General features: G+C 41.6%; 3 protein-coding genes across 4 annotated transcripts; 2 read left to right on the forward strand and 1 right to left on the reverse strand.

Moving 5' to 3' along the window:
- Positions 1-1,698: 1,698 nt before the first annotated feature.
- rell1 (RELT like 1) lies at positions 1,699-43,297 on the reverse strand. Its single transcript, XM_022211155.2, has 8 exons — positions 43,086-43,297; positions 34,497-34,718; positions 29,253-29,324; positions 23,581-23,635; positions 15,905-16,153; positions 10,954-11,086; positions 3,644-3,672; positions 1,699-3,558 (listed from the first exon to the last, which is right to left on the reverse strand). The coding sequence occupies exons 1-7, from the start codon at positions 43,108-43,110 to the stop codon at positions 3,655-3,657; spliced, it is 774 nt and encodes a 257-aa protein (XP_022066847.1). The 5' UTR covers positions 43,111-43,297; the 3' UTR covers positions 1,699-3,558; positions 3,644-3,654.
- A 10,479-nt stretch (positions 43,298-53,776) lies between these two features.
- On the forward strand, positions 53,777-78,325 carry per1b (period circadian clock 1b). 2 transcript variants are annotated; one of them, XM_022211159.2, is made up of 20 exons: positions 53,777-53,966; positions 62,666-63,563; positions 64,809-65,062; positions 65,282-65,403; positions 66,185-66,386; positions 66,484-66,678; positions 67,298-67,376; positions 67,671-67,777; positions 67,940-68,093; positions 68,599-68,872; positions 69,856-69,964; positions 70,238-70,397; positions 70,473-70,591; positions 70,867-71,013; positions 72,472-72,834; positions 73,931-74,715; positions 74,810-74,996; positions 75,303-75,516; positions 76,467-76,617; positions 76,703-78,325. In XM_022211159.2, the coding sequence occupies exons 2-20, from the start codon at positions 63,169-63,171 to the stop codon at positions 76,973-76,975; spliced, it is 4,290 nt and encodes a 1,429-aa protein (XP_022066851.2). In that variant the 5' UTR covers positions 53,777-53,966; positions 62,666-63,168; the 3' UTR covers positions 76,976-78,325. The 2 variants fall into 2 exon arrangements, with proteins under 2 accessions (XP_022066851.2, XP_022066852.2); XM_022211160.2 differs by lacking the exon at positions 53,777-53,966 and adding an exon at positions 58,615-58,752.
- A 2,479-nt stretch (positions 78,326-80,804) lies between these two features.
- On the forward strand, positions 80,805-91,854 carry pcolceb (procollagen C-endopeptidase enhancer b). The gene is given in 10 exon segments (XM_022211161.2): positions 80,805-81,087; positions 82,680-82,788; positions 85,690-85,948; positions 86,136-86,260; positions 87,987-88,123; positions 88,282-88,580; positions 88,583-89,071; positions 89,184-89,264; positions 89,414-89,584; positions 91,493-91,854. Coding segments are annotated over 10 exon segments (1,887 nt in total). The 5' UTR covers positions 80,805-81,001; the 3' UTR covers positions 91,624-91,854.
- The last annotated feature ends 10,868 nt before the right edge of the window (positions 91,855-102,722 follow it).

A 102,722-nucleotide genomic window follows, 5' to 3' on the forward strand; every position in this document is an offset into this window, starting at 1 on the left:
CTGTTTTTACTGTTTTGCACACAAACTTTTAAAACTAGAATGAACCGATAGCCCTATTCCCTTGGGACTAGTATTATCTCAGGAACTCATGCAATTTAAAAACTACCCGCCCACGTCTGGATTTCATGCAGCACACTCGCACAGGAAAGTCTGTGTTTTACTCAAATTTACTAACATTATCCGAGGATATGATACGAACAGGCTGCCACATAACACCCACTGGGCCCGTCCTGATGGATTTAAGCTTTCTGTGAATACGTCCCCACGCTGCGATGCAACGAGCCTCCTGAATCTGCAACTAAAATGATGTCCAAATGTTTCTAATAAATGCCAATGCAGCCTCCATAATTATTGAGCAGGAAAGAAGGAGAAGACAAATGTGGAGGGGGAAAAAAAGAGAGAGATGCCAATTTGCACAGGACTAATATTATCACATGACCTCTGTGCTGTGCAAAATATGCTTTACATATTGGGGACACAGCAGATTAGTGCTGGATTAAGATCACAGACAAACTCCATTATTACTAGAGGCCCCAAGGTGATGCTAGTCCTGTGTGGATAGGGCTTAAAAAGTAGCAGAACACAACCTGAAATTCTTGCTTTTGCTAACCTTTAGTGGTTTAACTAATCACTTTGCTGCACTTTTGTGTATTCAGGGTGGGACCAGTATATACACTACAGTTCACAAGTTAGGGGTCACTTAGAAATGTCCTTATTAGTAAAAGAAAAGCATTTTATTTCAAAGAAGATAACATTAAATTAATCAGAAATACAGTCAAGACATTGTTTTTGTGGTAAATGACTATTCTAACTGGAAATTTTTAATGGAATATCTCCATAGAGGTACAGAGGAACATTTCCAGCAACCGTCACTCCTGTGTTCTAATGCTACATTGTGTTAGCTAATGGTGTTGAAAGGCTAACTGATGATTAGAAAACTCTTGTGCAGTTATGTTAGCACATGAATAAAAGTGTGAGTTTTCATGGAACACATGAAATTGTCTGATTAACCCCAAACTTTTGAACAGTAGCGAAAAGACATCGCCTCTGGTGAAAATGATGTTTTTCAACGCGGATCTTCTTATATTTTTTGCGATGATGCCTTTGGCTAACGTCACAATCGCCTCCAGGCGTAAACTAACCGTGACGTCACCCGTTGGTTTCAACGGCGAGAAAATGAAGCCCGGATTTTGCTACTTCCTGGTCGCCGTTTTGGATTTTTTGGAGCCAGTGACGTAAAAAGCGTCATCAAACAGACTGGACCGGAGAGCAACTAGGGGCAGGATTGGCTGAGAACTCTCTTATCCCGCCCACATTTTACCTCAGAGGCTTCTGTTGCTGTCTATCAAGTATAGCCATGCCCCCTGGCTCCGCCAACTTTAACGATTTGTTTAAAATTCAGTATTGATTTATTTTAAGATCGGCCACCTGATCTCTCATTTTGACCATGAAAACTAACGGGGAAAAAAATCCTGAGCTGTAGAAAATCAGTCTATCAAATTTTATTTTTTCCAAAAATGAATTGGGGTCTATGGAGCAAAAGCTTTTTGGAGCCAACCCTAGCGGACGGCGGGATATTGTAAGTTTTTGACACTTCTGGGTTGGCTTCAATTCTGGAGCCAGATGCTACGTCCACTATATATACAGTCTATGATCGCCTCCTTTGTTGTAAAAAAAAAAAAAAATTCAGCAAAAAAATAACAGCTTCCTGCAATTTATTTATTACAGTTTTAATTTTGGTCAAAGACAAAAGCTTAAACAGATGATTCATATCAAACCAATACAGGCGTTTGGCCCATTTCCTGAATTTTAAGCTAGCACGGCCACAAATATTCGGTTTAGCTTCACTTAACAGTGGAAATTCAGAAATATTTTAATGTCAGCACACACACACATACACACATATTCCTGGAGGTAACATACAGACCAAACCCTTATTTCTGAATCACTCAGTGCTTTGCATGCCACAACAAATGAGTCTTCATGCTGTAAACACTTTGTAAATGACAGTGCCTACCATCTGGCCGCTCAGAAAGTCACATCTCGTTAGAAAATAATAAGGCTTTACATCCTGGCGGGCCAAATGATAGATAACATAATCCATAATGGATTAAATCATTTGTACAGTATCTGCTCCTGACAACTTTGCACAATGATGATGAATATAAAGGCAGCTACAATATGATAAATCCATGATTAATTACAATAGGCAGCTGCATGTGGCTTTAGTAGATGAACACAAAGAGTCTCAGATAAAATCTATGAGCAATTTTTTTTTTTTTTTTTTTTTTAAAAGGAGGTTTAGGAGGTCAAAATGTTTCCCTTAATGTTTCTAAATGTGATTTAGATGCCCTGCTAATGCAATATTATCCCCCTCCTGGTACAAAACACCTCTAATTCCAGCCAACTTCCCACATCTTTTCAACTCTGTGCAACATTTCAGCATCTTTGACTTCATCGTTTATAGCCTGGAACTTTAATATTTTCATTTGATTCACTCATTTCGTTCTCAGAGTCTCATTTTGTACACAGAAGGCAGCGATTTTTCTTCAAAAATACGATACTGAATATTCAGGTAAAGAGCTGGGCACTTCTTTCAGGAGCTGGTGGAGACCAAAACAGAGTTAAAAGGAGAGTAAACGCTCGGTTCAGTTCATTTATCATGACGGGACATGAACGTTAATGTTGAACTTTTTCTGCAGAATGTGTACAAAATGGCAACAATATGTCAGTATAGTGTTCAGAGCTTGTTGTGCTCGCTCAAAACAATTACAATTCCTGTCAATTTAACATAAAACATTTAGAGAGCAGCCTCTGTTTGAATTTTAGAGCAACTGATTTGTTGCTCGACCCAGAATACTGCAACTTCTTTATTAGAGATCAGACTGAAAGAACACGAAGACAAGATTATCAGATTGGAAAAGTAGCAGAAAAACATGCAGCGTGAGGACGCTTAATCATCCCGACAACACATGGCACACTTTCACATCATGATCAATGCCATCACAGGATGTGATAACTTTAGTTTTTAATCACATCTGCTAATGTTCCAGTCTACTTTCCTGGCAGTGCGACCACCGTATCAGGTTGTTCCTCCTTCCTGTTTGGAAATGACAACCTCCACCTTCATCTCAGACTGGCTGTACCTCATCCTTGGGTGTAGTAACCAACCGATAACATGCAAAAACTCTTTCATACTATCATATATAAAAACATATGTACATACATCCTGGACCACATCGACATGTTGAGTAATAGGACCATTAGGGGAGGAAATGGTTCACGCTCCAATCATAGCATCAAGAAGCTGCCCTGCTTTTAATGCCACCGATCAAGGCACTGCTGTAAATCCATTCCATTGGTGGATAACGGGGTGTAGTTCCAACAAACACACCTTACCCCCTTCTACTTTGTAAAATAACCACCATCGTCATCAGAAGTTTCTCTCTGAGTGAAGCAACGATTCCTGGAACTACACATTCCTGCTGCGCTGATGTTCGTTGTTCTCATTTTGAGTTTAAAAAGTGTCCACATGTTGCTTCTTCTCTCTTTGGCGAGCTGCAAAATCCAGACAAAAACGTGTTGTTAGACACAAACGGATCTATAAAACGAAGGCATGTGGCTGATGAAAACGTGACGTTACCTGGACTTCGATCATTTCTCCGTCTGCTCCTGGTAGGAAGAAAAATAATCACATTTTAATACAGAAAATGATCATTGATCAAGAGTCAATACGCTTACGTCTTCAATCAGATTAGAAGCAATCACCCTTCCACGCTGCAATGCTTGTTTTTGTCTCGGGAGATTTTTTTCTCCTCACAGGCAGCATGAGAAAGCCAAAAGTCAACACGAGCGCTAACAGTGAGAAGTGAAACAAACACGGATGTTAATGTATTCTAAAGGTGTAAATAGATTCTTCTGCGTTCGTACCGTCTCTGAAACATGAGTGTGATGTCTCTCCACCCTAAAACAAATTTGCTGAGGACATTGATTCAGTCAAGGTTGGTGAATCTAAATAGGCTTGTAACTAAAGCCTGAAGCAAAGCCTCTAATCTCTCACATTACCAACCTTGAATTTCAGGATCTGCTCGGGATTTTTAGCATAACTGCAAGCACAAAGTGTAACAGAAGCCGGAATGGGTACAGTTCGCTTGAAAGTTTCAGTAAAGTCACCTGCTGACAGATTATGCGATTACATGATTAAAACTAGAAAAGCACTCAGAGAGCGCAGTACTCCTCCAAGGCTGCTCATTCCCCCATATGGCACTGTCAGAAATGCAGCGTTTGTTTATTAGTTATTGATGATCAGAAATCACAGCAACCTAGAATGTGGCCATTAAATATAGATGTACCCACAAACAAAATGACCTTGCACTGAGCACAGGCGTGTGTGATGCATGTGTACGTTATGTACGGAAACCGAATTGCGTGACCTAAATACTTCTACTAAGATGGCGCTGTGCGAGCAGCAGCTGGTTACGGGAGCTCTCAACCCTTTTTTCTTACTTTTCGTTTTTTCTATTGTAAATAGGCACTTTCTCCTATTTTTCCTTAAAGTGGGTGAAGCTTTGTGCAATCGTGCATATAGGAAACCCACTTTTATCACACTTTTATTCGGAGTTGTGCTGTTTTTTGCACTTTTTGGACTTGCTTCAGGTGAGCCCTCGGGACACAGCGGCGGCCGCTCTGAGGAACAAAGACGCTACACACGTGAGACCCTTCTCGGCCTCCGCAGCTCATCCTTTCTCTACACGGAGAGGCCCCATGTCCCCGCGGAGATACGGAGGAAAAGAAGAGGCTGCAGAGGAGGACGGCGAAAGCGCAGGACTTATTTTCCCTCTATCATCATGGGGAACGTCCTCTCCATCACCAACAAGGTAGAGGAGCTGGCCACGCTGACGCGGCTGAAGGAGCATCGTGAGTGTAGCCTCATGTGTTTCACGGAGACATGGCTGAATGGACATACACCGGACTCTGTGGTTTCCCTGAACGGATTTACACTCGCGCGCGCGGACCGGAACGCGGTGGGAAGCGGCAAAAAGTCTGGGGGAGGACTGGTTGTGTATGTGAATGAGTGGTGGTGTAACCCAGCAAATGTGCATGTGAAGGAACAGCTGTGCACGCGGGACTTGGAGATGCTTACGGTGGCGCTGCGGCCGTATTATCTACCGAGGGAGTTCTCGCACATGATTGTGTTTTGTGTATACAGCCCACCATCAGCTCATGCAGTGATAGCGTGTGAAAGACTCCACAGCGCCGTGAGCGAAGCCCAGAGCCGCCATCCCCGGGCGCTTGTCCTGATCAGTGGAGACTTCAACCACGCCTCCCTCTCTGCCTTTCTCCCAACTTTCACACAGTATGTCACGTGTCACACGCGGGGCGACAAGACACTGGACTTACTGTATGTGAACGTGAAAGGCGCCTACACCGCTGCCCCCCTCCCCCCACTTGGCCGCTCGGACCACAACCTGGTTCATCTGCTCCCCCACTACACACCCAAGGTGAGAAGAGGACCTGTGCAGAAGAGAACTGTGACGGCATGGACAGATGAGGCCAGTGAGAGACTCAGAGACTGTTTCCAGACCACAGACTGGAGCGTGCTCTACAGTCCTCATGGAGACGACATCGATGGCCTCACGCATTGCATCACAGATTACATCAACTTCTGCGTGGACAGCACTGTGCCAACTCGGACAGTACGGTGCTTCTCCAACAACCACCCCTGGGTCACCCCTGAGCTCAAAGCCCTCCTGAACCAGAAGAAACGGGCTTTCATCTCAGGGGACAGAGAGGAGCAGAAGAGAGTGCAGCGTGAGCTCCAGTGGCGGATCAGAAGGGCCAAGAAGGACTATGGGAAGAGGCTGGAGGAGAAGCTGGTTCAGAACAACGCGCGGGACGTGTGGAGAGGACTTAAGAACATTTCTGGACATGGACAGAGTGCCAGAGGGACAGCTGATGGGGACCAGCGCAGGGCGGACGAGCTGAACTGTTACTTTAACAGATTTGACTCTCCCCCTACCCCCTCTGCCCCCTTTCCTGCTCCCCCCTCTTCACACATCCCCAGCCCAGCAGACTCTCCCCTTCCTGCGACACCTTCACCGGCCCCCAATTCACCCTCACGGACTACTCCCACCCCCTGCAGCCCACCTCACTCCCCCTCTCCTTCACACCGGACCAGGTGAGGAGAGAGCTGAGGCGACTGAAGCAGAGGAAATCTGCAGGACATCAGTCCCAGGCTGCTGAGGACCTGCTCGGACCAGCTCTGTGAGGTCCTCTGCCACCTCTACAACCTGAGCCTCAGCCTGGAGCGGGTCCCCGTCCTGTGGAAAACCTCCTGTGTGGTCCCAGTCCCTAAAACAGCTCACGCCAAGGAACTGGCCCACTACAGACCTGTCGCCCTCACCTCCCACCTCATGAAGACCATGGAGAGGCTCTTCCTCCACTACCTCCGCTCAGTGGTGAGCTCCGACCTGGACCCGCTGCAGTTTGCCTACAGGCCCAACATGGGGGTAGAAGACGCCGTCATCTACCTGCTGCGGCGAGCGCTCACTCACCTGGAGAGCGCCGGCAGCGCTGTGAGAGTCATGTTCTTTGACTTCTCCAGCGCCTTCAACGCCATCAGGCCGGCGCTGCTGTGGGGGAAGCTGGTGGACGCGGGAGTTGATGGACATCTCGCTGCCTGGACCACTGACTACCTCACTGACCGTCAACAGTACGTGCGGCTGCGAGTCAGAGGTGGTAGTCTGCAGCACGGGGGCGCCCCAGGGCACCGTCCTCTCGCCCTTCCTCTTCACCATCTACACCTCGGACTTCACCTACAACACAGACAGCTGCCATCTCCAGAAGTTCTCCGATGACTCCGCCATTGTGGGCCGTGTGTCTGAGGGGAACGAGCTGGAGTATCGGTCGGTCATCATGGACTTTGTGGACTGGTGTGAGCGCAACCACCTGTGCCTCAACACCAGTAAGACAAAGGAGATGGTGGTCGACTTCAGGAGAAGGACACTCCCACATCCACCAGTGAACATCCAGGGGCAGGACATTGAAACAGTGGACAGTTTCAAGTACCTGGGTGTTCACCTCAACAATAAACTGGACTGGTCCCACAACACTGACGCTCTGTACAAGAAGGGCCAGAGTCGCCTCCACCTTCTGAGGAGGCTGAGGTCCTTCGGAGTGTGCAGACCTCTACTAAGGACTTTCTACGACACTGTGGTAGCCTCTGCTTTCCTCTACGCTGTCGTCTGCTGGGCCCCGGGCAGCACAGAGCGGGACATGAAGAGACTGAACAAGCTGACCAAGAGGGCCAGCTCTGTCCTGGGCTGCCCACTGGACTCTGTGATGGATGTGGGTCAGAGGAGGATGTTGACCAAGCTCTCATCCATCATGGACAACAGCTCCCACCCACTGCACCGGACTGTAGTGGAGCTGAGCAGCTCCTTTAGCACAAGACTCAGACACCCTCAGTGCAAGAAGGAGCGCTACCGCAGGTCCTTCATCCCCACTGCCATCAGACTGTATAACACTACTGTGTAGTTGTTATTATGTGCAATATTTATTATCTTGTTCTTGCACTTTCGTGACTTTTGCACTCCTCTGTTTTTGTTTCTAAGAGCCCTGTAATGTTAAATTTCTCCTTTGCGAGATTAATAAAGTCTATCTTATCTTATCTTATCTTATATATGTAGCAGGCGGCGGGAATTGATAAAACTCAGAAACACCCCCACAATTTAATCAATTGTTCCTTGTATCATTTCCGAAAGATCCCGATAAGCGCGCAGCCATGGATTTGTAGTAGGCAGTGTCTACAGATACGGACCCGTACCCGTAGCCTGTGGGCTACGGATACGGCACTTTCCATTAGCCAGACAGATACGGACCCGTACGCGAGTCTCGTGAGTCAAGAAGCTGCTAACCACTGCAAACTGTTGAAAGGTAAGCAAAGGTTAAGGTTAGGGTTAGTGTTAGGGTCAGGTTTAGGGTCCGTACCTGTCGTACCGATGCTACGGGTCCGTACCGCTAACGTCTACCGGGAGTCACATGACCAGATCTCGCGTATCTGATTGGCAAATGGAAAGTGCCGTATCCGTAGTCCACAGGCTACGGGTACGGGTCTGTACCTCTAGCAACAACCTTTGTAGTAGGATCACAATCATGTGATCATTAACAGGCAGCTGACGTAGTGTTCACTTGTAGTCATAGTTACAGTGCCACTGTGCCGTTATCTGTCAATGATACAGAAATCTCTAACAAATCTGTGGATCCAGACTATAAGCTGCTAGGGCTGGACCTGAATATCCGAATATCCGAATATCCGGTCATGATGGTGGTATCTGAATATTAATTTTAAGATCAGAATATTTGCGCCGCCTGGATTCTTTTAATTTAGGGTCACTGGTGTACTTGTTAAACCATTTACCACCTTAGGAGCTTGCAGGCCTTTTCAGGGCAGGCAAATCTCTGAACGCTAAGAGTACCCCAGCAGAACATCATTCAGGATCTTTATCTGAGTTGATAAAATACTTAATCCACATAGACCAACATAAAAACTGGAGTTCCATCCAGTTTTAGCAGCAATCAGAGTTGCCATCATGGTGAAACCTACACAGCAATAGAAACAGAAATGTTTAAAGGGCCAATTAGGGAGTCATTTCTGGAAACCTGCTACTTTCTGCAGAGAAAAGTCGCCTATTGTCAACAAATTACATAAAAAAAACTCAGACCAAAACTGCTTCAAATCATCTCTCCTCTGATAAATTCTCCAACACAGACTGCTGTGTGCATGCGTACATAAAAAGGTCAAAAATATCTATTTTCCTTGTTAAAAAAAGGCTAAAATAAACAGCCTGGTACAGCGGTTTTCAACAAACACTGCTTAGCGTTCAACTATGGTTTTGTTGCTCGAGGAAGAAGTGGGTCTTTATTCATCATATTCACATGGTGCCCATTTTCTGACATTAGACTCAAGGCGAAGGCTCTGTTCTCAAAAGTGCTACTGTATTCCAGGGTGCAAGTTACATAAACGTATTGAATCTGACACAGACACTCAAACACAGTTCGAAATGAATTCATTTGAAATCATTCATCACTGCGCATTTGAAAAAGTAATTTCCCCAAACGAAAAAAACACAAAAATTGAAAGAAGATTCAGTCATGCCTACATGTCTGTTGACTCAAGAGGGGTAATATTAATGAGAAAAATGACTGACATGAGTTAAAGACTTGGTAGCCTGGCTGCATTATATTCCAATAATTTCAGTTTATTACTACGCCAAGGAACGGAGGGGTTATGTGACGTGACGATCAGCATACATCTGTCTGTTTGTCTGTTTGCAACATTACTCAAAAACGGAACAACAGATTTGAATGAAATTTTCAGGGAAGGTCAGAAATGACACCAGGACAAAGTGAATAGATTTTGGCAGTGATGCGGCTTATAGTCTGGATCCACGGATTTGTTCAAGATTTCTGTATCGTTATGAGACACTATGACAAGTCAGCTGCCTGCTGACGATCACATGATTGCGATCCTACTTCAAATCGACTGAAGCAGACTTATCGGTACTTATCCATCTGAAACGATATGAACAACAATTGATTAAATTTTGGGGGTGTTTCCGAGTCCCATCGATTCCTGCCACCTGCTATATATTTAGATCATGTGATTCGGTATCCGTACAAAACCTACACATGCATAACACAAGACTGTGCTCAGTGCAAGGTCACTTTGTTTGTGGGTACATCGAAATTCGAACGGCTACATTCTACATTGCTGTGATTTCTGCCAGGATTTTTTTTCAAGATTTCATCCACCAGAAATTATACAACTGAGCAGCCTTGGCAGAGTACTTCGCTCTCTGAGTGCTTTTCTTGCTTTGAATTGAGTTTTCCTCAACATAAGTAGAGACATTTCCACCATGAACTGATTCAGAAAAGGAACAAACCGGTGCAGGAATTTAAGAGTTTGACACTTTCAATTCAAGCAGCTCCAAATGCTGGATACTTAAATGTACCTAAGTGCATGCAAGCATCCTTTGAAACTATCTTGCTACACAATATTACAACACTGAAAATAACTGTCACAGAACAAGCGCTTGACTGTACACCTGACCATTAAATGCGATTATCCAGCAGCACCTCAGATGACTAACATTTAGCCTTCTATAAATGCTTTTGCCGTCTGCTGTGATGCTGCTAGAAGTGTTTTTTTTTAAAAAGAAGAATCTGAAAAGACATTAAAGAGAAGGACATTTCTGTCGTTCAATAGCATCAACAGGAGGATGCAATTTCTCTGCACACTCTTGTAAGCAGTGAATTACACTGAGGAGAGGCAAGAGGACGCTGTTCATGATCACCTGAAGCGTTGCTCTTTCATAAAGCGGAGCTCCTGCAGAGCTGGAAGCTACAGCGGAGTTTTTCTAAAGTCCTTTATCATGAATTTTTAAAACACTCCCTTTACTTATTTCCCTGCATTGACATTACCTTTAACTAATAGCAGGGCTTCAGACCGTGACAATTTAGCCACATTTTACCGCTTTTGCAGACAGAGCTATCGCATCTTGCAAAAAAGTTGGTCTTTTTCATTAATTACTTTCCATATTACAGTTTTTCATGATGGTGAATTGCTGTGTAAGGACATCGAGCCCACACTTTCCAGACACTACCATTCAAAAGATTTGGGTCGCCCAGACTATTTCATGTTTTCACTTCAGGAAAAAAATAAACATTCATCTAAAATGTGGGGATTTGGTGTTTACGAAAAAAATTAAATGCTTAAAAAGGGCAGCGTCCCCAAGTGCTGTGAACAAGAACATCATGAGGAGAGCTTCACACACACACAAATACTTCTGGACACATGAGCAACATTAGTTTGTGCACATGGTGTCAGTGGGAAAGAAACCAGTGGGAGCAAAAGACAAAGATAGAAACAAATAAAGCTCCCAGCGCACTGACCTGTTGGGACTCGGACGTCGTTCGGCTCTTGGGCTCCGTCTCCGTGGGTGATGTCGGGACGCTCCCGTTGGAGTCTGTTATTAGCAGAGTCCGTCGATCTCTCGCTAATTTTTCACACTTTGTCACCCGGAACCTGAGAAAAACATACGAGGCAAAGGTTTAGAATGTTTTTACCGTCCTGTGGTCTCTTCCACCGAGGAGTTGGATCATTAAAAATAAACTCTCTTATGTGAAAACACACTACTAGCTGGAAGAAAAATACAAACAGCACAGTGTGTATTGTTCAACTCTTTAAAAAATAAAGTTTGGAGACTATAACAAATTATTTTTCTGAGTGACCCTGCGGTTAGCACTGTTGCCTAGCGGCTAAAAGATCCCCGGTTTGCATCTCGGCCTGAACCTTGGCTCTTTCTGCATGGAGTTTGCGTGTTCTCCCTGTGAATGTGTGGGTTTTCTCCGGCTTCCTCCCACAGTCCAAAAACATGCTGAGGTTAACTGGTGATTGTAAATTGTCTACAGGTGTGAGTGCGATTGTCTGTCTCTATGTGTAGCCCTGTGACTGATAGATTGATTTGACTTCTTTTAGGGCTGGGCGATAAATCAAATTAATTCGATTAATTCGCCTTTTTAAAACCTGACAATTTGAAAATTTGACAAATTGTAAAATCGAGGCAAGCTTAAATATATAACAATACAGATTCTTCTTCTGCCTTTCACGACTTGTGCACTGGCGTTTGCTTCTGCCTCTCATCTCCTTCCTCCAAAACACTCACACCCACTTCATGGCGGACAGAACAGCAGACGAAGAGTTGGTCATGAGAAAACGGCCTCATGTTACATCGATTATATGGAAGTGGTTCGGCTTTGACAAGACTGACACAGAGCAAACTACAGTCATGTGCAAGGTTTGCAAAAGTACTGTGAAAACGAAGAGTAGCAGCACAACTAACCTCTTTCAGCACCTCCGGCAGAGACATCTTAAAGAATGGGAAAAGTGCTCGCAGCTACTGGAGTGTGGCATGGCTAGCACTAGCCATAGCAAACAGACCGCAAAGAAACAACAAAAATCGATTAAAATCGTAATCATCCAAGATGACTAAAAAATTTTTATTTTTTTTTTTTAAATCGAGATTTTATTTTTTGGCCATATCGCCCAGCCCTAACTTCTTTGTTTTCGCGTCATGCACACAACCGTGTCCAACCCTCATGGGTTTACAAGACACCAATATACTAGTATTGCAGCAATACACCCAAAACACACATTATTCTGCTGCTCACTTCTCAAACATTGCCTTTCATCCCAAATTCTGCGATGAAAAAGGTTCCCTTTTTAAAACATGACTCAAGTTTTTCATGGTCATCCAACCAAAAGAAGTCAAAAGAAAGAAAGGACATCTTCCTGAAAAGTACCTCTCTGATATCTTTGTATACAGGACAGTTAAACATAAAATGAATCTCATTCTCAACTTCACCTAAATTACACAGGAAATAAGGTCTGTCCTTCTCTAGAGCTAATGTTCTTGATCATAGCTGTGCACACAGGGATCTCTGTGTTTTGCTTAAATTTTGATTCACATAAGGTTCCATGCTGTATCTGTCCTTTATAAGACAATAAGTTCATAATTTTGGTTTATTCCAAATATCAACAAACTATTTTTCTCTAAACCTAGGAAACATATTACTCTTCATCTCCTGAACATCGCAGAATAATCTATTATGAAAAATAAATGATGAGTTAATGACAATTAAACATCTTTTTGTGATTCTCTGAATGGACAACTTGACCAGTCTATTCCAAAGGTGAAGCATTTGGCATTTATGTCTGATGTTTGGAGGGTCCCATCCCATATCTAATGATAGACTGGTGAACTGTCCAGGGTGTCTCCTGCCTTCACTCTACGTCAGCTGGATAGACTCCAGCCCCTGCGACCCTAATGAGGATTAAGCAGTGTATGGATGGATTGAAAATAAAGCAACAGGTAGCTGACCCACTTTACTGGCAGTTTTTCGCTTTGCAAATAGTCCATTTATATTGGTATACATAAAGCACAGAAAATGGCCCTTTAATGAATGATGCCGAGCATAAACTCAGCGGGTATCTGCTTCTACCTCACTGATAACACACACACTGACAAACACACAAACTCCCCATGACTCATTCACCTAAACATGACACCTCTCTCATTCAACCACCCACTCAAAGCCACACATGCATGCACACACACGCTCCAAAGCTTTAATTAAATCAGCAAATGAATATTCGTATCCAGGTCATGCTGACCCTCTGCGTACATGACCATTCATCTGGGTGTGCAAATGAAAAGAAAGCTCTCTGCATCCCAATCAGCTCTCAGCAGGGCATTAAGGATGAGGAGTGCAATCGCTGTGTGTTGGTGAAGAAGCTACACACTTTCTGGGTTGACTGGTGGACAGAGAAATGGTCTGTTTGCTTTAAACTCCATCTAGGACACACCTGGACTAATTTCATAACGATAGAACACTGTCAGGGTTTCATTGCCTGTATGTTGTTGTTGTCTTAAACCACTTTCAAACGCTGGAAAGTAAAGAAGAGGCCTCCAGGTGCTTCTTTTGTTCTCCGTCGCTGCTTTTTACCTGAGAAACAATCGTGCGTTCCTACCTTGGGAGAGACCTTCTGACTACTGAAACCGTCAAAGCCTTGACATCCCTCACGTGTAAAATATCTCCACAAGTAAAATGTTGTTTACACGAGTAGTTTTTTAAAAGCACAAAAAGTGGCTCCTTCAAGGTGAATCCTCAATCAAAGCTGCAAATCTGAACTACTTGTGCTTCAATAAATTTCCATGATCAAGACCTACAGAATTGAGGATTGTGACTGGCCAGGGGCGTGGCTCACTGCAGCAGCATGGCATCTAAAGGTGATTTCATCATGAGGGGAAATCAAACATTCAGTTTCTGATTCTCATTATCAAAGGCAAGCAGAAATCCAGGCCTGGCAGTAGCAGCACTGCTCGGTGTGGACACACCTGTGCAGTGGAGGTGAGCATTGTGGTTCGACTTCAAAAAACAACCAGATTATGACGCAATCTATGTGTATAAATAGCTACGGAAGGGCTTAACTTAGCAAGAACTACACATTATAATTTCAGACCTATTTAGTATTTGTCTGATGCTCTGATTAGCTGTTATAGAAGGGGAACAGAGAGCTTTGAAATGACGTTAGCTGTGGTGAAGAAGTGAAAGCAGGCAATTGAACTCTTTAAGCAATTGCTCTGAAACCTGAAACCTGCAATCTTATTATCAAAGCAAGATATTATTGGCTGCTTGTATTGGCTCATTTGTTTATTCAGCTACAGATCTTAAGATGACAGTCAGTAATAGCACTTTTTCACTCCCATTGAAACTAACCGCTGTATACAATTGCCCTTGATTAGATAAATAAAGTTGTATTAGAAAAAAGGAGGCAGGCTGACATTAAGTACTCGATATGAAGCTCCTGATGCTATCCTGAGAAAGTGGCAGAAAGCTGTTGATTTATTAGAAATCTCTCCACTGCTGTCTCAGTTCTGTGAGAACCTTTCCTATCCAGTGTGCCTTTAACAGGGGTCCTTACCACAGAGCAGACTAACCACTGAAGCTTCAACCTGACCGTCCACCTTTGTATTTTCCAGGTCACTAGTCTGGTGAGTGAACTGCAAACTTACCCTGCGTAATCAAGTGTGGATTTTTCATTGACGATTATTGAGAGTTAATGTTTGATTGTTGGCGTTATGTGTGCACTAATGCCTGATATGCCTCTGGGGCAGTGGTTCCCACACCGAGTAACCGACTTACTGTGTCATCACTAGTCTACCTATAAAACACATTTAAGCACGCATTTATTTGGTTTTTCCTCAAAAATCCTTTGCTGCTTCAATGCCACACCTCCTTAACCTCTCAACTTCTGTCCGTGCTTTCTTCAAGTTGGTTTGCTCGCTCATCCCGATTCATTATTTTTGTGTGCAGTTAGAAAATTACCGACGGGAACGATGTCTGAAAAACGCAAAACTGGCGAAAAAAATTCCAGCTATACCCTGAGAGTTACTTAAATTTCGTTTTATTTAAGGGAAAGACAGAATTGTGTTATTTGTGGTGAAATGCCGGCAGATGACAGCATGAAGCCAAGCAAAACAAGGCGACATCAAGAAACAAAACACAGTTCGGTAAAGTCGGAAAGATATTCACAGATTCGGACTTCCTTCATCAATAACTCATTAGATATACGTTGTCAAAACACAAACGGTGCCTCTTTCCCATCGTTGTAAGGTAGACAAAGGGGTGCAGCTTATAGGGGGGCTCCAAGCCAAACAGGTTAGGAACCACTGCTCTGGAGGACACTGTGTGTGCTTACATTAAATTTGACGGGACTCTTCTATTTCAACCGACGCAGCTTTTCTAGCGTTTACGACATTTAACAAATCAGAGGACTGAACTACGAAGACGGTTCAACGTAATCAGGCTTTCTTTGTGTGAGTCGGCTTGACAAAAACTAAAACCTAAGTCAGAGTTAACAGATATGAAGGTGGTTTTCAACTTTCTTTAACTCACACTTTCTGCTTCAAACTCATCCACAGAAACAAGAGCATATAACGCATCATTTGACTCATTTTCCGTACAAAATGAACCGATCGCCAGCAGGTTGTTTTAATGGAGAATAATGACGAATATAAACACTTATTATGGCATAAAGCTGCAACTAGAAATAATGTAAGATGGGAATGCTGGTAGGAAACTATTATATATGCGTAATATATTTATTGTACTAGTGAATGCAGCTGGTTATTTGTAACAGACAGCTGCACCATGCTGCACCATACAACTATCAAACTTCATATATATAATCGATAGCTGCAGCTCTACAGCACACCAACTCTCCTACTTCTTTCCTTCACGACTCAAACACACACTCTCACACACACACACACCTGCCCACCTGCCCACAGCCAGCACCGTGACCTCTCCGTGGTGACTGCGCCGGTACTCTGACTTCCGGGCCGACGGCTTCCTCATCAGCGGCCATTTCTTCTGGCTGCAGCGGGTGCAGATGTTCTTGTGGCCGCCCGGGCCCCCGATGGTGTGCAGGTGGCTGCAGGTGTGCTTGGCGGCTCCCGGAGGTGCCCCCGGCGATACGGGAGTCATCGGAGGGGTTGGGGTGCTGGGGGAGGTGGGGGTGAGCGGAGGACTGAAGACAGAGGAAAGGAAATTAGTACTCTTTGAAGATTTTTGTGTATCCAAGATGTTTAAAGAATTATGCTTTAGTAATGACTCAATTAGCATGACTTAATTATATTAATATGACTGCTTGAGGCCTGTTGTTACAGACTGATCACAAGCAAAATAATGTAAATCAGCTCCTGAGTGATAATTATGGCAAAAAACAACCCAATAAATCTTTTGTAGGTCATCAAATGTTACAGCACTCTGTTCCATCCAAACATTAAATAAAAGGAAAAACAACCACTGACTTACATTCAGTCAATTTTAATGACAAAATACAACCTAACTGAATTGTGCAGTGCTTCATTTATCATAATCTACCTCTGCAGAAATGACACGCTGATATTTCACACTTCAAAACAATTACTGACATCCCTCTGAAGGATTTCCTTTAAAGCAAAAAGGCAATCAATTTCCTGTACGGCACGAACATCAGGTGAGGCTTCAGACATCAGAGCAGACAATTAGGGCTGGTGGCAAATATATAAAAGCAGATTTCATACAGTATTTACTTCGGAAGTGCATTAAGAGACACTAATTGAGGCCAGCTCACTTGTCTTTTTGCACTCCGCTTTGAGAGGAAGTGTGTGTTGCATATTTTATGACTCTGGAGAGCTGTTCCTCATATTGTTTACACACAAAGGCAGAATAAACAGTGCTCCTACACGCTCACATAAACATACTATATATGTGTCTGAACGCGCCGGGGGACAGGCAGTATAATATTGAGTACATTTTTCTTCCCCGGCATCGCAGAAATAGACAGTTGGGGAAAGAAACTGGAACACACTATGAGGTGGCCTGAGTCTAATCATCAAGGTTGGGGCTAATTGTGGAAAAATAAGCCCAATTTTATGTTTGTAGCCAAGATTTTGCATGTATGTAAAACAAGCCGAAGCTTAACAGCTGTTTCAAGTGCCAATAGAACACAAGAACAATAATCTAATTAGGCCCATATAGGGCAGGGCGATAAATCGAATTAATTCGATTATTTCGCCTTTTTAAAACCTGACGATTTGAAAATTTGACAAATCGTAAAATCGAGGCGAGCTTAAATATATAACAATACAGATTCTTCTTCTGCCTTTCACGACTTGTGCACTGGCGTTTGCTTCTGCCTCTCATCTCCTTCCTCCAAAACACTCACAACCCCTGTCATGGCGGACAGAACAGCAGACGAAGAGTTGGTCATGAGAAAACGGCCTCATGTTACATCGATTATATGGAAGCGGTTCGGCTTTGACAAGACTGACAGAGCAAACTACAGTCATGTGCAAGATTTGCAAAAGTACTGTGAAAACGAAGAGTAGCAGCACAACTAACCTCTTTCAGCACCTCCGGCAGAGACATCCTAAAGAATGGGAAGAGCGCTCGCAGCTACAGGAGTGCGGCATGGCCATAGTATACTGTCTGAAGTCATTAAGCTTCAGAAAAGACTTTCTCATGGTGCTCCCTAACTAGCTAAACTCCCACAACACAATAGTATGAAACAGTACAAGGGTCCACCAAGCTGCACAACCATGTACAACAGCTAACATACAATATTCGAAGTGTGTATTATCTAGAAAACCAATATTGGGCAAAGTCAGACACGAGGCAGCAAAGTGTTGCACAATATTGTCTAAAACCGGTATCTCCAGCTTAACGTTTTCTGATTACAGCCTCTGCACAAGGGTTTTCTAATCATCAATTAGCCTTTCAACACCATTAGCTAACACAATATAGCATTAGAACACAGGAGTGATGGTTGCTGGAAATGTTCCTCTGTACCCCTATGGAGATATTCCATTAAGAATCAGCTGTTTGAAGCTAGAAGAGTCATTTAGCACATTAACAATGTCTAGACTGTATTTCTAATTCATTTAATGCTATCTTCATTGAAAAAAATAATGATTTTCTTTCAAAAATAAGATCATTTCCGAGTGAGCCCAAACTTTTGAATGGTTGTTTGTTAAATGAATATCAACTTTATCCAGGCTGTCTGACATAACTACACATTTTAAGACATTGCAAACTAGGACATGCATTTCCATGACTTTCTAACATTTCAGATTCTCAGAAAGAATATAATAATGTTTTTTAAAAATCAGCAAAGTGAGCAATTACTTAGTTTTTGCCCTAATTGTATGTCGTAGCATTAAAACCTTGAGTGCCTTAGGATCGATGCTATGTCAGTTTTGTCCCTGTTGCACAACACTTAATGTTGTACATCTACAATGACATTTTCATCTACAGGTGTTATCTAACTTTTCAGTTAGTCAAGAAAAAAAAACTGCACATATTTTGAGGATACATTTTCTAGTCAAAGAGGCTGCACAGTGGAGTCAACGGAGTAGTGGTTAGCACTTTCGCCTTGCAGCAAGAAGATCCCGGTTCGAATCCCGGGGTGGGCCTGGGATCTTTCTGAATGGAGTTTGCAGGTTCTCCCTGTGCATGCGTGGGTTTCCTCCGGGCACTCCGGCTTCCTCCCAAAAATATGCTGAGGTTAATTGACTACTCCAAATTGCCCGTAGGTGTCAATGTGAGTGTGATTGTTTGTCTGTATATGTAGCCCTGTGACAGACTGCCGACCTGTCCAGGGTGTCCCTTGCCTTCACCTGAGTCAGCTGGGATAGGCTCCCCCCGCGACCGTAGTGAGGATAAAGTGGTGTATAGAGAATGGATGGATTTTCCAGTCAAAGAGGCCAAACATTGACATGTGACTTAAAGGCCCTCTTCCAAGACTAAAAAGCTGTAGTATAATTCTAATTTTCAATTCGCCAGTCTACTCTTATTTCCCAAGCTGGCCATTACATTAACACAATCATTCTTTGTTTTTACTCCACCAAGAAACGCAGCAGAGTTAAGTGATTATCGGCATACGTTTGTTCGTCTGTCTGTCTGTTTGCAACATTACTCAAAAACGGACTAATGGATTTGGATGAAATGTTCAGGGAAGGTCAGAAATGACACAAGGACCAAGTGATTAGATTTTGGCAGTGATGCGACTTCTAGTCTGGATCCACGGATTTGTTAAAGATTTCTGTATCATTGCGAGGCAGCGGCATGGCTGCACTACAACAGCTGCCTCCTGACAGTCACATGATTGCGATCCTACAACAAATCGACCGTTGTGGACTTATCACGACTTATCCGTCGGAGTTCTGCGCTCTCCGAGTGCTTTTCTTGTTATTTATTTGACGGGCCTTTTTTAATTACAATGTATGGTTGTAGCAGTGGTCTGCTTGTCTAAGAATCGGGATGTCTACGTTGTGATTACAGCACAATTTCAGGTCTTGTAAAAATGATAATACATGTAACTAATGAGGAAGGGCCCGTTGTAGGGAGTCATTAGTCACTAATGTGATTAAAAAAATGTGTCAAAGCATGTGTAAGGCAAAGCTCCTTTTCTTTGAATGAAAAATATGTTCTTTGCTGATGTCTTTCTTTTCAAGATCGTAAGATGTAAGCAGAGGTGTGAAACACGTGTTTTGGGGAGGAACAAAGACAAGATGCACACAAGATAAAGTGATGCCTGCTGTGGAAAGATGAGAGGGGACTGAGGGATAGTGGAGGCTGGAGTAGTGATGGGGAGAGCAGCACTGAGGAGAGAGGAAGTTAAGTACCAAATCTGGAGAGGCTGATAGCTAGCCCTGGCCACACTACAGTCACTCTCTGCCTTGTAGCCTCCCTCTCCATCCCTTTCTCCTTCTTCCTCCCTCTCTTTCTGCCTGTCTGTCCGTCTCTCCCCCCCCTAAGTATCCCATAAATTACCCCCACCAATACCCCTCTCCCCCTGTTCCACCATCTCTAAGTGATCCACTGGCAGGCTGCCCATCCCGACTGAGAGAGAGCGAGACAAACAAAGATATGGAAGAGAAAGAGGGAGAACTATAGAAAGAAAATTGAACAAAATGAAAAACGTGGAAGGACAACAAGGGGCGGAAGTATGTGGAGAAAAGCGATTTGGAGAGGCACATGAAAGAGATGCTCAGGAAATGTGTGCGACTGCAGATTTCTCCTGATTTTTCTTTCCCAGGACACCCAATGTGACCGAGCACAATACCTCAATACCTAATCCCTGGCAGAGGCAACGCTCCTGCCATTTGTCCACACGTCTTCCTCCCAACAAAGGGAGAACATCTTTCCTCTCTTTATCTCCTTTCCTCCCAGAACAATATGTGGCGAGAAAAGAAAGATGACAGCAGGAGAGAGAGGGGGGAAAACATTCGGCGCTAACTCGATTTACTTAGACTCCTCTACAGCCATAAGCATCTCCTCCTCCGATCTGTCTATCTGCCCAACTCCCTCTCCCCTTATCTCAGCGGCAAGGCAGCACTACACTTGCTCATTTGCTCTGCTCTGTACAGACGAACGGGAAGATGACGAATGAAGACGTCTAAACTGAGTCAGCTTGTTCCACCGGCTCCTGTTTTTATGATGCAGGGTCATTTTAAAGTGACAAGCAGCCCGGCAGCTTTTGATTTGAAACACTGATGTCGAAATGCAAATGACCCCTAGAAGTCCAAGGACTAAGGGCCTAAAAAAATAAAGCTGCAGCAAACCACTGACAGTTCTAGAAGGGCAGGACTCATACATACGTGTTGTACGCTTTTCATTCACTTTGAAGGGACTGATGTCAAGCACTGCCAAACCAAATTATGGCTTTGCTTTGCATACATTATAAAGTTGAGAAAAGTTCAACCTTTCAAATAGCAGAGCAGGCACCAGAAAAATCAAGTTGTGTTTCCCATTAATTCACTATGACAGTTGTGCACCAGCTAATGTCAGGCTGGCCCACTGTCCTGCGTAAGGACTAGGGCTGGCCCGAATAGTGGTTTCTGGCTTCCGAATATTCGGGCCCTATTAAAGACGAATATCCGAATATTCGTTGTCCGCCCCGTAACATCCGGGTGGGGGGGGAGCGGGCGGCGCCGGAGGTGCGGTAATGGCGGCGGCGGCAGCTTGTGACAAAAACGGCCCGAAAATTCGGATCCTTTTCCATTTTTAGAAAGTTCTGGCCAACATTTCCTGATGACAGATTGAACCCAGTGTAAACCGACCTTCGTTGCCTTCGTTTTGTCTTCAGCAGAGGTCTTCGGCATCTTGTCTTGTGTTTATGCAACGAAATGAAGTGCGACGTCAGAGTCGGCAGCCACCCGGCCATTCGGGTGGTGTTTACAAACACAAATGGAGGAGCCGAAATGAGCCGAAGAACACGGTGGGACGAGCCAAAGTGGGCCGAAGGCGCAGGGAAGAGACGAGCTCCGAATATTTTCGTCTGGGGGGAGGAGGGAGTGATCACATAGACATATATGTATATGTTATAAACATACGTGTATATGTTTATGTGATCACATGATGAGATGAGCCGATAAGGGCCGATGTGGGCCGAAGGCGGAGGGAAGACAGTAACGCGGCATATTCTTTCCGCCCGGTAACGTCTGATGGGGGTGGGGTGGGGGTGGGGCGAATATTCAGATACCAAATTAATATCCGGATAGTGCCGTAGCGAACGAATATCCGGATATTCGGGTCCAGCCCTAGTAAGCACACGTGTGAATCCCAGAATATTATAGCTGCAATGTGACCATGATTTACTAAATGAACATCATGCTGTATTCAAAAAGTCTTTAAAACGAGTGACTCATTAGAGAAGTGTTGACTGACGCAATGTTTTCTCGTAGATTTTTATACAATCTGACATCTTTTTCAAGAAACAGGAGTCGTCCCCTGCTGGCCATTACAAAGAATGCAGGTTTAAGACACTTGAATCTTGAGTCACAGAGGCCCCGTCTGTCTTTAATATACGTATAGTCTGTAGTCTGACTATCAACTGACATGAAAACTATGCAAGCAGCCTCAAGTCTGATAAAAGTAACATGCAGAATAACTTTTCTTAACATGCAACCCCACATCAAATCCACCCGTGAAAGAACAACTTAGTTACTACTGTAGATAATTAGCTAATCAACACGCTGCATGATTGCAGCTTCTGTTTGTTAACTGATTAGCACTTAATGCTTTTAAAGGCCTAAAGTAGAACTGATACTAAAGCCCCACCCTAAAGCCACAGCTTCACAGTTCTTCACAGATCCAGCTATGATTAGACAAACACTGTTGAGGTTAAAGATTCAGAACACATTATTTATATATTTTCTTAATTCGTCAATTAAAGGCCGGATGACTTTGCAAAGTGTAAAAGTAGTCACTGCTATTCTAAATTTGTCCACTGCACTGCCACAACTTTTATGTATATTTTTGCGCAAATGTTCTACATTTACAAGGCAGGGGGATAACTGAACCTTCATCCTCAATAGTTTCCACTATAGTTTGTATGGTGTGTCATTTGAGGTGTTCAGGATTACTACACAGATGTGGAAACGAACGTAAATTTAAAATCATTTCTAAATCTTGGTTGTTTTGATCATGAAGTAAAATACTATATTGTTTAGTTCCAGATACCTGTGACTGAATGTTTTGTGCCTTTGTAGGTGCACTGTGATCTGTAAGTTGTAAATGATCAACTGAGGCTTAATACTGTTGAAATTGAACTTATTTTTCTTTAGAAATTTCAGTACGCTCATAATGTTTTTCAAAAAGACAGTTCATGTACCTTTTCTGCACTAAAACGAAGGGAAAAATTTGGCGTTATTGTTATTTATAGTGGCCCACTTCAGATCGAACTGGGCTGTATGTGGCCTAAAATGAGTTTGACACTCCTGTTTTAGTCAATAAATTACCACAAAATAAGGAATAAGGAGACCTCCATTTGTCTTGACAGAAGTTCCAAACTTGCAGTGAACAAAGAAAAGCAGAAAAAGTTGACATCTGAGAAACAAATATTTGGTATTTTTGAGATATAAAAACTTAAACAATTAATTAAATACATAAACAGCTGCAGATTATTCTTCTAACGATAAATTAATTGGTTTATCAGCTCATTATTCCAGTATTATTGGAGGCTATTGTAGTTCTAAAGCTTCTAAAATCTAACTCATCCCTTTAATGTACAATCACGGTCACACTCAGTGCGTTCTGTCTGAAAAAGGAGACAACTGTGCTCAATAAGTTTTAATAATCACACAATATGGTGATATATAGGGCACAGTGGTGCTTCAGGAGAAGTCCCCGGCTGCTTGCCCTTAATCAAACCTTGCCAATCTGGAAATGGATCAGAAAGTAAATGTGGCCTTATTGACTGTTTCTGTCCCACTCTGACTGATCTCACTTCAGTCATTTTACTGGAGACACACACAGGCTATAGAGGAGGCTTATGGTGCCACCTTGTGGATAAGACAGTTAGTACAAGCGGCCTTTGCTCTGAGAGTTTAAAACAAACCCGGCAAAGACAAAAAGCCTTTTCAATAACATTTAAATCTGTTGCTCACAGCAAAACGAGAGGATACTCACCCATCGGAATCAATGCTGTTTTCGTGAATCATGGCTTTAAGGGCGTCTGAGTTTGCTGGAGAGGGAGAGAAAGAGAAAAAGTTAAAGTGTCACACAGGCAGAAGAAAGGAAGAGAGAGAGGGAGATAGAAGTAGCGTTGGGAATTAGAGAGGGGAATGCTCCAGTGACTTCAAAAGCAGAGCGCTTATTGAAAGATGGCTACAACAGATTAACACTTTAACACAATTAAACAGCGCATCACATGCAATCACCAAACACATAACTCTACACCACAACCTCGGACGAGAATGTGCCAGGATATTAAAAAAAATAAAAAAATAAAAAAAAATAAAAAAAAACTTTTGTTGAAGCAAACTGGCTCCAGACTCTGAAAAGTTGTGCATAGTGATTAGGGATTTGTCCCTGGGAGATAAAGTTTTGAATTTCTCACACTGCACATGAACAATAACGATCAACTTCTGCTTACAGACAAAGTTGCATCAACACAGAGCCAAAAGCCCAGATATAGATTTACATAATTTGCTCCCTAATGCACATTTCCTTAAGGCCAAGCCCTGATATATTCCCTGACTTCACCATGAGTACACTGTGTGCACAGATAAAGAAATATGTGCATACGTCTGTTACACAGAGCTGTTCAGAGATGATTCATGTAGGTGAAGGTAGGAGACTCACAGAATGATTTCACATAAACAACACAGACGTCTGACTCAAACCGCCGTCCTTATCATCCCATATCAACCTCATCACAAAGGAACCACGGAATGTTTCACAAGAACATCCTTTTGCCTTCGTTTGGATATTTGTACACTTGACTAAATGAAAGTAAAATTAGTAGCTAAAGAAGATTTTAGAAAGGTTTGAATTTGTCATTCAGAAAACGTATTTTCTCACATTTAAGAGTTAGATTATTTTTGAATGACAAATCTTGCATTAATATGTCCTTGCTTCTCTCAGCAAGACAGATGGAAAAACACCAATCAGGACTTAAAGGATCCAAAAGGTAAAACGGCAGTTGCTTGGTTGCAGTCCAACCAACTACAGCAACACAGATCAGAGTTTTTTTTGTCCTAAAATCTTACAAGACCTTTGAATATTTTGCCTCTCTCCACCCCATCTGCTTGTTGTTTGGTTTGTGTGGCTGTTTTCCGTGCAGCTTCTGGAGGAGAGGTCATGGCAACTCATGGGTCCTGTGTTGCTGGTGTTTTTGGCTGATGGTTACTTTGCACATCACAGAACAGCACACTCACCACTTCTACTGCTAATGTTAGTTCTCTTATATTTTATAAATAAACAATGTGATAATCACATTGTCGGACATCGTATAGCATTTTAGCTAAAAGCACTTGACTGCAGCAAAATGTTTAATTAGTCATAAATAGCTCAATAAAACATCAGGGGTGCAACTCAGAATTATTGTGATTGTTGATTTAGTCAGTTAATTAATTGATGTTCCAACATTTTAAACCTCTGCTTGTACGGGCTGACTCCGTTGAAGTATGACAGCACTGAACAGTTGCAAACACTCCTCACTCTCTAAGTACTGTGATCTCTTTATTATGGGATGATCTGTAGGGGGCAGCATTTCCTTTCTATTATAATACAGACCACTACATACCGACCCTGAACCCTGTTCTTCCTCTGTTTGCTTAACCCAAATTTCTGGGACTGGTAAAAACATCACATGGCAATAATTACTTCCTATGTGTCAGCTAATTATTTTACATGAAAAATCATTATTTCCACTTTAAAAAAAACAAAACACCTGTGTCTTTAACCATAGCCAATGACCAAGTTTACACTGAGGGTTGAGGAACCAATTTTTAAGCAGCAGTAACACAGACATTTGCTGTATTCATATGAAAGTATGGCATCATCTTAGAATATGGCTAAAATGTGATTATTTTTTTCCATTACAGGAGTCTGGAAACACAAACATGTCAGCAGACTGACATTGTGAGGATGAGTCACTACGAAAGCAGCGATGATTCAGATCACAACTCGCCCCTTGAGGAACGACAAAAAAAAAAAAAAAGTCAGCGTACAGCGTAGGACAATGATGACCAGTCACCCAGGCAGGACAACACTGCCTCGTGTCAAATGTTAGTCATCTGTATGGTTTAAAGTGCACTGCTGATTTCAGTTTCAGGAATCAATACTGACAGATAAGATGCATGTGTGAACATCAAAGTTGCACAGAAGTACCTTTGGAATACACTCTGGGCATCAATACAATTTGTACATGAGTGAATTTCGAAGAAAACAGACTGCGATTAAGAACTTTCCAAGGAAATTAGGCAAATATATTGGCAAATTATAAATCCTGTTGAGATTTATGTGTTTTTCTGTGTCTGTCTCTTCACATATAAAGCTATTTTAAAGTGTTTTCTATAATATAACACTGAACCTAGTGTATAAGTCTGTTATAAACCATTTAAATATTTACATACTGCTTATAAATACACTTTCTAAAGCTTCATGAGTCCCTACTGTGGATGGAAACTTTGACCAACGTAGCCAGAAACCAAGACCTCCGAGCCACGACTGTCTGATCCTCTTCCGCTAAAAACTGAGATGCAGAGCTACATTTTCAGGCTGTTGCATGAGACATTCCATTCTAAAAAGAAAAAAAAAAATAGACAGTGTGCTTTAAACACTATTCTATAATCATTTACAGTATTTCCATCTCCCGCCATGTTTCCGTACTGTTCTGCCTCTTTCCTCATCTCAATATGATCGTGTAATTAACTTGAAAAGAATATCTGTTCATATGCATGCAGGCACACTGTACATCCCATAGTAAGTTCAAGGATTACAACCAAAACATTACAAGAATATCCTCCTGTTTCACACTTGACAGTCCTTGCCTGTAGTGTGTCAAACACAGAACATCCAAACAACAGACTGAAGTGCTCCTCTGCCTGCATGAGAAGATGAAGCTAAACAGTTGCTATGGATGTCTGAGTACAATTACCTAAATATTGTAAATACAATTATGAGTGACTTCAAGTTTTCCATTCTCTGCTGTTTTGCAAGCAGAGGCAAATATTGTAGTTTTTACCCACCATATTTATTTGAGAACTGTAGTTACTACTTACTGAGTAGGTTTAGTTTAAGAGTACAAATCTAATATATAAATAACTTATGATGCAATATCACAGAGTAAGATTAAATTTCATAGATCCCAAGGGAAAATACAAACAAGCACCTTCCTGCGTCAATTTTACAATCAAATAATGGATTTTATTCTGAACAAAACACCACTCTGCATAATCAGTACTTTAATGTTTGATACTTAAAGGCTGTTATGATGATTTTTTGCACTTTTACTTTAGTAGAAATTTGAAAGCATGACTTTTATTTCCAAGAATGTACCTATAATGGGGTCGTAGCACTTTGACTTGAAAACGAGATCCAAATATTTCCACCAAAAATCTTAAAATGACCTCAAAGGGAACTCGAGAGAGAATCTCCATGATACCAAAGAATCAGAGAAAAGCCCTCCTTTTATCAGCAACTCTTTTAAAAAGTAAGCTACCATTATTCAATTGAAACAGGAGGTCTTCTGTTTCTCTAAAATATCCAAACACGATTCCTACCTTTAAAGCAAAGTTACTCACAGATGTTAAATCGATTCCAAAATCATTGCAATGACGTGGAAGGCTTGTTCAAAATGAGGAAAATACTCCCCACCGTCAGAAAAGACATGTGACGCATTTATATGAAACAAGTTGAATGAATTTGAAACAATGCAAGCATCGATCCTTATCTCTGCTGTACCCGCTTATGAAAACAACTGAACAAGGAAATACAAGGAAGGGGATGTGATTTACTCGGAATTTAACCTCCGGCACACACACGTATTATTTGTTAGTAGCGCAGCTATTCATTTTAATGAATAAGACAATCAAATAACAGCCGAAACATCCGTGTGCTTCCAGTGGAAAACAGTCTTGTAATGGTAGTATAAATCACAAATTGTCTGCTTAAATTCCACTGCAGTTGTCCTGTAGATGAACTTTCAGTGAAACCCTCATTCCTCAGAACACACACACACACACACACACACACACACACACACACACACACACACACACACACACACACACACACACACACACACACACACACACACACACACACACACACACACACACACACACACACACACACACACACACACACACACACACACACACACACACACACACACACACACACACACACACACACACACACACACACACACACACACACACACACACACACACACACACACACACACACACACACACACACACACCTCCATCCAGCACTGACTTCCTTCCTGAATAGTGTGTGATAATTTACCTGCAAACAATAAAGCTCTAATGACTTCAGGAGAAAGAGGGCAAACAGGGGTCGAACACACCAATCCCCCTTGAAGTCAAAAATCTTTAGCATTACACTGCAGTGGGTGAGAAATGTTCGTATAAATGACAGCAGAGAAACATCCTTTTACATCCTTTATCCAGCACAGAAATACAAAAGTAGAGTGTAGCCAAATATACTGTACAAGAGAAGAAGACGCTACCATCAAAATCAAACCATGGGGCACCCAACTTCATGAAGAAATCAGACAAGAAATCGACTTCGACCTCAACTTCGAAACAAAAGGGTATGTTTCGCTGATCAGTTTGACTTCAAGACTTATTTACCCTTCTTTTTCAAAGAAAAGAAGAAGAAGTTGTACTCTTTGAGTGGGATGCTATTTGTATGTTGGGCATTAAGGAATAGCACAGTGGGCCATGGCTAAGGGGATATTACTTACTGTGCAAAAGTTTGGGGTCACCCTGAAAAATTCATGTTTTCTGTGAGAACTCACACTTTTATTCATGCACTGACATAATTGCACAAGGGTTTTCTAATCATCAATTAGCCTTTCAACACCATTAGCTAACACAATGTAGCATTAGAACACAGCAGTGGTGGTTGCTGGAAATGTTCCTCTGTACCCCTATGGAGATATTCCATTAAGAATCAGCCACTTCCAGCGACCACATTACCACATCAACATTGTTTAGACTGGATTTCTGATTCATTTAATGTTATCTTCATTGGGAAAAAAAACAGTTTTTCTTTCAAAAATAGACATTTCTAAATTAGCCCAAACTTTTGAATGGTAGTGTATAGACAAGACAAGACAAGACAGGGTAGTGACGGCGATGACAATCCCCTTAACATAAAAACATGTTACGCAACATTGTAAAATTACCAGTAAAGCCTTATATTTAAAATATTACTAATGTTAAAATATCTAGGCATAAGCATAACCAGGAAATTGTACTTTGAAGGATTAAAATTAAAAATAGCCATGACAGAAGTATGCCATAATATTATTATTTTGTACCATTACATTGTTATCACTCTTGCATTCATGGAAAAAAAAAAGCAGGATTACACTGTTTCAGTTGCTAACAGTGGAGCTCATTTGAACTCTTAACTGCAGCTCATGACTATTTTCATCATGGAATAATCTGCTGATTATCATGTCCATTAATCAATTGACTGTTGTGTTTGTAAGAATTGTAAAAAAAAAAAAAATCATGTCACAAGTCCTCGAAACAAATTGTTGGGTAATTTAATTTCGGACAAAATTGCGCATTTCGTACACTGTTAACGTGGAGACATACCTTCATTCTTCATGATGTATCTGACAATCTGTCCAACTGTGTCATTGTTGTCACTCATGGTGTCATTCATCTCTGGAAAAACAAGCAGAAACACACAGATTCAACATCACAATGTCCCAGGGTAGCTTTGAAGGATCGGCCAGTCAGTACAGCAAAGCAGTGGCAAATTGCCACTAATGTCTTCAACAACTTAAGCGCAAATGTGTTTTGAGAGGAACACCTCCCTATTAATAATAACTTAGGAGCATTTGTTAATATTCCAGCCTAATGACGTTAAACCTTTAGGTTTGACTGTTACAAAATACAAAACAAATGATTAGTGCAGCTTTAAAAGGTTCTATTGAAGCTGTGAGAGAGATCCAACATGTGGCTTAACCCTTGTGTCCTGCGGGTTAAAATTGACCCATTTTAAAGTTTGAAAATGTGGGGGGAAAAAACATATTTTCACAGTGAAACTTCTGATGTCCACATTTTGAACATTGTTGGGAAATCTTTGACCATTTTTTGGTGGAAAAAAAGAACTGTTAAAAATGTTTCTCAAGACCATTCACAAAAAAAAAAAAAAAAATCAACCAAAATCCAGCGAATTCCGTTGGACTTTGGTTGATTTTTTTGTGAATCTTTTTAAATAAAATATAAGAAGTTTTACTGATATATATATGTGATCATTTTAGATATTTTTAGGATTTTTTGGGGAAGATTTTTAAGATTTTTCTGAAAATATTTACAAGAATTTTCTTGCCAAATTTGGGGGATTTTTTTAAAATGAAAATTTTAAGGCAAACTTTTAAGGAATTATTGGAACTTTCTTCCTGAAGGTTTTATAAATTTTGAGAAATATGGGGAATTTTTTTGCTGATTTTTTTCAAACAAGGAAGCAATATTTTTTGGTGCCCGTAAATGAAGACAGCAGGAGGATTAAACAATAATAAATACACACACATAAACATACTGTTAAATCTATATTTTGTGCAAAAATCTCCATGAAGGATTCTTTTTTAAAGCAAAATGTGACATTATTGCGAATTATCATGTGATCAGTTGCGTGTACAATGCATTGACATATGCAATCACTGATAGTAGTTTTTCACCACTGTTGACCAACACTTCCACTCAGCACACACCCCTGTGAGGCACTTCCTGGAGTTTCCTGCTGATTGCTTCCCCTGTATTTCCTCATTTCTGGTTAACATAATAATGCATAGGAATTCTGTGATACGGTAAGGGTCATTATATTTGTATATATATATGTGTGTGTGTGTGTGTGTGTGTGTTGCTTAAGCTGTGTGAAAGCTAAAACAGACTAAAATATCACAGAGGAAACCTGATCATTGTGTAACAATACAAGACTGGATCTACTGAATGAGTGACGTCACAACACAACAAAACACAAAAGCAATGATTTGTTTTTGTTTCGGCGTATTACAAAGATAGGGTAGGGCTGTCTGAGGAAAGACGTGCAAACAGAAAGACAGAGACGGCAGGGGAAAAACCCTCATGGTCTAGTTACTATTGTTCTGCTGGCACTGAGCTTCCATTTGCTCAATGACAGAAACCGGCTTTACGAAATATCCGTTTCCAATACCTGTACTCCACTTTTAACCGATGGAGTAACAACAAGCATGATTCACTGGAGGGATTCATAGCTTTGGTCAACACGAGAGACAGTGAAGACGTGACAGGGGGAAAACCGTCGAGGGGTCCACTGTATGATAACAGATAAGTGAGAAAGGCAGAAAGCACAAGCTCTCACCTCCCTCGGCAGTGTAGTGTAAACACTTCATTCTTTTCAGTACATTTCTCATGTCTGTGACGTACCACAGCGCCAATCAGTGCTCCCAGAGGTTTCACATCCGTACACAACACTTATTAGAAGGAGAGTGGAGAGCCAACACTTGTTCGGTTTCAAATGTGGCACAATACATACAGGGTGGGGGAAAACCAAGGAGCAAACTAGGTCACATTTCATAGTACAGTGAGGTTCACACTGTACTGCATACTATGTTCTCTGAGAGGAAAGTCTTCATCACGCACACAAATTCTACAGCATTCTATCTGCAGCTATCATTACGAGCTACGTAAAGTCAACGTGGCCTTGTGCGGAAACTTTTTTCTGCTTTCCGAACACACCCCTAGCTAAGTCAGGGCATGAGTGATGAGTGTTTGCCAAACATCTTTCCAGTTTCTATTGCTCTCCGCACCTTAAAAAGACAGAGGGGTTTTCTGAGGATTGTTTCATGAGTGCAAACACTTTTGAAACACTACACTACTCTTTCAATAAGATCTGCCTCATAAAGGTGGAAAATTAGTTTTAATTCAGCTTATGTCATGTAGAAACAATAACAAACATGGGTGACCTGTTTAGGTGCATTTACATCACATCAGTCTATTCTTATTGCACTTACAGTACCTGACACTCCAGCTCATTAGATGCAGGAATGTAGTAGAAGTTTGCAAGTAGTAGAGGGCAGGTGAGAGCATCCAGTGATTGTACTGCACGATTCCTGACCTTGAATCTCACAACTACATGGCAAGAAAATGAAGAACCTGATCCAGAGCAACGACTAATTTGGAAACGATTGCAAAAAAAATAATAATTCCTCATTCATTCTTTTAAAAAAAGTAACCTCTTATGTGCTTACTTTTTCAGTGACTGAAATGCAAGAGCATCAAATAGAAATTCAGTTAATGTTTGACTAGATTGGAATTTTTCAATTCATGTGCTTCAGTAAAGCAAAGAAGGAGAGAATGCGAGAAGCTTGTAATGCTATAAATATCAATATAAGCAAAATGGGTTATGTTCAAGATCTTCATGAGATCTATAATCCAGATTTTTATATTTATGGACGATGACAGTAGTAGCTACTCATATTGATTTAATTTATATTCACATTCATTTCCAACACATACAGCCATAGCGTTCATCCTGTTACAAGGTTCCTGTGAATGTGAGGGGGGTGTACACAATATTAGGGAGGTGGCCTTAAAGTTGTGACTTATTAGTGTTTAATTCAGTATTTTATTTTGTAATTTTAGCACACAGCTGATCTGTTTCCAGTTTCCTGTCCTACTGCTGCTACTACACAATTTAAATGGCAAAACATGTGTGGCTTTTATTGTGAAGAAGCCACAGGACATTTGCTCCAGCAGTTAGTTAGCACAGACCACAATTTGTATTATTATTTTTTAATATTAGTGAGTAATAAACAAGAAAGAACAACCACTGAGGTCACCACATCAATCAGCACTGAAATCTGAAGGATTCCAACTTTAAGTTTTCCTCAAAAGATTTTGAAGATATTAGACCACCCTTGTTTTCTTCAATTTCTTGCTCATTTCAATGCCTGGTACCACTAATGGTGCATTGCCTGAAGAATACAATGAACACGGAAAAAAATGCAGCCGATTCCATAATACTTTATCTCCTATTTGACATGCTTGAGCTTCATTGTATTCCTAGGGTAACTGAGAGGTCATTTCATGCCATAAGCAGCACTGCACATGCAAAGACCTAGAGTGGTTTCCTGCTGACATTCAAGCTGTAGGACAACACAGAAGTTGTCAGCGCTCATATAATGCCTAAAACAAAACGATTATGTGAAGCCACAAAGGCAGCCACTTTGCCACTGCTGGAAATTAGCATGAGTGAGAGACAGGTAGTGGAAAAAATGAAGCTCTCCAAGACAGCTGTTCATTACACCAAGAAAAAACAAGCCCAATATGGTACTACCAAACTGCTAGTTGATCGCGACAGGAAACGTCTTTCTACCCCACGAGATGACCGTACACTCATCCGTTCCTGCGTCAGGAATCATCAGACCTCCAGGGACCTTAAAAATGCATGGGCACTGTCAGGAAATGGCAAAGACAGTTGGAAACTGACTTCTTGAAGCTGGTCTGAAGTCACACAGGGCATGGAAGAAGGTTCCCTTCAGTGATGAATCCAATTTTCAGTTAATGTCCACTCCAGCCAAATTACAAGTCAGGAGGAAGCCTGGAGAAGCCTACAAACCAGACTGTCTTGCCCCTACAGTAAAACATGGAGGTAGATCAGTGACCATCTGGGCTTTTTTCAGTCTGGGTGAAACAGGGCCAACGCAATGGTGTGAAGGACGAATCAACCAGGTCATGTACAGGGCTACTCTTGATAACAGTCTTCTTCCATCAGCTGGAAAACTCTTTCCTGCCTTGAATGACTGGATTTTCCAACAATGAAACACCCCTTGCCACACAGCAAGGTCAGTTTAAGCCTGGATGGAGAACCAAAACATTCAAATCATGCCTTGGCCTGCTCAATCACCAGATCGAAATCCAACTGAAAACCTGTGGAAAATCATCAAACGCTAAATGGAGAACCATAAGCCCCAAAACAAAGCAAAGTTGTTTGACTTTGTGCAACAGGAATGGACTGCTGTGACAGCAGAACAATGTTAAAAGCTGGTGGAGAGCATGCCAAGACACATGATTGCAGTCATCAGAAACAATGGTTATGCAATCAAGTAGTAACTCCTGTGTGTATCGTGGGACTAAAACAGACAGAAAAGAAAGCATAGAATGCCTAAAAGCACAGTTTTTGGCAGCACAATGAATAGCTATTGATGTAAAAACTTAAGTGATTTTGGTTATTATCAAGAAAACCATAGAAAATGGCTAGATATCAGCTCTTAAATTAAATTCTTATGAGCCATTTTTGCTTTTGTCATTATATTTGTCCCAACAAATGTACCTTTAGTTGTACCAGGCATTAAAATGAACAATAAATTGAAGGGTGTTATAATATTTTTTCCATGACTGTGTATATACATATATATATATATATATATATATATATATATATATATATGTGTTTCTCTCTCTTTTTTTTTTAATATTTAGGTCTTACAGAGTGGGTCACATTTTGTAGGAGTGATTAACATTCATCTATCCCTTCTGTTTTTTAAAAGGTACATCATCTCCCTCACATCAATATGCTGCTCGATAGAATGTTAACATTCTGAATTCTACAAAATTCCTCTCTGTCAGACAGTTTCCCTTCTCGGATTTATAGGAGCTTGTCTGAGCAATAAAGCTGGGTGTGTGCTGTATATAGATGATGGATGACTTAGACACACAGATGCAATGAGCTGATAAATCTACCGATATCGTTGTCACACGCTTTGTTCCAGACAGTGAAACTTTCGGGAGCGTGCGATATTGCATTGCACTCCAACGCTTGGTCGCATTCTTTTACACTGATCTGCTCACCTCCTCCCAGCTCAGGATCCTTGTCTTCGTCTTCCACGCACTCCTCCTCCTCATCATCCTGGGCGGTGGTGCATCGGTAGCCCTTCCTCTTCAACACATGGCAGATCACCACCCCCAGCAGGCCCAGAAGGAAGAAAACCGGCACCAGCACAAAGGCGGTATAGTCAGGGTTCGTCCCGCTTGCTCCACCTTCACCTTTTTCAGTAATTGTAGTCTGACCAACTGGAGGATAAGAAGAGGACAGAGGGGAGGACACAGAGACAAAAAACAACAATTAATTTAATTAGTGTTGCACCAGAACACAGAAAACATAACAGCGGATTGTCAGTGCAGTGCCCTCGATGGCAACTTGATATCCACATTCGGTGTGAGGGTACACATGAGACCGGGGCTGAGCAGCTGATGGGATTTAAATGCTATCAGCTGCAGCACGATGGAGCTTTCATGTTCCTTTTCCTGGATCAGTCCAGTCTGCTGCTCGCTGTGGCCTTTAACTGCTCAATCTGATGCAAGATGTCCCCTTTTCACAGCTCCCGGGACCCGACTGTTGTACGAGGCAGAGATAAACCAAAAATTGCAAATTGTGTGAAGCTCAATGGGAGTGTGTCTGACACTTTCACTTGATCGGTTTTCAACTCCGATTTTCTTTCATTCAGGCTTAATTAGAGCACACAGAGGAGACTGATGACTCCAGTCGGGCTGCTGAATCAACCTCACTGGCGTCCTGTAAACCGTCGATAACAGCGACAGCAGCCAAACAGTTCTTTCTCTTGCATTGTGAACATGCATCTGAGTGTGCTTAAGCAAATACGCTAAGACTGATTGGAGCAGGACTGGTTACATATTTAGTTTTTTAAGCTACTGACTGCAGAATAAAGAACACAATGATCATAAACGTTTGCTACTCTGTTCCCACTCCCATCTGACCACCCAGGGGTCCAAAGTCCGCCATGTAGGTGCCACAAAACTCTCCGGAATTGTGCGAGGAGCAGCTCATGAACTCCACATGTTGTACTTTTAACCCTTTAAGCTTCAGTCAATTCCAGCCGTTTTCAGTAGTACAAAAAAATCGCTAATATTCTATTTTTAAATTAAAAAAAATACGAAAAATACAGGGAATATTGGACGCACATCGCGAGGTGCATTTCCTTGAAAACGACCGATTCGTGGATTTTATACCGACTTCAGGACATGTTTTGGACAAAATAGTTTACTGGCTTGTGTTGTCTGGATGTAAAAGGTTGGATTATGGCCGTTTTTTGTGGAATCTTTTTTTCTGTGTGTAATAATGAGCCCGGAAATGTGAGTCGCGCTGTGTGCGTTGAAGCCGTGTATAGAGAACGGATGGATGAATATTTGTTTTTGTCGGACAAATGTGTTTTTCTCACCCGCTGTGGTAATCACATCTGAAAGTGGTTTATACCGGCGGATTCATGAGAATCTAAGCTTTCCATCGGCGTATAGTGTTTGTATAATCGGATTTGCAGCCGTCGGACATTCTTGAAATTCCTATGCAAATTAGTAGGTGTACCGCCGGCGGTACACCTACGACGCACTGAAGCGTAAAGGGTTAACTTCAAACTAAAGACATAGATAACTTTTCAATGACACTCCAGCCGTCAATAAATCCAATAGTTCTGCAGTCTATGAAATGTCAGGAAAAGGTGTTTCTAAGAAGCCCAGGATGACTTCCTCAAATGTCTTGTTTTGTCCACAACCCAAAGATATTTAGCTTACCATCATAGAAGAGTGAAAAAAAATAGACAACCTTCAATACTCAAATTTAAGTAGCTGGACACTGAGAATTTATCTATTCTTCTGTTTAGCTGTTGGCTACTATTAGATTAATCCCTGCAGTGCTACTTGTAAATAATTACTTATATCATTAACTAATTGCTGCTTTGATTATCTTTTAAAACATGACTCTGGTTTCCTCACAATAATAGCATCAATTTTAACTGCCGTAATAATCAACGACTGTCAGATAAAGAGTGAGTTCATTAAGATAAACAGCCGGTGCCACTAATTCGGCTAACCAGAGACCAAAGCAACGTCATATTTTCTCTGCCGAGATAATCCAAAGGAATCGAAAACCCAAAGATAAACACTACGGTTCAGAAGTTTGGGCTCAGAAATGTCCTTATTTTTTGCAAGAAAAGCAGTTTTTTCACTGAAGATAACATTTAAATGAATCAGAAATACAGTCTAGACATTGTTAATGTGGTAAATGACTATTCTAGTTGAAAACGGCTGATTTTTAATGGAATATCTCAATAGGGGTACAGAGGAACATTTCCAGCAACCATCACTCCTGTGTTCTAATGCTACATTGTGTTAGCTAATGGTGTTGAAAGGCTAACTGATGATTAGAAAACCCTTGTGCAATTCGGCTAGCACATGAATAAAAGTGTGAAATTGTCTGAGTGACCTGAAACTTTTGGACAGTAGTGTTTAGGCAATATTATATGATAGAAAATCCTCATATCCTCACATTTGAGAAACTTCAACCATGAAAATAAGTGCTGTGAATTTGAGTTTAAACACTGCTGATTAGAAAATGTCTTTTCTTGATTTACAAATTAACTGACCAAGCATTGCAGCTATAAACAGCAGAAAATTATACAAAGGAGAGAAAAACAGCACACAGATATTGACACATAATTCCGTCATAAACTTCTACGCGGATGACTAAACGCTCTCACTCTACATTGTAACGTCTTCATCAGGTCAAAGATCAAAGGGTATCTATAGGCGAACGCTCCCGTGGCTCCTGCTGTTAAAGCACCACGTGAGGCATTCCAGCACAACACACAACAGGGCTTTTGTCCGACGTCCTGTTCACATCAGAGTGTGCGCACAGAGAAAGTCAGACAGAGGTTGAAAGGGAGAAAACGACAGACAGAGCAACACAGTTTCAGCAGAGTCGGACAAAAAATCTCTAAGTAAATCTTCATGCCACAACCCTGCGTGTACGAACACGTATCTGAATACCAAACCATGTGCCCCCTGATGCATACAAACATTTGTGCTCTTCCATTGTCCCAGCTCCCTGGTGCATCAGACTGAACACACGGATCATTGTCCGCTCACTGACCGCCCTGTGACCAAATGTTGTGTGTCCATGTGCTCATATTGAGACATGCCGACTGTCCTGGCACAGCTTCTTGCCCTTCCAACTAACTTGCAACAGAATTTAATTAAAAGGTTTGTTTGTTTTTTTTTAAAAAAGACTAGAGACTGGCAAATGTGCTGAATACAGTCTTTGAGGAGGTTTTAGAGCTGAGCCAGAAATCTCCTGCAACCACAGCTGGTATCAATGTGGAAGTCCTATGAGAGACACACACATCACAGGTGTGGATTCAGACAATAAGTATGCGGATTTACACAGTAATGCTGTATGAATTTAAAGGTCAAGAAAATGACAACGAAATAATTGAATGAGAAGATGCAACTGAAGTCGTTTTAATTTCATTGCGAATTAATCCGCCAACTATTTTACTAACTGTTTCCTATTGGCGTGACCCAATGGCTCGTGGTTTAGGCATGTGCTGTATGGCCTGAGCAGCGGATGCCTGGTTCAAATCCCGGACGAGGACTAGTTGCTGCATGTCAGCCGGCTGCTCTTTCACTTGTGTTTCATGAGAAAAAAACGAGGAAGTTCTAAAAACAAAATAACACAACTTCCTACAACAGACGACTGAAATCGGTTACAATACTGTGAGAATTTGCTTTCTTTCACAATTTAGATTGTTGCATTTTTGATTCCAGATCATGTATTTACTGAAAACGTTTGACAGTTTCAAATATCGGTTATGAATCTCCTTGATTGCTAATGATCTGTATCAGTGTCCAGAATATAATACATAACAGACAAAAGCAGTATAGCTCTCAAATTTGAAAATTCCGTATTTTATCCAAACTCAAGTGCTGGCAGCAGCGCAACATTTCTAACAACACCAAGCTCTGGATGGAAAGCTCCATTAAAAATTAACTGGCAAAGAAAAGCACTTGTGTTTATTTTGAGTGTAGCCTGATATAAAAGAAGATTTATTCTTGGCATAAGAAAACATTGCAGTCGCAGTTACACAGATCTCTGGATTTGAAGATTTGAGGGAGAGTTACGCAAACATTCATTGGGTCAAACTGCTTGATTGTAGCAGGTACATATCAAACTCGATTGCTCACTTTAACCATTTCCAAGCAGGACTTCTAAAAGAAGTACTGAAGTCACTGAAACAGTCAATAACCTTTACTCTGATATGAGATAATCCTCGTTCTGTCCAGAGCGTCAAACCCTTTCGAACCACCCTTTGAAGCCAAGAGCAGGGTCAACATTCAGTGCTACACTTCAGCCAGTTTCATTTCCTGCAGTGAGAAGTTCTATCTGCCTGAAGGTGCCTCAACAGCCTCTTTCATAAAGCTGCTATGAAATCAATTTCTGCAAAAATTCAAGAATAAGGGGCGATTTGTGTTTGGAAAAAATCTTATGAAATAACCAAGATAAACTCGGGCTTTTCTAACCCCTTATACATTTCTTTCTGTGAAAGCCTCATCCACTAGCAGAGCACAGATTAGCACATACAAATCATCCACTTGTGCAACCACAAATCTGTCAAGTGCATTTTCATTAGTCACACTGGTGTACCTGACATTTCGCAAAGCTGTCTCTGGCGATCTGCTCGTCTCCGCTGCTCTGGGCACTGTGAACTTCTACTGGCTGCCGTTAAACTGCTGCGCTCTGTGCTTTGACTCACAGGTTTATTTTTGATTCATGAAATTTTGTGAATGAGATGAGTACTACACATATTAATGACATTTCTTCATGCTGGTTTAGCTGACTCCTTTTGTTTTGGTTTTTTTTTTTGCTATTTGCCTCATTAAAGACGGTAGTGAATTCCATAGTGTCTTTTGGATTATGCTAATGCAGGGACATCAAACTTATTTTGGTTCACATAAAGCCCAGTTTGATCTCAAGTGGGCCAGACCAGTAAAATCACAGCACAAAACCTCTAAACAATGTTTGTTTCAGTGCAAAAAAAACAGTACATTTTGAAAGTGTTCACATTTAAGGAACTATCTTTTTGCAAAACATTAAGTACGAATTGAAATTTTTAAGAAAAATCCATTTAATTTCAACAATATTATGCCTCAGTTTATCATTTACACATTACAACTTACAGATCACAGTGCATCTACAGAGACACAAAACATTTAGTATTTTACAAATTCACAATTTGCAGTTGAGTTCATTGTAATTTTTTACACTTTGAAAAATCATCCTGCGGGCTGGTTTTGACCCACGGCTCGAATGTTTGACACCCCTGTGTTAACGTACTCTAATGGTGTTATTAAATTCAGGTAATATTATTTGCTAATTTAAGCGATCTGATCTCACACAGCATTATCCCATCTAATTGTATCTGCCAGTTGTTGATATCTCATCCAAACAAAACCATGTATCCTCCAGTGATTATGAATGCACTGTGGAGTAATAAACCCAGTCTCTTTATCCATACACATTCCGAGTCCTTTTTTCCAGCCTCTTGTGGGAGCAGCCAGATTATTACAGAGCATTTTTTCTTTATCGTTTCTTACCATCACAATAAAAGGGGACCACTTCAAGAACAACACAAACCAGAAACCCACTGGTTCATAAGTGTATTTGCTCAATCAGTCGGCGTGTTGAAATGTTTTAGGTGCAGCTCAACTTTGCGCTAAAGCATTTCGGTCCACTAGTGCCAACAATGTAAAAAAAAAACAAACAAACTCAAGTCTGGAGGCCTGGTCTCAGAAAAGAGGATGTTTCTGCTTATCCTCGCTGATATCAGCAGAAATTTGCACGCCACCGGAAAGCATGTCGGCAGGCAGCAGGTTGTGCTCTTTTTCCATGCTTAAAACAAGCGGAATTTCTGGTTTCGTTTTCAAATCATTCCCAACTTTGTCAATCTCTTCTTGCAAAATATGTTTCAAGGCAGAGACTGCTGCAGGACTTCAAACCTTCAGCTACATTCAGTAAGTAATCCGATCCTTAACTAGATGTAACTCCATTACTCTCCTCTATTCAGTCTGGCTAGGAAGAATGGAAATTGAAGCCGTTTGGCATTTTCTCACTGACCATTGTTTGGCTGGTGAATATCCTCTCTTTTCCCACATTAAACATTTGGCACCAGTCCGTCTCAGAGATGCTACCCCTGTAGGGTGTTCAAAGGGCAGTCTGTTTACCTTACAAGAGGCAGAATATGTGGCCAGAGGGGCATATCTTAAATCTTTGTTTCATTATCAAAACAGCCCCAAGACATAGTGTAGGAGCTCATTAACGCTTGGAGAATGGCTGTAAAAATGCACCGCATAGCTGTCAATCATGACTATATTTTCACAGCTGTTGAGTAATGAACATGTTTTATGTTTATTTCTGAATATAATAATACATTAAGAAGAGAATTTGAGGCTTTCAGCTCAGCACTGAATACTAATGGGATGACACGCTCTGTCCATCTGTACCTTACAAATCCCCCTCACACTCAGGAGAATGCAAGACAGTAGCATTTGGTGCCAAAACAAAACATGCAAAGAAGACACAGCAGCAGAGGATCTTCTAAGATTACGAGCTTTATAAATGCTCCAGTGCATCCAAGCCTCATCAATACCTGATTGGTTTGGAGTCTACTAAGACTATGTGCAAGGGAAAAAAAAAGGTAGAAAACCACACACCCTGATGAAATTACTCATTTCCTGACACATGAATCTTACTCGTGATTACATAAACAGTGCTAAAGGTTCACTTTGCATCATGTTGGAGCTGTAACATAATATTGCTGACATGATAGGTTTTCCTAAAAGAAGAGGTGAAAATAAACCGATATTTCCCGTCTTATCCCTTTAATCATCTTGTGTCCCCTCACATTTATCTTGGGACCTCTCGAGGGAACTCAACCTCCAAGTTGGGAACCACTGACTCACACAGCAATAAGTATCTCAGCCTGCAACTGGCATCACAGCTCAAATGTGAACATGTTCACACTCTGCCTGCTGCAGGATTACAGGAAGTCACGAAGACAGCTGAAACTATCCCAAGACATACCCTTGAAACTATCCCAAGACATACCCTCGCACTGTATACACACACAACCACACATGACATGACTGTTTTCTTATTTCCAATCCAATGCGCTGCATGACTGGGTCTAATTGAATGAGCATGTGAATTCAGCGGTGGCCTTTTTCAAGCCACAGACTCCTGTGGACTCATGGAAAATGGAAACAGGCCCGGCTATAAAGGTTATGAAGAGCAGCGGCTGGAACTAAAGAGAAAGATTTCTATATTCAGAGACACCTACAGTACTCCAATTCAAGCTTCACCGTGCTTTGAAGCAATACCTATGAGACAGTGATGCCTGCAAATCCTAAAAATGTTCATAAATAAGAGTAAATATCATGTTAAAATCCACTCAAAATTATGGATAATGAACTAACAAAAATAATGGGGAGCATTTGCTAAGAACAGTCCATGTTATTCCAGCTGTTATTTCACATATACAAATAGAGTTCTGCTTATTGTTGCATTCAAAACACTTATTAAAGATACATTTTTCGACATATAACATATTTAAATGGTTACTAAACCTATTTCTGACACATCTGGCAGTTACATCTTGCTTCTGCCTCACTGGATCACTCAATTTCCATGATGTATATAATCTTAGAGACACTGGCAGGCATGCAGATTATTCTTTCAGTCTATACAGTGCGAAAACAAATCAGAATTTCCTTAAACAGCATCATAAACAATTCAGACCCTGAAGATAATCAGGTGCTTTTCACATGAGATGCTGTAAGTGGTAAATGTTTGACAGCTTATTCATTGATGAATAACTAAAACAGAATCGATCAGTTAGCTCACTCACTATTTAAGCTTCAATTTAGCTCATTTAGCCTTAAAGAAAATAAGCGTCACAGTTCTCAAGCCAGTTTTAAGGTGTCAAAAAGTGACCAATAGCAGCTTTTAATGGAGGAAAAGTACACCTACACACTGGTGAAATAAAGCCAACAGCACAGACATCTTGGAAACAATAAACCTGTGAGAATTGTAGTCAGTTAAATAATAAAATGTCATATGTGTAGTAAAACCTTGAGGCTACACTTTCACTTTATCGGGGTCAAAAGCAAGTTAACTAGGATGGTCTGCCCTGCTGAAACACAACAACAGTGCTGAAAATGTAGAAGACTCACTAAACGCAAGCTTAAACTGACCGAGTTTTCGTGTCAGTAGGGTAATTTAAGCCTTTAAACATCTTCATAGTTAAGGAAATATGTGTTTCATGTTTAAAAACGTAACATTTTCAAGTAGCTGTCAGACATAAACTAGTTTGCATCTTTCTTCTTCGTTGGTTGCATGGTCCCCCTCTCGTGCAGTTTACCTCATAAAACTTTACCAACAAGCTACCTTAGCAAGTTTATTTTCCGCATCAATACCCTGACATGTGAGACTCTTCGAAAAGAAAACTGACGTTTGAAAAAGTAGCACAATAATGTCTGTAACGGTGCAACAAGGGCTCGCTCCGAAACAAGTGGAAAAAGTCAGAAACTTACCAGTAACGGCGCTTGAATTGGCCATGGATGGACAGGACCGCAGCTGGCCAGCGGTCTGGAGGGGAGGATGTTTTTGCCAAGCGGCCGTTGGAAGTCTGGTCGCCACCAGCACTGGTCAAACTAAAGTGAAGGAGGGATTTGTCACACGAATGAACGTGTTTCCTGATTCCCAGAGCTCGGATACGCCCTGTGCTGAAAGCTGCACAGCCTCCAACAGAGAGCAGCACACAGGATGAGCTGTGAGAGGATTCACTCCCTCTTACTTCCGGTTTTGTTTGTTTTTTGTTTTTTTTTTAATGGCGGGTTTTAGATATTAAAAGTTTCATGCAATTTGCTCAGTCTAATCCCTCTTTCACACATGCACTCTGTTCTGTTAATATGACAGCTGCATTCCCTGGTTGCTTTTCCATTAAAGTCTTACAGGATGTTGAGCCAAAAACTAGTTTATACACTGACCAGCCACAACATTATGAACACTGACAGTTGAAGTGAACAGGATCAATAATCTTGTTATAATGCAATGTTCTGCTGGGAAACCTGTGTCCTGGCATTCACGTGGATGGCATGTACCGCCCACCTAAACACTACAAATCAAGCAACCCCCCACCCCCTATGGCAACATCAGTCCTTGATGCCAGTCGCCACCCTCAGCAGGGCAATACACCCCGACACACCGCAAAAAACGCTCAGGAGTGGCCTGGGGAACATGACAGAGCTAAGATGTTCACCCGGGTTCCACACTCCACAGATCCAAATGTTATTTAGCATCTATGGGATGTACCAGGATAAGCCTGATCTACACTCAACCAAAATATGAACGCAACACTTTTGTTTTTGCTCCGACTTTTTATGAGATGAAGTCAAAGATCTAAAACGTTTTGAGAAACAGCTCTGGTTGACATTCCTGCTGTCAGCATGCCAATTGCACGCTCCCTCAAATCTTGCCACATCTGTGGCATTGTGCTGTGATAAAACTGCACCTTTCAGAGTGGCCTTTTATTGAGGGCACTAATCATGGTGTCTAATCAGCATCTTGATGTGGCACACCTGTGAGGTGGGATGGATTATCTCAGCAAAGGAGAAGTGCTCACTATCACAGATTTGTGAACAATATTTGAGAAATGGTGATATTGTGTATGTGGAAAAGGTTTTAGATCTTTGAGTTCATCTCATAAAAAATAGGAGCAAAAACAAAAGTGTTGCGTTTATATTTTTGTTGAGTGTAGATAGGTCCCACCCAGCAACCCACAGGACCCACAGAATTCACTGGTGCCACAGGACATCTACAGAGGTCCCGTGTCCGTGCCCCACTGGGTCAGAGGAGTTTTATCATCATGACAGGGACCAACACAATATTAGGCTGGTGGTCATAATGTTATGCCTCATCGGTGCTGCTGTTATCTGGATCAGTCTGTCCTAAGATGCAGATGACTTTATATCTGTGGGAGAGAAAAGGTTTGTCTACATTAAGAAGAGAATTTGTGGCTTTCAGCTCAGCACTGAATACTAATGGGATGACAGGCTCTGTCCATCTGTGGCTTACAATTCCCCCCACACTCAGGACAATACAAGACAGCAGTATCTGGTGCAAGAAAGCTATCCTAACTGCAAAGATACAGAGGCAGAGGATCTTCTGTTAAATATAGCTGAGCATGGCTGCAGCTCCAGTGCATCCAAGCCTCATTAGCACTTGATTGGTTTGGAGTCTATTGAGACGATGTACAAGAAAAAAATAGAAAAACTTACAAAGTTACGCACCCTGATGATTTTGGTACTTGGAAGAGATGTGAAATTGATTTAGTTAAGGGGCTCCAATGTGATTTTCAGGCATGTAAAATTAATGATGCATTCTTCTTTATGTATGAAATGATGCAGCCTCAAAAATGCTGCAATGCCGGAAAAAGTAACATGAATGATGAAACACAAAATGTCGATCCACTCCTATGTACTTTAAGGGTCTGAAACTTGGTAAATATTCAAAGTATGAACATACAATTTTGCTTGGCTTCCTGGAAGAAAAAAACAGGTGATTCTGATGAGTTAGGTGGGAATTTTGTTTTCGGATTTGGTTGATATCATATGGAAAACATATCACAGTGCCACACTTTTAGTCCCCTATATTTAATCTAAGTAAGATTTAAACCTAAACACTGTTTAGCTCCTGTTCCTTGCTGTAGGAGATCAGGTGGAGTTTTGATGCTGGAGAGTCATCAGAGCAGTTGTCATTCTTGACCCATGACAGATGGTCTAAAATCCGCACAGAGCAGTCTGGTGTCAAGATAAGCAGTTTCTTTCACATGATTTGCTCCATCATTTTAAGCTGCGACCCTCTCCACTCTGTCCCTTCCTCCTCTGTAATCCTTCCTGTCAACAGAGTTCTGATCCAATAGCTGAAGGGGTTCAGATTCACCTCAGCCTTCAGCACAGCGAAGGTGAACAGACCATCATCTTGTCAGCAGAGCTGGTGATGAATCCAGAGCACACTGTCACCAAACAAGTCAGGGTGATGTTTAGACAGGAAAAGGCACATTTGATTTGATATTAAAGTGACACCAGTTACTGTGACTTGTTGTTTTCTGAATGTACAATCGCTGAATTTGAACCAGAAATCAGAACTTTTTCAAATATACCTGTGGTCAAATGAAATTTTCCTGCATCTGTAGCTAATTGTTGCTTGGCAAGCACTCATCGTCAGCCATTTGGGCCCCACAGCTCGCTGTGGTAAGTGTTCAGTTGCGTTTTGCGGCCGCATTTGTTGAAGTTGGATGTCAAGCTTTTATTACCCACCATGTTATCAGATGGACAGATAGTTTGTTCCTCTCCTATCAGGTCATTACATCTGTAATTATCAAAACCTGGAACCATTTAACAGTCAGCATGATGGCTCATGTACAATGACAAGTACATTAGTAAAACAGCATGTTACCTGCGGCAGAGTGGCTTACCTGCTGTTTTATATGCAACAGGATAAGAGAGCAGCTTTACACACATTATAAAACAATACAGACACAGTTGCATCAATAGCAGTAACGCCTGGAAATGCTAGGGGAGAATGTGATTTAAAATGTTAGCGCTAAGCTCATTTGTGTTCCCTTTTCTGCACTATAGGAGTCTCACATTTTGGACACAAACTTGCAGGAAGCAGCTCCTGCATCGTTGCTTATTTGTATTTAATGCATTCATTTTTAATTCTTTAAACAAACTTCTTAAAAGCGCAGATCAAGATGTGTTACACGCATGAAATTTGACTGGTTTCTCCTCTATCTGTGTCAGTGACATACAAAAATAGCTGAAATACGATAGTGTCTAGTTTAAGACCAGCTAACTGTGTACTGCAAAGCAAATTCAACATACCAGGATCATTTTGTTTTATGGCCTTATTTAGCTTAAGTTGCACTTCCTGAACCTAGTTCCTGTTGTCTCCAGATGACCAGTGGCACATTAGCTATATAAATCAAAACGAGTAGTTTCAATATGCAGTCCCTTCCAAAAGTATTGGAGCAGTGAGGCCAATTCCTTTATTTTTGCTATATACTGAAAGCATTTGGGTTTGATATAAAAAGATGAATTTGAGCCAAGAGACTAACATTTCAGCTTTTATTTGTGTTTTATGTACTTTTTGTAGGGGGGTATTTAACACAGAATAAAAGCTGCACTGTTGCTGTACACAAAGTAGAAAAAAGCTGACAAAAAACAGACTGCGTGAATGTCTAATTTAATGCTGTTATCAGTATCATTGCTCTGTTAATGTACAAGTAGATCTTATCATAGTGGCAGTTGACCATAATTTGCTTACATGTAAATCTCCTATTAAAGAATCTGTTTATTTATCTATACACAACATAAGATCGAAGTTACAGACTTGACTCTTTATGCAATTCACAAAAAAGATCAATTGCTTGAAGAACAAATAATCCAGTAATGAATAAAGCAATTTTTGTGAAGAATGAAAACAGTAATTGCATGTTCCGTCTCATTTTTATGGCATGTGAGGTCATTTTAGCCCTATTCTTCGATCTGCAGCCCTGGCGGCGTTCAACAATTTTTGAAGCAAGTACAGAGCAAATATGAAAACATCGTTCAGACTGAGACTGCAGATCTTAAAAGGTCAACAAGTGCAATTTTCTCGTGCTGTAATCGGTTTCTGTTTTTGGATTATATTTCCACGCAAAGGGATATAGGATAATGAAACGGCCTTGAAATAGCTTGCAGCTATGAAAAACAAAACAAAACAAAAAAAACCTCTGACCTTCCCTTCTCAATATCTGTACACCAAACTCCACAGGATCTTCTGGGAATGGTGCTGCCAAGAGAACCGATTGCTGGAATATAACCCACTGTTTGCAGCGTGAGTTACCATGGTGACGTGCCCTGGTAAGAAATCAACCGCTGAAAAAAATGTGAAGTTGCCTCGCTAACCTCAAATCCTGCTTTACAGTCCTTTGTTTTTTGGATCAGTCACGAACCGGCACAGCAAGCAGATGAACCAGCATGAGTCACTCTGGAAGCAGAAGAATTGTTACAATATATCTTTTTGTTGTTTTTTAAGTCAGAATTTCAATGAGTTCGTAAGTCAAGGTTGTATCCTGGGTCAGTCCATCTCAGATCAGAATTTTGGAACAATTTCTGCTTGACCCTGATCTGATTTGCCTCAAATTTTATAGCATGAAATATGGATATTTAGAAAGACCTTTGTGAAATTTTGGCTCAATATATCAAACACTGAATATATCAAACTTTTTTCCAAGTTGTAAAATATTTCCAGTTTTTGCACGTTAAAAAGTCAGTCCATGTTTGAACAACAATATTTTAGGACCTACTAAAGATTAAAGTCTGAAATCTGCACTGTTATTTCCCCTGTGCCATTGAATTGTAATATTAAACAAATAAATCAATTAATCTCTGATAGTGACTTAAAGCATTAAAACGCCCCATCATATTTACAAAACTAACAAAAAAAATGCAAAAAAATAGAATGCATAAGTCAAAATTAGTGGTATTTTCTGAACCAGATGTAGTTGCACGCCACAATGATACAAAACAAAACTTGGTGAAAAGAAAGTTATTTTTGTTTAATCAACTGAAATAATCAACATGACTAATTAAATCTTGATTAAAATAGTCACTCCAACTGAAAATTCAGCTTTAATTACGTGTATTGGTTCCATTCTGCATGTTGTGTTTTCCCTATCATCAAACCTTAACAATGCTGCCCTCTATCGGACACATTTATGCTGCTTCCATTTGAACATCCACGTCATCCTGAGACTGATTCATGGTACTTGTAGCAGACAGGGCCCGAGGACTTTGGTGGCCCTAAGCAAGATTTTTTTTGTGGCCCCAAAACATGCACAGGGCAACTACCAAATCACGTGCACAGCTTGTAATTGGGTTAAAACACACATGCACATGATAGCAAATAGACAGCAAATATTTATTTTCTTTTTAAAAATGTATCCTAGACAGGGACAAAATGCGATTCACACACTTATTGTGGTGTGGCCCCCTCTAGTGGATGTGGCTATAAACAACGGCATAGAGTGTTTATGCCAGCGGCCGGCCCTGGTGGCAGATATTGTTTATTTGATTTCCTGTACAAACACGTTTTCCAGTACAAAAAAACCTCTCTTTGCTTACCAGTTTAATTCTGTCATGAAATGTGCATTTCTGATGTTGAGTACAGTTACTCAGCAATGCAATTTTCAACATGACATGCACTCAATGACACACATAAGCCTCGGTCCTTCTATTAGTCTCAACTGAAAGACTCTGACTAGCTTCTTTATAATAATATATAAGCATATATAAGTTCTAAGCTTCTATATAACCAAGCAAACAAATAAAAAAAGATTTAAAAAAATCAATTTAGAAACCACAATGTATTCTAAACTTTTGATTCATCAAAGTAGCCTCCTTTGGCAGATATAACAGCTGAAAACACTCATGGCATTCTTTCCACAATGAAAATCAAATATTCTTCAGAAAGTTCAACAACTCTGTTGCAGAATTTCCCATAAATGTGTGTTACTTGTAGGTTCTTTGCTTTTTCTCTTCTGTCCAGTTCATCCCAAACCAGCTCCATGGGGTTAAAGTCTGGAGACTGTGCTGATACCATACTCCATGTTTTCAAGCTTACCATCTTGTTCTTTTTCCCTTAGGTGGTTCTGGCATTGGACAGCTTGGACTTATGTTTTGAGTCATTATCTTGCTGTAGGATGAACCCCTGACCAACTAGGAACATAGCAGAGGGTACTGCATGGTGCTGCAGAACGCTGTGGTAGACGTTTTGGTTCAGGGTTCCTCTCACTCTGTACAAGTCATCGACCCTGGATCCAACAAAAACAGCCCCAGACCATCACACTTCCTCCTCCATGTTTGAAAGTTGATGTCACACACTGAGGAATCATCATTTCTCCTACTCGACGGCGTACAAAAATCCTGTGTGATGAATCAAAGATTTCAAATTTTGATTCATCAGAACATAACACCTTCTTCCAGTCTTCAGTAGTCCATTGGTGGTGTTTCATGGCCCAGGCAAGCCTCTTTTTCTTATTCTGACATCTTAGCAATGACTTTCTTGCTGTAACTCCACCTGTCAAACCTGCAACTCCAAGTCTTCTCTTCACAGTTGAAACTGAGAATTCTTACTAAGACCACTATTAAGCTGTGCTTGAAGCTGTTGTCCTGTGAGCCGCCTATCACCAAGCTGTTGACTCTCAGAAACTTGTCTTCTGATTCTGTTGTGGCTTTAGGTCTTCTGACTGTCTTTTGATGATGAAGAAAACTATACTCACTGACACCTTGACTTTTGTCGCAATTTCTCTATAGGAAAGAGCTACATTTTAAAGTGTTATGATGGTCTGTCTCTCTTTTATTGTTCATTGCCTTTTCTTCACTGTGTTTATTGCAACTCACTACTTTCTGCAGTACAGTACTGTTCAAATAATGCTCTGGCGGGTATGATGCCATGTTGTGTTCCAACACTACTTTAATGCAGACAGAGGGGGTTGTAAGTAATGAAGAAAGGTTGGGGTACTTGTAGGATTTGGTAGCACCAACTTTCAAGGCTTGATCACCCTCCATTGCTGCAGAACAACTTTAAGTTGTAAACCCATGTCTTGTTCCCTGAAAGAGGCCTTTTTGTGTAATTCTGAAATGTGCCTTTTTTTCTCCAGTTTTGGATAACCTTACTTTTTTTAACCTCTGGCAGTTCACCACTTAACTTTGTACCAGTGTTTGTCTTCGGTATTAATCTACAGTGTAGAAAAATAATACAACTAAATAAAAAACACTGAATGAGAAGATGTGTCCAGATTTTCTAGTAGTGAATAAGAAAGCATAATATTTAAAAGTAGCATTACAGTAAATGTGCCTCACTGTCTGGAACTCAAAGTGGAGTCAAGCCACTGTATTTATGCAGACTTTCAGTGATACAACAAAACCAGCATATCATAAATCCAAGCTAATAATTACCAAGTCAGATTGAAACCAATTTTATAGCAGCTGCAATGTACAAACAACTGTCCATCACAGTCTGTCAAATTTAATGTAAAACCATTAAAACCCTGTGCTTTTGCTTCGCCGTCTCCTCTCGAGAGTAATTCAAAACCACATTCATGCACAAAAACGTTCGAGAATGCATGCTTAATAGCATTTCATACATCGTGCATATATAATTACTAGTGAATAACGCACAATGCTGCAGCTCTGTGCAGCTGCACCCAGGGCTCACAGCTCCACAGCCATTTGCAGCAACAGCCCAGACCAGCCAACTGCAAGTTTATATCCACAAAATGGCAGAGACGCCAAGTAAACCACTGACTGGTGAAGATAAAGTGGAGCATTTAGACGTCTGAGGAGATTTTGAATGAGGTGAAGAGTTTGAATCAATCAGCAAGTAAATACTATAATAAATGTACTTCATGTTTATTCTTCTGTAGTTATGACTAAATGTTTACCAGTGATGTCCACTACAGTAGTGTGCTGTTATATTCATGATATGATATTTTGCATTTGATTTCATTTATTAGATTTCTTATGATTTCTTTGCACATCCTGTTAAATAAATCCACTCCTGTTGAAGATATAAGGTACATCATTGTATTAATGGTTATTTATACCCTGGCATGTGCCCTACATCTGCTCTGTTTACAGCTACTCAAAAACCACTCCACTGCCTCGTGCCTTCGCAGAGGGCAAGCATAGCCGGTGACGTCACCGGGCTGAGAGCACGTTGAATTGTGCATGTCGGGCCTCGCGGTTGCCGTAAATACGACGCAAACGCGCAACACAAACAGCCCTGTGCAGCTTTCAACGCTGGTAAACAGGCCACAGGGCAGATTTAGTGTATTATTGGCACCGAGGTACTGAAAATCATGCAGGCTCTCATTGGTTTCATATAAAGCTTTGTTTATTTGAGACTGTATGGGTCATTCCAGAATTGGAGGGCATTTTATGTCCCACCCATCAAATTTCAAATAATCTATGTACAAAATACTAAAACATGCAGTTGTTGTGTAAATTTACTTGTCCTGAGACCAAAATCTAAAAAAAATAGGAGAAAATAACGTTTGAAAATATTTTAAAATTATTATTTAAATTTATCATATTTTTAATTATTACATTTAAATCTCCTTTTTTGGTCTTATTTTTTCATTGATGTCTCTTGCAATTGTGGGAGCATTCTTTAGTCAACATAATATTTTAAATAATTATTGTGCATGGAACATGCATCCCAAACAACCCTGCAGCATAACCTTTTTAGCTGGTAGAAGAAGAAGAAGAATTGAGCCTAATAAGGGGGAAAAAAACAGTAAGAGGAACAACTTCCAAAGTCAAGAATGAACCTTAAAAATATTATTATTATAAATTTACTGCAACTTGTATAGATGAGGATGAACACAACAGTTAATAGACTGCCTTTCCAACGAAAATTGGATTGGATTGGATTAAACTAAGCAAACAGATAAGAGCCTTCTTTGGATAATTACTGCAATTTGTTTCAGCTGGCAACAACTTATTTAACCTGAGCTGATGCAGAGAGGAGCTTCTCATTTCTTCAACAAACATGTTGGATGACATTTCCTGTGGTCATGGACAGGATGCTAATCTGCCTCAGACCGGTCAAATTATTGGCCTGCATCAAGCAAAGAAAACAACTAAGGAGATTTCTGAAACTACTAAAATCAGGGTAAAAACTGTCCAGTGCATTATTAAAACCTGGTAGAGTAGCGATGGGCTGCACAGTGGGGTGGTGGTTAGCACTTTCGCCTTGCAGCGAGAAGATCCCTGGTTCGCGTCCCGGCTTTCCCAGGATCTTTCTGCATGTTCTCCCTGTGCATGCATGAGTTTTCTCTGGGTGGTCCAGCTTCCTCCCACAGTCCAAAAACATGCTAAGGTTAACTAATTCCTCTAAATTGCCCGTAGGTGTGAATGCGAGAGTGATTGTTTGTCTGTATATGTAGCCCTGCGACAGACTGGCGACCTGTCCAACTCTGGACAGAAACAAATGTTGTGACATTGCAGAAGCTCATCAAAACGATGCCACACTAAATGTGTGACACACCCCCAGTCCAACAAAATACTAGAGTGTGCAATTGACAGTGTATCTAGAATATGCGTATTAGTAAGAGGACCTTGATTTCAGCATTTTGTTTTCTATATCAACTTTCTAAATGACAGAACAAAATAACCGTTACTATTCACATTAATGAGGATGAGGATGACGGTATTACTATTTATATTAGTGGTGTCTTTTATAACTTAAACATTTTAGCTTAAACAACCGTAGGCATAATGAAGCTTCAGTTAATTATTCCTTGTCTTTATTGCTTATTGTTACAAGGGCAATAAAAAAAGTCAAGGTTAGCCAGTAGCAGCCAATTTTAAACAATGGCACTCCTTAAACCTGCAGTTCAACACTGAAAAGTGCATCGGTGTCAAAATAATAAATAGCATCAGTGAGACAAATACAGTCATTAACAGTGTCATTTTTTTCCTAATTTAAGCCTAAGCTTGATGCTGGTTTTAAACACTTCAAAGCTTCTTGAGTTCCTGTTGTTTGTTGACATAGAATTCCACTTCCAACTGCTTATCTGTGGAAGTAGACTGACCAAATGTTGACTTTCTAAGCTGATACACCCATTAGGGAGGTTCTTTAGTCTTCCTAGCACTGCCAAAACTTGGATAGTCTAGACATCCTTAATCAGCAGAAGATGTGAGATTATGATTATTTTTTAACATGGTCAGAGTGTTATAAACATTTTGGGATATTGCTGTGATGATGATCTCTTAGCTTTTCATGCAGTATTTTAAGGATTTGTTTATAGAATGCATACACTGGCTTGAGTGTTTTATGATTTGGTGTATGCAAAGTAGCACCAATGAAAGTGAAACAGCTACTCTGAACGACCTGCTGAACTAACGCTAATTGTCACTGCGATGCTATTATCTGCGTTACGGTGAGCTCCGTTAGGATCCGTCCAGTGTGGGTGCCGGCTACGCCCTCTAATGTTCCAGTATGTTTGGAAATGAACTCGGGACCAGTCACTTTGCAACGTGACCACCGAGCCCCGTGCGGCTAGCCACGCCCCTCACAGCCAATCAGAAAAAGCTGGGTCGGGCTCGGGGCGGGGATTCTTCCTCCTCTCGTCCAATCACAACGGCTGGTTCAACATTACTTGCTCGACCATGTACAGGCACGTGTGTCCCTGCGTGTAAACTAGTGTGAGGTGGGGGGAACAAAAATGTCTGGAGAGGCATTACACACTGATATGCAGACACGGTCCTTGCTACCTGGGTTTATGCTGTTTTTTGACACATTTTTGAGCACCTTATCGTGGAATATCGACTCTCTTGTTGTGTTTTTGAAGCGTACAGTAGGTAAGTTTTATCGCGTTTGTGTTTTAGTCGTGTTTGCTTTGTTGCTAGCATGCTATATGTCACTTCAAGCTATCAGTCCACCACGTACCAAACTGCAGACATCTCTTTCTTTAACTGCCTCACAGTATAGCCACACTATAAGGCGAAATACGACATTTAATGGTGATAATTTATCGGTGTAAGCTGCCATTTTTAGTGTTTGTGGTGTGTACGCGCATGTGAACGTTGCACAATGTGGTAACTGGGCTGTAAAATGTCCCCGTGATAGGTTCAGACAGTATTTACGTCCTACCTGCTAACAATCAGTCATGATCAGTTTTATGGGCTGTTGTGACTGATCAATATGTCCACCATTGTCTTACTAATAGCGAAAAGCACGTCTTGGGTGTGTAGCATGTCAGCAGCCTTGTCTTTTCATGTGCTGATGCTGTAATTCACACTAATTACAAAGTACAGTCAGCTATTCAATACTTCACAGAGGAAATCATGTGTGTTTGCTAGCAACACGAATATAGGAATTCCACTGTTGATGTTGAGCATTTGTTTTAATTTAATCGTTGGGTTTTTCTTATTCCCAACTTTGATGACGCTGTTAAACTGGCAGCAAATATGTGCTTTTTGTGATTTCTTTAGACCTTATCTAACTTAAAGGGACATATAGGTTTGATCCGCTAGAGGCTCCCATCTCCTAATGCACACATAATGTACTTGTTGAAGGCAGATGTGATGTAGAACCACAAATGAACCAGCACCATTTTTGTGGATTCAGTGGCTTATACCGTGCTCCCTATATTATCCACAGTATAATATAGTTACAAGCAGCTATAGGACTATTTTACTTGTGCATTTACTTTGCAGATTGTAAGCCTCTGGTCTGTCAAGTGATGATCTGTGATTCACAGCTGTTCCAATCTGCTCATGCGCGCGGATTGCATTTTCTGCAATCGCCTACAAACACTGCATCTTATCAATTCTCTTGTCATTTCACCACACATTGGGCCTCCCAATGCAAAAAAAATCAAGACTTGCTTTTCTTAGTGGGGTTTCAATCAATCAATTTAACACATTCCTACAAAGAAAAACATTTTTTTCCCAATGAAGACATTGTTAATGTGGTAAATGACAATTCTAGCTGGAAACGGCTGATTTTTTTTTTAATGGAGTATCTACATAGGGGTACAAAGGAACTTTTCCAGCAACCATCACTCCTGTGTTCTAATGCTACATTGTGTTAACTAATCAGGTTGAAAGGCTAATTGATGATCAGAAAACCCTTGTGCAGTTATGTTAGCACATGAATAAAAGTGAGTTTTCATGGAAAACATGAATTTGTCTGAGTGACCTCAAACTTTTGAATGATGGTGTATATTGTTATTAGTAAGGAGTGGTGAACATGGCAAGCTAGCATCGATACCATCATCCTTGCATTTGTATTGTGCCGCTAGAGGTGAAATTCTTGGACCGGCGCAAGACAGACGAAAGCGAAAGCATTTGCCAAGAATGTTTTCATTAATCAAGACACACTGATTATCTGGAAAAAAAAATATTTACACAGTATTGTACACAGAAGAATTACAAATTCCTTCCCTGTTTCTCAGCTTCATATGTATATGTAGGTGTATGTATGTATGTGCATTTGTATGTAATGAATAATAACATGAAATATGTTTTTTGAGACATACAGAATCTAGTGACGTTTCAAAGGATCTACACAGTGTGTCCAGACAGTCCTCTTCCAGCATTATAAACCCTCTTAAGGGCATAGCACCATTTCAGTTTTGCGATACATGTTTTTTTTTTTTTTTTTTTTTAGAGATTATTACACACTAAGTCATCAAAAACAGGCCATGGAGGTTTGAGAGATGGAAATGAATCTGTACAGATGCAGATTCCTGCAGATATCTCACTTTAATGAGTGGCTGAATGCAAAACAGTTGCACATAAATGTTCCAAAAGCTTGCAGAGAAAACTGTACGTAAATAATTAAAAAAAAAGAAAAGTCAGTGCCTCCTTCCTTCACCCAATGAGCAACCCCTCAGTACATCTCAGAGACGACTGTGGGTGTGCACCTTTATAGATGACTCTTTCAGCTATTATGCATAAGCAGTTTAAGCTCGACTGTTCAGACACCAGCAAGCAACACTAACTTTGCCTTGGTGACAGAGGAGGTAAGATTGCAGGCAGTGGCAGAGGTTGTGTGCTCCACATTTAAACCATCAGATCACATGGATGTGACTCAATCTGAGATGCAAACAAGTAAACAGTCTTGAGTGATAAGAAATGACTCACCAGCAGTTTGGGCTTTTCAGCGTGAAGTAGAAGAGCAGCGGCAGCATAGAGCTCCTCCTGTTTGGACTACACACTCTTGGGTTGTGCATTTACTGACAACAAAACTCACTCAGTTCCTTCTATTGTTGAATTTAAAATTGCAACAATGACCTTGAAAGGCAGAGAGGAATTTACCTTTGTAGTTTTACAATCGCTTTACTCCTTTTTAATTTTTGATCTAATTTTCGTCATGTCTTGTTTTTATTGCGCAATGTTATGGAACAGTAAATTTGCATATCATTGCTCATACTCTTGGAGCATGTGATGAATAGAAACTCTTGAATCTTAAATCTCTTGACAATAGCTTATAGAGGGAGTGTTTCTTCTGTCTTTGTTCTCAGATGATTAAACAATCAAGACTGCTGAGCTTTGGTGTTTAGATGCCAGGATGGTTTCAGTTTAGTTAATGAGGGCTGTCTTGTAATTTCACACCCATAGCTGCTGTAGCTTCATCTGCCTGTGACTGGTTAACTGTTTCTCATTTTTCGTTTTTATTCCACATTTGTTGTCAGTATTTAACTCTGTACTTGTTACATTGATTGTTCTAAAAAGATCTGGGCAACTCCTTGTGTGTAGGCTTCATTATACTGTTATTATTATGAGCGCTTTTTGTTTCAGGGCATCATCTTGTAGTCTGTTAGGACTGAGTTTTGCTTGCAGGCTGAACAGAATGCATTCCTTAATGTAGACCAGTGATAGTGACGTTGAGGACGTCTGGATTGGGAATTAAGGCTTCCTGTTTGAGTAACAGCAAAGTTGTAGGCACTGAAAAAAGCTACAAGTGTAGCTTAATGCATTTACTTTTAAAACATGACAGCAGTGCAGGACCTAACAGGAAAGAATTGCTCATAAACCTAAAAAAAAAAAGTTTATGAATCGGTTAAAGAGAGCACAAATTTTTTCTGGATAAAAGGCACAGAGAAAGCATTTGGCTAACTTGACATTTGCTTCATCCTTTTGAGATTTTTGAAGGTTTTATTCTTCTCCCAGTAATGGAAGGGCACTGAAATGACTACATTTCTATAAGTATAGTGTACTGATATAATTTTGGCTCAGATAATGGCAGCAGAGCTGTCATATCAGCTTAGATGCATTACATATGCCAACAATGCAATCACTGAATGAAACATGCCGATAGGGAGTAAAGAATTCCAACATCAGTATGTCAGCTGATGTATATGTATGTGTGTGTATAATTAGTGATTAGAGGGTCATTTTAAGTTCTCTTACCATCTACATACTTCACAATCTAGATAGCAACTTACCATCAAGACAAAGCTTCACCACTGCCTGCTCAGCTGTGATGCGTACTCTGTAGCAGTTAGTGCTGCTCTACTAGACAGGCTTTACAATGGCACCATTTGCAAATCACAGCAAGCATCTCATTGTGGATTATGTTCTGTAAAAGAAGTTTTTGTGTCAGGTTATATGCCTATACAGATGTATCTGACAGACCGATCTCAGCCAGTATCATCTGATGACTGTTATATTGATCTGTATGTAGTTATAAGTAACTACTTTTGGTGAAGGAAAGGTGAAGTGTTTTCAACATTTTCAGCATAGAATGATCAGAAATTGAACATGCAGACAGTGTAGATATAACACAGACTGTTAGAATACATGACAGCTAAACTTTTTTGTGCGTGAAATGTTTCATCAGACCGTTTGGCTCATTAAATATATTAAATATCTTGGAGGATGGCAGATAAGGCTTGGTATAGTTAAAGCGAGATACAGTGGTCCAGAGAAAGTTGCCAGGTGTTGTGGATGCAGTGCCAACAAGGAAATGACAATAAGCAAGCCAGACAGAGTGCTAATCATTCGTTAATCATTTACTCCCCCTTTTGCTCCATTGTTACTCAATCACTTTATTGTGCATTCATGATCTTACTACTACAGTTTTGTAATATAGCTTTCCACAACTCCGATTGATTTTGCACCACTGCTGATACCAAAAGTCTTCAAACACGTTCATCTATTATCTTATAATTCTATAGTGTGCCTAAATGCGCGTTTATTTAATTAAACAATCTATTCAGTCACATGGTGTGAAGAGGTGGACATTTTTTATTATCTGACCTCATGCGAAACGCGTGCTGCTTTGTCTCATAGGCGTACATTGTGTGCAGTACCGTGTCTTTCGCCCGCAAACTGATCGTGGATCAGCTCGTTGCGCTGCGTGCATCGGAGACAAACCTGCAGGCGGGGCTGAGACCAGTGTCTGGCAGCCGGTCTGTGCGCCCCGTCGCGGCGGACCAGCCTCTGTGGGACGCGCTCCGCCATTGGTCCGACGCGTCGACCAATCAGCAGCCGGCGAGGCTTGCGGAAAACACCGCCGCGGACACGTGCCGTTTGTACACAAGAAAGCAAAGCGGGGCAGAGCTGCTGTGCAAAGCGCCGCTGGACAAGTGGAGCAGTTTCTGCCTCGGATACGCAGAGCAGCGAGGGAAGCGAAACGGTACTGCTTTATATTGCGACTGAATACGAGAGAGAAGCGCGTCGTGATGCGGTGTGTTGTGTTTGTGTCGAGACCAGCGGAGAAGTTCACACATGTTCACGCACGCAGCGACGCCACACCTTCCTGCAGCCTCCATCGGTACAGTGCAGAGGCCAAGTCTGCCGCTACACCGACTTTGCAGTGCAGTTCTTTTGTTTCTTCTGATGCTTACCGGTTGACAGTGATTGTGCACATAATGCTATAGCTGTACACTTAGCATGTGTAGTGCAGATTATGTCAATGTAGTAGTAATTAATGCTCTTTTAATGGAAGGAGAACTTACTTTATTTACTATTTGTGTTGGTTATATAGACAGTGTATGGGTTTGTGGCTTGCTTTCCAATAGCATATGCTCTGTTTCAGTATGTGCAGAGTAAGTTGCTTTGTTTGAAACAATGCAGTTAGCTAAAGGCTGCAGTTTATGACATATGCTAGGCAGCATGTTTTACACTGAAATTAAGGGGTTTCACAAATTCATGCTGTCCTTCTTGTGTGGCAGTCAACCTCTTGGTAGTGTCTCGTGTGACAGTGCTCTGATGCTGTAATGTTGCAAATAAAATCCCCAATGTCTGTCAGAAAAATGATTACGTATTCTCCAAAAATCTAGCCATCCAAAATGCCCAAATATTCAGTTTATAGTTATAGAACCCCCCCAAACCAGCAAGAATCAACATTTGATGAGGTGTAAGCCTTGAGCTGTGTACACTTTTTCTTAAAAATGACTACTTTTACTCTTCTGTAATTGTCTCAGCTTTATCTGCAACTTCCAGCTTCTTTCAGTGCATGTCCTCAACCAAACATAGTTGGTCGTCTTTGGCCTCAAAGCTAACAGATAACAGTTGTTTATATTTGATTGTTTTAGTGGCCACAGTGTGTGCAGTTTTCCTTAGCAAGGCTTGAGTGTTCTAAAAACAGCATTGTGTTGTGGTTTGTCGGCTTCCACAACCTCAAGTGTGATATTTTTGAGTGCCATTATACTGTAGATGTGTTCTGCACATAGTCTGCTATAATCATCAGTTGAGTTCTCTTTGATTAGTGCGCTGTAACTACAGTCAGTGTGCTGATAAATAAATCACCTCCTTGTCTAATTGCAGCTTTGCAGATAGTGTTTGTATCAGATGAAGACTTGTTTCCTTACCATGATAGTGAGCAGATTTGTGGCCAACTGTTGGAGAGGAGCCCAGCCAAAGTCAAGTAGAGAAGTGCTGTTTAGCTGCCAGTAATGCTGTATGTCTCTGCTCAGTTCATTGTCTCCTGCGTGTTGTTTACCACAATAGCGGTGTTTTTGTTGATTTAGTTTTGCTGTTGAAGTGAATGTGGAATTTATTTAGCCCCTGCAGTGATAGTTCTTTGAGGATTGACAACAGACAACTTCAGTTTCACCACGTATATTGTTGTTTGTTTCTGCCAGCACCCACTGAAAGGTTTTGTATAGTACCATACTGTCCATCAAAATCCCAAGGTGACATCTTAAATGTATGTTGTCTGACTAACACATTTCAAACTACAGACAGTCAATATGCAAAAATTAGAACAGACAAGAGCAAGTTAGAAATGTTTGATTTTTTTCTCACTAGAATCAATTGAGCATGCTATGTTTGGTTATATTGTGTGTTCACAGCAGTCACAATCTGAAAACAGCATGTAAGAGGGATGCTGCAGTTTGTCATCTGGTTGTGTAATACTGTGCAAAACACAATGGTGGCACTGCTGGAATAATGACTTCTCCATTCCAAAAAAACGAAAATCACACAAGTTGACTGGATAAAGTTGAACTAAAATGAAATCTGACCTGCTAGTCCACCTGAGGCAGCCAGGAGATCACATCAAAACAGGAAGTGTAACCATAAGCCTGAAATGAAGCAAATGGGAGGCTGAGGGAATATTTGCAGGGCAGAAATGTAATCAGATGTATCTCAACCCAACTTATGTGGCACCCCAACCACGTTATGGATGATTCAGAGGCCCAGGTCTCTGTGGTGTCAGGCCAGTGTTTTCCCCTCTGTCACCCAAACAAACCCAATGTGCATTTCTCATAGAAAAGGATTTATTCTTTTGCATTTGCGTTACAACAAGTGGCAGTTGAGAGCAACGCAAGTCAAAGCAGAGAAGGTGAGATGAAATTTCAGACGTGCTGAAGTGTAAAACTAAAAGTGTTGTGTTGGCCAGAGCACAACAGCACGATCCATCTCGTAGTCAACGTGCTTTGTTACATATTCTTTCCCACACCAAGATAGACACTGTCTTGCATAATCGGAGAATGGTCTTCAAGAGTGCGTTTCCTGTGAATAATCTGAGAGGGTTGGTGCCATAGTGGGGCAGTGGTTTGCAGTGTTGCCTCACAGTCATGAGTTCAGACCTGACCTGGCTGGCTGACGCGTTGCAGTGTGGAGTTTGCATGTTGTCGTTGCGGCCGCGTGGGTTGGTGATACAGTTTCCTCCCACAGTCCAAACATATGCATGCCGGTTGATCCTGAATATCTGAACGGGCTGAAGGGAGATTTGAGCGTTCATGTTAATGTATCTATGCTTTGACCCCCTCCGATTGGCTTCAGCTGCATTACAGCAAACGGACTGAATTTCTTGAGCAAAAGGTCAGTACAGCTGGCTTAGCAAAAGCGGGTGGGTGGACCGGGATGGAGCATCCAGGTATTCTAGTAGCCTGAGCACAGTTCACCACCTTCATGTGTCTTTGCTACCACCCGTGGAAGTATGCATGGATGCCAGCCTGCCTCAGCACCCACTCACGCCTTGCTTGCATATTTCCAGATCTTAATTGCTCCTTCCCCCGCCGGTCCAGCCATAGCACACACAGTTTGTCATGTGCAACTGTGCAGCGTCCATCTGACCAAACATAATGCCGATTAGCATTTTATGGCGAGCGAGGAGGCAGCTCGGTCGTGCTGCACAGTATCAACACGAGTCTATTGAACTCAAATACCTGCAGCTGATCACCTCTTTCCATTCACAATTTAGGTTATTTAAGCTTGATAAGCTACGCTCGTCATCAGCTGTCCACACCTGTTATCTCCCTGTCAGATCTAATGTGCAGACTCCAGCTGGTGGCTGCTCTCAACTTGTCCACTCAGCCGTACTGGGTTGTTGCGTCAGTACAGGAAGCCGATGTATGTCTCAGCTGCCAGCGCATTAACATATTTAAACCTGTCCCGGACAAATTCTGCATCAAGGCATCACTCCACACCTGTCAGAAGCAGGTAAAGGGGGTTGTGGGGCAGCCAGGTGCCTAAAATTGAGAGAAGTGACGACTGAGCGCTAGCCTGTGTCATCTACTGATTGCGTCTGCAGGTCTTAAAGGATTACAAATGGGAATAAATAGCGCTAGACTTTCACTTGCGTAGGTGGTGGCCATATATAAACTATGAGATACTATTCACGAGCAAACCTTAATTTACGTGAGCTCTCCCTTCTCCTGCGTACTGTTTGTTTTGACTGTCCTTAAAGTAAAAGTGGACTGAGCTGTGACGACCAACAAATGTAATTTAAGCATTAGCACACGTTCACCCGTTCTATATCCAGGTGTGTACGTACGCACTTGCAGCGTGCAAATAGTAGTCGGAGATTATTGTCATTCTGTGCTCCCCATGAGGTAATTGTTTTATTCTTGATAATCTAAGTAAAAGGCGGGTCCTGAGCAGCCACACCTTCCTACATTGTGGCAAACATGAAGTCTGCACTGCGCCGCAGTGGAAACATTTCATGGCCATATTTGAGTCCTCCTTGGAGGCCAACATGATAAACTGACGATAAGCCTTCCTATTTTGCCTTGGGATATACTGCTGAGACCATGACAAGTACTTTATAATCCTAATATTGTTGCTTTTCTTCCTGTGTCCGTTTCTCTGTTTTTTTCCAGGTGGCCTTTAGCACCTAGAGCAACACCTCTCTGAAGAGGCGAGAAGACCAGATACAGAGTGAAGGGAATGTTTTTTGCTCTCACCAAGAGCTGTTTTTCTCGCTCTGCATCTCTCATCCCATCTGTTGGAGCACTTATGCCAAGGCTGTTTCATAACAAGAAATTCATGTCTTGTGTGCAGTACTTTGAGTGACACTTTTTTTTCTCAAGATAATTGGAGATACTGTTTAGTCTTCTCAAGAGGCATCCTTTGATTTTTTTTTTTTTTGGTCTGCATTTTGTTTAAACATCTTCGTGGAGGGGTTTGCAGCCCCAACCTCTTTGAACAGCTTTTGTTTTGCAGGAGGAACAATGAATTTCTCTCCTTAGTTTTTCAAACTAGCAACCAACAGCTATGATTCACTTGTATGTACATAGTAGTCCCACTTAAATTACAGTTGCACTATTTTTTCCACTCCGGCTGACCCCAGAATCAAGCTGTACCAGCCTCATCCTACTCTAGTATGAGTTATGACAACTCTAAATCAACGCCCAGCAGCAGCACTCGGGGGCGAGTGTCAGGGGCTGAAGAGAAGGACCAGGAAGCCGACTCCCAGGGGTTAAATGCACAAATAAGTAGCAGTGGTCAGCCCAGTGCCAATGTCACCACTCAGGAGCAGGGAAGCGGGGCCGGAGGATCGGGCTCCGGAGGCTTCTCTGGAGGTGGAAGGGGCCCCAACTCGGACGATATGGACGGGCTTTCCAGCGGGAACGACTCCGGAGAGAGGGAAAGCGAGGGCGGGATGGAGAGGGAGAACAGGTCTCGCGGGCATCAGTCCACACGCAGCTCACACAGTCACAGTTCATCCAATGGCAAGGACTCTGGCATGATCCTGGAAACCACAGAGAGCAACAAGAGGTAAGAGAAGGAGAGCAAACTAAATCATCATTAAATTCATGGTGTACAGGCTGCATTCAGTATACACTACCACTAAAAGTTTGGACACGCCTTCTCATTCAGTGCTTTTTATTTATTTGTATTATTTTCTACATTGTAGATTAATACTGAAGATTAACACTTTTGTTTACAACCTAATTCCACATGTATTCTTTTATAGTTTTGTTGTCTTCAGTATTGATCTACAATGTACAGAGTAATTCAATAAAAACCATTGAATAAGAAGGTGTGTCCACACTTTTTACTGGTAGTGTATGTTTACTGTATTACTTCTAGAGAAAGCGTTTAGTTTTTCATATTTGTGTGGTTTGATGTCTTCTTCAAGCACAAGTGTAACAGAAAATACTTCAGACAGTAGATAAAGATGTGAATTATACCCCGCTGCTTTCATTATACAGGCTGGACACGAAGGAAATCTCATTAACTATCCTTTTTTTGCCTCCACTGATTAAATATGACTTTGTTGAAAGAAAAAAGAGTTGAACTGGTACTTCTCAGTGGATGTGAAGGATGGACATATCGAACGACGGCAGATAAATTTAATCTTTCAACAAAGCCGTATTTAATCTGTGAAGGCAAAAAATATGTGTAGTTAATGAAACAGGAAGTTATCAGTGCAGAGAAACACTGCTCTACTTTGAAGGCAGATTGCTTGATGGCCAATCAGGAAAAGGTTTACATGACATATACATAAGATGTGCACAATTTTCCTTATCAACTTTTAATTATTTCAATGTAAATATTCTCAAATGTTGTATTTAATATTATTCTACACATATAAAGTGATTGTAAAATATAGTGCAAACTTCATGCAGAGCTGCTTAAGGTTACTAAAGCAATATTGGTATATTTATATAAGTTATGCAGTGGATTCAAGCATTTTCTTAAACACTACCTAAAGAAGAAACACAGCAAAAAGTTGAAAAGTTCAGAGAGTTTAACTGAAAAATATTGTCTCATTGTCAGAATGGACATCAGTAAATCCTATTTATGCTCACTGTGTTGAATTCCTCTGATGTAGTAACATTTTGCACATATATAAGGGCAAAGAACTTAAACAGAGAGCAACAACATTGTGTTAATGTTCTGTTCAGTGTAGCACATGCTTACATGTATCAGCAGCAGCTTTGGACATACACATACATTCATCCGTCTTTAAAAGGATCATTCCGTTCACTGTCGTCGTAACTTTTCCTCCTTCCACAGCTCCAACTCTCAGAGCCTCTCGCCTCCCAGCGGCTCTCTGGCCTATAGCCTGCTGTCAACTAGTTCGGAGCGGGACCCCCCCTCCACCTCTGGATGCAGCAGCGACCAGTCAGCGAGGGTCCAGACACAGAAGGAGCTAATGAAGGCCATCAAGGAGCTGAAGCTCCGCCTGCCTGCTGAGCGCAAATCCAAGGGTCACTCCAGCACTCTAAATGCACTCAAATATGCTCTTCAGTGTGTCAGACAAGTCAAAGGTGAGGGGCTGGTTTTGTTTCCATCTTAATTTTGTTTTTACAAGAAAGACATACTCAAGAACACGACTATTCACATGTGACTGATCGCTAAGCTGTGATGAATTTTCACTTTTCTGAAGAACTCTTCAGATGCCGTGTTTGTTATTTTTGCATGAATAATTTCCACTTTAATATGTGGTGCTTTCTGTAGCCAGACTAAGAAAGTTTGAATATTTCCAGCCAACAAAGAGTACTATCACCAGTGGAATGTGGAGGAGTGTCACGGCTGCAGTCTGGACTTATCTACCTTCACAATTGAGGAGCTTGACAACATCACCTCAGAATACACCCTCAAAAACACTGTAAGTAAACACCGCCATTCAATGAGTCCTGCTTCATAAAACTACTCCTGAAAGTACCTCTCATTCTTAGTTATGTTCTTTCGGGAAACTTTTTCTGGGTGTGATCATTTTATTACTTTTTCTACGCCCAGGTGTAACATGTGACTAAAAAGACAGGATGGTTGGTCCAATCAAATGGCATTGAATGCACGGTTGAGAAACGCATAACAAATGTTTAACCTGCTATGTATTTGTTTTAGCTGCAGGGGGAGTTCTGAGCAAACTGATTGTAACTTACTCATATTTCCACAGTTACTTGCCTAGTGCTCTTTAAAGCCATTCAGATTGGATTCTTGTACTTGATTGTTCTCACTTAATCTAAATCAGGGGCAAGCTTAGATGCATTCTGGACATTTCTTGCATTGATTTGTTCTTGTTTTCCATTTATTAGTGAATAAATGAGATGGCTTGGGATATTATAATATGGGTAAATTATGCAAATGGAGATGTACCGCCTTGCGTTTTTGTTTTTTTTTGTTTTTTAATTAAAGGAAATGTATCTGGTGCAAAAAGAAAATACATTAAAACACACAGATTATAATTTGCTTTTAAAAAATTGTCTTATCACAAGGGACTTCTTCTTGGCATGTGTTCAGGAGCATCCTTCTTCACACTTTTATAATTCAGTAACAGAAATTGATTCTAAGAAGCTGCCAAATAAACAAGATCTGATTGGTTAGCTGTTGGAGAGGTCAAATCAAGCCTCATCAAATTGCTAACCGCCTCGTCTGTTTTTTTCCAGGACACATTCTCCATGGCAGTGTCATTTTTGTCGGGGAAGGTCGTGTACGTATCGCCCCAGGGCTCGTCCCTGTTGCGCTGCAAACCCGAGTGTCTCCAGGGGACGATGTTCTCCGAGCTTTTGGCCCCGCAAGACGTCAGCACCTTCTACAGCAGCACAGCGCCCTGCCGCCTGCCCCAATGGGCCTCCTGCATCGGGTCTGGTAAGCTGATCCTGACAGGAATTGGGACAAGATGTGTGGTCTTTGGCGAATGTATTCCTACTTTTTCCTGTGCTGACTGACTGACTGTCTCCCTCAGCCTCTCCTCCGGTCGACTGCACTCAGGAGAAGTCCATGTTCTGTCGGATCAGCGCCGACCGGACCCACGGGAGTGAGATGCGCTACTACCCCTTTCGCCTCACGCCCTACCAGCTCACTATCAGAGACTCGGATGCTGCTGAGCCACAGCCCTGCTGCCTGCTCATCGCGGAGAGGGTCCACTCAGGATACGAGGGTATTGATACTATAAGGCATTGTATGTATGGACGAGATAGAGGGATGTGTGTGATCTTCTCATTCCATGACAGTGTGTGTAACTGTTTCCCATGTTTTTGTTACAGCTGTATAGCACTGATGAGGTTTTGTCCGATTAATTCAAACATGTATCAGCTTAACAGTTGTTTGAATTCATTTAAGTTTAACCACTCATGCAGATAGACACAAAATGTGTGGTTCAATAGGGCAGCACATAAATCAGTGTTTAATATTGTAAAGTAAAACAAATGATCCCGGAATAGCAGAAGAATCTGAGGGAGGGAGTCTAGTTTCAGAATACTCACTCTTAGTCTGCGTAAATGCTACGAGGAGAGTTGCTTTTTCAGAATTTGTGAAGGAGGTAAATGGCATTTACTTTCATTTAGTCTCTACTGTTGCCCTGGAGCACAGGGAGATAGAAAAGGCAGACAGACTGCATCTCCGATTCGATCTGGAGTACCATATTCCTCTGAATATGCATAATATAGACAACAAATGGCCAGACACCTTTTCAGAACTGAATCTTTTTCTTGATCGAGTGCTTCATCTATTCAGTCCCCCTATCCTTATCATCTGTTGTACCTGTGTCCTCTGTGCAGCTCCTCGTATCCCTCCAGACAAGAGGATCTTCACCACCAGTCACACTCCCAGCTGCCTCTTCCAGGAAGTTGATGAGAGGTCAGTCACGAAGCTTCTGACAGAATTATTATTACTGCTGTTTTGCCTGCTGACTATAGTGTAAAGTGATGATAAGAAACCATCAGTAAAATTACAGCCACAATTGTTCTAAAACATTCCAACACACGCAGCAGAAAGCACTTGAAAATTCCACTATATTTAGGTTTCGCTGATGAAGATTGAATGAACTGAAGCTCTTATTTACTCCCATAATAATCGGATTCGTCAGAACACAAATGTTTTGTTCATGACTTGTTAAAATGGTGACAGTGTAGAATTGTGATGTGTTTGCAGGGCTGTGCCGCTGTTAGGCTACCTGCCTCAGGACTTGGTGGGAACCCCCATCCTGCTCTGCATCCACCCTGAGGACAGGCCCATGCTGGTGGCTATACATGAGAAGAGTGAGTCCTTGCACTCTTACATACACTCTTACATCCTTCCAGTCATAGGGAGTTTATTTAAATGCTCCTAATGTTCGAGTAAGTATTTAATGTCTTCCATATCTGCTTCTTGTTTCTATCTCAACATGCGCATACAATGTCTGTTCTGTCATCTTCCTTCAGTCTTTCAGTTTGCAGGGCAGCCGTTTGACTATTCGCCCCTGCGGATGTGCGCTCGCAGCGGGGAATATCTGACCATCGACACCAGCTGGTCTTCCTTCGTCAACCCCTGGAGCAGAAAGGTGGCGTTCATCGTAGGGCGGCACAAAGTCAGAACGTAAGCTTCTTCATTAGCTTAGTGTTCTTCTGTTCTCCTCTCAGCAGTGATTGTAACACTTACTCAGAAGCACAAGAGCACATTAGCATAACCTGAATAGACTGCAGAGTTGTTGTTTTTTTATGCTGTTCTTTCCACGTTTTTGTTGAGCAGAGTTTGAAATGACACAAATGTGCTAGTGGGAGGAAGGAAACTTAGTGCGTTAGTCATCAGTGGAGCAAAGCTGCCCCTGACGAGCACTTTGCACATGTGCAGGCACATTCAACCAAAACTCAGAGCCTAAAGAGTTGGAAGAAGGATGTGTTTATGACCATCTGTAAAAGTGGCAGCCACATGCGTAGGCGTAAAATGGCAGACAGGGAGTCTGTTTCCATTATATACCATATGTAGAATATTATAATGGAAATCCAGCATTTGGTAAAAGTTATTTCTCAGCCCAATCTGAATGTGAGATTTCACCGCTCTCTTGTGCTAAGTGGCCGTCTCCCTCTGTCCCTGCCTCCAGGAGCCCTCTGAACGAAGATGTGTTCACCACACCGCAAGGCTGCGACAGTCGGGTCACCCCCGACATCGTCCAGCTGAGCGAGCAGATCCACCGGCTCCTGGTGCAGCCGGTGCACAGCGGCAGCTCCCAGGGCTACAGCTCGCTCGGGTCCAGCGGCTCACGGGGCTCCCGCCGCTCCCACCAACAGCACCACAGTGCCTCCGCCGCCTCGTCCAGCGACAGCAACGGCCCTGCCATGGACGAAGCTGCTGCCGCGGTTGCTTTACCTAAGCCTGTGAGTCTGAGCAAGAAACCAACAGAGGCAATGAATTCTGGAGCCAAGATTGGTCGAGATTCAGGCACAGCCCAGTTAAACTTCAACAGCTGTGCAGAGTAGAGAGGCTCTTTTGGCCTCGTAAAAGTTAATTCCTCTATGTGCTGGCCAGTCAAGTAAACTCATTAGTTTACTTGACTAAAACAGCTATTTTCCTCTTTACTGCAATATATATTGAAAAAAATAGTACTTTTATGCACTTTTAACAATTGCATTAACCCCTTGATGCCTATTGTTGTGAATTTGCACCATACCACTTTCATTCAGACTGAAGCCAAGATAGCGTATCCATTCCCCCAATGCCGGTTTCTGCATATTCAATACGTACCTCTGAACCTTTTGCAAGTACTAGTTTCTCGTAAGACCAGTAGGAGTGGGACCTAATTATTATATATCCGTTATTATTTTGCATCTTTGTGTAATAGATAAATTAACAATCTTCACTTATTTGAGCATCAGCTGGAAAGTAAAAACACACAAAAAAAGTTTTTATTTAATTGTAAATAAATTCAGGCGCCAAGGGGTTAAATGTTAAATAAACACTATTGTTGAACAGTTTGGGGTCACTTAAAAATGTCCTTGTTTTGGAAAGATTTTTTGTTTTTTCAGTGAAGGTAACACTAAATGGATCAGAAATCCATCGGGGTACAGAGGAACATTTCCAGCAACCATCACTCCTGTGTTCTAATGCTACATTGTGTTAGCTAATGGTGATGAAAGGCTAATTGATGATTAGAAAACTCTTGTGCAGTTATGTTAGCACATGAATGAAAGTGTGAGTTTTCATTGAAAACGTGAAATTGTCTGGGTGACCCCAAACGTCTGAACAGTAGCGTCTAGATAGATATATATTTATGCCTTTTTTCACATGAGCAGTTAACAAAATATTGTCATTTATGTCATTCCATGTGTGAAGTAAGAGTCTGGTGCTATGATCTTTCTAGATGACGTTCCAGCAGATCTGCAAAGACGTCCACATGGTCAAGACTAATGGTCAGCAAGTTTTCATTGAGTCTCGCAACCGTCCACCGCCGAGGAAAAACACCAGCGCTGGTAAAATGAAAAGACGACTGACTGATGTCCTCGGGAATTTTTTTTGATTTATAAGTTAAAGATGGTTGTTAACAATGATGGAAAGGGCAAAATCTGTCTGTCATAGGGATGAGAATTGCAAAAAAGCAACTGTAAATACTAAATATTGACACAGAAATGGAAATGTTGGGCTTGTTGCTATTGAATCTACATTCTAAATGTGCCAACTTTACAGAGAACTGAGAACCAGCTGGCTCAACTTTCATTACCTGTTGCCCTTTATTCGTTATCCAGGCGCAGCAAGCATCAGAGCCATCAACAGCGACCCGATCAGAGGTCTGATAGCGGACATGACGAAACCACCCAAAGCTTTGGTGCCGGCACCGCTTGTACCGAAGGAGCCAACCGCTGGCTACTCCTACCAGCAGATCAACTGTCTAGACAGCATCATAAGGTTTGCGCAGAGACCTGAAGCCATCTCTGTCTTTCTTTGTCTATCATTCTGCTCACCTAATGATTTTCTGCACAGGTACTTGGAGAGCTGTAACATTCCTAATACTATAAAGAGGAAGTGTGGCTCCTCCTCCTGCACTGCCTCCTCAACATCTGATGATGACAAGCAGCAGGAGGCCAGTGGCAACAACAAAGGTATTTAAATATGATGGTAAACCAGTTTGAGGTGTTATACAGGTGATGATAGAGATGATTAGGTGGTTCCTCTATACATGCAGTCCAACAATGTGATTAATTTTCCGAACATTCGTTTTTGTCTGTGTGAATTTCTCAACAAAAAGAGTGATAGACAGACAGAAAAGCTTGATTGTTGTTTCTTTCAAAAGCTTCTGCAGTTGCTCCAAGATTGCTGACAAACCTGGTTGTTCATGTTGCTCTGGAACTGAAATGTCATGATGTTTTCTCTGCAGGTGGTTCAGTTAGCCTCGTAGGTGAACCACCTCCTCTGCCTCCCCTGACCATGGCCACAAAGGCAGAGAGTGTAGCCTCAGTAACATCTCAGTGTAGCTTCAGCAGCACCATCGTCCATGTAGGAGACAAGAAACCTCCCGAGTCAGGTGGGCATCGTTAACACACACTCTCCAGTTTGTTGTTCTTCAGGGTCTTCCTGGAAATCATGACTTCCTTTTGCTTTGGTCAAAGGTTTGAGTTAGACTTAATGACCACTACTGTTCATGATGACTTCCTACTGTCTTTTTCGCTGCTTATTTTGCAGTTAAATTGATCAAAAAACATGTTTATCGCTTAGGTAATTCCTTCATTATTTGTTGCTTTCATCTTTGAAGTGTTTCAGTCTTTTGCTGATGTTTTCTACTATTACTTTAATGTCTTTATAACCCTCGTGTTGTCTTGTAGGTCAAAAATTAACCTATTTTAACGTTTAAAAATGTGGAAAAAAATCTATATTTTCACAGTGAAACTTCAGATGTCCATCTTTGAACATTTTATGGTGGGAAAAAAGAAATATCCAGTGAATTTCTTTGGATTTTAGTTGATTTTTATGGGAATGTTCTTAAAGAAAATACTAGAAGTTTTACTAATGTAATCATTTTAGGTATTTTTAGGATTTCTTTGGAAGATTTTTACACATTTTTTGCAAATGTTTTCAAGAATTTTCTTGCCAGATTTGGGGGATTTTTTTAAACATAAAACTTTTAGGGAAATTTTCAAGGAATTATTGAAATTGCAAATTTTCAGAAATTTGGGTGATTTTTTTTTTTTTTTTTTTTGCTGAATTTCAGGATATGTTTCAGACAAGGAAACAATGTATTTTTGGTGCCTGTAAATGAGGACAACACAGTGTTCAATCACGGAATTTTTCCTGCAAAACATTTAATGCTAAAATGTTCCAAGTAAAAACCTAAATGACAGAATTGTGTGTACTGAATTTGAGAGAAATTAAGTGTCTTTTGTGCAATATAACAACATTATGATGCCTTGAATCACAAATGGAACAAAAAACGTACCTCACATTTCTTCATTAATTAAAAGAAAATAGGGAAAAAATCTAAAACATTTCTCAAGATGCCCACAAGTATTACCAACACTTGAAAACAATAGGAGCTTCACTTTTTAAATGATGCTGCTTACATTTGTAATTGGCTTCCATGCCTTCTCCTACCTGAGCAGTGCCTGCTGTTTAGCCCAGTTCAGCAGAAAAGTTCAAGACTTCTTTGGCCCGTGACTGTCGGATGGTGCTGAGAAGAATGTTCTGTTTTTCTGCAAAATCTGGTTAAAGCCAAAAGTTTAAGTTTTCTGTCCAAAGTATGACACAGATGAGTAGTTAAAGGCCCACTGGAAAATTGAAAATCTACTTATTCTTTCTGCTTTTACAGTTTCTGGTTCTGACAAATGCCGTAATTTGTGTAAAGACAGCATCCTTTTGGAAACCCGATGTTGGATTTTTGGGCTTCAGAGAGTTCAAAGTTATATAGTTTTAAAGTCTTTGTATTTAACAGCGTGCGTCTTTCGTGTCTTCTGTAACGCCCTTCGATTCTTCCTCCCGTTTCTCACAGACATCATCATGGAGGAGGCTCCTATGACTCCTACACTCGCTCCTCCTACCACTAATACTCGGTCAACTCCTCCGGCGAGCACAGCCACCATCCGCCCTCCTCCTCCTCCTCCCCCGCCTCCTCTCCCTCCGGCCAGTCAGCCGGAGAAGGACAGCTGGAGAAGTGGAAGTGTGGGAGGCGGAGGGGCGGGAGGCGGAGGCGGCCGGCTGGGCCTGACCAAGGAGGTGCTGTCCGCCCACACCCAGCAGGAGGAGCAGGCGTTCCTCGACCGCTTCAAAGACCTCAGCAAGCTGCGTGTTTTCGATCAGACGGCGTCGTCGACCATGCACCGCCACACCCCGGCTGCCAACCCTCTGTCACGAGGTAGGGCCTTCCATCAGTCCAACACGAACGCAAACACACTCTAATATTTATACTTGTCTGCACACGGGGATTTAGTGGCTTATCATCATCATACCTGACCGTATTCAAAATCAAGCTTGAGTTCCTAAATTATGACCTCAAAGAAAAGTGTGTATCTTGGGAGCTGCAGCTTTTATTACTAGTTTGTAGATTAGATGATCTGCAGAAAAATTATGGAGTCAAACAAAATGACAGAAATTTAGAATCAAACTCTTCAGTATTTTGCCTTTTTTTTTTTTTTTGAATGTTGCGGTGGATTTTTTTCGTAGTTTTTTAAATCTAGAACGAGAATGGTCGTTAGCTGCAGCTCTGCTCCAGAGTCCCTTCATATGTTTGCAGTTTTAGGCTCAGAACAGGCTCCTAAAACCCGTCAGTCCAAAGAGAACAACATTTTCTGGTGTTTTTTGAACAAAAAGTCAGTGGTGTTTGCCTCCCATTAAAGATTGAAATCCAAAGTCCATTCATATTTCAGGCATTTTTGTAGTTTAACCATTTATAACATGCATTTTTAAGTTAAAATGAAGTCAATCTTCGGTCTAGTTAAAATAAATCCTTCCAAATCAAAACGCTTTTGAAGAAAATGCAGTTGCACATCCCATAAATTCAGAACAATCTGTGTTTTTGATAAAAGAAAACTGGTAACAGTCGTAGAAAGATTAACAAAAATAAGTCAAAGTGGTCACCTGTGTGGGAAAGCAAGAGGTTGTTTGTTTTGCCTTTCAATTAATGCAAATGGGATAAGGGGAAAATAAATGAGGGATAAATGGCAATCGTCCTCCTGATGTATACTATTAAGCCACTTGTGTTCATCAAATATTTCAGCTCATTAATAGGATGTTTTAAAGCTTTTTGGAGGCCTTGTGCAACACACACATTTTTATACATAAATGACTTATTTTAAAGAAATTGTTACACATTTACCAAGTAAATACAATCTCTTTACACAGTAATAAATGGCAAACTGAAACCATTTCCCTCCCTGCACTAAGCCCTGCCTAAATGACCGTTACTGATGGGAAGTGCTAAGATTAATAAAGTGTCTCCTCCTCTGCTTTAGGAGTGCGTTGTTCTCGTGACTACCCAGCTGCAGGAGGCAGCACCGGTCACAGACGCGGTCGTGGTGGCAAGAGACTCAAGCACCAGGAGTCATCAGACCGACACAGCCCTCTGGGTCTGAGCGGGAGTCATCCGGACCACAGAAGCAGCACAGCTCCCATGTCCTTCAACATGCCCCTTGCTCCCCCCACAACCTCCTCCTCCTGGCCTTCTGTGGGCTCCCAGCCAAGCATTCCCTCTGCCCCCTTTGCCCCCGGTATGCTTCCGATCTACCCCGTGTACCCGCCGCTCACGCAGCCCCTACCAGTCCCAGATCCGTCCCGTTTCCCCCCTACACAGATGGTACCTCCCATGATGGCCCTCGTTCTGCCCAACTACATGTTCCCCGCAATGGGAGCGCCCATGTCTCAACCAGGTGCCACCCCTGGACACTTCTACAATCCCAACTTCAGCTACCCCGGGGCCCCCACAGCCACCGCCCCCCCTGTTATTTCGAACCCCGTACCCATGCCAGGCACCGGCGCCCCGTCTCGTAGCAGCACCCCACAGTCCTACAGTCAGACGCCGGCTGACCGTGAGGGTGCAGAGTCCCCCCTCTTCCAGTCCCGCTGCTCCTCCCCTCTCAACTTGCTGCAGCTGGAGGAGTCGCCGAGTAACCGGCTAGAAGTTGCCACGGCGCTAGCGGCGTCACAGCAAGCCACACCTGCTGCACAGGGCGGTGCAGCTGGTGGACAGAGCTCAGCCAATCAGAGCAGCGCTGATGATACGTCCAAGGAGAATGAGAACGTAAGGAAACAGACATTCAAGATAGGATGTCCAACTTTATGTCATGTAAAATGAGTTTTCATTTCACGGTGTCCTGTTTGTTTTTCCCTGCTAGGGTGAGACTAATGAGTCCAACCATGATGCCATGTCCACCTCCAGCGACCTGCTGGATATGTTGCTGCAGGAAGATTCCCGCTCCGGCACCGGTTCTGCTGCCTCTGGTTCAGGCTCCTCTGGAACCAGATCCTCGGGTTCAGGCTCCGGCTCCAATGGCTGCAGCTCCTCTGGCACCAGCGGCACCAGTAAGCACATCCATTTATCTTTGAGTGAAAGATTTTGACCTTTTGTTCTTGCCAACAAGCGCTGTGTGAAATGTGTGTAGATTTCCATCAAAGAAGAGTTCAGGGTCACCTTAATAGTCTTGCTGCCAGCATAACGTGATAAAAGGCAAAAGAGAAAAGTCTGCAAAATGTTGATCTTGGATTTGTAGTCAACTGTATAACATTCCCACATAAATTTAGGATTGTTTAATATTGGAATGTAGACTGAAATGTGAATCATCTGACATGTTTACCTCCAAATAAATCTCCACTTCCTTGCTTATTCAGGCAGCAGCCAGGGCAGCCACACCAGCAAGTACTTCGGCAGCATCGACTCATCAGAGAACGACCACTCCCGCAAACAGCCAGCAGGGGGCAGCAGCAGCGCTGGAGGAGACGGTGGCGAGGAGCAGTTTATTAAATGTGTCCTGCAGGACCCCATTTGGCTGCTGATGGCCAACACAGACGACAAGATCATGATGACCTATCAGCTGCCTGTCAGGTATAGCACCGGGTGTGATGTAATTAACCCTCCAGTTGTCCTCACTTACGGACACCAAAAAATGTCGTTTCCTTGTCTGAAAAAAGTCAAGAAATTCAGCCAAAGAAATTTACCAAATTTCTGAAAATTTGCAAAATCTTCAGGAAGAAAATTCCAATAATTCCTTAAAAATTTCCATTAAATTTATTCAAAAAAAATCTCCCAAATTTGGCAAGAAAATTCCTTTAAATATTTTCAAAAAAATTGTAAAAATCTTCCCCCAAAAATCCTAAAAATATCTAAAGTGATTACATATATATATCAGTTAAACTTCTATTATTTTCTATAAAAACAGTCACAAAAAATCAAAATCCAGCGAAATTCACTGGATTTTAGTTGATTTTTTTTTGTGAATGTTTTTAAACATTTTTAACATTTCTTTTTTCCACCAAAAAAATGTTCAAAGATTTCCCGAAAAGATTTAAAATGTGGACATCAGAAGTTTCACTGTGAAACTGTATTTTTTTCCCCCCACATTTTCAAACAATTTCGACCCACAGGACAACATGAGGGTTAAGCAATAGAGGAGACTTGTGCTGTGAATTGACAGCTGGAATGACTGCTCTGCTTAATACTGGAGCATTTATTTAGGGGATCTGTCTTCTATAAGATGAAAATGCTTTCTGAAGAAGTAGAGCTTGATTTCTAAAAAAAAATAAAAAATGGAAAAAGAAGAAGAAACCATACCACTGTCGAGTCAAATGTTACATCAGTTCCCTACTGTACAAAAAATAAGAGATACCCAGTGTCTATGTGGTGTACTATTATACAATATATACAGTTTTCCTGTGTTGTTTGTCAATAATCATACATATTCTGAGCTGCCACTCAGCCATATTCTGAAAAACTAGCTAATGGTTAAGAAAGATGGCACTTTAACACTTCCCCACCTTCTCTTCTCTGACCAACAGGGACATGGAGACAGTACTGCGAGAGGACCGTGAGGCTTTGAGGAGCATGCAGAAACACCAGCCTCGCTTCACCGAGGACCAGAAGAGGGAGCTGAGTCAGGTTCACCCCTGGATCCGCACAGGACGACTGCCCCGAGCTATCAACATCTCTGTAAGTGCCGCAGGTCAGCCCGTGCTCGAAAAATGTTCATAATGTGAATCATTGTGCTTGAAATGGAGTGTTTCCGTGTTTTCAGGGATGTACGGGCTGCAAGTCACCCACTTCTGCGCCTCCCGCCACCCCTTTCGACGTGGAGATCCACGAGATGGAGCTGTGCAGCGTGCTGAAGGCTCAGGAGGAGAGCGCGAGCACAACCAAGAAAGACGTGGCGGAGACAGCCATGGATGACGGACAACCCGAAGACGAGGAGGAAGAGGAAGGAACCAAAACACAAGACGGCAACCAGGAAATGACAACAGATGAGCAGACGTCGCCGTCGGAGGCCGTGGAAGAAAAGGCAGAGACTTAACTGTCTGAGTCCGACGTGATTCACTAAGTAGGTGGCCAAATATGAAAAAAACACTCGTGTTTTATCACAATCTTTCCACGCAGATTCACGGAAAGTATGCACCTTTCAGGACTTTCTGTGCTCTTTACACGAAGGTGTAAGAAAGACGAGCTGTGCTGGGACACTAAGGTGTATATTGATCAGATGACTGCCATCCATTTTTCTGGACGGGCCAGGCAGGACTCTCGGCCGTGTTCGTTTTCAGCTTTGGCTTTGACGACAGCACACCAGGCACGTTCTAGGACTGCGTATTGAATGCCTTGGAAACCACCAGACTTGCACACTCAGTTTTAGAGTGAATTAGTGCATTTTTTTTCTTTTCTCCTTCAGCTGTTCTTGTAGTTTATTGCGTATTTATTGAAGTTGTAAAATAATCAGAGAGGACTAAGGGGAATGTGTTACAAAAATGGCGCCTTTCCGTAAAGATGGATGTGCTTCACCACAGTGTCCTCCCTTTTTAATCTCTCCTGTTCAGGGTTCGGATCGCGAGGAAAGATGGGAGTTCATGCGTAGCTTCTCTTCTTGCTGAATGTTTGTGGGATCTTGCTCCCACCTCAATCCCGAGTCGTGTTTTTTTTGCTTCGTTGGGGCGGGAGGAGGATGGGGAGGGGATTTTGCCTGAAATTAACAAAAGCCACTTTCACCCAGTAGAGAAAATGTACAGTAAGAGCCACCTTATTTTGTAACATTGTGTATATTTTTATACGTACAAACACGGCAGATAAAGGAGAAACGCCCAATAGAGTATCTGTGCTGTACAAAGAATATGTGAAAATCCAGAATTTAAATCTTAATTTGCTGCAGAAAAAGAAGCAATCCGATGACTGTTTCTGAAATGAAGGCGGTGTTAGTGGCACAGCGGTCAAACTGCTTTATTGATGTACAGTAAGTTGTGGGGCAGCGTTGCAATCGCCAGAAGAGCACCAGAACTTTTGAGGTCGCTCTTTGGCCGGGCATTAGTTTGTGCTGCACAATGCCGCTCGGATTCTCTCACACAGTATTTCCCGACTTGCCAGCACTCTAAGGAGCTGCAAAGCCTTGTGTCGCCAGTGCTTGCTCATGGTGGTGAATAGATTTTGAAAGAAGTGGACGTAACTGTAAAATAAAATAAAAAATCCCGAGAGTTCGGAGAGTGTTTACTATCTTCTCTTTTCCGCTCTGTCCCTTTCTCTCTATCTCTTCCTCTCTGTGGCACTGTTCTGGTCATGTGATATCCTCTGCTTTATGGCGTCAGTGGTGACAGTTTCTTAATATTTTTGTGAAATTCTTTGTACAAAAAAAGACAATAAAATGACTCGAAAGACCTTTAAATGTGAAGTCTGATTTGTTTTTTTCCCCCCCTTCTTGCGCAGTTAGTTGTATGATTACATCTCTTTTCGTGCTATTTTCGTTGGTGGCTGTTTTGCAACAGTTGGCCTGGATACAGAGAAGTGTCCGGAATGAACTGGAAGCAGGGAGCGGATCATGGAAGTTGCTTTTCTACCCAACCGCAGTCTCCTTCTATTCAGCTGTGGTTTCAACCCAAAGTGGTCACCGCAGCTTAAAAAAGACAAAAGGCATGTCCCCGTTTAGACAAACACAAAGCGGCTAAGTTGACTTCGTTGAACATAATGGTTACAACAATGGCAGCAATGATTATAATTTATGTGGGGCAGCTAATGTTAATAAGCTAACTATATAAAAGTCACATTATATGGAGCAGAAATGTGTCTTTCTGTGCCAACAGACAGAATATTTGGCTGAATGGTACAGCATATTTCAGGTTTATTTCGGTGACTGTATTTTTCATTCTTTCCTGCACTAAAACATTTCATCAGCCACCTTCTACCACTGAGTTCTGTGTTAAGGAATTTAATCTCAGTAATTGACCATCAGTCAAATTGTGCTTGTGTGTCCAGGCAGGAAATACTTTGTGCTAAAATGCTAACAATTTCACCATGACAGTGGAGATGACTAGTAGTTGTTTGTATTAAGCATAGTGCAGTTGGGAACAATTGGAATGCCTTTGCAGTTTGAATCAAAGTACTGGAACAGCTCAAAATATACACATGACATTGCAAATGTGTTATAACAAGCAGGTACTCCTACATCCATGCTGATTTAAAAAAGGAGGGAAAAATGGACATATGTACTGACCAGCCACAACATCGTGACCACTGACCGATGAAGTGAATATCATTGATCGTCTTGCTATAATGCAACATTCTGCTGGGCAACCCTGAGTCCTGACATTCATGTGGATGTTTGACATGTTCCACCCACCCAAACATTGCAGAGCAAGCAACCCCCCTCAGTCCTTGATGCCACCCTCAGCAAGATAATGCACCCAAACACACCACCAAAACTGCTCAGGAGTGGCCCGGGGAACACGACAGAGCTAAGGGGTTCCATGTTTTCCAGATCCAAATCTTACAGAGCATCTGTGGGATGTAACAGGATAAGCCTGATCTAGGTAGGTCCCACCCTGCAACCTACAAGACCCACAGAATTGACTGGTGCCACAGGACATCCCCAGAGCTCCTGTGTCCATGCCCCACCTGAGTCAGAGGAGTTTTAGCAGCATAACGGGGACCAATACAGTATTAGGCAGGTGGTCATAATGTTGTGCGCTCATTAATAATTCAAATCTGACAAGCCATCGCTTCTGGAGTCAGACAAGCCCACCAGTGAAAGCCTTGTCTTCAAGTTGTGGGTCCACTGGGCTCAGCACCTGCAGAGGTTGGTGTAGGAACCTGGTGCACTGCAAGACAACGACACGTACCTAAAAGTGCTCATCCCTGGCATCGCAGAATAGCTTTCAGGATGTGGAATGCCATCTCTCTGGGGTGGAAGGAGGTGTACCAGGCCTTCTTTTAGTCTCGGGGTGTCATCTTGGTAGAGGTTCTGCCTGGGGACTCCATAGTTCTGCTTGGAGACATGGTTGATGCCTACTGATGTTAGCAATGATGAAGACCCCTGGAAGGAGGTGACCGGGATGAATGGGCTGCCTGATTAGCACCAGAGCGGTGTTGTGTTGTTGGACGCTACAAGGCATGGATTAGCAAAGCAAACACAATATATTTAAACATATGTTTGCTCATCATTTGGTTCCACAACACCTTAGGTAAAGGCTGACGATTGACTTTGTGGTCGTATTGTCTCGTACACTCAGATGAAGTGAGGAGTAGAGTGGTGGTGAGTTGGATCAGATAATGGGGGAGGCTGCTGGGTGACGGGAGGCTGGAGTCTATTCCAGCTGACTTATAGGGTGAAGGCAACGAACATTCTGGACAGGTCACCAGTCTATCACAGGGCTACATATACAGGCAAACAATCACACTCACACCTATAGACAATTGAGAATCACCAATTAACCTCAGCATGCACAGGGAGAGCATGCTGACTCCATGCAAATAAGATCCCAGACCCAGGCCAGGACACGAACCGGGATCTTCTAGCCTCTAGCTACAAAGCAACAGTGCTAACCACCGATCCAGTGTGTAGACATGTCAACCCAAATATGCAGTGAGGCTGCACGAAACAGGCGTACTTAGATTACCAGACACAGATGCCCTGCTGCTAACACAGCTACCATTATACACACATGCAACGCAGGCACTCTGTCCGTCAGCACACGCCCGCAGAAACACGTACAGTTTATTCCATTTCTTTACCTGTTCATTGACATCACAGAGCTGGACTGTAACAACCGTACATACAGTGCGTTATATTTGGCCGTGACTTAGTGTACTTAACGCTGTTTGTCCTCCTCACCTGTGTCAAACAAGCCTCTGTTTTTCATTCATCCACCTTTTTTTCTTTCTTCTCCATCCTTCCATAACACACCACCTTCCATCACTTACACTACCCTGCTCTTTCGTTCTCCCCTCCCCTCCCCTTCCAAACATTACATCTCTCCACGCCTCTGCACTGCCTCTCCCTCCTTCCCTCCTTCCCTCCTGCTTCTCCTTCTCCTCTCCCGTCTTTCCTGATCTGGAGGACAGCAGGATGGAGGACAGGGTGTGGACTGTGTGCCTCCTTGTCAGTTTGACGCTGGGATGGACTGATGCTCAGAGTAACGCCACTAACTTAAGGTGAGTCGCGTGTGGAAGAGAGTTATCTGACATGTGTGTGCTTCTCTCATGAGTCTGTTTTCTTTTCTGCATCTTGCATGTGCACATGTGGCAAGTTATTTTCAAGCCCACATCTGTCTGGATTAACAAGTGTGTGTGCGTGTGTGTTTCCTGTCCTGGTTGCGGTATTATGATTGCTGACAGAGAAGGTTGCAGTGTTTGTAAGATGTGGTTGGCGTGTCATAAACACACAGACAGGCAGGCGGGCACAAAGTGACAGCGTGCCGATTAAAGTGGGCAAATGCACCGTAGCTTGTCTTTTTTTGTGAGAAACAATGATAATAGAGTCATGGAGTTTTACACTTAATGCCGTGTTTTGTACAGGTGAGAAGTGAATTTCTCCGTTCTTACTAAATCTTTGGTGTGAGTGGACTTTCATTCACAGAGTGTAAATTAAACACGAGAGACAAACAAATGCCTGTGGGCTGCTCAGCCCCAGAGGGTCAGAAGGGAGGGACTCCACCACTGGAATATTTTGGCCACATGTGGCCTTACAGTACCGCAGTAGACACACGACACATGCCTGAAGAACAAGCGACATTGTAATGATGATCACAGACGTTTTATTTTTGCCCCACTGGCTGCCCTAGTTGAAAGAGAAAACTCCTCTTCAGGTTTAAGATCACAAAAAGTGAAGTTTGTGAATGTGCGTTTTTTGTATTTTTGCATTCTTGTACTGTGTATAATAAGGCTAGATGCTGTATATGATCCAGAATTGGAGTGAAGGTGGGGTGGATGGAATCAGACTGCTTCCTGGGTTGCTTTTCTGAGGGTCAGATGAGGAAGAATCTGGGGTTTCCAGTCTCTCTCTATATATATACACTGCTTAATCCTCACTAGGGTCGAGGGGAGTGCTGGAGCCTATAGAATCTGGGGTGCCAGTGAAATCACAATTTGAGGAATATCCTATTCATTTTGACAGTTTGGTCAATATTTGTTTAATACTCCTGTCTCTGTAATAGGAAATGCTCTTTTAAGATGCATTTTTACATTGAATCTTTTCCACAAAGTTACTTTTGTAATGTTGAATACAATCTTTATCATTTTTTCCCCCTCATGGTAATTGCCGACGCAGCAAACATCTAAATGAACGAGTGTGGGCCCAGCGAGAGCAGCGAAATTAAAAGTTGAAGCCGCCTCTAGCTCTGATGTGTGTTTATCTCAGTGTGAAGGACTGGGTGTGTGTCACCAAACCCCATGTGTGTTTGAAAAAGTGCCTGTCTCCTACAGTAAAATGTGTCTGCTGACAACTTTCTTGTGGTACAGTCACAAACACACACATACACTCACTGTATACCGGCAGTCTTCCTGGCTTGGTATGACCCAGTCTGATGAAAAAACAGCACACCACGAGGGTTCACTGGGAACCTCCCCGGCCTTGGAGAACAGAGGCAGACTGTGCTGCTGTGGTCTGCAGCGTGTATGTAAACGTGTGTCTGCACAGGGTTTCACCTCAATACTCTTCAGTATGGCTACATAGGCAAGTGGCATTTTCTTAGCAAGTCAGCTACAGTTTTTCTCTCCCTCCCTCTCTCTCTCCGTCTCTCTTTCAGGCCAGTCTTCACCTGTGGAGGCCACCTGGTCACAGATTCGGGCATCGTGGCCAGCGAAGGTTTCCCCAGTTTCTACAAACCCAACAGTAAATGCACCTGGTACATCACTGTGAGTCCGAAAACCAGCTGTGTGATGCTGAAAAGCCTTTCTGAAAATCTCAGAACCTTACAGTGCAGCAGAGCCTTGCTCAACAGTGATACAACCTACACAAGAAGTTTAATTATGGCGTTTGAGGCCTTGCTAAGACTGTGTAGGCATGGGTGGACTGTTTTTGATGCCTCCCTGCCCCTTGTTTTACTTGCTAAGCTCTTATTTGTCCAGTAAACTCAACTCATCGCCCCACTAGCAACTTATCAGCCAGAATGAATGACAGCACTCATTTTCTGGGTGGAAGTTTTTGATAGTAATGTCCCTAAGCAACCCCAACCTCAGTGACTGCCGTAGCTGCAAGTGACAATTACAAGCAACATTAAAAGGCTAAGATGTAGAGAAGATCAAAAGAAACAAACTCAGCAAATGTATTCAGCAATTTATTTATCCAACAAAGATTAACCAGGGGTCTTACGAGATCAAAAAAGGCCTTAACTACATGAACATTGGTATTTTCTTCCTTCTTTAACAGCGTACGACCTCTAGTGTTTTGTTCGTAACAAACCTATGAAACTAATACTGTCCTCTTGCAGATTGGGGCTTTTAGTGTCAACTGAAATAATCATGTAATTTAAATCTGAGAAAGAGTTAATATAAGGGAAATATACTTCTAAATATGTAACTGTGATACGCAGAGATGACTTTTTGTAATTAATGACCAGAGAGGTTCCATTCACACTAAAAAAGGAAATCCCAGTCCACATCAAAACACAAAAACACAATGGAGTCACTGTCAAAAGTGCGCGAAATCAGCAGATAATGATATATTCCCAACCCTCAACCCACGCTGGCCAATTAGAAGCCCGGAAAAAAAAGCTGTTACCAGTGAATGGAAGAGGGTGGATCATTTATGTGGACTGATTCAGAAGCGTTACTCACTATACTGCAAGAGCAGTTGTACATCCATCCATTATCTATACACTGCTTAATCCTCATTGGGTCGTGGGGGGCTGGAGTAAATCCCAGCTGACTAAGGGTGAAGGCAGGGGAAAGAAAACCCACGCATGCACAGGGAGAACATGCAAACTCCATGCAGATAGATCCCAGGAACGCAGGGACGTGAACCGGGGATCTTCTAGCCCTATTGGTCATGTCCACCATCGCACAAAATTCTTCATTTTTGGTGACTTAAACTTCATTGGTATGTTCACTGTTCCATTTATCTTGTGAAAAGTGGTTTGTAAAACCTTTGTGGGCTGGATTTGGTTAAGATTTAAGTCTTAGGGTTTCTTTTTAACCATTCAGAAATGTTGATAGCCCAAAGTCTAACATACACTCTTCCCCTTACGTAGCTTTAAAGCTCGTGTCCGGAGTTTCCGTTTGTTTTCAATTTATGTATCATTGCCTAACAAAGCTTAAATGTGTTAGTCTAGTTCGATACTATAATATAATGTTAGTATGACGCGATATGAAAATTTATTCATGAGCTCCGCCTTCCTCTCATAGACCCCCATGTTATTCCAAAAAGCGCCGGTCGCTGCCGACCAATCAAGTTTGAGCTTCCGCTTTGTCATGCTGTCAATCAACGGTTACGCGCACAGCAAGGAAGCCCATGCAGAGGTGGGCGAGCTACACACTACGCAACCGCGCGCACACATTTGTTTTGCTTGTGGAGGAGAGAGCATCAGGGATCAGCAACTTCTAGAAAAGTTACCAATCCCACGGCTTGTCAGGCCAAGAGACTGCAGGACGTTTTTTGGCTCGGGGTGCTCGCGTCGCTCCCCGACCACGGCCTCCATAGCCCGCCTGACGGCTTCGTTTAGATGCCCGACCTCTGGAGGAAGATGTTGGGGCGTCTGGGACATACTCTTTGTCAGAGGAGTCATGCAATTCTGAACTCTAGATAGAAATAAATCAACAATGTAACACATATACACGCGTAAATGCACTAAGTTTGATAAACAACGTCATCGAGAGGGATACACGAGTGTAATCACATATTGAAACTTTACTCGTTCGTCCTAGCAGATTCATGTTATTTTGGTACTAGGACAAGTTAGACTCAATACAGCATTCTAACGTAATTCCTTTATTATTTACTAAATGTACTAAATGTAGAAGAGTGGAAAACAGCAAAACAGGCAAGATGCTGCAGCACTCCGGGCACTTCTCTCATGTACTGCGCGCGTGCACAAATAAAGGGGCGAAATCAGAGGGAGGGAGGGTGGGACCACCAGTGTTTTGGGAGACGCTGCGATTCAAACTCCGGACACGAGCTTTAAGGATGAGAGAAACAGTCCTGTTTGATTTTGGTGTGAGCGTCTTCCAGCTGGCACACTGAAGCTCAAAGTTCAGTCACTGTTCTGTGACATGGGAAGGGAATGAGATTGAGGAAAAAAAAGCAAAAAAAAACAACAACTCTGATGCAGAGGCAAAGTTGACCCTGGGAGGTATAGAAACTAGCCTCAGCTGAGAGAACAGGAAGGAAGCCCAGCAACAGCAAATAACAGCAAACTGTCATCGACTCTCCTCCTACAAATTCTTATCTTCTCAGCCTGAACTGCAAGGTGCCATCTTTACCAGTACCAGGGTGAGTTAGAGTGTTTTAAAGCTTTTAAACAGTGCAAAATTAGAAGAGCAACCAAAACATTAAATTACTTTTCATCTATCAATGCAGAAGATTATAATTTTACCTATAGCTACTCTGGAATTCCCAGAATTGTGGAGTTAAATCAACTGCCAATGTGGGAAAATAACTTATAGCAATAGTTCCAGTAGGACCGACATTAAATCAGCATCTGTGCCACCTGTTTTTTGCCCCTCCTATTAAAACAAAAGTAGGTATTTGGTTGTTCCACTCTACATTTGCTCCCATAGTCTTCTTTCTTTCATCAAAACCTCCCCTGCTGTCCCCTCCAGGTCCCTGAGGGTCACGTGGTCATGCTGTCGTTCCGCCTCTTCGACATGGAGGCCGACCCCACGTGTCGCTACGACTACCTGGACGTCTACAACGGTCACTCCCGCCTTGTGCAGAAGCTGGGCCGTTTCTGTGGGACGTTCAGGCCCGGTGCCCTCATCTCCACCTCCAACACCATGATGCTGGAGATGGTGTCAGACGACGCCACCGGAGGAAGAGGTTTCCTGGCATCCTTCAATGCAGGGAAGCCACACATGGAAGGTGCGGATGTGTCATAATGGAAAATGATGCTTCAGCTATACAGTTTTGTCTTTTTCCAAGAGATACATCACAGCATTGGGGTTTCACCTGATTTTTTTTCTTAGTCATGAAATAAGAGATAGATTTCCTTCAGCTTCTATTGCAGCGTCCTCTGTTTGACCCCGTCTTCTTTTTCTTACTCCCATAGAGAATCAGTTTTGTGGAGGACGGCTGACCAAAGCGCAGGGCTCGGTCAAGACGCCCAACTGGCCCAACTCTAATTACCCAGCAGGTATCAGCTGCTCCTGGCACATCTCCGTAGAGCCGAGCAATGTAAGCTGATCATATTGCACTTCCCTGTTAAACGCATCAGATTTTTCTGCATTATCCCTGCCGACCAGTCTTAAAAATGGTTTACAGCACTCCAGTTCCAGTTGACCAGCTTGGTGTGCCGTTGCTGAATGTCATCAGTGATTTGAGCGCTGTTTGCGCCAAATCATGGGGTAACCTTCAAACTGCCAAGGTTACAGATTGACTGATTAGTCCAGCTTGTTTCCTGTTGCCAGAACTTGACCCATGAAAAACACACTTAATGCTGTCCGCACTGAAACCACATCCAGTGGGAATGAATCCTACAAATGTCAAGCACCTGTTATTGCTCCTACCCTTGCACCATCTCTATCGCCTCGACAGCCAAGCTGACAGTAGAGCCAAGACTTTAGTTGTGTGGATGTTTTCGTGTGATTTTTTTGGTGTTGCAAGAAAGATCCATTGCTAAGTGTTATTTTTAGCTGACAAGATACCTCTTGCAGAGTTCAACATATTCTCAGAACCCCAACCGTCACCCAATGAACTTGAGACACACTGGGCCCTAAAAATATCGAAGGATGCATTTCTAGTATACATTTGAAACTGATTTTGAAATAGGACAACCTTTTTTCATTTCAGGTTATTCAGTCAGTCTTCAAATGCAGTCTTAGAAGGTTGCAGCCCCTTAATTTGGACACTGGTTGAGCTTTTGAAAATACATTGTTATAATCTGTCCAATAGGCCTTGACAAAAATGGGAAAGGACTCGCAAAATACCAGCAGAAGAGTATTTATCAACTCAAGCGATGAAGTGCAGAGAGGGTGTTAATCAGTGGTATCAGTGGTGGAACTGTGGGATCTATGGGTATTAGTGTGGTGAGAGGTTCTGTAAGGTGCAGCAACCAAACCAATGGCAGCAAAAGATGTCTGAGATTAAGAGAAAGAAGCCACATTCAGGGCTGGGCCTTTATAGACCGTGGCGTTTGGCCCACTCAGCTCCCGGCACATCAAGGACTGACACCAAACTAGGTAATATGAGATACTCCCTATGTGCCCAAACTGGCCTACTGGGCAGGGTCATGGCGACATCAGTAAACAAGAAAAGCACTGAGAGAGCGCAGTACTCCACCTAGGCTGCTCAGCTGTTGTATGATTTACCTCCTTTCAGCTATGATCCTGGTGTTCATTGTTTTATATTTAGAAAATTTGTTATTTTGATACTTCTTGTGATGATGTCATGGGATGTGAAAATGTGCCGACTCAAAACATGTAATGCACAGCAGCCACCAACACACCATGTGGGAAACATTTTGCAAAAGATAAAAAAATCTATGTAAATATTAGAAGAAATCTTATTTGAATTGGACTTTATGTGCAGCTGGGCGTGTTAAATAACTTGTTAAATAACTTGTGTTGGTGCTGGAACAGGAAGAGGAATGAAACTGGTCGTGAAGGGGCCCATCACAAGGAAATGCTCTACCTCAGGTTCCCAGTGTTGTGATGAAGTTCAAATGAAAGACCTCATTGAGTGGCTGCAGGCGTGTTCATGTGTGCCAAGAGATTGAACTTGAGGAAAACGGGGGAAGGAAGCAAGGGTGAGAGAGGGAGTAAATGCCCTTCTGTATTTCAAAACTCCAGCACCGGTACCGCTCCCTGTCTGCACTGTACACAGCTCATGAAAATTAGTCGAGGGCAAACATGGCTTGAGTTGCTGTCAAAAATGTTATAGCTTGTGTCCCGCCTCTTTCCAGGTGATCGAGGTGAAGTTTGAGAAGCTGGATTTGGAGGCCGATACTTACTGTCGTTATGACTATGTGGCGTTGTTTAACGGGGGGGAGACCGACGACTCCAGGAGGATCGGGAAGTTCTGCGGAGATACAGTACCAGGGTGAGAGTCGCTGTTAAAACATGGATTTAAAGAAATAATTTGCTTTTCATAGCTGTGACACATTTCTCTACATTCTCACACTCCTGTTTCCCCTTTGCCTTTCTTCCACCCGTTCTTCTGTCCGTTCTTTGCTTCTAATTTCTCCGTTCCTTACACAGGGCCATAGTGACAAATGGCAACGAGCTGCTTGTCCAGTTCGTGTCTGACCTCAGCGTGACCTCAGATGGATTCATGGCCCACTATTCCAGTGTGCCCCGTGGGTCCCGAAGACCCTCTGCTGGGGGGGATTTCATCTTCAGACCCCAGACTACCTCCGTGCCACAAAAACCAACCATGAGGCCAAACAAGCCTACCAAACCAACCCCTAAGGCAAATCCCAAACCAACTCTGAAACCAACTCCCAAACCAACTCTGAGACCAACTCTGAAACCAACTCCCAAACCAACTCTGAGACCAACTCTGAACCAACTCCCAAACCAACTCTGAGACCAACTCTTAAACCTACTTCGAAACCAACTCCGAAACCAAGGCCTGGTCTTGTGGTTAAATCCACCCCAAAACCAAGCAAAAGGCCAGCAGGGAGGACACCCCTGGTTAAAAAACCACCACTCCGCAAGCCTACTGCCAAGCCTGCAGTGAAGCCAACACCTAAACCCAAACCAGCTAAACCCACACCGAAGCTACCTGTGAAAAAGCCGACAACTAAACCTGGAGTTAGGCCTACACAGAAACCTAAGATCGTTAAGCCAACGGTCAAGCCAACCATTAAAGCTAAGCCCACACAGAAACCTGCACTGAAGCCCACTGTAAAACCCAGTGTCAAACCAGTGAAGCCAACCCCTAAGAGTAGAGCTAAACCAACAACCAAACCTAAGATGAAGCTGAAACCATCACCTAGACCAGGACTAAGCAAGACTGTGACGAGGAAGCCTGCAGTGAGCAAGAAACGTGAGTGAAATGAAATGATTTTAAAATGCAGAATCTGCTCTTTTCCTCCATTTATTTAGCTGTGCATACCTGTAGTAGAAGTCCTTATCGTTTGTTTGTGTGCTTCCTGCAGCTATACCACTGAACCCACTGTGTACACAAGCCTGTAAGAGGACAGGAACCCTCCAGTCCAACTTCTGCCCTCATGACTTTGGTGAGAAACATCTCTACCTTTTAAACGTGTCATTAGATTTACTACATTGTTATTCTTTTCTCGACGAAGCAGATTTTGCCTGCCCTTCCGCCTTCTTATCTCAGAACTTTCAAGTTTCTCTCTTACATTTCGGTCTCTTTCTCTTTCAGTAATTACAGGTAAGGTTACACTTTTGGCCCCTGGCCCAGGGGGTTCTGCAACAGTCGAGGTGTCCCTGATCAAGGCCTACAAGACAGGACGCCTCAACATCACCAAATCAGGACCCGTCATGTCGGTCACATTGACCTCCACCTGCAAGAGATGTCCTGGGCTAATCAAAGGTACGTTCCAGTCCTCTGTATTTGCAGTCTTTGTCTTTTCTTTGCTCTCTTTCTATACAGCATACTGCAACTAGCACTGGGTTTCAAACTCCTGCACTTTCTGAAATACTGAATAATCTCAGTGACTGAAGTTAGGCTTTGTATGCTTTCAGATTCTTATCTGTGTATTAGCATTTTCTTTGAGCAGTCGATCTTCGCATTTTCCCGGTCAAAGTCCATAAATTGGGAATCTTTTATATCTTCTTGTGACAAGACCGCCATCAACTTGGATGTTTTGATATTTGGCTTGTTCAGCTGCTTGTCCGTTAGCTTTAGATAACACGGCGAAATACAACTTGGGTTCTACAGTTAGAGCGGCATGCTCTCCATTTTGTTTGCTGTGGTGGCACATGTGGCAGTACCTAACTTCCCAAAGACCCAAACAGTGTTGTCTGTGTGATGTAGTCAGTTGGTAAACTGCTGGTTTAGTGCTCTCATTTATACAGAAAGTATGGAATCAACAGGCTGTGTTTCACATCAGTCAATAATTTACAGAGCCTACGTTATTAAATTCAACTCACTTTTATTTATTTAACATCATGCACGAGCTAAGTCATCTCACATTAGAAATGATGCTGTTTGGGTTTTTCTCATTCTTTTGTGGAGTTATATGGCTTATGTTGTGCATACAAAAGGTCTATATATGCACAAAGCTTTTAGAAACTGCTGAAACCTGGTTAACTGGGAACTGGCCTGCTATAGGGTGTCGATCAAGAACTTAACTAGGGATGTTGGACTTTACAGTTGAGGAACATGTTTTGAAACATGTTAAACTGTATATGGGAGTTGTATGTGGTTCTGAAAAGACAGACTAATAAGCCCAAAGTCCACTCCAAAGGGAGTTATCCTCTCCCACAAAAAACCATACTCTATACCTGCCTGAAATGTCTCATGTGAAAAACGGGCTTTTATTCCATGACTCGTTTTGAAAATACACACAAAACTGTCACCTCTGCGACTGCACATTCAGATCAGTCAGCTTTCTTTATCAAATACAACTGCAGGTGGTAAACTGTTCGAACTAAAAAGAGAACTTTAACAGAATTCCTCCACCTTTTCCATGTCTTAAAGTCTAATTCAGTTAAGTAGATTTCAGTGTATGCAGATGATGTGATTCTTTAAACAATTACCAAAAGCAGAAATGAAAGTAATAGAAATATGGAAAAGTGATTACAAGTTGAGCAATTATTACTCCATCAAGGAATGCAGTGGAGTTATGTGATGATCGGCATATGTTTGTCTGTCTGTCTGTCTGTTAGCAACATTACTCAAAAACAGACTAACAGATTTGAATGAAAATTTCAAGGAAAGTCAGAAATTACACAAGGACCAACTGATTAGATTTTGGCAGCGATGCAGCTTATAGTCTGGATCCACGGATTTGTTAAAGATTTCTGTATCATTGTGAGATACTACAAGTGAATACTACGTCGGCTGCGTGCTGACGATCACATGATTGTGGCCCCGCTACAAATCCACTGCTGCGGACTTTTCGGGACTTATCCGTCAGAAATGATACAAGGAACAACTGGGAGGTGTTTCTGAGTCTCATCAATTCCTGCCGCCCGCTACATATTTAGGTCACGAGATTACAAAATGTATTCATTTTTAATGAAAGACTTCATCTGTCGGAAATGATATGACTGAGCAGCCTTGGCAGAATACTGCATTCTCTGAGTGCTTTTCTTGTTAAAAGGATGTGATAGTGACTTTGTTTGGTCCCTTTTGGAAGTTATTGTGAATAAATGGCAGTACAGAAATAAATGTTGCTTTTGATAGCATGTTATCAATTTAATGCCTTAGTATGGATGAGAATAACTTGATATTTGACATATTCTAAGGTTCTTTCTTTATCTGTTTCTTGTCCAGGCCTGAACTACGTGCTGATGGGAAAAGTGGATGAACAGGGCAACGGCCACCTCACCCCCTCCAGCTTCACCCTCCTCTACAAGCCCATTCACGCCAAAGCACTGGCCGTCCTCGCTCGCAAATCGTGCTGACGCATATTCAGAGCCATGACTCTACAATAAGTTCACTTTTACATAGAAGTTGAAAATATTGTCAGCAATAACCAGCGAGGGTTTTTACATGATAAAATATTGTTGTGAAAATCAGTAACATTTTAAACATGAATTATTACTTTTTGTATTTTTTATGTAAATTATATTATATATTAATGATATAATATTTCTGTGTTAAAAGGTGCATAATAAACACAGTGGTTGGATTCATGTTGGCATCTCTTATCCATTATTTTCCATTGTAAACCATGGGATGGTTTCATGTGTGTACATAAAACACAACCCTGTTGAGGGGGCAGGAGCAACGGAAAAACACCAAGTTGGATTGATAGATGGAGCATTAATTTACGCTACAAAACAAAAAGAAATACATGTTTGCTCTTAATCGTCAGTAGTGATTAGCATATCTGTATCATCAGTGTTTTTCTCTGTGGGTGCGGTGATGATTTCCAGCAAAAGAAATTACTGTTTAAGAGTGATTATTTTGGTAAGTTATCATTATTTTTCTAGCTCTATGATAGCAATATGATGCCTCAGGTCTTCATCCCACCTACAAAGCTCTAACTGGCTGGGTTTTCTTTCCAACACCTCAAAAAACTTGCTTATGACCTCAATTCCAAGCCTGTTAGAATTGGATTTAAAGCTGCTTAATCAATATTGTTCTATGAAAAAATGACTGAAATGACTGATGAATTGTACCTGGTGGTGATGAACCCATGGATGAATGTGGATGGCTCATTACTGTGATTTCTTACCTACACCTTAAGAAAAATAGTTCACGAAGGAAAGTCGGATTGTAGATGTAGACTTACTGCACATACGATTTGAGCTGTGATTGCGGGTCGCAAGTGGAAATGCTGTAACTGTAAATCTGTTTGTCTCTGCAAAGTCTTGTCAGGAGGCCATTGTGTAGAAGCACTGGGGTGACATCTAGTGGCTTGAAAATATTAGTGCAGAGTATTACATGCTTGAGGAGTTGAGGTTGGAATGCCCAGTAAACAGCAGGTAAGCTCCATAGACTGTATATATAGTGGACGTAGCATCTGGCTCCAGAATTGAAGCCAACCCGGAAGTGTCAAAAACTTGCAATATCACGCCGTCCGCTAGGGTTGGCTCCAAAAAGCTTTTGCTCCATAGACCCCAATTCATTTTTGGAAAAAATAAAATTTGATAGACTGATGTTCTACAGCTCAGGATTTTTTTCCGTTAGTTTTCATGGTCAAAATGAGAGATCAGGTGGCCGATCTTAAAATAAATCAATACTGAATTTTAAATAAATCGTTAAAGTTGGCGGAGCCAGGGGGCGTGGCTATACTTGATGGACAGGAACAGAAGCCTCTGCGGTAAAATGTGGGCGGGATAAGAGAGTCCTCAGCCAATCCTGCCCCTAGTTGCTCTCCGGTCCAGTCTGTTTGATGACGCTTTTTACGTCACTGGCTCCAAAAAATCCAAAATGGTGACCAGGAAGTAGCAAAATCCGGGCTTCATTTTCTCGGCGTTGAAACCAACGGGTGAGGTCACGGGTTAGTTTACGCTTGGTAAGCTCCCATTAGCTCCAAGTGGATGGGGATGCAGCTTTTTGCTTGTGTTGCAAGAAATCTGTGAAACAAATGGACAGAGATCACGGATCATTGTAAACTAAGATGGTATTTTTACAACCCTGAATCTCCTTAATGCAAATTAAATCAGAAAATAAGTCTGCAAAAACCCTTTACTTTTTTCTCGACAAGAAATTGTGTTTTTAAAATTTTCTGTTTATGGCTCCCTTTTTTTTAAGCCCTGTTCCCACACCCTTCAAGGAAAAGACTATCTGTGATGGATGGCATGAAGCAAAACAGTTGACACAGATGTAAACAAGAAAAGCACTCAGAGAGCCCAGTACTCCACCAAGGTTGTTCATTCCCCCATATGACACTGTCAGACATGCAGCATTTTTTGAGAAATGCAGCATTTGTTTATTGGTTATTGATGATCAGAAATCACGGCAACATAGAATGGAGCCATTTAATATCGATGTACCCACAAACAAAATGCCTTTGCGCTGAGCACAGGCGTGTGTTATGCATGTGTACGTTATGTATGTGTACCGAATTGCATGACCTAAGTACACTATATTGCCAAAAGTATTCGCTCACCCATCCAAATAATCAGAATCAGGTGTTCTAATCACTTCCACGGACACAGGTGTATCAAATCAAGCACCTCGGCATGCAGACTGCTTTAACAAACATTTGTGAAAGAATGGGTTGCTCTCAGGAGCTCAGTGAATTCCAGCGTGGAACTGTGATAGGATGCCACCTGTGCAACAAATTCAGTCGTGACATTTCCTCGCTCCTAAATATTCCACAGTCAACTGTCAGCTGTATTATAAGAAAGTGGAAGTGTGTGGGAACGACGGCAACTCAGCCACCAAGTGGTCGGCCACGTAAACTGACGGAGCGGGGTCAGTGGATGCTGAGGCGCATAGTGCCAAGAGGTCACCAACTTTCTGCAGAGTCAGTCGCTACAGACCTTCAAACTTCATGTGGCCTTCAGATTAGCTCAAGAACAGAGCTTCAGCAGAGAGCTTCATGAAATGGGTTTCCATGGCCGAGCAGCTGCATCCAAGCCATGCATCACCAAGTGCAATGCAAAGCGTGAGATGCAGTGATGTAAAGCACGCCGCCACTGGACTCTAGAGCAGTGGATACGCCTTCTCTGGAGTGACCAATCGTGCTTCTTCATCTGGCAATCTGATGGACCAGTCTGGGTTTGGCGGTTGCCAGGAGAACCATACTTGTCGGACTGCATTGTGCCGAGTGTGAAGTTTGGTGGAGGGGGGATTATGGTGTGGGCTTGTCTTTCAGGAGCTGGGCTTGGCCCCTTAGTTCCAGTGAAAGGAACTCTGAAGGCTTCAGCATACCAAGACATTTTGGACAATTCCATGCTCCCAACTTTGTGGGAACAGTTTGGAGCTGGTCCCTTCCTCTTCCATCATGGCTGTGCACAAAGCAAGGTCCATAAAGACATGGATGACAGAGTCTGGTGTGGATGAACTTGATTGGTCTGCACAGAGTTCTGACCTCAACCCAACAGAACACCTTTGGGATGAATTAGAGCGGAGACTGACAGCCAGGCCTTCTGGTCCAACATCAGTGTGTGACCTCACAAATGCACTTCTGGAAGAATGGTGAAAAATTTCCATAAACACACTCCTAAACTTTGTGGACAGCCTTCCCAGAAGAACCATCACTCCTGTGTTCTAATGCTACGTTGTGTTAGCTAATGGTGATAGCTAATGATTAGAAAACATGAAATTGCCTTGGTGACCCCAAACTTTTGAACGGTAGTGCACATACTTTAGAGGTGACAGAGCTATGCTGTACATTGCTCAGATGTGTGCTAGGGGTTAGTCTAAACTTCCTGCCTGCTTCTTGACATTTAACGTTGGTTAGTACTCCAGCCCAATGTTGCAAAAGAAGATGACTTGAATAAAGCAGAAGTCTCAAATTTTTTATGATCTGTTTGCAAGGAAATGTGTCATACAATAATGACTGTTGAGTCATTGTCACTTACAATATTGTCTTACATTTTACTGTCTAGGATGGGATAAAAGACGGTTAATATATAGCTGTTTTGTATGGTATCGTTTGTCTGGGGCATAACTAGAGTCAACATAAAGGTGAGGGTTTGTGGTGTCGTCAGAGTTCATTTAGCCTGATTTTTCTCACCCTCAGTATGAACTCATTTCATGTTTGCGGTCACAAGATGCTTTTCCTTGTTACCAAATGTTACCCACATCTCCGAAGACTGCTGTCAATGCTGATACATTGTTTACTTTGTACATTTCGTTTTGACTGCTAAATACATTTGTCAAAAAGATTTTGTTTTTGATAAATATGCCAGAAAATACAACAAATGGGTTTTTGTACACATAAGAAAGAAAAACAGTGGAAAGTGTGGCTAGTAATACTTCTCTCTTGGATGTATTTCGCCTGTGAAACGCTGTTTAAGGCCACAAAAAATCATGAACACTGTAGCTATGGAACTTTAACGTAACAACAGGTTTCTGCTTCAGTGTGAAGCCCAAAGCTGTTTCAATTAATTCTGGGTGAGGGAATTGACAGTACAATCCACTTATTAGCACACCGTCTAACACCAGTGCACCTGTATCTTAATTTGCTCTCTGTCTGTCAATGAACACAGGGCTGCCAACTTGTGACCAGACCTTAGAGTGAGATTTGGTTTGTGTTGGATGCTCACAGGGGGTCTGGGTCCTCCCCCAGAAAATTTTGAAAATTATTGATCCTATGTCCTGCATTCTGGTGCATTTTAAGAGCATTTTGCCAGTTAAAATCTTATTTTAGAGATAACATTAAGGGATAATAAAAAAAAATAAACATTGAGCTTAAAAAAATCAGAAAACAGAGCAAGGGCAGGCAGTATTGACAATGGTTCTTCATGTAAAATATGGATGAAAGTTCTGTGGCTGGATGTGCACAACACATTTCAGTATTTTCTTTAAATAAATGCATAATTGAAATAACTCCAGCAACCACTTTGTGACATTTGTCTTGGAGGATTTTAATGCACTCAAGTTGACCACATCAGCCAACGAAACAATAAAAAGTGCTTAAGCAAAAACAAAACATATCTTCATAACTTAAATTATCCATTCACTGAACAGAATTACAATCAGACACTAAATTCTCTATTAAATGTTAAAATAATACATGTGACTCTAAAAGCTCAACAGCTTTACAAACCCTAAGACTAAACTCTCCACAAGGATCCAAAATAAGTTGGACTTCTACATGAGAGCTTTAATTATTCTTCATCTACTTCCTGAAAAGTTTGGTCAATAAAAAGAGAAAAACTAATATTTTCAGCGGAACTAAAGACAGACTTTGTGATTTTTCTGCTCACATGTTGTGTTGTTGTAAACTTACTCCTTCAAAAAAAAAGCCTCCTAACGCCCTGGAAACCAGTGTTTGTCCTGTTTTTGTGTTGCTCCTCGGCGACCCTAAATGTTTTTTGGGCAGCACACCATACTATGATGTTTTTACAGTGGAGGTTCTACTATGGAACCAGTTTGACATGTTCAGACGTTCTTTGTGTGAAAACTCAGAGATTTCAGGTATCAGAAGGTGGTTTTCAACTTTCTCTGTTAACTTTCTGATTCAACTTTAAACTAAATTTACTTCACTAAGCCAGCCCTCTGAACTTCCAGTAAGCTGTGTTCCTACTGGCTGTCCAGGTGGCTGCTTGGTGTTATCAGGAACACCTGAGCTGCTCAGTGTCTTCCTGCTTTATGTCTGCAGTCAAACATTTCCTCTGCTTCTCTTCACTGAACCGGGTTTATCTCCGTTGCTTTAGTTTGTTCTTTAGGCGTTGGCTTGCAGCTTCCAGCGGTAAAATCCTCTTTAATGTGTTTCTTGGTGTGCTTTAGGGCTTTGTACTGGATAGTTGTCTTGGTAAATGTGGTTCTTTAGCCACAGTTAGCACATGGTACTAATGTGTGCAGTGATTAGAGGATTTGGTGCAGCTGAGTTGTGTCTTTATCTTGGCTGTAGTGAGTCTTTAGAGGTTTTTGGTCAGGTACATTCTGTATTCTTGTTTGTGAACCAATGTTGGTTGTCCAGAAGGTAAGAGTTCTTGTCCTGATTCTCTGTTTGAAGAGCTTCTCTGGTAGGCTGCAGGAGACTTTAGCGTTTGGGTTGTGCTAGTTTGGTTTTCGTACGGTTTCGTTTGGACGACTATCTTGAGGCCCCTCCATGTGGTTTAGTGAGGTTTTCTGTAACAGTTCTACAAAGCAACCTGCAGCAGAAGAGACTTTGAGAGTTTTTAGGAAGTTCTGGAGACCAGACTTTAGAGCAGCAGAAACATTTGTCAGCAGTTTGAGCAGGAGAAGGTGAGCTTCAGAGTAGAAATGAGAAGGAAACCTTCTTGACCCGTGTGGAGAGGTCCTGTACCAAAAGTTTGAGCAGGTTGTGAAGAGTCTGTAGTTCTTTGGTCTGAAAGCACAAGAGTTGATTCATTAAAGGAGAAAACAGGAGATATTGTTGGTTCTTCTGTCGCTCTGCAGTTTCCTTAGACTGAACATCATTTTAAATTATTTACCGTGTGAGCCCAAGAAGACTTCAATAAACTCCCTCCATCCGCTGAACACAACATATTTTATTACCATGTTAAAAATTTTTTTAAAAATGTTTGAGTTTTAGAATAGTTTTTTTTCTTTTTGCTTGTGCAGTTTTGTCATCTGTGTGAAAGGTGCTAAACAAATAAAGCTGAATTGATAAACTGGATAAGTGACTGATTGTGACAGAAGTATTTTTATTGTGATTTAAGGGTTTGCTTAATTTTTAAGTTTGGGGTTAAGACCTTGACCGAAAAAAGATTAAAGAAATAAACTACATTAAAAAAAAGCAATTAAATCAAAGGGAAAAACCATCTAATACAATAAAACATTTGAAAAGAAAATTAAACATTAGATATAATTAAATTATATTAAAAACATAAAATATTTAATTGGATAATAAAACAGAAGATAGAAAATGTAATTCTGAAATTAAACATTTTTAAATCAAAATATTAAATGTTAAAGATGAAATATTTTAGATAAACATTTACAAAATACAATTAAACAAGAATATTAAACATTTAAAAAATACAAAACATTTCATTGTTATTAAACCTTTAAAAAGACAAAACATTTAATTAAAAAATTAAATGTTTTATTACAAAATTAAATCTTAAAGACAAAACTTTAAATAGGAATTAAACAGAAAATACAATGAAGCAAATAAAAAGTCAATTAAACATTAAAAGGTGGTGAAACATTCAAAAAGAAAAACCTTCAAGATTTAATCTAAAAATAAAACATTGGGAAAGAAAAGAAAATTTTTCAAACAAGCCGATAAAACATTTGAAAAAAACAACAATTAAACATTAAAAAGACAACATTTCAAAAGCAAAGCAGACATTAAAAAAGAATTAAAGGTGAGAAAAGAGCAAAACTAAACATTTAAGAAGAATCAAACTAAAGACAAAACATTTGAAAAGACACCAGTTAGACTTTAGAAGATCAAACTAAACAGAAGAGACAATAAAACGATCAAAAAGAACAAAAATAGATGAAAGTCTTAAAGTGTTTTCTCGTCTGAAATGAAAACATCAAGTTGTTTCTTCAAACATTTCCTCTTTCTGTGTTCTTGGTTTGACTGTAGACAGATTTACTAAGAGCTCATTTCAGAAAACTGCTTTCCAGATAAAGTTTACTAGTAGTTGAAGGCATCGATCAAACTAATGTTACCTTCTGATCTCCACAAACTTTACTGTTCAGTGAAGAGAATCAAAGTTTGTTCAGGATTTCTAAAGAACCCACAAGTGAAGGTCTGAGAAGAACTCAGATGGATGGTCTAAATGTGAAATCAAGACTCATGGTCACAAGTTTTAAGGCTTCTGTTAACCACAAAGTTCAAACTAACAGAACTGCTGAGAAACTTTTAGGATTTCAGTCCTCAGACTGTCTGAAGATAAACCTAACAGAGATCTACTGTGCGACTTAGAAAATTTCAGTCCACAGACTGTGTAAAATTTCAAACTTACAGTGAACTACTCAGGAACTTTGAAGATATCAGTCCTTGGACTGTCTGAAAGTTAAATCTAACAGAGATCTACTGTGGGACTTATAAAATTTCAGCTCTCAGACTGTGTGAGTCCTCAGGTCCTGAGGACTTGGGAGGTCTGGAGGCTTTGGAAAGTCTTGGAACTGAGGGTTCAACCCTCCAGCACAAAGGCTGAAGTCCAACCTCTTGAGAAAAACGGTCGAGTCAAGACTCGAGTTAAAAAAAAAAACTCGAAAACGGCAAAAAATCGATGATAAATGCGCAAAAAAAAGAAGAATTAGTATCTGAGCAAGTAGCTCAGGGGGTAAGAAGAGAGACAACCAAGTGGAAGGTAGTAAGTTCAAGACCCACCACCGGCATTTTTCTTTCTTTGTCTGTCTAAGTTTTTCACAAAATTTAAGAAGGGTCTGGCCTTGAACCAGCAACCTGCAGCTCCATAGACAAACCCTTAACTCACTGAGCTACAGATCAGATAAATAAAAATAATTTCGTCGTCCCTTTGACATCGTAGTTTCCGTTCCTAATAAAGTGACCACATGGGTGGAGCCAAGGCGGAGTCTGGGTGGAGTCAGGGCGGAGAGTAGGAGGGGAGGTGGGTGGCGGCCTCCCCCCTCTACTCCCCCACTGCCCACCACACCTTCCCCCGCCTGACGAGTTTTTCGAAAATCCGAGTCTCGACGGGTTTTCTCGAGTTTCTGGAGTTTTCACCAGGTCAGAGGCAGAACAAGTTGTCATGAAGAGGTGTTGAAATTGGCGAGGATGGAGTGACTTTTTACAGCGACTAGAAGGAAGACGAGTAGAAGAGCAGGTCTTTAACCAGCATCCCTAGAATTCATGGAGACGGCTCCAGAGAAATGAAGGGAGGTCAACTTTTATCAGCCTCCATCCAGATGTTCAACTTGATATCTTTACTTTGAGATTTTTAGAACCACAAACCTTTAGTATCACACTTTATTATCATTTATTAGGAATTTAATGGAATCCAGCATCACATTTAGTTTTTGTTGAGAATCTTTATTCTTGTCGTCGTGGGACTGCAGGATTTAAAACTGTTCCTTCTATTTGACCTCGTTTATTAGTTTTAGTGGAGAAAGTTATTTTAATTGTTGATTAATCTGTTTAAAACCAAATAATAAATTGGATTAGTCAACAGGTTTAAATTTCTTACTTTATGTTTTAAATTTGACAAAAAAAAATATAAAAATAAAGCGTCTTGAGACAATTTGACCTGTAATTGACGTTATATAAATAAAATTGAATTTAAATTGTATGTATCTTGTAATGTTGAAGTAATTCAGCCATATATGCTGGAAAACACATTTTCTGTCCATTAATCTGTTGATTGTTTTCTGCAGTAATTCATTTCTTGTTTTGGTTTATAAAATGTCAAACCAAAATATATTCAGTTTACTGTCAAAAACCAAAAAGATTTACATTCATGATGCAGGAATCAGACAGTTTTTCACTTTTTATCTTAGTTTAGTCAGAAAGATAGTTGATAATGTGTGAATTGCTTGTGAGCCGTAAAAGGTTTTAATCTTTGGGGCCAAGTGTCAGAAAACATTTAGAAACCAACATCAACAAAACACAAAGATTTGAACATCATTAAAGGGAAATCCAACTTTTGCATGACAATGTCTAATTAAAGGACATTTATTTCCAACATAAATGTGTGATATTCAGCCTCTGGAGCTTCTCTTCACATCGTCTTCCACCTGGACTGGTTTGGTCGGGAGCATGTGCAACAAACATGTGAAAAACTGCACTTTAACATCAATGAATGACACTGAAGTTTAATCTCTACATAAACGAGACTGAGTCTGGATGTGCTGCTCTGTCATTAACTCCTAAGTTTAGGGAAAGTTCAAACAAAAGAGGACAGTTCAGATAAGACTTGAGAATGAGCTTATTTTGAACAAACATCTCAGACTTTCTGAGCTTCAGCACCTCTAGCAAAATATTTTAACAAGCAACTCCAGAGATCCAGAAGTTGGAGAGAGTTAGCTTTAGCTGAGCCAAAGAACATGTGGGATGCTAACCTAGCAAACATTTCAGACTTTTCTCTGTGAATTCTGAGAAATAATTTCCTATTTAATGATAGAGCTACAAATCTGAACTCAGTCTCATTAAAACAGACTCTAATTCAGTGTCATCCATCCATATTAAAGTGCAGTTACCCAAAATGTTTGTTGCATGAGCTCCAACAAAACCTGTCCAGGTAGAAGGCCACTTTGACAAACAGGAAGTGGAAGATTCCAAGCAGATTTACAGAAGGGGGAACCGGACTGTACTAAGTGTGGTCGAGTATAGAGGGGTGTTTTGTGGGTTTTTAAGGCTGATAATGATTATTAGTGAGACATTTGGAGGAGATATTCATTTGCAGTAAATGAAAGTATTTGAAACCTTGGAGTTAAACTTAGAAGAACGCAAACTCTAGGGCTACGTTCAGACTGCAGGCTCAAGTGACCCAAATCCAAATTTTGGGCCCCTATGCGACCTGTATCTGATCTTTTCATGGCAGTCTGAACGACACAGATCCTCCCTCGGGCTGCCGAAGACGTGTGTCTTGCTGTGAGAGTGTTAAAAAGAGGCGTTCACGTATGTACGTAAAGGTCGCCCTTGTCATTCGAAAATTCTGAATGAAGTTCGCATCTGTGAAGCCTCTCACATCACTATCCCACCACTCCTGGCTGCGACTCCGCACCCACACATTTCTGTGGACAGACGTTGCTACCACTGCCCCACAAAACGCCAGGGCCAAAATCCTGGCTCTCTTCCTTCTTGACCTTCTCCTTAAAACGATTAAGTTATAAATCTGCTGTTAGCATCCATGTTTACTTCTGTAAACGCTGAACACGCTCTCTGCGTGTCGTTGTTGTGTCCTCTTCTGCCCATGCGGGAACCTTTTGGGTCGTGTGAGGTTCACACAGGAGATCACATACAAGTCGCATTTAATTGGAAATGTGAACAAACTTTTTTGTAATTTTTTGAGCTATGGTCTTAAACTTTTGATCAGCTGATAAACAGCCTATTTCAGTTTACTTGTTGTTTTCAATAAATTACTTTTTCAAAGTGCTTTTTGTCACACTCCACCTTCTTGCTTTTGGATTTTGTAGCTCTACTTAAAACCTTATTAAGATACAAATGTGCAAAAGGTAAACTCTAGCAATTTTTCAACTGGTCTTAAGATTTTGATCAGGTCTGTACACCTAGCGGAAGTGCGAATGAGGTCTGCTCTGGCAGGGATTGTTACCGTCACACATGTAGCTTTGACAATAAATCCTCTGCAAGACACAGAGCTGTAGCTCCGTTTCAGTGTGAGCTCTAATGTTTCTGTCTGACTTCCTCTAATAAAATCATCCTGTTCACTGGGAGCTGGAGCCATAGATCTATTTACTGATTCATATCCATGCACACTAGTCTGGTCTGATGCAGTCTTGATGATGACGTTTCACGAGTACGTGAGAACCA

Source organism: Acanthochromis polyacanthus, chromosome 23 (genome assembly GCF_021347895.1).
Source record: "Acanthochromis polyacanthus isolate Apoly-LR-REF ecotype Palm Island chromosome 23, KAUST_Apoly_ChrSc, whole genome shotgun sequence".
NCBI lineage: Eukaryota > Metazoa > Chordata > Actinopteri > Pomacentridae > Acanthochromis > Acanthochromis polyacanthus.

What these genes read in the sequence shown, in the direction of transcription:
- rell1 (XM_022211155.2), bottom strand. Translation starts at nt 43,110, where the DNA reads ATGGCCAATTCAAGCGCCGTTACTG. An exon ending in CAATTCAAGCGCCGTTACTG is followed by an intron (nt 34,719 to 43,085) that starts GTAAGTTTCTGA and finishes CTTATCCTCCAG; the next exon opens with TTGGTCAGACTACAATTACT. An exon ending in GGATCCTGAGCTGGGAGGAG is followed by an intron (nt 29,325 to 34,496) that starts GTGAGCAGATCA and finishes TTGTTTTTCCAG; the next exon opens with AGATGAATGACACCATGAGT.
- per1b (XM_022211159.2), top strand. Translation starts at nt 63,169, where the DNA reads ATGAGTTATGACAACTCTAAATCAACGCCCAGCAGCAGCACTCGGGGG. An exon ending in GGCCTCCTGCATCGGGTCTG is followed by an intron (nt 66,387 to 66,483) that starts GTAAGCTGATCC and finishes TGTCTCCCTCAG; the next exon opens with CCTCTCCTCCGGTCGACTGC. An exon ending in TGCCAACCCTCTGTCACGAG is followed by an intron (nt 72,835 to 73,930) that starts GTAGGGCCTTCC and finishes CCTCTGCTTTAG; the next exon opens with GAGTGCGTTGTTCTCGTGAC.